At 40.8% G+C, this 136447-nt stretch overlaps 4 protein-coding genes across 7 annotated transcripts; 3 read left to right on the top strand and 1 right to left on the bottom strand.

Moving 5' to 3' along the window:
• Positions 1-606: 606 nt before the first annotated feature.
• On the top strand, positions 607-3850 carry LOC144048375 (uncharacterized). 2 transcript variants are annotated; one of them, XM_077560262.1, is made up of 8 exons: positions 607-739; positions 1204-1353; positions 1433-1553; positions 1791-2003; positions 2124-2207; positions 2802-2943; positions 3188-3350; positions 3435-3850. In XM_077560262.1, coding segments are annotated over exons 1-8 (1110 nt in total). In that variant the 5' UTR covers positions 607-737; the 3' UTR covers positions 3670-3850. The 2 variants fall into 2 exon arrangements, with proteins under 2 accessions (XP_077416388.1, XP_077416389.1); XM_077560263.1 differs by having other exon boundaries at positions 620-739; positions 1209-1353.
• Positions 3851-5155: 1305 nt separating this feature from the next.
• cspg4ba (chondroitin sulfate proteoglycan 4ba) lies at positions 5156-32649 on the top strand. Of its 2 annotated transcripts, XR_013293403.1 has the most exons (13): positions 5156-5395; positions 9543-9706; positions 11085-14660; positions 14762-15235; positions 15733-15909; positions 19278-19476; positions 19785-19916; positions 20936-21108; positions 21194-21377; positions 22352-25122; positions 26018-26131; positions 31404-31513; positions 31741-32649. XR_013293403.1 is itself a non-coding variant. In XM_077560937.1 (10 exons), exons 1-10 carry the CDS (start codon positions 5302-5304, stop codon positions 24403-24405), a joined length of 7227 nt encoding a protein of 2408 aa, XP_077417063.1. In that variant the 5' UTR covers positions 5156-5301; the 3' UTR covers positions 24406-25877. The 2 variants fall into 2 exon arrangements, 1 of the variants encoding a protein (XP_077417063.1); XM_077560937.1 differs by lacking the exons at positions 26018-26131; positions 31404-31513; positions 31741-32649 and having other exon boundaries at positions 22352-25877.
• A 1332-nt stretch (positions 32650-33981) lies between these two features.
• Positions 33982-44451, bottom strand: snx18a (sorting nexin 18a). Its single transcript, XM_077560939.1, has 2 exons — positions 42684-44451; positions 33982-34756 (listed from the first exon to the last, which is right to left on the bottom strand). The coding sequence occupies exons 1-2, from the start codon at positions 44104-44106 to the stop codon at positions 34503-34505; spliced, it is 1677 nt and encodes a 558-aa protein (XP_077417065.1). The 5' UTR covers positions 44107-44451; the 3' UTR covers positions 33982-34502.
• A 2994-nt stretch (positions 44452-47445) lies between these two features.
• Positions 47446-135468, top strand: arl15a (ADP-ribosylation factor-like 15a). Of its 2 annotated transcripts, none has more exons than XM_077560941.1 (5): positions 47446-47861; positions 82475-82619; positions 83789-83848; positions 94321-94529; positions 133376-135468. In XM_077560941.1, exons 1-5 carry the CDS (start codon positions 47850-47852, stop codon positions 133526-133528), a joined length of 579 nt encoding a protein of 192 aa, XP_077417067.1. In that variant the 5' UTR covers positions 47446-47849; the 3' UTR covers positions 133529-135468. The 2 variants fall into 2 exon arrangements, with proteins under 2 accessions (XP_077417067.1, XP_077417066.1); XM_077560940.1 differs by lacking the exon at positions 47446-47861 and adding an exon at positions 55857-56092.
• The last annotated feature ends 979 nt before the right edge of the window (positions 135469-136447 follow it).

Genomic DNA, 136447 nt, shown 5'->3' with positions numbered 1-136447 from the left:
CCCAGGCACATTGACTTTTGAATGACAACTTGCCAGGATGCTCTCAACACACATGAAACAAAGTGCGAACCCCATTCTGAAGTAAACATTCTTTATTTTCACACCTTGAACCCGTACTTATTTTCCTTTTGTTATGCTAAATGTGCAGTGTTAGGGAAAGACCATAGCTTGTAAAATTATGGCAGGCCAGGTAAACTGTCTTCTCTCTCCCTCTGCTGGACAAAGTGATCCCCTGCAGCCTTTTTTGTTTTAAATTTATTCCGGCCTGAAGAGTATTTTCTTTTGTCAATTGAGAGGAGCCACATGTAATTTGACAGAAAACAAAACCGCAGCGTTTAAAATATGACAAACACAATGCTACCTTAGAAAGTCCGGCACTTCCGGGTTATTACCGAATAGAATACATTGGGAACAAGATGGTAATCCTCTCACCTTGAAACGAGAGCAATTGTTAGTTTTTAAATTACAAATATGAGTTCATTGGCTTTTAAATAACGCAACTGTAATTAATGGATAGCTAAAACTACATGACACAAACGCTGTCGTCATGTTCTTAGAAATTTGGGACGCAATATTTATTGTTAAACCCGGAAGTGTCGTGCAATGTTTATCTTTGCTTATGTCAGTGTACTAGTACAGTACCTGGATGTCCTTTGGCGGACATACATATCAATACCAAATCCGCCATTTTCACGTTCATTCGGAGGTCGACTGGGAGTCCTCTTGTAACTGTATCAATGTACGTTATCGTTTTGTTTAGTTTCACTGTATTTTCGACCATTTGCCGGTGGAAAAAACTCGCAACGTTGCGCGTCGAAACAGGATTGTTAACCTACTTTAACATACACTTCCTCTTGACACATTTAATTACAATCCATTTATATTATGGGAAGTTGTGTCACTATTCACTAAGTGGTTAAATGCGGAAATACCGAGACAAGCAGACCCGTACTGTTATTGGATTATTATTATGTTTTTATTTCAGTCAGGTTAGATTTGACACCACTGGCCTGAAGCCAAAAAGGAAGAAAAATTGCCAAATTTGCTCAATTAGTGTGTGCCCTCCTTCAGCGTCCAATTAAATGTGATGCTGCTACGTATTTGGGGATTGACAGTTTAAAAAAAGAGTTTTATTGTTGTATCAAACAACTTTGTGTATCAAACATTATGATGACGTATCTTATATTATGTTTTCTTTTCAAGGTCAGGGTTCAATTACCACCTGTGGTTGCCAGTGGTTGTGGGCGTCATGTTTGTGGGTCTCCCATATTCCATCTCTCTGACTGCCCAGTTGATGCTTGGCTGGCCCACCAAACCAGGCTATAAAAAGTACCTAGAAGCTGTAAAACCGAGGTAACTTAAAAACAGGTATGTTTGCTCTGAAGAAAAACAAAGTTTGATTCCTTCTTACCTGACACTTTGTCTCCACCAGACGAATTTACCGTATTACAAGAGCTGTGTTGGAGTCACTGAAATGCTTGCAATATGGGAGACTTTACTTAGAGCTGAAGTCATGGTACGAGAATGACAAGAACAGGATGTATTATGAAAAGGTGTGTTTTCTATTCTTTGTGTTGTTTTTGAAAACATTCTTTAAAAAAAAAATTCTGTAGTACTAACGGTATGAGGCACACTTCCTCGAAAAACATCCATCTGCGGAGTCACTAAAAGACTAGCATATTGTGAGCATAAATCTTGTGCTGGAATATATTTTGTAAAATATTTGTAAATATTTTTCTTGACCTTTTTGGCTCATTAGGAAATTCTTCTTCATAAATCTCACTTTAAAGGGTATCACGTTTGGTCGCCGTGGGAACAAGCTTGACCTGTACCACCCTCCCCGGTTGTCTGAAGATAAGGCAGCGCCACTGCCCCTTGTGGTATTTGTCTACGGCGGTGCTTGGTGCTCCGGAGAACGATACACTTACTGTCTGCTGGCCCGACACCTGACCAAAGAACTCAATGCAACTGTCATCTGTCCTGACTATACTACTTATCCAAAGGTCAGAACCCTAAACCTTTCTCCACTCTCCAAAACTGAAATATGAAGAGCTATGAGTTAAAAGATGACTTTATGAAATTTTAATCAATGTTACTGACCACAGATTTCTTCTAATTGCCAGATGAACGTTTTAGGGATGGTGCAAGATATTGCAGACTGCCTGATTTGGGCTCAAGAGAGTGGCTCGCTGTTCAATTTTGACAAAGTAAGAAAATTTATGTTAATGATTTTAATCTTCATGATAAGCAGACTGACAGTTTTCAATCAACGAGTTTACTTCTGCAGCTACAGTATTAGTACTTCCTTCCTCTATGGATATGAATAGGCAGACCGCCATAATGTATCTGAAGGGACCGGTATACTGGATTTTCTCATACATCATTGGATGAAAGCATAATAAGCACTGTTGCGCCACCTAGTGCTGAAGTTGGTAAATTACTGTTTCATCAACCTTTTACAACCTTACACAAAATGTTGCAAAGGAAACGGCATCTTGTGTCCTGCAGACAAAATGCAAGACAAGACTACAATGCAGCAATACAAAATGTATTGCTCACTCGCATCAGCAGCCACCGTGGTTGTTAATTAATGTCTTAAGGGACTTCCCATTTTTGGTCTTATTATGGTACTTTTCAGAGTTGTTTTTAGCATAACTAATTTCTCCACACTTTGCTATTCAAAGCAGGAGCCTTATTAATTCTGTTGATTTTTTTTTTTTTTATCGTGTCTTGTATATAATCTACAGTACATTCACGCAGTAAAGAACTATAAGCCCCTTTTATCTGTTTGTCTTTTGCAGGACAACATTGTTTTAATCGGCCATTCGGCGGGTGCGCATCTTTGCGCACTGACCACGCTGTTTCTCATCGACGCAAAGGAAGAGCTTTTCATTGAAGCGAGCAAACAGCAGCGCCTTGCGTCGATGATTAAAGGAGTCATCGGTAAGGATCTAGTTCCTGTTTCTGTTACAGACAAAATCATACTGATAGAACCTGAGCTTGAACTTGAACTTTTGGTTCAACCCTAGTAATAACTGTGCAATGTAAATCACCTTTGCATTACATTCACATATTTTCTTGATAGGTAAGTTATACATATAATACTTGTTGACAATGTCACTGAAGTATTTACCATTATTTCCAATATATGTAATTTATGCAAATTATGGCTGACATTTTTCTCCAGGTCTCAGTGGCGTGTATAACATCATGGAACACTACCAGCACGAGCAGAAGCGAGGAGTGGAGTATGTCTCGCCCATGCATAAAGCCATGAATGGAGTGCAGAACTTCCCGTTCTACTCACCCACACACTTGCTGGAGACGTTCGACCAGGAAAAACTGAGCAGGTGATGCCAAGAAGCAGCTCATATGTCATATCTCATTGTGGTGACAGCACTTTTTTTTGTAAAACTCCTTTCTCCTTCTTCCAGAGTGCCACCATTCACTTTGATCCACGGGATCAGGGACATCATGACTCCGGCGGAAGCTTCCGTCAAGTTCTCTGAGCTACTCACCTCACTGTCCGTGAAGGCGTCGCTCTACTTGTTGCCTGCTGTCGACCACATGGAGATGATCACTGACCTCATGGAGGCCAAGCGACGCTTCTATCCTACTATCTACAGTTGTATTAAACACAAGTTCATGGAACTTGTGGAAGTCAGCTAACCTCTCCTCGGAGGATTGATTTTTTTTAATTAAAAAAAAAAAAATTCCTGGCTTTGAAAATATTTTTATATGACAGTTCAAAACGCGTGGCTTCATATTTCACCAATCAGGATTTCAATACATTTCAAATAATTTATTCATGTTATGAATGTTATTCATTAAAATACTGTCAATAAAAGTATATTATGTGTTCTATTTTAATCCTGAAATTTAATTAGATATACCAGTGTTACTCTTTACCTATACATACCGGTAGTTTTGTAGTTTTTGTAGTTTTATCTGTGCCTTACTATTACAGGTTGGTTCAAATATTGTTCCTTTGCGAACCTCGTGAGGATAAACGGTTCAGATGATGTATGGGTGTATTTTATTTTCAATATTTATTGAGCCAGAAGTCTGTAAAGCTCTGAAACATATTTATTTTAATATACTTCTAAGAAATTGTGGAAGAGGAGGGGAGCACAGAGGTTAGAAGAAAGAAGGAGGAGAAGAAAAAAAGCACCACAGCGGAACCATCGTTCTTTATTGGGCGAGAGGTCTATCCACTACACCATCCATCCATTCACTTAAATACATTAGCGCAAATGTTTTACTTGTAGTTTACACCAGTGTAAATGGATTTTAAGACAGCCAATTGTCATTTCATTGCACTTTGTCATTGCAAATGTGAAGAATATAATAATTGATTGCTTTGAATTCATTTGGACAGAACGTTTATTGATAAAAACTACTTTTGTCATTATCCCATGGAGGGAGGTCTCAGAGAAAGTGGGCGCGCGTTTAGTCCGCAGAGGCGGTGCGGGGGTGGGGCCGCACGCAATGACGTCAAACCGTGCCAACAGCTTGTTTTCTCAGGTTGGGAGGGGCTGGTGCTCGGAGAGCAGAATAACCTAGAATTTCTCATACAGGGGCGAATGGAGGAAAACACAACTTTGGTCATGTTTTTGGTGAGGAATTAGCATTTTAACATGGCTAAAAGCTCTAAAAAGTTGATTTTTCATGTTGCAGTCCCTTTAAATATACAGTATATATTTTATTTTTTATTACGTTAGTTGATGTTTTGCCTCAATGGGAAATTTCATTAGTGCGTGTATGACTTCTTGTTTGTTTTGTTAGTTTTTTTGCTTCAATCTTTACCGTTAAATAGCAAAATGGGCGTGGTTACACATACCATTTTTCTAATTGGCTAAGAGGCACATGTGATTGAGCCCAGTGAATTCCGCCTGGCAACAGGTGATCAGCCGGCAAACGTGCCTGAAAAAACAAACAAAGAATTCAAGTAATTCCGCTGTACTTTTATTACTGTTGTAAGTGTCGTGATATTGTATAAAAACCCACGGCTCATTATTTAAAATCGTAAAATAAAATACAAAAATAAATCACGCCATTCGTGTCTTCTGTGCTGTTATTTTGGAAAGCGCGTTCACGTTCGCACTCGCCGCGCGCTCACGAGGCGGAGTTTCTCTAGTCGTCTGTTTGGAGCCAGTGCTTGGTGGGCTCAGTGGTTCACTATTTGCTGCGGTTTCCTCACACACAACCCAACCAAACTGTTAAGCCGTGTCTGACTACGCGCCAAAGAAGACAGAGAACCACCGTGTGCGAGCATGTGAAATGTCGACTTAGCGAAGAAAGATGTTCTCCTTTGGGAAAAGAGCCCCGAAGAAGTTACTGCTGTGGCTCTGCGGGCTGCTTTGGTGGTCGCTCCTGGTCGAGCTAGCGTCGGGAGGTAACTGAGCTACTTTGAAACTACTAACAAACCAGGATAATTTCTTTTGTTGCATGATTACTGTACAATGCCCTCTTTTGGGTTGAACTTTTTTTTTTTTAAACCATTCATTCAGTATTTGAAAGCAGAGAGGTAAGGCTACCACTACCAACACATACCTAAAAAGGTCAAAAGTGGCGTTAGCTGTTGCTAGCTGTTATTTCAAGTGACATGTTGCTTACAATAATACTGTTAACGATTTCATTAAAGTACTGTAGTGTTAAGTCACCATTATTACAGCGCAATGCCGTGATTTCTCATATTGTCCACTCACCGACCATTTCATTAGGGACACCTGTACAATACTGTCTAATGGCATCCAATGCAAAAGCTGCATCAAAAATAATACTTTCTTTTCATATCATAGACAGTTAGACACTGTAGTGCAAATTGGGCACTGGGGTCTTTTTTTCCAAAAGCAATACACATGCATATTTCACATGTACTTAAAAAAAAAAAGTCCATAAGTGTGAATGGTTGTCTGAGTCGAACTAACCTAACTATTCATGTTTCTTTTCGTCTGACTGATGAGCTACAGTATATGAGCAGAAAATTATTTTTTTGTTGATTGTCTTTTTGGTCCTTGAATCTTGCTTTCTTAACATATACATTTGCATTCAATTAAAATCATTTTTTGGGGGGATGTCAAAATATTGTGCAGGTTTACCAAGTTTTTATGTTGCTTGTTTCTGTTAACAGCATAATGTGTCAGTGAAATGATTGGTATGAAACGTTTATGCACATTGCAGTGCAGCAAAGCACACTCATTGCACAGGAATAAGAGTCTGGTGACGACAATAACACACTCAAGTGACTTCAGCCTCCTTTCCCAAGGGTCAAGGCTGTGAATGTGTGTTATTTTTATGGCGATATACATTGTTACACTCGTGACTCATATGTGTATACATTAGCCTCGTCTGCTTGATTTCATCCTGGGCATGTGCCATACAAACTCAGTGGGCTTCACTCATCCCGGCTGTGCCAGTGGGGATAATCAGGAATCATTTCACTGTGACTCACTCACTCCATCATGCATTGAAAATAGCAACAGTAATGGACGCAACTCGTTATGTGACAAATTGACAATGGGCAACCAACATTTTTTTTCCAAACAACATTTGCTGAATCCTCTGTTTATTTGAAAGGCGCCCGAGTGTCCAGACTCCCTACTGTAATGGTACTTAATTCATAATTATGTAAATATATGAATGAAAAAAAATTGTAGGCTGTCAATATAAAACAAATCAAGTTTATTTATATAACTGAAATGTGATTTGCTGATGACATCATGTCCAAATTATCGGCACCATTTTTGATACGTCTCCAAATCTTGCGAGCTTTCTGTTCCTGACATCCCCTTTGCTTCCCTTTGTGCCCATACAGATTACTAGAGTATTCTGTAGGAAGCCAGTTCCCCATGTAGGGCTTTGACAAACAAAAAGAGACACTTGAGTCAAGTTGCATTGCCGATTTGTTGGATAAACTTTGGCACACAAGCAGTGACAAGCTCTGGTCTTGCCTCTAATTAGACAGGCTTTGTTGTGTGCTGAGCTGACAGAACATGCTTCTTTTTACTTGTAGCAATTTCCGTCTCTCTCGTTGCCTTTGTTCCCAAAATGTCCATGATTCAAGAGTTTATGTCTGGAAACGGCTGACACCAGTCTCCTCCAACAGAAACAACAATTATTGGTCTCTTTCCACTACTCTCTAAGAATGCAGCTCTGCACAGCCAAGTGCATTTTGAGGGAAGACCTGTGTTTTTAAGTGAGCGTGACAGTCAGTCAGACATATTAAACGTCATTGTTGTCACATCAAAATGAATCTGAGCGTGCATGTCCATCCTTGTCAGTACAGTAAAAGGGCAAAATGTCACAGATTTTTTCATTCTAGCCACTGAAAGGGATGAGCAGTAAATGCACTTTCCGGCTGTCTGTGCCAAATAATTCTGTTTATATTTGGCTTTATATATTTAATGATTCCCTAATGGACACAATGTCATTTGCATCTGACTGACAAGAGTTTAAATCTAGGACAGTCAGGTAATAACTGCTAATTAAACGTCACCACAAATAGAAACAATACCGAAGAAACTAGAATGCACTCAGTGGAGCAAACACGAGCTCCACCAAGGCTGAACAGTCTAACCTAGTTTGCATGAGCAACAAATTGTTGATTTTTGTATTGTCCTCATCTCCTGTATTCACCTATTTTCTCCATTGAAAATTAAGAAAAATGTTGAAAAATATTCCATTTTATAATGCTGTAAAAACAACAACAAAAACGTCAACTTTCACCACAACCCTCACCACAAAAATTCGTCAAAATCATTACTTATTGTCAACCAAAATGAACAGCATTTTAAGATACAAGTTTCTCATGGATGTGGAACTCACTCATGATGATTGATTATGTCTTGTTCTGATTCAGAACATGCTTTCCTGGAGACCACAGTATAAGAAAATATTACAATAAAATAAAAGAAGAAATTCACTTTTTCAAGAACGACATCGGGGAGATATATTTTTAAATTAACTCTACATTTAGATGACAAAGATTTGCCTTTAAATGCATGAATGAAGTGGTGGGGAGAAAATGTGTTCGATACAATGATGGCATTTGATTCTATGCAAGGTAAGGTGGGGGGAAAGCTACCCATATTGTTAAGCAGCCCACATTAACACTGTGAAGTTTTTCTTGCTTCTTCATGGATCTTACGCAGGAAATCCAGCCACTTAACCTGTCTGTCATGTCTGTCTTTATTTGAAAAAATATATATACAAAACTAGAAAAAAGACTAAATAACTTACATATACACTACGCAACTGTATTTTTAATGTTGTTCATTATGGTCGAACTTGGAGCACTCCAGTAATTAGTTTTTTTTTCTGTGTTTGATGTAAAAAGGTTGAGAACCACAGTGTTAAAGCCCCCATTGTAGGATCGTCCACTGCATACTGTGATGGCTGTAGTTTTAATTAACACGGTTTAGTGGTTTGTTGCGCTAATTTGCCTTGAAGGACAAAAAGAGAAGAAACCATTAATTAATTAGTAGTCATTAATTTCGACTCTATCTTTATCTTTTGCCTTTGCATCAGGTGGAAGAAGAAACGGGGGATATGCATTTGACTACAGAAGCAAATATGTTTGTGGATCTTTGAATTCTCTGTCTGTCACACAGTCTGTGGGAGTTGATTGAAAAGCATGCTGCTGGTGCCTGGGTATGAAGGCTCGGACGGGAAAGCTTCAGAGCACATTAGTCTAGATTACAGGCTGATGTGAAATGGCAGGGAAGTCAGCTAGAAGAAACAGATGGATCTGTCCTTGTTTGTATACCGTTGCAAGAACTTGTGACCTTAGAAAATGTGGGGATGCGGGAAGCTTTCATGTTCAGCTTGAAGGTCTCCATCAGGGAAGGATGGGTCTAAACTTGCCTGGCTCATCCAGAACCTTCATTTGAACATGTGAATGAAATACCTGCTAAATTCACAAGGCATGCTGAAATTTAAAAGCCACTTGCTTTCAAACCAAGTTTATTTTTTATTTTTTATGCAATAACTCATTTGAATTCATGACTGTGCTGCTATTGTACTTAAGTGTGAATTATTAATTATGGCACAAAAAATACAGCTGGTCCAACAGAGATGCATGGTAAAGCAAATTTATGATGTACACTGTCAGCATGCTTTCCTTTTGTGCATGAACAGCAACTGTGCATAATGCTAGATATTTTCAGGCAAAAAATTGCTTAAGGTCATGGAAAGTTTAGGTTAAGGTTACTTTAAGACCCTCTGGAAAGAAATGTAATGTGCTCTGAAGTGTTTGTGCGCACATGCGTGCACGCTACTCTTGTAAGGGCAACCAGAATGCTAATTAGCCTGGTGCTTTTCTATCTAAATGTCAGCTGTGTGCTATTTTAAGGCCACAATACTTTACCTACTCTTGGTTTTCTGTATTTACGCCCTTGTTTTCTTCTTCTCAATGATATACTATGACCATAATTGATTATTGTGAAATTTAGCAAAATAAATGAGTTATATATGAGAAATATTTTGTCTATTTTTTTTTCAAACAAATGTGCTTCACTCCCTTTTCTGCTATTTTTCCCCAGCGTCCTTTTATGGCGATGGCTTTGTACAGCTGAAGGCAACTGAGTCGTCCGACCATAACAAGCTCCGCATTCGCTTCCGAACTTCCAGTACCAATGGCCTGCTGTTTCTTGCCGCCGGTCAGAGCGACTATATTCTACTAGAGCTCAATGCCGGTCGCCTGCAGGTGGGTACATCCATTGCCCCCATGCATGAGCACATGTGCTCAAGCATACATTGCATGAGCACACACATGCATGCCTACAAAAAGTTGTGCTCACACCATCGCTGACCGACCCGAAGCGATGACTCCAGCTCTACTGACAGTGTCAGTCTTTCGACCCGGTAACACAAGCAGACAAGTCTGCGTGACGTGGGCTGAGTGCGAGCTCCATACCAGTCCCTTCATGTCACAGCTGCGCATTCTGAAGGCTGTCTGGTCTGTGTTCCTAATTCTATTTTGTATATTATAAGCATGATTAACATTGGAAATGAACTATTTTTGTTAGGATTTACAATCACTGTAGGAAATACATTTTAATAGAAGTAATCCATTCTACAATCAAACGCTTCATCATTACATGAATATAAACTTTACTTCAAGCATTGTTTGAAGTTGGTTTTGATAATCATAAAAGTGAAAACGGAAACACAGTTAACATTAAAACATAGTCTTAATTGTAATGGCAAAGTTGATAATTTTTTCCACCCTAGCTTGAATGGCACCCTGTGTGAGACCCCTCTATAGCACAAACAAATGTTGGGGCATCAGCGCAATGCCGCCCAGTGCAGCCACACAAAATACACAATTACACATGCTAGAAACCTGGTTGTTTTGCCCAGTAATGATGGACATATTACGATTTGTATGACTTTGCATTTGGAAGGAAGTAAATTCCATGCTAAGAAATTAATTGTAAAGTCTGACATAAAGTGATGGTTTATTTTTTAGAACCTGTGCGTACTGCTGGAAGGATTTAGGAGTAAAATACATTTGTAAATTTCTGATTCTTCCTGAGCTCACTCTAAGCAGCTCTGCCAGGTTAAATCTCCATACAGGGTGAACATACTGGGAAACATTTAATTTGCATATTCCAAGGTAAAAGTCCTGAGAAATTCATTTTCGTAAAGTCAAGCAACTATTGTGTTAAAAGTACAAAGTGAATCACACTGTGTTTCATGACTCTCGTTCCGTGAGCATGGGGGGGGGAGGGGCCTGCTCATCCCCTCTTCCTTCAACAGGCTCAGGCCACCAAATAATTGTTGGGTTCACTGGCACAAGTGAACAATTGTGAGTCATGCTTGAGCGTCTCTCCCTGGAAGCCCGCGCTCGATTAGCAGGGACTCAGCAGCAAGCCTTGGCAAGCATGTCATCAGAATTAGTTTGAGAAGGTGACATGATGCACTCGGGGTATGGCTCAAGGGAAGGGGATAATCATGCTCTTCCTGTTTGGGATCTCAGACAAATTCCACCCTTATAACAACAGGTGCCATCCTTTAACACGAGGCCTCAACCAAAGTGTGCCTGACTGTCTTGTAACAAAGTGTGTCTTTCTTTTCCCCAGCTGAAACTAGACTTGGGATCTGGAGAGCAACTACTGCGGTCCGAGAGAGGCACGCAGCTTAATGACCTTGCCTGGCATTCGGTGGAGGTCAACCATGTCAAACACAATGTCACTCTGACAGTAAACAAGAACTCTCACACAAGTGCAAAGATCCCTGGCGCCCATCATGTTCTCAACATCTTAGATGGTATTTATGTAGGCGGTTCAGTTGGCCTTGACAGACTTTACCTCCCCAGAGACCTAATTGGCTTTCGAGGCTGCATGGAGGATGTCGTCTTCAATGAACATGACTTGCTGTCATCGTTGAGGCCATACACTGGATTCAAGACTGTCCATGAGGTGTCGCTAGGTTGTAGTCCCCAGTTTTTTGCCACAGAAGAGGACCCTATTAGCTTCTTTAGCTCCAGGGCCTACGTTTCGCTTCCCTCCTGGAATGGCCAAAAAGAAGCTGTGTTCGAGTGTGTTGTGCACACTTCAGCCAGAGAGGGCATAGTCCTGTACAGTTCTGCCAAAGAGGGGGACTTTGTGGCATTGGAGATTCAAGAAGGGTTGCTAATGGCTATCATTGGGAAAGGTGGTAGCAAAACGGAGCTACGTTCACTTACAATGATCAATGACAGGAAATGGCATGCCATCAAGATGCGCTTAAATTCTAAAATGCTTGAATTAACTGTTGATGGGGAAATGGTGAAAAGCAGTATTAGCTCTCGCTCAAAGGGGCTGCAGTTTAAAGGCTACGTTTTTATTGGCGGCATAGATGACAGCACCAGATCGGAAGTCAGAACGGTAGAGTTGATGTCCGTGTCAGGAAAACGAATGCGTGGAGGCTCCTTCAAAGGATGTATGAAGAATATTCAAGTGAGCGCAGGGAAGATGGGGCTTGCCAATGCAGTCGTCACAAAGGATATCTCAGTTGGCTGTGAACCTGAGAAAGAACCAGTGCCATTAACCTCTAGCAGTCCAACAAGTGCGCCGGAATCGCTGTTTTTCTTGGTGACCCCAACACCATCACTGCACATGTCAACACTTGCAAGGGGTTTGGACAGAAGGTATGGCTCTAATTTTGTTCAAGTAAAACCCCTGATAGTTGAAGAAGGCGGCCGAGCATCTCTTGAGGCCAAACACATCAAGGTGCTCTTGGATTTCAAGACGCTCGGTATTCGTCAGTCTCAAATTGTATTCCAAATTCAAGATCAACCGATGCATGGTCAGATCAGGCTTGATGTTGATCAGGACCAACCTGAGAATACCTTCAGCATGTTGGACCTTTGGCATGAACGAGCAATGTATATCCATGGAGGCTCTGAAGATCCAGATGACTTCTTCGTGTTTTCAATAGCATCCAGCAGTCGGAAAGAAGTTCCGGATTATCTCAGGGCTAGCAAATTGTACCGCTTTAACATTACAGTAACACCCACCAATGATGCACCTGAATTGAGTCTCCCCGAAGGCAATCTTTTTGTCTTGGTGGAGAACTCAAAAAAACGACTCACTACAGATGTTCTGAAGGCCACAGACACTGACAGCAACTATAGCAATCTTGTTTTTACTGTGCTCGGGAACCTAAATGCAGACGCAGGCTATTTAGAAATTGAAAACAACCCAGGAACAGCGGTGACCTCATTCTCTCACTCAGACTTGCAAGAATTGAGAGTGTATTATGTTCACACAGGGGTTCGAAACTCAAGGATAGTGCTTAGAGTCAGTGATGGGGAGAAGGTTAGTAACACTGTAGTTTTAAGGGTGATGACTATAGCACTTGAGTATAAAATTGCTAACAACACAGGTCTGAATGTCAATCAAGGAGAAATAGCTGAAATTGGCTCACAACAATTGTCTGTAGAAACCAACGCTGTCAAACAAGCGATTGACATCCGCTATGATGTCATTGAACAGCCGCAGTATGGAGAACTCCAGAGACTTCACTCAAGTGGTGAATGGAGGCCCACTGACTCGTTTTCCCAAAGGCTTCTAGAAAAAGAAGGACGTTTGAGGTATGTTAGCACATACCGCGAGATCCAGACATACAATGCCACTGATTACTTTAAATGTAAGGTCATTGTGGCTGCAAGGGCAACCACAGAAATAGTTTTCCCAATCACCGTGAATTGGGTGAGGTACAATTTGGTGAGGAATGTAATTATGAATTTGGATAAGGTTCGGAAAGTGACACTTGACTCAGAGTATCTGTTTGCTGCAGCCAAGGGTGTGATTGTTCCTGAGGCGGATCTTTATTTTAGGGTTCTCACCACACCAAAGAAAGGAAAACTGCTACTGGATGCTACAGTCTTGACAAAGAACTCAACCTTTAGCCAACGAGATGTCAGTGATCTAAAAGTACGCTATGAACTAGTTGACCGGCCTCATGAGGACACACTTGACAGATTCAAGTTTCACCTGTTTTCCAAACATGCTCAGTCCCAGAACTATGATTTTCAGTTTTCAATTAAAGCTGATGTTAACAATGTTTTCATCAGGAATGCTGGACTGGATCTCCAGGAGGGGGAAAGTAAGCTGATCACAAAAAATGAGCTCTTTGCAGAAACATTGCTTACTCAGGATATGTACTACACTGTGATAAGTAGTCCCAAACATGGAAGCCTTGCCCGTATTACTCAGTCTAATTCAAACTCAAGCTATAACAACATCTTAACCTTCAGCAATCAAGATCTCGTAGAGGACCGGATCATGTATGTTCACGATGACGGTGAAACAAGTCAGGATGAGTTCACTTTCATTGCCTCTACCACCCAAGGTTTCAAAGCTTTTATCGCAGATGATGAAATTGGGTCCAAAGAAGGAACGTTCAACATATCTATTCAACTTGTCAATGATCAAAAACCAGTACGTGTCATTGATAAAGTTTTCCATGTAGTAAGAGAGGGACAGAGGCTGCTCACTGTTGAAGATTTGCGTTACCATGATCCAGACTCAGATTTTGATGACAGTCAGTTGATTTACATCCGTCGTGGAATTCCCATGGGAGACTTGGTGCTGGCGAATGACACGAATCATCGACTATTTGAGTTTCGGCAAAAGGATTTAGAAGAAAAGAAAGTGTTGTTCATTCACAAAGGCGTAAGCGTCGGCAGGTTTGTGCTCTTTGTCTCTGACGGCAAAAACTTTGTGTCGAGTCTTTTAGACATCAGTGCACAGGACCCTTTTTTGAAATATGCCAATAACACCGGTTTACTGGTGCAGAAGGGACAGTCCGTTCTATTGTCCACCAATAATTTTACCATCACATCAAATCTGGATATTCGAGATGACCAAGAAGTTGCATTCAAGTTGGATGACACGCCTAAGCATGGAAGACTTTACCGAGACGAAATAGTGGTGGAATCCTTCACACTGTCTGACCTCAAGAAAGGATTAATCTCTTATCAACATGATGACAGCAAACATCTGGCAGACCGTTTCAACTTGACAGTAACGGCTAAAGACATGCACCTTGCAGCGAGGATCAACGTGAAGGTTTACCTGGAAAGTCATCAGAGGCCACCCATTGTTCAGCATCACAACAATCTACTGGTGGAGGAAGGAAAACCAGTCAAGATTGACGAGACAAAACTTGAGGTTAGTGCGAGAGACGTTGCCAGGTTTGTCTTTTGTTGTTGTCTTTGTGTTTGTTGTTGTCGAAAATGTAACCACACGGAGTGTTTCCTACTGACACACAGGTCACACATGAGGACAATGTGCCATCCGAGATCGTGTTCACAGTCAAGACGGGTCCCTTTCATGGCTTTCTCCGGCATTTTGTGGAAGCTGACGAACGTTACGTCGGAAGCAAGGAGTCTCCCGTCAAGACGTTTACCCAAAAGGACATTAACAGCGGAAACATCCAGTACGTGCAGGTAGAGCCCAACAAAGTGAACGACACCTTCACCCTGGAGGCCACCAATGGCGTCACCGACGTAGGCGATATAAGCATGTCAGTCGATATCATACCCCGCCTCATCCCACTTCAAGTCTACAATTTCACCGTGGAAGAGGGTGGCTATAAAGCCCTGACAAAGGAAGTACTTGAAGTCAATAACCGACACTTTGCTGGAATGAACTTCCTGTTTAATGTGACCGAGCCCCCACGTCACGGCCACATCGAGCACTCCCGACACCCCGGTGTGCCCTTGACAACTTTCAGCAGGAGGCAGGTATGGTACTTCACAGACAATCAAGCAACTACTGCAAAGCTACTGCAAATTTTAATGTGGATATAAAGTAAGTTTCTGGAAAAATACAATTGAAAATCACATGGAAATTTTTAGAATTTTGCTCAGTCAACATCTAAAGGATTAACTAAACAAATTGTGTTTAATAGGGCTGCAGCTATGGAAAATTTCCAGATTCTAGCAGTTATCCCATTAATGAATCGGGTAATCACATGGCAAAGCCAGCATTAGATTGAAAAAATATAAATTAAATGTTCGTGATTTCCTATGGGAGAAAAAATATTTTAAATCTGAACAAATTGGAGGTCAGCTAAGATTCCAAAGTACATTGTACATTGTGAGAAACTAAATTTACTTTAATCTGTACTAAACATAATATTTTCAAGTTCCTTTGACTCTCCTAACATGACGAATTATTTTAATGTATTTCTTCTGTATCTACTTCACATTCATCCAAATGATTTGCAATTTTTTACCAGGTGGAACACGAATTCATTTACTACGTCCACGACAGCAGCGAAACGTTAGCAGACAACTTCACAGTGGTTGCCAACGACACAGGCCTGAGGAAGCAGAGTGAGGCTTGCGCGCTGTTCGTCCAAGTTACAGCTGTCAACGACGAGCCCCCCGTTATCACCGCCAACAGGGTCCTCAGGGTGAGTTTACACTGCTGCTCTATATTTCAAATGTTTACTAGTATATCTGGCAATGCACTTACGGACACTTTTCATGTGTGTATTGTTGCAAGAGAGATGTTGAGGATAATGTGTTCACACACATTTTTTAAAGTTTTTAAAAATGTTTTTTTTTTTTTTTAAGAGATTCTAAACATTTTGTATTGAGAAGTAATAATTTTATGTGACCAATATACAGCAGATGTCCTGGGTTCAAATCTTGGCTCAGGCCTTCCTGACTCTATGTAGCTTTTGTGCTCATCTTGCTTACATGATTTTCCTCCGTGTACTCTGGCTTCCTTCCTCTCTATCGTCCAAGGTCTGCTGGAATAGGCTCCAGCTCACCTGTGACCCTAATTAGGGAAAACACTATAGAAGTGATGGATCGTTGCATACTATACAGTTTCAACAGATGTGCGTAACAGTTTGCTGTCCACAAGGTGGCTGTCTTGTACTTTAATGCAAATTGCTCATAGTATTAGTTTGGACAATGAAGTAGTGTTGTGGAAACAAAATATTTTAACAATAGAGAGGTTTGGTTTAAAATGAAAATATAATATATATTTGCTCAAACTGAAAATAAACACTTGATTTCTAACCATGTCGTTCACAATAAACTAGCTACAATAAACAATAATACAAAAAACACAATAAACTAAACTAAAATAGCTGGTAACTATACACAGGGGTCTCTGAATAAATTTGATTTTGAAAAACGTACAAAATTCGATAAGTGAAATTATATAGATTCACTACAACGGTAAAATGGATTTTTAAATATTGAACTTTTCTTTTATGTTTTCTTTTGCATTCTATATTTTCTTCTAATTTATTGAGATGCACCTCTATACTTTGTGTGTTTTATTTTGTTGCATTTTTTCCCTCATTAAAAGTTAGCTGGCTGTAAACATCATTACATCTTTAAAACACTGTTGGGGGGGGGGGGTAATTGTAGGTTACAATAGAACAATAATAGATGTGTCTATTTGGCTGTTACTCAAGATGTGTACAGTACTGTTTCTAAACCTGAACACGTGTAATCTCGTCATGTATTCTATATAATAGGATGAAAAGTGTTAAGAAAGTCTAGACAGGGTTGCTGTCATCTCCACCGCTAAAGCTTGATGATCTTTTGGAACCCCATAGAGATCCTGAGATTTCACGTGAGGTCTTTAGGAAACTGTGCAAATTGATCTCATGTGTCTTTGAATTTGAATCAGCGCTGACGCCGCTCGTCAGACTGATCCCCGCTGCGGCTCGCTGCTAAGCGGGGGAGTGCTCGAGGTGCTTGCCATTCCCTCCGGAGGGATGCTGATTAGCATGCACATATGGAGGAGGCGTTCTGTGGTGCCGCTGATGGGAAGTGTGAGGGTCCCATGTGTGTGGCTTACAGGTGCTAATTGAAAAAGAACCCCGTGCTTCTGTTCCAGTAAAAGCAGTTTACTCACAGAGCATGTGACACATTGGCGCAAAGCCTATAATTTAATCTCCACTAAATCAAAGCCTGTAATTTGAACACCATTTCATCTACACTAAGTCATGAATCTTTGGAAAAGAGAGGAGTACCGATACAATAATAAAGAAAATATACTCATTTTAGTCACCTTAGACTTTTTTGCAAGAATGACAAGATGAGTATTTAGAACAAGGTGACATCCATTTTGTGCTTTGTACAATGCTCCTTGTAAGACTTTCCAAGCCATAACTGACACTGGCAACAACAAAAGAGAAGTACTGTCATAGTTTGGATCGTCACTGCACAACTGCCTGTGGGAATTACGACCTGTGTTCGTGGCGGCGTTACGCAATAGCTGCTCTGGCACAGCAAGTAGGAGCTCATTCTTTGTTGTCAACTCTTTACACAGCTCGCTAGTCTTGCCTTTGAATTAAAATTTGCACATCATCATGAGGCTTTTGGATTTTCACTGTCTTTGAATGTGTGCTTACAGTCTGAATTATTAACAGTATTCATTCAGAGTGAAATTCACTTTATTAGACGGTGTACCCCGACAACTTCCTAATAATACAATTGATTATCTATCCGTTTAAAAATTTTTTTTTTTATAGCGCTAGACTAGTCCTCATTAGGATCCCAGCTGACTTTGGGCTAAGGCGGGGTATACGCTGCTCTGGTCGCCAGCCAATCGCAGGACACATATATACAAACGACTATTCACGCTCAAGTCAACATCACCATAAGGGTAGCTTTGAGACTTCCACATTTCACCCCCAAAATTTTGACAATTTCTATCAAACTTTGAACATATTCTTTGTGACAAGTAGATGTTTGGTTAAGGTCACAGTTTTCTTTTGTTTTTGTTTTATTATTAATTTTAATATAAATTAACTGCAAACAGACAATGCACATGCAAACTGCCAAATATGTAAGCTTGTTGTAGTATTTGAACAGCGCAGGATGCTGGACCTTGAATATGATTCACTGAGCAAGCTGGCTATTTCAAATTTCTGATAGATTTTTTTTTAATCAATTGATGTTTCATTATTACAGAATGGACACATTAACCATGACACATAATATGACGACATTTGGTAAATATAACTGTATTTATTCTGCAACGTTACTATTTCATTTTCTCCAGAAGAAAGATTAAATCATGCTTGTAATGTCACTGAAAATGTCAGAATGTTTCTTAAAGGGGCAGTCACTCTGTATCGACAAGTTGAACAGCAAACGTGATAAAAATGACTTATTTTATCTGATAACTTTTTGTGGCCAGTAAAATCTTTTAAACTATCTTTAAAATTAAATTATTATTATAAAGACCATTTTACAGTAAACTCCTCCCTTTCTAAAATATGCATGTTAATATGTTTGGAAATGTTAGCACATTTCTACCGGTCATTCATGCTGTCCTTTCGTGCTTTATCTAGGAGACTTTTTTTTTTTTTTTTATCAGTTCTGCTTCATTGGATGATGTGCAATGGGAAAAGGCTAAAGGAGATAAAAGAACAGTGTGGGAAAATAGCCTTGGAGCTGAACAGCCGCAGTTTTCCGTGTCCATTGCGTGTCATAATGAAATAAAGGGCACAGATGAGATGCCTCCAATGGCCTTCAGCTGTGTTATTGCAGCTGTTTTGTGATATTGTGATACCCTCAATTGGTATTTACTATACATCCTATCTGTTATAGAATTTTATATCACAATCAAAATTAGCATATTACTACAAATTTGTCATTCTTAATATTCAAAGGTGCAATTATCCACAAGTTTGTGGTATTTTGTGGCGATTTTAAGCACTTCATTGAGAAAATAGTAAACATTTTAAGCCTGTCTTTTTAAAGCTGTTTTTTGTTGACACACATTTATGTCTGTCTACCTTGTTTTAAGGTTTGGGTGTCCTCAGTGACAGCGATCAGCCTGGAGGACTTGAGGGCGCAGGACCTCGACACGCCCCCGGAGGAGCTCCACTTCATGGTGACCCCTCCCAGCAACGGACATCTGGCTCTAAAGAGTGCCCCAATGACACCTGTGCTCAACTTCACCCAGGCCCACATAGACCAGGGGCAGCTGCTGTTTGTGCATGAAGGTAAAAGTCATTTCTTAGTCGGCTGGGAAGCAGCAAGAAGTATCTGTTGTTTCTTCTGCATCCCCTAGGGGGCGCTGCTGATGTAAACGCAGCCAATGTGATACATTTGCTGTTAAAACCAAACTATTTTCAGGTCAAATGTTTATATTCATGGAAATTAACACAACTTATAGTGCTTGATAATAATACTCTATTTCTGAAAATAAATGGTGTCATTGAAAAAAAATCGTAATTTGCATGAATTACTTGCATTTGTCATCAGCAATTCCTTCCTTCATGATTTAATGTTGGACTTTGGTTTCTTTCAGGTGCCATGTCTGGGGGGTTGAACTTCCAAGTCAATGACGGTGTAAATTTTACTCCCAGACAGATCTTTAGCATCACTGCAAGAGCCTTGGTCCTCAATTTGGTGCAAAATCGCCCCCTTAAGGTATTTCCAGGTAAATCAAACCATGAAGTTTAGCTGGTATTTCATCTTGATGCCTCTATATTTAATTCATCTGCACTTTAATAACCAAGAGCTGACTATTTTGAAGTACGACTACTGTATTCTACTCATTGTGCAAGCATCTGTTCTTACTGACTTCTCTTCTGCTAAATAATTTATCACCAAGTGATGTGAGGTCAAATCCCAGTTAATCAGAGCTGCTATTAATAATGTTTAATGGTAGCTATGCTATTTTCATACAGTTGAGCTAAAAATAGACTGCTGACTGTCTGCAAGCTTTTCTGGGATTTCCAGCCGTCTAGATTGCGAGTTTGGAGAAAAAGGATATTATGAGAGTAGCAAACAGCCAGTTGGCATGCTCTGCTGCTTCTTTCCAGAGTGGTTATTTGAAGAGCTTTACACTGTCTCGTCTGAGGAAGCAGAGTTTTTGCAAACAGGATCAGAGATTTAGCAGACAATTTAGGGGAGCTTGATGGTGTGAGGAGTACAATGAATTATTCTCATGATGCAGGGAGATGAATATATTTTCATCTTTCTCACACTCCCCAAATGTCTTTGGTTGGCCTTGGGTAAATCCCCTCTTCACTAAATGTTTGCATATGCCTCATTATGGTCATATAATGGCTTCGCAATGTTTCCATGAAGTGTCTGTACCATCACCAAGACAGATGAGGATGCTGCTGCTCACGAGAAGTGATCTATTCACTTGCCTCTTTGGTGTTGCATTCATCTATTATTAGCACGTCTTATTAGTATCCTCCCAAGCAGAAGGATCTCAATGAGTCAATTTTTTTTAATGAACTCTCACATTGCATTTGCACCATACTATTAAAAAGTCTGTGTTTGCTTCATTTTGTGTCTTACAAATACAAAAGGCTTTTAGTAGAATTCTCGTTCCAGCCGAACTGCATAGAATGTGATGGACGGCACAACAAATGCTTCATGATCATTAATTTGTGAGAAAAACAACGCAGTAACTGCAACCCCCCCCCCCCTTTTTTTTTTGTTTAGGGTCTTCAACGGCAATTTCAAAAGAGGAATTGCAAGTAGTAACCAACGATGTCAGCAGTGTTTCTAACCGCACAATTACATTCAGTGTAATCCGACATCCTAAACTGGGGCGCCTGGTGAAGAAGCAGTCTGAAAACGTCTCAGTTGACATTTCAACTTTCACGCAAGATATGGTGGGTAGAGAACAGGAGATCTTTTCTAGCTTCTGAGCAAGACAAATTCAGACTTTGTGATGCATTCCTTGTGATTGTACGTCAGGTGGATCGGAAAGAGGTCATGTACATTCAAACCCCTATTGAGTCAGTGGGCTGGGAAGCTATGGACGCATTTACCTTATCTGTGGCTTCACCACCTTCATCTCTGGAGAGTCTGACCTTCAAGATTGATATCTCCTATGAGAATACAGGACCTGAACATAACACAGTCCTTTTGGCTAACACAGGTAACAACATCAATAATCTGTGAAGTTAATTTAGAGTTGTTTCTGAATACATTATACATTATTAAAGGGTAAGTCAACCCCCACTAGTCTAAATACGGTATTTTGGTTAATATTGCGTTAGTGTAATATGAGTTAAACAGCAAAATCCAGCAGTTTTTATCAATGTCAGAAGGCGGCCATTTTGCCACTTCCTGTCGAGGGGAAATGACATCACAGTTTCCCAGGTCTCAGGTAACATCCAATTACAGCTCAGCTTCAGAAAACAGGTTAGCTGTGGTTTGTTGTTGTCATATTCAGTCGACGGCAAGTGGCAAAATGGCCGCCCCCTGAGATGGATAAAAATGGCTGCATAACTCATCTTCCACAAATGTAATATTAATCAGAATGTCATGTTTAGACTAGTGAGGTCACATATAACATATTATTGTCAAGAAATGTTTAAGGTTGACTTCCCCTTTTAAAGGCAATTGCTGAAATGCAAAGACTGAGTACTATGTAGTATAGCTTGAAACTCTTTTTCACCATTTCAGTTTTCCAGATTTTTTTATTTATTTAATTTTTGGGTGCAGCCAATGATGCATCTCGTCTCTGGCATGAGTCGCCTCTCCCCCACTGCATAAGAACTTGAGCGCCTTTGGTGCATCAGTGGTTATCTGGCACAATTGCAAGGTGCACTTACAGTAGCTAGCTAGCTATGACTGCATCCTGAAAGTGCATCTTTTCGCTGGAGTTGCCGCTTTAAAGCGCCTCATTGTCGGCCATGAGTGCTCGCACACTTTGCAGAGAAAAACAGGAGAGTGACGAACGGGTGGGAGGGGAAATCATTTTTATTGTTGCCTTGATTTGCGTGCATGTCAGGAAGAGAAGGCGGAAGAGAATGGTCTTTTCATATACCAATTTTTTTTTAAAATAATGGCCGCCCCCTGAAATTTAAGTTTCAAACCTTCGAATAATACCATGTTCCTTTATACCAGGTGCTCAAGTACTGGAAGGAGAGAGCGTCATTATTGACAAGTCCAAGCTTGACGCAACGAACCTGATGTCTAAGCTGCCATTGCCTCAGCGGAGCGCCAATGAAGTCTGGTTCCAGGTGACGTCATTGCCACGGCATGGCGTCATCGTCGTGGGCGAAAGAAACCTCACGAAGGAGAAACCCAATTTCTCTCAATTCATCATCAACAAATACGGCATCACCTACAAGCACGACAACTCTGAGACAACTCACGATTCATTCGCCTTCAGCGCATGGGTAAACCCAAAGGGCAAAACGGCTCACAGGCCCGTGGATGACATTGATGTTATCGAAGAGTCTTTCAACATTACGATCTCTGCTGTGAATGACCAGCCACCCGTGTTGAAGACTAAAGCACCCAGTCTGACTGTGGTACAAGGAGATACCGTAGCCATTAAGCCGGACAACCTCAGTGTGGAAGACTTAGACAATCCCCCTGATGATATTGTCTTCTCTGTGATTAGCAAGCCAAATAACGGATACCTAGCGCTTGACGGAAGATTGAATGAATCGATTGGAGCCTTCACTCAAGCCCAGATCAACAATGGAAGTGTTTATTTTATCCATGATGGTAGCCCGACCCCAGGCGTGTTTTATTTCAGTGTGACGGATGGCCACCATAAGCCAATTTACAAACTCTTCAACCTAGATGTGACAAAGATCATCATCTCCCTGGTCAACCACACAGGGTTGACACTCGAACAAGGCAGCACGGCGGTTTTTCTAACACACGACAACCTTGCGGCCAAGACAAATGGCAGGAACGCCACAATTCACTACCAGATTTCAAGACCACCAAAGTTTGGCAAACTTCTACTGGACACCCAAGAGGTATCACAGTTTGATCAGGGAGATGTACGGACAGGACGTCTTGCTTACCACATGACCAATCTTACGTCTGCGGAAGACAGCTTCGAGTTCACAGCCTTCACTTCCGAGGCCAATCTGAGCGCACAAGTGCTAAATGTCACAGTCACTCCTCTGATCCAGGTTGGCAAACGTGTTAGGGCACCCAGTGGGATTGCTGTCAAACTGAACTCCGCTTCCCTTGATGCTTCTAAACTAGCTGATATTTGTAGCTGTGACCCTGTGTTTGAAATTGTGTCACACCCCAATTACGGGAAAGTGGTTCGGCCAAAGACTAAAAAGTGGCGGAAATCTGAACCTCTTGAGTCTTTCACTTTCCAGGATGTTATGCAAGGAAAATTCGCCTTGGAGTTGAATGCCAACATGACGGGAGTTCAAGAGTTAAACGACTCACTGGTGTTTTTACTGAAAGCTGATAACATCCAACCTGCTAAAGGGGAGTTCCATTTTACCATTGTGCCATATGATCCCGCGGATGTTCCGACCACAAAAAGTCCTGTGGCCGCAACATCATCTCCCTCTCAGACAACAACCCAGACTCCGAGAAATGCAGCCACTTCACCAGAGCGCTCCACAGCTGTCATTTACACCCAGCAGCCAAGCAAAAACCAACAAAGGTTCAAAGAACGCAGCCGCTGGGGGAAGTCCAATCGAACGAGCATTTTCAGCACAACTCTTGGTAAACCGACCACAGGATCCGATCATTTCCCCTTCATCAACACGCCCGTTCGTGTAGAATCCTACCCGCAAAAAAGCTCCAACCCTCTTCTGGTTATCTTACCTCTGCTCGCTCTGCTGCTGCTTGTGATCATTTTCGTGGTGCTTGTTGTTTACCTTCGACACCACCGCCGACGGAAGCAGAGGACCGACACGCCAAGGGAGCCCGGTCTTCCAAGCAGCCAGTCGGACCAGGGCCAGACCCAGAGGAGCCCCGCCGTTCCGACTGTCACTGTCACCCCATTGAGCCTCACCAGCACAGGTAGCCCTGCTCTCAGTCACTTACTGGTACGGAACCAGCGACCGTACAATTATAACACTGTCGATTCCAACATTCTTGTAAGCTCTTGGAGCAGTGATTCTCCCACTGCATTTTCACAAACGGTCCACGCTGCCACTCCCTCTCTTCAAAGGAATCAGTATTGGGTTTGAGCTCAAATAGTTGGATGCATAGAATTGTCCAAAATGTCTTTGAGAGCAAACTAGTGGTTCCATACAAACCCTGTTTTAACTCATTCACTGCCAGCCCACTTATAATGGATTTTTGACATCTATAGCCATCAATGACACTGAACAAGTTAAGCAATATCGTCAAAGACTTTTTGTCCATTATGAATATGTCCAGGTAGTGACACTGATTTTGAATCCTGTCTAAAGCTGGTTAAACACTAAGATTATGTCCGCCTCAGACGAAAGATGTGAAATTTTGGGGAAAATTGTCTAGTGTCGCTAGTGCTTTTAAGGTGAGTGTACAAGAATGAGATAATGTTGGCTGCCTCTGGGCAACTTGGAGACAGCCATTTGGAAAAATCCAACCACCATTGTTTTATTAGTCCACCCTGCTGCTGTTTGTTTAATGGTCCCGCCGCTGCACCTGGTAAGACCACCAGAGGGTGCTGTTGCTACTACTAAACGTCACAAATAGTGACTATGTAAGTTTGGTGCATGAACACTGGGTATTTCTGACAATTGATGCAGGTGCTGTCCAAGCATTAATTTCACCACATGATTTTCTAAATTGAATGGTCTACTGGTTATATATTTTCTAAACTCAGGAACCCCCCCTCCCCCTTTATTTTATTTTTATGTGTTGCAAGTGGGATGCTCTGAACTGAAATGCTATGTATAGGCCTGATCACTGATGAAAAAGTAAGGACTGTTCATTTAACACATCTTTTACTGCATAATGTTATTACTACTAGCATGTATGAACAACAAATGCAATGTTTAAAGTTTAACACTACAGTTGCTCGCTTTCTTTTTCTGATTGAAATGCCGCATTCACATTTGTTGTCATCAGTGCTCATTCAGAGTCCAAGAAAATGGACTGAAATGTATTGTGGTACTTATGGTTTGGGATGTTTTAAAGAAAAGCTGCTGTCAATGGAAGGAACTGAATAATCACTGGAAACAATATATTATTTTATACTGAACTGATCAGAATCCTATACCCTGTGTACAGTATTCTAATCTCTAAATGATGTAACCTACATGATGTACAAATGCCATATTTTATTTATATCACATTTTTATTAAACCAGTTTAAATTATTTAATTGTCTCCTCTATAGGCTTTAATGTCTCTCATAATTCAGCTTTGGTAGCTTTTAGGATCACTCTCATTACAAGGACTTGATACCCTGCTGGGAATCACTACTCTTTGTACTAAAATGACATCTTACAACAAAAGGTCAGAAACCGATTCTTTGCTATTACTATTATTAGTCTGACTTTTACAAGTATTGTTACCAAAGACAATTTAATTATGCCCCTTTGCCACTGCATGGCATCTGCACAGCACACCCCAGTTCTACTCACCAATGCTAATATTAGCCTTCTGTGTCTTAGTGCTAGATACAGTTTTATACTCTTTTGTTTCCCCCCGTTTTGTCTCATTCTGGGTTCAATGCGTTTTTCTTTTGAATGTTTTCCACTGGGACTTGAAGCAATTAGTTGATGAGTAAAGTCAACATTAGAAATCCACATCAAGTAACACTTAAAGTTGACTAACAGCTAATCACTAACAGCTAATCACTTGTTTTTAGGCATCTTGTCTTCCAGCCTTCCAATTTTTCGAGGACTTTTGACTCGCCCGTATGATCCAAGGTGGAGCAGCGAAATGTCCGACCAACAAGACGACACAGATTTCATGTCTGCAGGTCAGAGAGCAGTCAAATAAACTGGTTGTGGATGAGAACAGTGGTTAGCCTCATTAGCCTTGAGTATTCCGATTGTTGATTGTCTTAAAATATTCATACTAGCCGGACCACGAGGCGGCAAGGAGCAAGGACAGTAGTGTGAAGTGAAGCCTTCATATATATTTCTTTTAGTACCTATTTTGAGAGGGCCACAATCCAGCATTCAAAACAGCTCTTAGTGTGGAGTAGTTCATACTGTTAGTGTCGAAAGACCTCTTGTACAATCCGTCGAAGTGACGACTGTAATTTAAGGTTTGGTAATTGCGGGCGGGCACCAACACAAGACAACACTGAGTGCTTTTGGCTTACTGGCTTTAATGAGGTTTCACACTGATGCTTTATTGAACTTCTCCAACCTCCACGCTTGCGGCATTTCACTTCCTAAGAGGCCCCTCTCTCTCGCTCTCGCTCTCTCTCTCTCTCACCGCCCTCTTAAATACACCATTAGGAGCTGTTTAGTTTCTTCCTAAGAGCCAATCAAGGCACGTAAAATACTGCAGAGGCATACAGAATGTAACACGGCAGTGCCGAGGGCAGCGTGCGTCTGGTGCGCTGTAAACGTAGACAAAAGGGCACTGATTCGGTGCTAAGTGGCTTCATTTAGATCTGCCGTATAGTTCATCACTGCTACAAATCAACGTTAGGTCCATGTAGCTTGTGTACTACTCCTAAGGACATAAGAGTTGCCTTCAATTTAAATTATTAAAAACAGATGACATGTGTGTGCAAGTTGGCATTGACTCACTCTATAGAACACTGGACCAGACTGCAGTTTATCATTCCAAAAGTGAATCTTTTTCTTTTTTGTATCAAGGGTGCCGGTGATAGAGAGGTGGTAGTAACCATGGAATTGGAAATATAATTTAACATAGGAATAGTTAGACTCAAGGCATTTCCCCCCCGGTTGATCCTGTTCGTTTATTTTAATTAGTGTGTTAAATGAAGCTCCGTGATCGAAACTAGCCTGGGAGAATGTACAGTGGTCCTCAAAGATGCAAAATAAAAGAAAGAAAGCAAACAACATGAAAAAGTTGTGTGTTGTGCATATTATGGAGATTAGCCAGAGAGGTGGAAGCTTATTTGGGTGGAGGGGTCAGTCAGCGTTTTGTCAGACTACATGAATGAGGCCCCTACCAGAGAGAGAGAGAGACAGAGCTTCCTGTGTGAGGGCTGTAAAAACAAAAGCAGCACTGCAGAGCGCACAGTGCTCCAACATTCCTGAAGCTTTTGCCAGGTACAGGACAGGACAACCTTCCCATGATGCATTGCCTATGATCCAAAACAAAAACAACCCAGAGGAATCCAAACATGAAACGCTACACAAAGACAGAATTGTATTCCTGAACAATAGGTTTGGCAACAATCTTATTTAGCATTTCTATTTATAATACATTACAGTGTTGCTTTGAGATACAAGTGACCCGAATTGCGTGTTTTTGGAGATGCAAGCTGTTGTTAGGCTGATTGTTTTTCGTGACTTGTGAGCGCGAAATTCGAATTAGTAAATATTCTTTCAAAAAAGTCTTCAAGTTGATTATTGAAGTTTACGGTCAAATTAAAGAAAAACTTAAGGCTAATGCTAACCTAGGCAATCTACCACGTAGCCTTTAGCCTCTATCTCAAAGCTAATGCTAACCTAGGCAATCTACCAAGTAGCCTTTAGCCTCTATCTTAAGGCTAATGCTAACCTAGGCAATCTACCACTTAGCCTTTAGCCTCTAGCTAGCTTAAGGCTAATGCTAACCTAGACAAACTACCACGTAACCTTTAGCCTCTATCTTAAGGCTAATGCTAACCTAGCCAATCTATCACGTAGGCTTGAGCCTCTAGCTAGCTTAAGGCTAATGCTAACCTAGGCAATCTATGTGGCTATGTCATAAGCCTTGAAACAACAGATATGTGAGCACAAACTGTCTTAACAAGTTACGACACAGACAATATAACAGTGCTCAGTCATACACTCTGTCAACGACCACATACTGTGTATGAATTATGATTTTTTTCTTTATTATATATTTATATGTAATTAAAAAAAAATTATTAGTAATTGAATCTAATTTATTTCAAAAGTGAGTATCAAACCGGTATTCTTTTGCATTAGTACCTAAGAAGTAGCCCTCAGTTTCTCAAAAGTTGGTAACCTCTGTGCTCGATAGACAAATTGGTAGAATTTCAGTAATTGATCACAGTTAGCTAGAGTGGTAGGTATGTAGTGTAGTTAAGGTAGCTGTTGTGCGCGTGTGCTTACGTGCGTCAGTTTCCAATCAATATGTGTGATGCACAAGTGCTTGCTCTTTTTCTGGGTTCATCACACCACAAGTCCTGTATTTATGCTTCAGTAGACATTCTGTGCTAAAATAAAAGTGTTTTCAGAGCAGGGTGTTGTTGTTGCATCATGCGGTAGTGCTGAGGTTGATGTATGATCTCATGGGAGTGCGCTGACCAGGCCCACGTGTTTGTCTAATCTCACTTCCTGCTTGTGTAAGGCCACGAATGGAGAGGATAAGGTTATTTACACTGGCAAAGGAGAAATACAATCATACAAGAAAGAAAGTGGTTGTTTTTAAAATTTTTAATCAGCTTTAAGAGAGGATGTGAAAAGATGCAGTGTCAAGTCCAGGAAAAACTAATTCACAACAGAAGTTATTTCAAGGCAGTAATAGTCCAATGTTGACAGGAACAATGACAATTCTGGTCTGCTCTGGTCACCTCTCCCTCTGGCCTCACCACCGCCGATAGCAAGCTGGTTGTCATCCGGCCATCAAATAACAGCGGATAAGCTCAATGGCCACTTACACTCTTGCATGAGTGTGACTAGATGCTTACACTTGCAGGAATTGACAACAACACCTGCATTGGGAAACTACCAATTCTAAAGACCATCTTTGGTTGTCTTACTCGTGGACGGGTTGGTTGCAGATACTTTGAAAAAGTAACTTTACTCATTACTTGACTTGCTTATATATATATATAGTTATTTTCAAGTCAACAGATGCCGACAACACAAGGTAATGCAGTTATTTGCTGTGTTTTTTAATCTAGGAATAGGGTCTTCTCCTGTATTTTGTTTATTAGTTTTGTTTGTTCCACATACAGGTAAAAGTGATTGAGAAATAGGTTAAACCTATTCAAGTGTTGTCAAATTTCACTCACTGCTGCATCCTACAGGCAGTTAACAGCACTACAGCCATATAATGAATGGATAAATCAGTGACTCATTTTTCTGTGAACTGCTTGTCATCATTGTCAGTAACAAATCGACATCTTGCAAAGTAACTTTAGTCAGATTACTTCACTGAGAGAAGTAGTGTGTATAGTCATTACTGTAAAAACTTATTTTTTATTTTATTTTTAAAGAGGGAAAGAGTATTGCTGTTACTTTCTAATGTGTTACTGGTATTGTTAGTTACCATGGAACTGCTGCTTCGCTCCATCATTACTGCATTCTTTTGGGACCATTGTTTATTTTCTTGCCAAATATTATGACATACTTTGGACACTTGGCCCACCCTTAAATGGCTGCATCAAAATTGGTCGGACGATTCCCGTGCGGGACAGCAGGTCACGTCACAACGTCGAGTCCTCCGCCATTGATTGAAAACAGATCTCGTCAGAATGCCTCATCCAAATTTAGTGCACTGGTGAGCCCATTTAAAGCCTGTCAAAACTGCAGCACTGATGTGTACATTTTTATTTATTTATTTATTTAAATATGTCTCTGGGGACATGTACTGTATGATAAGGTAACTTAGCTGCAGTTCTCATATTACATTATTTCATGAAATGTTATGCATGTGGGCCTGGTCACAAAATGGAGAAAAACATTTCCCTAAGCTTGCTAAACACATTTTGGTGCTTCCCCACAATCGCACCTCCACTTGAAATGTGGCACGGCCATCCCAAAGCAAACCATTTCCTAACGCAAGAGAAAGTGTTGTCACTTCCGGTCGCAGCTGGATAGCAGAATGACACGGAGGAATAAACGGGATGAAATATTGCGCGGTGGACCTCAGGGAATTTCCTGGTGTCCCGGAGTACCGACAGGAGGGCAGTCAATAATGACATAGCATAGCCATGACGACATCCTGCTAGTGTGTGACAGGATAAGTGAGCTGTGATTGAGTGAGGCGCAGAGAAGAAATTACGAGGGATTTTGTTGGCCTTTTTTTTTTGTGTTTTTCTTGAGGAAGCAGCACAGCTGCAACAGGAAGTGACGTTGTGGTACTGATTAGCTTCTATTCTGCTTTTGAGTGCCAGCCATTGAAACAACATCCATCCATTTCCTATATTGTCTTATATGGTTGAGGTATGGAGACTTTACCAGCTGACTTTTGGACAAGAAACGGGCTACACCCTGGACTGGTTGCCAGTTGCCACAGGGCATTTATGAGCCACCGAGAACTCCATTTTAGTCGTTTTTGCAAGAGGGTGATTTAAAGATTTATGGCTGCCATAAAAAGTGGGTCATATATAATAGCCTTCAAATCTACCAACACTTTATGAAAGATAATAAATATTAATTTCTTTCTGTCAATTCAGTCATTTGCTGAACCTCATTTTGGGATGTTTTTGCGGGAAGTGAAGCCAGTTTTCATGGTTGGCCAACTTTGTTGCACTGATAATCAGGAAACGTGAGTATAATTGACTCCACCTACTGTTTGAAAACTGGAAGTAAACCTTGATTTATACCATTACTGCATTTACTTGTGAAGAGATACATTTTCTTTACTCATTTTCTCCACTGAACTGAACCTAGCATGTTTTTGAATGTGAAGTCTGGTTTAATGGGTGCGGCCATCTTGGAAAAGTAATGTAGGCTACTGCTTTCTCCCAAATTGGAATGAAACCTTTAGCCTTTTCTCTTCATTTCTGCACTTGACTTAAAAATGGCAAAAAAAATTGAGTTAGTCAACTCGTTCTCAGAGGATCTTTAGTGACAACCATCTGACCTCAAGTGCTGAGCTCTACTTGTAAAATAAAATTGTCTGACAGCAACAACATGGAAAAGTCAGCAGTGAGAGATGAGTCAAATTGAAAAGGTCATTGTACTTCTGTAGCATTTATGCTTGTGTTGTGACGCGTGTTACATCTATTTGTGGTGCGGCGTCTTCAAACGTCTGTTTCACTTGGAAGACGTTTCCTGCTTCTGCTGAATTGTGCGGTTATAGATGACGCTGTATGGAGTTGAAAGGGCCAACATTTTATATCATGACTTTGCATCCATCCTTGTTAGGGTCATGGAGGTCCGAGGAGCTGGAGTCTATCCCAACTGACTTTAGGCGGGACCCTGGACTGATTGCCGGCCAATTGCACATATAGACAACCATTTACACTCATTCACAGGTAAGAATAATAATAATAATTTAAAAAAAAAAAACGAGGTAGAGGATTTAGTCCTAAAAAGTAGATTTAAATTATTGTAAGCCAAAATAACTCGTATAGTTTGAAAATGAACACTTCATTTCAATAAAATACAGCAAATTATTATTATTATTTTTACTTGTATAATGATTCACTGAGTATATATTACACAAAATAATCCAAACAACTGTGACCTGTGCACAAAACAGCAAATGTCCCAGCATGCACTGCGTTCCTCAAGCAAATGTCTCCAAGCCCTGCGGGAGCCGTAGAAGCCGCAAAACAAGAACACCCATTTCCTAAGGTGTTGGCAGCACACACAGGAGACGCAAGAGGCCTCGGGCCAGCATGTGCGCATCTTGTTCACTTTATATGCACAATGAAAAGACTTGCGGAGGAAAAATAAAGAGGCCAGGAAAGGGAAGTCAGGGGTTGCCAGTTCCAGCCTCCACCTGACCGGTAATTAAAAAGCATTAATTATTATTAAAAAAAACAACAACACTTTGATGTAATGGGTCAGCACAAAGTTGGGAAAAAAATGCCACATGAGCTAGGGCATGATGGCAAACGACTACTAATAATAATCAACATAATCATTTTTCTGTAAGATTCAGTGATACTTTGAGAGTGACAAGTGACTCGACTTGTTTTTCAAGACCAAATCGAGATAACAAGCCCGAAGGCATCAATTTCAGTCCACAGCTGAGGGTGATATAATGTCAAAATGCTAGTGCTTTGACTGATTAAAATAAATGGATTCATCTGCTTAATTCTTATTCCACGAAGGCAATATGAATCAGAATACCATTTAGATTAGTGTGGGCACATCGAATACTGTATATGGTGTGAAGAAAATCTTCATCTAATGCTCATGCTAACGACCACATAGTCTGAGATTTCTATGTCAATGCTAACGCTAAATAGCATCTTTGCTGCGGTGCTATAACCCTTGAAGTGGCAACATATATAGATAAACAATATAACAGTACTCAGTCATTTCAATTCAAAAACTTGTTTACTGTAATTTTTTTAAATTATGTTGTTACTGTATGTTGAAGTAAAAGTACCATTTCTCATTTAGAAAAAAATTGTTGGCTTTTTTTTTTGGGGGGGGGGGGAGCAGATTAACGGCATTTCCATTTATTTCAATGATTGATAAATTAATTCCAGTGAAAATAACTGTAGACAATATGGACAATAATAATAAGCTTCATCAATAATCAGTTTCACTTCATAACTGGAGTGCTTGTTTACGGCCATAAAAACGACAGCTGATGATTAAAAAAAAAAAAAAAGAGAGAAAAAAAATCTCCCTCCAGCTGTTATTGACGTCTTCCTGTCCACCACATGCCCCCCCACTCCCACTTTAACACGACCCACATGTCCCACCCGGCCGGCGTCAGCACATCTGAGGGTCGAGTAGGAAAACACTGACGCTGCACAGAGGCGAGCGTCCCACCCCTGCAACGCTGTTGCTGTCGATGCTGCGATTTCACAACACTGTAAGCCAGGGGTGGGCAAACTTTGGTGCTCAAGAGGCACGTTTGATTTTTAACACAATAATTGTGGTTAAATTGCACATGTGGAATAGTTATTTTAATGGTAAAATAAGTCATAGTCGTTTTTAATACATATATATATTTTATATTTATTTATTTTTAGAGTTGTGCCTTGAGATTCTCACTTACTTTACAACAGTTTGGCAAATAGTGAACAAAAAAAAAAAGGCTTCAAACTTGTGCCCAAGTCTACTTGTGGATCGTTTTTGGCAACTTGACCCACTTCTGCTTCTAACCTTGCATCAACATGCATGTCATAAATTGCCCAGTGTGAGTGTGAATGATTGTTGTCCAAAGTAAAGGTGCCCTATAATTTGGCTGACCACCAGTCCAGGGTGTACGATCCCAGCTGGGATTGGCTCCAGCTCCCCAACGATCAAAATGACAAGCACTATAGAAAATGGAAGGATAAATTGTCATTTAAATATAATAGATAAAAATTGAGTACTTTTTTTGTTTTGTTCATGGATTTATTTCTTGAAATGTTCCTTCGACTGCTCTGAGATTTTTCAGACAAAAAAATGCCAAATTTGATGCATCTTAATGAATTAGAATATAGTAGAAATGTTCATTTATTTCAGTAGTTGAATTTAAAAAAAGTGAAACATCAATTTCTATGTTCTGTAATAGTTCTCATTGTTATTGTTCTAAAATGTTATATATTTTTTTTCTAGATGTGAATTTGTTTTTGTTTTTTTTAGCTAAGCTATACTCATCAAAATGATGAAACTTAAAATCACGAAATATTTCACTCTGTGTAGTGAATTGATATGAACTTCACTTTTTGAATGAAATCATTATGATTTTTTAAAATATTGCGAAATATTCAAACACGGCTGTAGGCTCTTTTCAGCGAAATACTTCAGTAAAAACAAATACACTTTCAACATGTACAGTATATAAAGCTTTAGTGACAAAAGGAGAAGGCACAGCGAGAGGACATGTAAACACTTTTGTCTGGGTTAGCTGCAGTAGTCTATTAAAAAATAAGGCTGGAGGGAAAAAAAAAGTCCAATTTCATCCTGATGACTTTTGTGGCCAAACTGATGCGGATTTTTTCAACAGTAGTCTTAAAAAGTTGCATTAAATTAGGGGTGTCCAAAAGATTAATTTCAAAATCATTCATCCTTAGTAAATAGTTGTCAGGGGCGTTGTTGCACCCTCATTTTTTTCGAGCCCCAACAACATCCCCATTTTTTGTTGTTGTTGTTGTTAATGTCAATTATTAGTTTTCGTTGCTGCCAAAAAAATGGACAGGCCGCAAATGTCCCGTGGGCCGTACTTTGGACACCCCTGCATGAACTCAAAACAAATTGGTCCTCCCAGCCTTGGATTTGCCCTCCTTGGAAGTCCCACCGAGCGGCAGCGCCACCGTCTCAGTCAAAAGTGTGTCGCGGCGGCGCGCATGGGGGCTACGCGTCGTCGTACTTGCGTAGCGCCTCCTCCAGCGTGGCGGTGATCTTGTGGAAGAAGGCCATCTGCTGCGTCAGGAAGTGCTGCATCTGCGCCCGGAAGTCGCGCACGCGGATCTGGTGGAAGTGCTGGATCTCGGCCAGCGTGGCGCACGAGATGATGTTGCAGCGCTCCGTGATGCCCTCCGCCTGCGCCGCCTCCATCTTGCCCTCCTCCACGTGACGCTGGCTCTCCTTCACCTTTGTCAGGGCGCCTGCTCGCACAAAACATAAAGAAAAATGGCTATCAAGACCAAGTTGGTCACACTCCCGTAGTTTGACTTATAGTACACGTGGCATTTATTTTCTCAACTGCAGATGGGGAAGGCATCCTTTGGGGTAAGTCATTATTTATACAAAACTGCATTTATTTATTCAATTGCAAATGAGGGAGGTATTTATTTTTACAAATTGTTTTTTTTATTTACTCAACAGACAGGACATGGTCATTTATTTGCACCAAAAATGATTTTATTTTTTTATTTAACTGCAGATGGGAGGTCTTGTTAATGTAAAAACTGCATTCATTGAACTGTAAATGAGGGAGGTATTTATTTTTACAATTGTTTTTATTTTTACAATTTTTTTTTATTTTATTTACTTAGCAGATAGGACATTGTCTTTGTATTTACGCCAAACACACAATCAATTGAAAATGTAAAAAAAATACAAAATGGCATTTATTTAACTGCAGATGGGAGGTCTTTAATAGTGCAAAAACTGCATTTATTCAACTGTAAATAAGGGAGGTTTTTATTTTTACAAATTGTTTTTTTATTTACTTAGCAGATAGGACATTGTCTTTTTATTTGCACCAAACAGACAATCAATTGAAAATGTTTTTTTTTTTTTTTAATACAAAATGGCATTTATTTATTTAACTGCAGATGGGAAGTCTTTATTGGTGTAAAAACTGCATTCATTTAACTGTAAATGAGGGAGGTTTGAATTTTTACAAAATTATATTTATTTAATTAACTATAAATGTTAGAATGTCTTTATTTGTACAAAACAGTATTAATTTAATTGTAAACGAGGGAGGCTTTTAATTTGTACTAAAACAGCACATATTTAATCAACTAAAAATGAGGGAGGTCTTTATTTCTAGAAAATCCCATTTTTTTGTCAACTACAAATGAGGAGGCATCTACCAGGAGATGTGTTTGTACGATGACGGCATTTATTTACTTGACTACAAATTGCAAATAGTATTTATATACTGCAGTAGGGGGAGGTCCTCATTTGTTAAATAAAAAAATGATTTTATTTACTCAACTATAGCTTTAGGAGTTATTCATTTATTTACTCAATTGCAGATGGGCGCTACAGAAAACGGATGAATGCGTGTGGCTTTTACTTAGTCTGAGACTTTGGTGGGTTCTGCTGTTATGGTTAGCAACATGATTTAAATAAGATGGCATTTATTTGGTGGAGGCATTTATTTGTCTTGAATGGATAACTAATTGATGCATGGCGTTTATTAGAGTGATGGCAAAATGTGGTATTTATTGTTGCGGTCTGAGAGAGGAAGTCATGAGGGGAAAACAGCTCGCAGGTTCTTAATTTTTAACCAGTGTTTCTCACTTTAACCTAAAAACAACCTTACGTGCACTTTCTCTTTTTTTTTTTGCTGCTACAGTCTGCAAGTTAACGTCCAACATTGCGCGCAAACACACGAGTAAAGGATTGCGAAAGCGCCATATAAGGAAATCTCCGCCTGCTTAAGGTCAGTGGCTATTTCAAGGGGAAAACATTAGCACCGCCCCAGCAACATGCTTCATTTTGAATAAAGATGTCATCATACAGGCCACGCGCTCAATCATTACTAAAGAAATCTTTTTCCGCACTTGTGGGAACATTTGTACATGCGTGACGAGCAGATTAAGACATGATGATGCTTCGCAACCTCGTATTTTCACACTAAACCAAAGTGGAGCCACTTCCTTTAAAACACACACACACATTGCTGTATGTAAGCCATCCTGTTGGCCCAACTTAGCAGTCAACACCGGAAGATATCCCGAGAAAAAAAAAAAAAATTCTGTTTAAAAGTCACAGAAAGCAAATCTAAGAAGTTCCTTCTTCATTTTTAGAATGTGCGAATGTAAAGAGATAAATTTTTCCCCCCAGCAGCTTTTCATACTGTAGCAACCATACAGTAAAAGTTTGAAGGCAAAGATTTATTAAGATAGCAGGTTAATAAAAATAAATAAAAAAACACTCAAAAAAATGATGTCATCAATTCATCTGTCAACATTTTAGCGTTGACGACAAACAATCTGAAGTGATCATTTTTAGTTGGGCTTCTTGCTTAATTTAGTTTGGTGATAAGACCCCCCCGGCCATTACAAGTTCTCCCAGGGGACCCTCGCTGTTGAAACATTCTCCTGAAATAGCATGAGAAAATATATCCAAGCTGGCCAATAAGCCACGCACTTAAACAAAACATTACTAATTTACTGAGCCATTTTCACACTGGACAGACAAAAAGTGCTGTTGATTTACCATCCCCCCCCCCTCGGTTGTGAAGAGGAATAAAAAATATTTGTCCTCTTTGCGTGTTCCAAAACTTGAAGACAGATTTAATGTAAGAAAAAACACCTTTGCAAAAATGATTTTAATCTGACAGAGATCTCTGGACATCGTAACAGACTCCAATTCATCACTTAACAGGTGGAATTCAGAGCGCTGAATGTGCCTCTTCCGCGTGTAAAATGGCTTCTTATAGTTAAAACCGACCGCTTTCATTTGTAGACAAAACATTCTCTCTGGGTACTTTTCCATGAGCGATGGCGAAAACAGAGTCAGGGGTGCGTGTTCAAAACAGATTCTGTCCTCAAGGACCAAATGTGTTTTCCCACAGAGAAGGAACTTCTAGACCAAATAATATGTCCCATCTTAAGGTCAAATTATACTGATTTCAACACTACTTGCTTTACACGTCTATAAAACCTTTCAACATGGTTAATATAAAGAATTAAGATGTTAATAATGTATAACAATGGTTAATATATGAAAATAAAGAATTTAAATGTTAATAATATCTAACAGTTGCAGCAACACAGGCAACAATAAAGAGTGTGAACGCAGCTGTCCACAGCCTGAAATACTTCAAACCTCAAAGGTGCGCACTTTACCTCCCGTCCGCTAACGCTCTAAACAGGAAGAAGTGTTTGCAAGAAATACAACCTTCACAACAAATCAAACAATCACAACTTGAAGTGGACATATTATGGAAAAGCGACTTTTTAATTTGTAAAAAATAAGATTCCCCCCCCATTATGTTCAACAGATCTGCACCAAAATTTAAGATATCTTCCATGGATTGAGTTGGCCTTTTTTTTGGGGGGGGGGGGGGGATTTTTGCATGATCCTGTTGAGATGAGATGAGTGAACAAAATCTCCTCACAAGTTTTCTTTCTAACGGTTTCCTTCAAGCAAAAAACTAGCCTCAAATGTGGTCGTTCTTTGATGTCTTCCATAAGGAGCTTTTAAGTATTGCGTCATCATATTATGGCTGCTATGTCGCCATAACAAGCTTCCATAATACTAAAAAATGTGAATATCATCCGCTCTCAACGGATCCACGGGTTCAAAGCTCTTCGGCCACTGATAGTTTTCCACAGGCAGATGTTCGACTGTATGGCCCACCACCAAATGCCTCTGAGGAGATCCCTCCCCAGGGAGGTCGACGCAAGAGGCACAGAGCCCCGCCGAGCCGATCTTACGTAATCCCTGTTTACATAATACTCAGCTAGTCGAGCGTGCGACGCGAGCAACGATCCCTATCTCGTCGCCACGCTCGTCCATTGACGGCTGCCGACCGGATTGTTTCTCACGTGTGATTCTGCTCATCAGTTAAATAATCAAATGTAGGGGAGGACATTCTATTTTAATGTTGTTTCAGATGGCCTACTGTAATCCCGAGCTTCAATCTCGTTATCACTTTTCAGGTTTATAAATAGTGAAAGCGTTTATTTTTAGCTTAATGATGCACTTTGTAACGATTTGCCCAAAAAGATCTTTTCAATAGCCTTTTTATTTGACCATTTATGACTGAAACATTTTTTAGTTAGTAGATTAACACCTTAGCTGTTCATAATGGATGTGCACATTGTTTACATGAAGAAGAGCAAATGCAGTTTTATTTTCGGCCACAGGTGGCAGTAGCGATTCGAAATTCAATCAGCATTCAGTAGCTTTAACTATCTCTAACGTAGATTCATAGCAGGACCCAATTCCAATTTTATTCCTAAACAAATGCTAGGGTGCTGAAAATAAATGACACAACACTCAACAGGCTTCCAAAAGCTGAATAAGGACTCCTATCATGAGCAAGCCAACCCTGCTCAAGCTAATGGCTAATGGAGTCCCTGCAGATGTCGAGATCAATAGTGATGTCCAATTTATTTATTTTTGCTACTAAAGTTGCCACACATTAATGTCTGGTGTGGCTTTCATTTCCGTTTATGGACTACGTGTGTGGTAAAAATTTCAATGTTATTCTATGAAAAAAAAGTCCTGCCAGGAAGCTCACATGTGCTCCTAGAATAAATAGCACTTAAGATGAATAAACATGCTGGAAACATCATTTTGGTTATAGGTTAGAAAAAGGCCTCTGGCTGTCACTTTTATTTCCTGCTGTTAGTCATGATGATCTCGAGGATATTGGACATGTTGTCACAGCAGTCAACACGGAGGACTGAGTCACCTGGTAAAGGTCAGCTGACTCGTGAGAGATGGCACTTAAGAGCTTTTTTATCATGGAGTCAATGGGTCCAGTGTGTAATCGGACAGTCAACAACGTTACTTTGGAATGTTGGCAGTTTGTGCATTGCATGGCCATTTTTGGCCCCAAAGCCTATTTGGAATTGAATTGTTTGACAAGAGATTTGAACTTAAATACATGACGTGAAAAAGTGTTGACCTTCTTAACTCTTTGACTGCCAGACGTTTTCAGAAACGGGATGTCGCCAGTGCCAGCCGATTTAAGCATTTTGACTGATCTTTCAAGGTCCACAGAAAATGTTGTGTTTAGGGTTAGGGTTAGCACACATACTACCAAATGAAAGATTGAACTCTCATCTTTCATCAGAAAAAAAAAGTTTTGTTTCTACCTTATTCCGTTTTTTGGAGAACGTCTTTTAACTCTTTGACTGCCAGACGTTTTCAGAAACGGGTTGTCCCCAGTGCCAGCCGATTTTAAGCATTTTGACTGATCTTTCAAGGTCCATAGAAAATGATGTGTTTGGACTATGGAAACACACATACTACCAAATGAAAGATTGGACTCTCATCTTTCATCAGAAAAAAAAGTTTGTTTCTACCTTATTCCGTTTTTCAGTAATCAACAATAGAAAATGGTTAGTTTCACCTCTGTTTTGAAACAAACGTCTTTTAACGTCTTTGGCACTCCTCCATAGGATTTTACTAAACGTTATTTAACGTTTTTGGCAGTCAAAGAGTTAACGTCCTTGGCGTCATTTAACGTTTTTGGCAGTAAAAGAGTTAAATTCTTAACTTTTTTTTTGTGCATAATTTCTCCACTTTAATATTTAAGATCATCATCTCAACCGCTTAACAAAAGTAAATATCAGACATGGATAAGCCAAAAACATGTACCGGTAGTTTTTAAATGGTGGTTTTATTTTATTTTGAAACCTATATTGTTAAACCTTGGTGAAGGTTTGCTCTCTTACAAATTGGTGCGTTCCTAACCACGACGAAGATGGCATTCCGAGACCAGAATTGTAGCAGCTGTTGAAAGCTCAAGGTATTGAACGTGGACAGGCACCATCGGAGCTTCGGGCATGAATTATTAATGTCTCATCCAGTGGTGGTATTTATATTCAGCGAGACATGGATGGAACATGGCATCACAAGGATTAATTCGCATTATCCTCTTATCTCGTCTCGGTTTCCACGTTCGACACGATGCTTTCTCCGTGGTGCTCAGCGACGGCTACAAGGAGTAAATATGCTGCCTGCAGCATATTAACCACGCCATGTACTTAATTGCGGCGGGTGTTTGTAAGTAAAGTCTTCCTATCCTCTCAGAAGGAAGCAATTGTGGCTTTATTGCAAGAAGCGCCGCTTACATCCTCCTCGACAAATGCCTCAACTGTGTGTCATTGTGTCACCACCGAACAATGTTGCCTCTCAGGAGGCGACCACATCGTGAGAACAATCGGGTGTTCGCTTCTTGTGGGATGTTGACCTCGACAGACTTTCTGTGGCAATGATTGGAAGGCGTTAAGTATACAATAACATATGTCGCTGGGAACTTATAAACTTTGGCAAATAGTGAACAATTCTTCAAAATTCAATTCAATTCAATTCTCTTTTTAATGCCACTCGCCATATGAAGTTTAGTCAAACTAAATAATTACAACTTTAAAAAAACACACACACATAACTTAGCCTTTCAGTCTGCTAACTTAATGCTAATGCTAAATAGTATCCATGTTGAAGTCCGATCACATGTTAAGCAACTGTCGGAACTCAATGTAACAAAAAATGTAGAAAAACAATACAACATTACTCAGTCGTATAATATTTATCCTATGCGAAGAATGATTAATATTAGTGCTGTACTGAAGATATAAGAGGAGTAGAGACACCTTAATTATTTCATAATAGTAGCGGTATGTTTTCATCCATCCATTTTCTGAACCGCTTATAAAATACAATATTCACACACAATAGCTATAATGACTGATACATTTACATTTATAATAGCAATAGTAGATATTCTTCACTATGAGACAAACGAGTAAATATTAATAAAATTCAATCTGGACTTTCTTCTACTTCTTTTATTATAATGTACCACTGCACTACACTGCCCCCAAGAGGCCAAAACGTGCACAGCAAGGGGAGCCAGTATTTATTTATTTTTTATTGCTAATATCTCAATACTGTATATCATTATTTAGTAGTTAAATAAACGTTACGTTTTGAACTCAACCAATAATCATGTTTATTAATTGTGATAATTTTGTTTCCATAATCACCTAGACCTTTTGCTTAGCATATTTTTAGCTACACCGTTGGAATGGTTAAATAATTAAATAACGTCAAAGTGTCAGCATGACAAATTAGCAGTTAACACATCTACCTCACAGTTCTGAGGTTGAGGGTTTGTGAACGTGACTATTTTGTCATCCCTACTGGGACACGCTCTAGCTTGACTATAAAGCTACTTAACGCAAAAAAATTAATTTCAAATCGATACTGCCACATGTGGCCAAAAAACGAAACTGCATTTTCCCTTCTTCAAATACACAATGCAGGGTGTTTCCTGGCTCACATTGAGGCAGAGGTGGTAGCACCCTGACTACCAATACCAGTTATCGGTATCGGTGCCAATACCAGTCTTATTTTAAGGTATCGGTACTCATGGCGGTGACCGATACCATTACGGGCCGCCCTCCTGCAGCCAATTTACGACCAGGGACTAGAAATGAGAAATTATATGAATACAAAGTTGCCATTATTTTTTGTCATTTTTTAACTACAATCATTAAAAAGTAATCCACTAGTACATATTAAATTGTAAATATAGTTAAGCGTTGTTGTAAAACACTATTATGTTTATTGTATACACTGTTTTTAGGACTTTGGCGATGGCGTGTGCAACGGTTGCTCCATGATCTGTTTCTTCTTCGGTACATCAAAGTTCAAAAAAGAAAGCTGTTTCTTCTTCGGTTGTTGAACTGCTGGTTGATATAGCGCCTCCATAATGGCACAACACTGCAACTGCAGTTAAAATGTGTTCCTACCGAGCTCAACCAACACAGCTGGAGCGCTGTGTTGAGCGATATCAGTGGCTCAGGCTGGAGGTGGCCGCCTCTGAATTTTGTACACAGGAAAAACCCCACAATGCACATAATGTCACATTGGCAGACACAGGGCGGGAAATTCGAACCCGAAAATTATTGCCCAGAGGCTTGCAGGAGTTCCCGTTATGAAAAGTTAAGGTGTTAATCTACTAATTTAAAAATGCTTCAGTCAAATAAAAAGGTTATTGTAAAGATATTTTTGGGCAAATTGTTACAAAGTGCAGCTTTTAAGAGGATGAGTAGAATAGGAAATGGACAGGTTTGGACACCCCTGTTGATGATCTAATGTGACGTGCGTTACCTTTCTGGACGTGGATGATGTCCGGGTAATTGGCCAGGTGTCCCTGATAAAGAGCTAACAGGTCCATGATAGGGTCCAGATCCTTGTTGGGCTGTTCAGCGAAGTAATCCCCGATGGATTCAAAAGCGTCGCCCGTCAAGGAGATGGCCTGGTTGAGTCCGGCCGAGTAGACCTGCTGGTCCATCTCGAAGGCCTGGCTGAGAACCTTGAAGGACACTCCCATCTTGTGATACTCCTTCCGGAAGCCGCTCATCTGCTTGCGCGCAAATTCGCCGGCGGTGGCGTTCAGCTGCAGGGCGCTGTCGTCCATCCTCTTGGTGAAAGCCTTGAAGCCGTCGATCTTGCTCTCCACCTCCTGGAAGTCGAGCGGCGCCGCTGGCGTGCTGATGGTGAGGAAGAAGTTGGCGCCCACCATCTCGTCCTTCTCCGCCTTCCTCTTGCCCATCTTCCAGGCTTTCTCGTCCGTGCTGCAGGTGAGGAAGTGCTGGAAGACGTCGCAGCGCGCCAGCACAGGGTGGCTGGTCATGTGGTTCATCCACCAGATGAGGCCCTTCCGCCTCTTGGAGATGAAGTCCTCCTCGAAGCGCCCCGTGGCCTGCTTCTCGGGGATGTGGGGCACCGAGATGACGGGGAACTTCTCCACCAGGCGGGCGTACAACCAGTCAAAGTGCTTGTAGCGCCGGTTCACCTGCTCCTGGGTGTGCGTGGGCGTCAGTTTATACGACATGTAGCTCTTCATCCCTTTGAACTTGGTCTGCTTGGTGGGGTCGTCGATGGTGCAGGTGAACGGGTACGGGTTCTCCTGCCACTCGGGACCGTGCTGGTCCATCACCACGCAGATCTTGTCCCCGTCCTTCACAAAACCCGCCGCCTCGCCCAGTACGAAGGCCTCACCTCCGGATTTGACGAAAGTGGAGAACCGGTTCAGGTTTCGGCTGACTGTCGCCGAGCTTTTGGGGTGCTGCCCTCTCGCCATGGAGGATGTGGACACACTGTAGGTGGATGCCCCGTTGCCCTCAAAGTCCCGGTACCGGCCTCCCGTGGTGCCCGGCTCGTCCGCCACAGTGGAGCTGTCATCCCAGTCGTCATCCCAATCGTCGTCGCTACCCTGGCTGGGCTGCTGGTAAATCTGTTGCTGCGATGGGGGCGGGAAGGCATTATCCACACTCCCCGTGGATGGCACGTTGGCATAGCGGGACTCGGGGTGCGTGTCCCCGGACGTCTTGTCGTTGTCCCCCCGCAGGATCTCCACGTACGACGCGGGGAAGAGCCCCCTCTCGCCTTTACTATTCGTTCCCTCCAGCCATCCCTCGATGTCCTTCTCGCTGTGCAAACTTACTATCTCGTTCTCGCGCACCGACACCTCGCCGGGGTTCTCTGAGTTGAAGTCGTAAATGGCCCTGGCCCGGAGAAGCGCCGCCATGCTCGGAATGAAGCGGGGGGACGAGCAAAAGGGGGCGGCGGGCTCAGTTCCGACCCGCTGACCGGGGCCGGGGAGGGGAGGGTTAGAGAGCAGCGCGGCGGGCAGTCCCAGCTAGCTGCCCCTCTCAGCCCGACACTTACTACGTACAAGTCCGTCTTCTTAAATCAGCATGTATTCCCTTCAGCCCCAAAGACTGTAAAATGGACGTTTTGGTCTCCTGCTCCTTACCTCCCGACTGCCTTCGATCCCCTTCGGACGCTGCTTGCTGCCTGGTGCTGCTCAGCAACAGCAAGTCGGCCAGGCTGGTTAATCGAAGGCGGAGCGTGTGATTCCCCTACCCGCCCCTAGACAGCGACAATCTATCCCACTTCGCCTCATCAAAGATTGCTTTGAAAGAATGTTCTTTATCAAGAATTTTGGAGACTCTTTTTTTTAAATGCTTTGATCTATTGGTGCCTTGAAAGCGTTTCTTTATTCATTTATTTGAACTTTTGAGTATTTTGGGCCAAACATAAACAATTTTCATAGAGCAAATAAGTTTAAAATGTCTAATTAATTATCCACAGATAATATTTATTAAACAAAAAGACTATTAATTTTATTTGCATTTGCATCTTTTTATTTTAAATTTTTAGATGTAATTAATTGGAAAAGTCATTTGTCATGCTTATTTTGACACATATACACACTTAAGTTCAGTGTCCAGACTGTCTTCGGCATGTTGCTACATGTGAAAATGAGTCAAGTAATTTTACTTCAGAACTCGACCATATGCCCCTATAAATGTTCTACCTGCGCCCCTAAAATTTCAGATAAGGGGGTAGGGCCACTGTTGTCCTAGTAAAATAAGAAACCCTGATATATTATAAAAGACCTAGGACCAAAAAACAAACAAACAGAAAAACAAACTTTCACGATTCATGAAGGCATTGCAAGGGCCTAGGTTTAGCTCTGTTAGACACTGCCATCTTGTGGTTATCTGCAATTTGCGTTTTGTAGTATAATGATCCCCAGATCATCCATATAAATAGAAAATTAATGGTTACTATTTTTTTGTTTCATGTTTTATTTGCATGGCTTAAAAAAAAACCTATTATTTTAAGTTAGTAACACAATTTCCCAATTACACATTAAAGGTAAATATATTTTCTCTAAAATGATGATGTAAAAATCAATGAATAACTGTAAAATAAAAATGTATCCATTTTTTTTGCTAATTTTTTTGGTGGCGTGGCTTCACATTGTTTTATTGCATACTGTTTATATAGCAGTAATGTCTAGTAAATTCCATGTCATTCATACCAGAAAAACAGTACTGCGGACACCGTGTTCACTTTCTACATGAGCTATTCATGGAGATTTTCCTCATTCCTTAGCACATAAAATATTGACAAAGACTTTGTCCTCCGGGGAAAATGCAGTACAGTATTCCGTCGCTATAACGCGGTTCACTTTTCGCGGTCTCACTGTGCAATTTTGCATACTTTTTTTTTTTTAACAGTAATTTTATAAAATTTAATTAATGAATTAAAAAATGAATTTTGAATATTTGAGAATGTTTAACATTAAACAAAAGAGAAATGCAAAAATATGTAAATGCCTCGATGAGAAAAGTGTATAAACTGTACGGTGGGGGATTTTAGAGCATTAAAACATTTACAATAAATGTAAAACATAAAGATCACTACTTAGCGGATTTTATTTATTGCGGGTATTTTTTGGAACCTAACCCCAGCGGAAAACGAGGGAACACTGTACTGCATTCAACAGGGAGTTTCCATCACACCAATACAATTCTCATATGTATTTTCTCATATATATTGCTGTGTAATTGTCCCGTTTGTTTCCACTGGTTGATTGGTGCTCCTTCTGTCAAGGTAATTTGGCCCATGTTTTTTGTGTCCAGCAGTACTTTTTTCCTAGCTTGAATACAAGACCTTTTAACCCCCCCAACATTACAGAATGTAGTTGTAAATGCCAAAATATAGGTTAGTGCAAACAATGTTAGTACAACCTGTATTTTTGTGTGAATTTGACATCTAACACATCATTTGTTTTGCCCATCTCCATTCTGTGTACTGTCCTGCAAAGGCCTACATATTAACAAGGAACCAGACATGGACTTTGTACTGTCTCTCAAAGTACATTCAGTGTCATCTTCCTCCCCGTATGTGTTGTGCAATGTATTACATCAAAGTTCACAGCAGATCATTTGTGGTTCAATTCTATTCTTGTTGTATTGTTGAGCTCATACTCACAGTCCACTGAAATGTGTTTGTATGTTACCTTATGTTACCTGTTATATTACCTTATGTTTAACAATAATGTAAACAATGACCGTTTACGGTAATTGTTTCATTACATTTAGCGGTCAGAATTATAGCTCCAGCTCAGTAGGCCACAATATTAAACCTTTATGAAATATAAATTTTAATCCATTTTGATTAAATAAGAGTTGAAGCAGAGTTCCTCCATCCATGGAAAATCTATGAAATATCTTCAGTTACAAGTGAACTTTTGGGCACATTATCAGAGGGTCGTATATTATTATTATTATAATTATTATTATTTAGCATCAACATTATTATCATCATCATCATCATCATCATCCATAATAATAGTAATATTACGCAATACATTTGATATTCTTCATATTTAAATTATTTTGCACCTTTTATTATATGCAATACATAATTATATTCATAAAATAAATATAATGATAGTGAATTGTTTGTAGCATTATTGAGGCTATATTATCCTCCTCAATCCCCATTTTCCGTATTTCAAAATACTATACTTTTTTTTCTTTCTATTGCTACTTATCATTGGCAACGGGCCGAAACCTCATAAGTCCCAGTTTGGTAAATTTCATATAATTTTTTTTTTAATCTACATTGGCCAGTCTACACGCGTGGGTGTTATTATTTATTTACAAATTATTGCCCAATCTTAAGTGTTGAAAATGTGTTGCTCTCTTTAAGTAATGGTTGAACAAACATGCCGTTTGGGGTGGTCTCCTGAAAAGTGATGATTTTGGAGCGCCAGCGTTTTATTATATTTTTTATTTTAGTACATGCTTTTGAACAGGTCAGGCTACAATTTGATATGTTTTGTACATCATTATGTAGTCACAGAAAATCGGTCGCTAAAATCCATTAAAAATGCAAATAAACGGGAAACTAAAAACGATTAAAGTAACCCTGGATAATTTTTTTAAATTTATTTATGAATTTATTTTTCTTGATTTGTTTCCCCTCTCGGCGCTTTTCTGAATAACAGTTCAGTCGCCATGTGTTTGGTCACGTGAGCACGCTACGCGCATACGTTGACGTTCATGACGTCACCACGGAGGCTTCGTCGGTTTCCTCAACAAGCCAACCAACCACAGCAACAAACTGTTACGGTGTGTGAGCGTGTGGGACAAAAACTGCGACTTCTTGCTCCAGACAAGGAAGAAACCCTCGAACCGACCACCTTCCCTCCGCTCGCGTCGACCCGGGACGTCGCTGCCTGGTTCCGGTGTGCTTTCAGGCGGAGAGACTGTGAAGAAGAAAAGCCCCGAGTGGCTAGCCCCACTGAAGGCTGTTTTTACTTACACCCCACCGTGGCTTGTCGGAAGGCGGGGAATACGAAGCGACGTGTTGCCTGGACGCCCCCTTTTCGAACATTTTGGACTCGCTTAAGCTGAAAGGGCGTTTTCGTCCAAGTCTGGTCGTGTTGTTGGGACTGCACAGCGGTTGTACATGGATTATCTGGTGAGTAAATGTGTCAAAATGGAGTGGCGTTGGCTGCTTTCTGCCCTCCAGGATGACGCCTTTTGACGTTGCTGTTTTTGAAATGAGGGGTCGCCCAGGTATGCTGCAACTGTGGGGGGGATCCTGATGCTAATGAGCTAAGTCAACCAGACGCTCTTGTTTTATGTTGTTTAGATGTGCTCCAGGTGTAATTAATTTTCTGACCACTTTTTTTACATTTACACGCTACATTTGAGGGGATCTGTGGAGAGGATCCCGATATTAATTCACCCCAGAAGCAGCCATTGTTTACATCACATCATTTACGTACACCATTGTTTACAGTAAGCCATGTGTTTTATGTAATGGTGCATTGACATATGCGATCATTTCGTTCCTTGACTACGCGAGTAACTCACAACACTCGTAGAAATATACGGAAGTGTGAATAATCTGATTACGAAATTGGGTTTCTAAATCAGGAAAAAAATAGCACTCTGTAATCGTGTACTTTATAAAAGTATAACATAATTTCTTGATTACCCCTGAAAAGGCGACATCGGTCTTGATGAGTGTTTATTTTCTGGTTAATTAAAGGTTTTGGTCGATTGACTTAGAATATGAAGAATTAAATAGTTTGTGCATCAATATTTAATGCTATAATTCATTGCATTTTCATACAGTCATGCAGACACAAATGAAGAATAGTCAGAAGTTAGTCCATAAACTGTTATAAGTACTCATTTTTACAGAGGATAAATATTAGGGGTGTGAATTGCCTAATACCTGGCGATTCGATTCGCATCACAATTCATAGGTCACGATTCGATTCGATATCGATTAATCCCGATACGAATCTATAAATGGATTATTGCGATTATTTTTTTTTTGTACTCAAATTTAGAAAATACTAATCAGTAAACTTGTACATGTACACTGTAAGATTTGTATGAAAATGTATTTATTTATCTGAAAATTCAGGCTTATAATTGAGCCACTGCATTTAACAAACAGGTTGCAGTCTGTTTCATGTTTGAACAGCATTGAAATAAAATAATAAGGCATAATGTTCCATTAATATAACATTCTTCCATGCTTAATGTGTGAATCCTAACCATAAGTAAGATGTTTTGTTGAATATTCCCATAAAAAATTGATGTTTAAAAATCGATTCGGCCGCATATCGAATTGATTAGAGAATTGCGTGCTGTAATATCGCGATATATTGCCGAATCAATTTTTTCTAACACCCCTAATAAATATGTGCTTGTGAGTTGAGATGCAGCGATTAATCGACAACTAATTGATTAGAAATTAAATTGATAAAATCAATTAATTGTTCATTAAATAACCTTGTTTAATTTAAAATGATCAAAACCATTATAATTTTACACTTTCAAAAATAAATGTTAAATTTCTGTAGACCTCCATGAAATCAGACTGATTATCTGATGTTGAATTAAAATAAGACATTTGCAAATACATGCTTTCAATTTGGAAAAGAATGATCAACATTTTTGCCCATTTTCTGACATGTTTATGGACCAAACCAGTAACCGAATCTTTGTTTGGGCCTTTTCTGCACTGTCAATTTCAAATAATGTTTGTTAGCATGGAAGTAAGTAGAAAATTCATTTTGACTTCTGACTCTTAAGTACATTTTAGAGTCTGTACTCTGTACTTTCTTTTTCAATCTACTGAGGTTGAATCAGTACTTCTATTTTATCAGTCTTTTTTTTTAAACAATATATTCCTCTATTTCAGAACTTAGTGTAAGTACTTTTTACACCTCTGCATGTTATCAACTAAAGGTGGACTCTTAAAATTGGCATCATAGGCTAGTTAGGCTGCTTTCATCCATTTACCTGTACATCACTCACATGGCTGTTTGTTATGAATAGCCTGTGACCAAAACAAATTGTATTTACAGTGCAGTCAGTAGTATCGTTAGCTTGAGTCATAGGTGGCTTGGATGTGGTGGTGGCGGGGTATGGGTGGGGGGTGGGGGTTGAGCCTTTTGCCTCTGATGGGGAAGGATGCTGCTGAGCTTAAACAGCGCAACAATAGACAGGAAGCAGAGGAAAATAATAACACAGACATTGTTGTTGTCGTCATCCTTTAGAGAGGCCAAATGCAGAGGAATAGCTTATAACAAGATGTACATGCAACCAATATGGAACTAAATGGATTGTGATGCCCATCCATCCAGTTTCTATTGGGCTTGTCCTTCATTTTGGTAGCGGGTGAGCTGGCGCTTAGCCCAGCTGACTTTGGGCGAGAGGTGTGGTACATCCTGGACTGGTCGCCAGTCAGTCGCAGGACAAATATAGACAAATGACCGTTCACACTCACACACAGACTGAGATCCACCCAGCCGCCCATTTTCTATTACGTGTATCCTCATTTAGGGTTGTTGGTAGACAAACAAGCATCCACACTCTCATTCGCAAGTAGATTGCGCAGATTCTGATGATCTGATTAAAGCAGGACAATTGTTCTGTTGGTTTAACATTTGACAGTGGTTAGACAATGTGGCGCAACGGAGGAATTTGAGTAAAAATGCTCTTTATAAAATGGTCTTAAATCTGATTATAATTGCGTTTGTGGAATATGAATTAAGGAGCAAAATCCACCATTCTTCTCAGTGGGCGGCCATTTTGCTACTTGCTGTCAACTGAAAATGACATCACGCTGCTCAGGTAACAATCAATCACGGCTCACCTGGATTCTGGGTTTGGTCATGTGAGTTCGCAAGATGAGATTATAGCTACGTATAGAAATGTAAAAGTGTTGAAATACATCCCAAGTCAAGATTGACACTTTTCTACAGAAATAGCCACTCTCGTTTCTGGGGTCAGCATTCCAGAGTACTGGAGGCCAAGTGGCGAATGCTCAGGAACGTGTTGACTCTTTAAATAACCACAAGGAAGAAAAAAAAACATTTGGCATTTATCTTTAATAGCAAATATTGTGTACTGTGTAGTTGTATGGAGACATTTGGTAGTTACACGGTGAGCAAAGTGTTAAAAGGGACCACACAACTCGGCATTGATCAGAGAAGAATTTGCTGCTAGCTGTTGCCATGATACAGCCCTCCTAAATTACAAGTCCACCAAGCGGCCGGACACGACCTGGCAGCGCACTGGACGCTCGTCTAGTGTGAGACGGAGCCAGCCTATGACAGTGTGAAGTTTGACTGTCCACTAATCTGGAATGTTTGCAATACTTGATTGATTCATACCACAGCCGTTTCGTTGCATTGTGTGCTTCCGGGTTGGTGGACTTTTCACAGCTCTGAGGCTATGCTTTAAAAAAAAAAAAGCACATTATTTATCTGCTCCACATTGTCCTGTCTTCCATTTTTTTAAGTGCAATTTTCTGTGTTGTACAGAAGCCACTTAGGCCTTGTTCAGACTGGCAGCCCAAATCCTATTTTTAGCCCGTCCAGATTGAACGTGGATGGCTCTTGTGTAGTCTGAACAGTAGTGATGGGAAAATGAAGCTTCATGAAGCACTTGTGATATTTTGTGACTCCTCTAGATGGCACTCTTGGGTGAAAGATGCAGTGGAAATGTAATCAATTTCCTTTGCACTAGCCTTTATATTTAAATCAAGAGCACCATCTAGGGGAGTCCAAAAATATCACAAGTGCTTCATGAAGCTTCATTTTCCCGCCACTACTGAACAGTCACAAAGCACATGAAATCCAGGACAGATTGAAACCACATGCGGGGAGGTACAGTAAGTTTCATATCCAATTTGGACAGGAAGCATCTCAGTCTGATCAGCTCGAAACACTCGAAACGGATTTGACTGACCTGACGTCACTATGCGTGCAAAACCAACGCGTCCGCACTGTCCATATCCAATCGGTTTCGCCGCCCGGCTGTTTCCTCGCATGCTCGGCAGTCGCTCGCCTTGACGGCTCACACTGCCCCGTCGGTTCCTGTCTTGCTCAACCGGAAACACGGTGACAGTTGACGTTACTTGCGCTGAAGTCGGTCTCGCTACACCGTCAGAGCTTCACATGCGCAACCGGAAGTAGCGAAATAGTGCCCCGGTCGGAGCCATAGGCATGTGGTTGTTAAAAAAATAAATCTATTAAAAAAAATGCTTAACGCTCTTGCGAGGAACGGAAAGTACGGAGCGGTAAACAGCGTCACATGACGTCGTTGCTACAGCAACAACCGGTCAGATGGGTCAATAATGTGGCTTAGTCTGAACAGGGCCAGATCGGATTTAGAAACTTGCTAAAACAAAAGTGTGGACAGTCAGCCCTAAAAACTGGATTTGAGGAGGAATCCGATTTGCCTGCAGTCTGAACGCAGCCGTAAGTGTTTATGAAAGCACACAATGACAAAAGTTAAGAGTGCTTAAAAGCTAGTGATTGGGAGGAGTTAGAAGGCGTACAGTGAAAAAATTTGTGACAAAAACATAATTTATGAATATCTGATTTTCATTGACTTGTGTTTCATATAGCGATTTCCATATTTTTTGTACTTGTCCCAGGATAGTTGAACCACAAAAACTCAGTAATCCATCCATCCTGCAGTTGAGGCACACAGTAGTAAATGGATAACGCCTCTTGTTTAACTATGAACATTGACAAAGGAAAACTGTCACGATAGTTAAACGCTCTCCAGAGGTTATTTATTTTAGCCACATGACTGCTCCTTGGATCCCCAAGTCAAAATGTCATGCTCTGCACATAACCTGCAGGAATGCTTTGCTCCACAAAATTCTGCGAAACTTCTATGGTCAAACACAGTCTGTGCACTTTTTTTATTGGCTTTATTGAGCAAACGCAAGGAAACAAACACATAATAACACATCTATTCACAAGCCGTGGATGGCCATGAGTAACAACGCGTAGATTGGCTAAAGGGTTGGCCAGTTAACAGCCAGCCGACTCTAATTCGCTCATTTGCTGACGCCCACATCACTCACCAGATCAGGCCCCACCTTTTAAGTCACAGCAGAGTACGAGGATCGTGACCCCAAGTGCACCCCATATAGCTTGTAGCCCTAGCGGCGAGGACAAAGACTTGTCTACCACTTTGTGGTTGTAAATAACAAGAAAAACGGAGGTTCCCTAACTTAGGAGTGACCTGGTTTGTGAGTTTTTCCATATATGAGCCCTTGCTCAGCTGATTTTTTTGCTTTGACTTGTGAGCAAAAATATGAGAGCGTAGCGCTGAAGTGGTGTTAGCGTACTTCCCAACAAGCACGTTTGGAAGATGGTGAACAATTCTTCACAAAAGGGACCAAGTGCTTGCTTTGAGCTGTTTATTAGCTCTCCGTGTAATTCCAAAGTAGCTGAAAACTAGCCTGCTACTGCTACAGTCTTAACAATGAACCTAATTGTATGAAATTTCTTCCTGGCCACTTTGAGTGTGATTCATTGCCTGCGTTTCAGTTCAGTTCCCACTCAGTGACGTGAGGTTCAATGCTTGTCTGTTTCTAATTTATGTGTTTGTTTGTTTTTTCTCTCTCTGGAGAGCTCAGTATTGTTCATTCGGTAATTTTACCGATTTGACATGTCATCATCATTTTTTTTTGTATGTGGGTGAGAATGTGTATGTGCGTGCGTGCGAGTGTGTGTGTATTCATTAGTTCACCTAAAACCTATTAAAAAATCCCATACCGTTCACCTAAACCGAACACTTCCAGCCAGAGCCGTGAGGCCGTCAGGAGACCCGAGGAAGGACCAAAGAAAGGAAAGGAAATGTATGTGTTTTGTGATTGACCAGTCCAGGGTGTAGCCTGCATTTTGCCCAAACTCAGTGGGCATATATGCTCCAGTTCACTGCAGCCCTCAACAGAAAATGGATGGATGGATGTTTCGCCTTCTCAAAAGCATGCATTCATTTAAAGATCCTCAAGGCATGTCGCGCTGAGCTCCACAAGTGTTAAGTAATAAATGGACCTTCTAAGATGAGTAGACAAGACATACTTTGAAATATGATGCTGCCTCTACAGCTCCGGTCCTGGAGGGCTGCGCAGTCCTGCAGGTTTTTGGAGGTTTCCCTCTTTCAACACAAGCTGATTCCAATCAGCGCAATCGTTATCAGGCTTATGCAGAGCTTGCTGATGTCATATATCAGCTGTGTTGGAGAACGGAAACATCCAAAACCTGCAGGACTGCCGCCCTCCAGGACCGGAGTTTGACACCTATGCATTACACCATCACGTCATTTTCGCGATATTTCAATTTTTTATCACCCAGAAAAATAAACCGGTAATATCGTAGAAGGTATGATATGGAACACGCTTACTTCAGGGAACTAATTATTTAAATTTCAGAGATGCTGCTGGCCCTGCACGTTCTGTTTTTATTTGAAATTAAGATAAGTAAAAAAAAAATTATACAGTACTTCAGATATTTTTACATTTTGGAAAGCTTTATTTACTGTAGAAGACGATAGAGAGCTGTTTACTTAAGTTTTTATTTACTTTTAAAAATGTTATTGCCCCTTAGATTTTTAAAACAAAGATGTCAATTGACAAAGTTGTCATATTATAAACATATTCTTAAAAATTCAAAACATTTAAAAGCTGTAGTTTGTATTTTTTCAAATTTTTATGCCAATATGTTCCCTTTAAAAAAATTAATATCTGCTCCAAATATCGGTTATCGGCGTCCTTGACTACTAATAATCAGTATCAGCCCTGAAAAAAACATATTGGTTTATCATTATTGTTTATTTTCAATTACTTAACCAGATTGGACACACTAAAGTGGCTTTACCTGTTCTCTCATTGGTCCACACCCTCTGGCTGTAATGTCAAATACCAGTACAACATTCCTGGAGCCAATTCTGGAGTTTTGGCTGCATGTTTGTGTGCTGCTGCCGTGTCAGCCTCAAGTCTTGACCTGGCAACAAAGAGAGGATTTATGGGCTTTGATAATGCTATCATCATAATTGAAAGCGGGCACTTTTATATTGTTCTTTAAAATATTGATAGGCCATCACACCAAATTTTTGTTTATCTTTTTTTGTGTGTAATTGCAGCCATTTGTTGGAGTTGTGACTACTGCAGCGCACATTTATTTATTGTGAATGAATGTTTTCTCAGCGGTTCATTTTTCTGCTCAATAATTTTCATTAGCGAGTCAGCTGAATCACTGAAGTAATGCATCTTATCTATACTTTATTTTAAAAGACAAAAGAGAAAACCATTGAACTTGCTGAACTATCTTGTCAGATGAAAACTTGCTAACGCTAGCATTATCTGCTGTACTATCTGTGCCATAGCCGAGATCTTGAGATACCGATTTTTATCTGTTGAAACAGAATGAATGATTCACATTAGATAAGCTTCATATGTTTTCACAAATTACAACACAAATGATAGAACTGTGGGCCATGCCTATACACTGCTCCTGAAACCATAGTGGAACTCTGAGATTGAACCCCAAAAAAAAAAGTGGCTTTACCATCTGTATAATTATTACATCACTATTTACTACAGTAAGGACCAGAAAAGCTGTCTGGACACTGCACAGATTCAAATAAGTGCTGGATTAATTACAGCCAATCTATTATTAGGTTTGGGTCCATACAGAAAGAATTCTTGATGGCGCTTCTGAATTTTTGTGCAATTTTTTTGTTCAGTATTTCTATAGGGGTGATAGTGGGCATTTAGCAGCCAATAGCGGCGACTGTCACTTGACATCTGAGCTGAATCAGCACCATGTTGACTCACTTGACTCCCCATATACGACCACTGCAAACGCCAGGGTTTACTTTTATCCTCCTCACACACACATACACACACACACACACACACACACACACACAGACACACACACACACACACAAGAGCAGTGTTTTCAAACTACTATGGACAGTATGGAGTGTGTGGGTGTGTAATAGTGACTAATCCAATTTGTGGTCTTATTCTGGATCTCAAGTTGTCACTGAGCCCTCAATCTTTGTGGCAAGATTTCTTGCTCTGTTTTTCATTCACCCTTGTGACAATTTCATGCATTTTCTATTCCTCATGAATGAATATGTTCGAGTAAACACAAGGCAAGCTTCATTCCGGCCCCTCCGCCAAAGCGCAACGCCAGATTTGCGCTGTTGCCCCGATGCCGTTTAGCTCAGCTACTCCCGATCCGCCTCCATCCATTCACTCACTCACTCAGGGAGGCTTGGCTTGCGTGTTGCCGTGGGATACGCCTGTTGCTCAGCACAATGTCGGAGCACATGCAGCTCTCCCTTGCCTTGTGCAGAATTGGGCTTTACAGGGTAAGAAACATTCCCCAAAAATACTGCAGTCGTTGCACCAGAGAGCTTTTCTTGCGTTGGGCATGCTTGGATGTGCGTTTTGTGAGTTTCATCATGGTGGATTTCATCTCGTGTTTTCAAACTGTGGCTGTTGCCTGGTCACTGAATGGAGTGTTTGCTGTGTTTCATGTATGCCGGTCACACTTAGCAGGAACCAGAGGACGTCAATGTCAGTGCTGTAGAGTTTCATGTTGAGTCTATGAATGTGCATGGCGCTACCAGTAAGCGGATATTTTTTGAATTAGGCTTGTTTTGATGCCATTTTCGCCATATGAGAGAAATACTAATGATATTTGAAATATTTTATGGTAACGTCTGTCAGTTTTAATCTACCCGCAGGCCGCAGCTGGTCGCTACTGTTCCCTGTTATTCCCAAAAGCAGGGGTGTGTTAGGGAGTGCTATATGCTCTCATGGGTCATATATAGCCCACAGGCTTTAGGTTCCCCACCACTGCCTTAAAACAATCTAAAGAGTTAAAAAAAAAAAAAAATCGATATTATTCTAACAATTTAAATGCAACATGAGCTGATGAGCAGCGAGCCTGGTTGCGCCTATTAATACCACGTCTCACACATGACTCATCCCCTCAGTCGCACTTGAATCGAATGTGTGGGAACACCACAGATGAACGTTGGGTTGGGTTTATTGTACGTCGGTTTTGCTGAGCCCTCTTTGTATTCTCATGCAGGCAGATGCACTTGACAAAAGTTGACAACCTTGAAGGCCGGTTAGTCAGAGGGGACCTCATCCGATAGTAGAGCTTTTTTTTGTGGCCTTGATTGGGCGCAAGATTTTAATAAGCGGCTTGCTTGTTAGATTTAATGATGATGTTGACTGAATTTGGGCTGCCTGCAGCTATTGATTATTTTTAAAACAGAGTATTCTGCTTATTATTCTTGATGGGCGAGTACCAATACCATGTATCTGGATCCTAAACTTTATAAATTATTAGTGTTTTTCAGACTGCTTCCTCTGCCATTGTGCTACTTCATTTCTACACAGAGTGCTGCGTCTGTCTGTAGCAACCTTAGTTTAATAGTTTGTGTTGAAAAATGATCGCTGCAAAGCTTCAAGACAGTTTTTTTTAACCCACTTTACACATACATTCTATGATCAACAAATGAAGATTAAGGGAACTGTATCAATGATGGGGTATGGCGTAAATAAGCATTTACGGCGGCGCTGCTTGAGCCAGGAGCATGGATGTAACCATCATACGTTACACTCAGATTTTTTTAAATGGTATTCTTCCCTCGATAGTTATTTTTTTTTATCTTAAAACAATTTTTTTTCTCATTTTAAATAGGTAAGGGGGGAGGAATCAGAATCATCACCTAAGAGACACGCGTCCCACGACTTGACTGCTCAGACAGTACATTCAAAATATTTATGTTCCACTTAAGTCCTGTGACATGCATTTGGACACTCAAAAAAAGAAAAAAGATCAAGCAGAAAATGTTTCTTTAGTGGTTAAAAAATATATAGTTTTTATTGGTTTTATGACACTAAGTTAAAAATGACTCAAGCATGCGATTAGGCTAGCGATTTGCTGATTATGCTTCAGTGATGGCGATGTGTAGAGGTTCCGTTGGAGTGAGAAGACCACTTATTTACCAGAAGGGATCAACAATTATTTAGTTCGGCAGGTGATTGATGAGCAGCAAAGCAGCTTTTGTGATTGTGACTTTTTATATTTCAAACCCAAGGCTCAACATGCTGACAGCAGTCAGATTTTGTCTAAATCTTTGCGGGTTAATGGTCCTATCAGGCACGTTGTGGTCAATTCATTATGTCATTAATGGGCTGGAAAATGACCTTTCCGACCCACCCCAACCCCCCCACCCAAATCCTTCACTTCAAAACTCTCAAGGCTTGTTCGTGCTTTGCTGAAAAACAAACCCAGCAGAGTGTGCATACCGGAATGGCCCAATTAAAGCGAAAACGCACCCTGGAAGTTGCACGTCACAGCACCTTACAGCAGATAAGCGGCTTCAGCTTCTCAAAGCTAAAAGAGATCATTTTGTACTGGGTGTGTCTCTTAGTCCTGTAATTGCAACAAAATGAACAAGATGATTTTTATGTCTTAGTTTGACCATTGACAGCAGTAAGCAGTGATCTGTAGAAGAATGTGCACTTGGTGCATAAATATTGCATATAGTGTTACTAGTTTATGCAACTTTAACATTATTCCTATAGAACGGAACTGAAATAAATTAATTGGTGTGCAACCGTGCCTGTGTATGTTAAAAAAAGAGGCCCTGATACTGCATTGAAACAGTTGCATCGGCAAGTACTAACAAGTAACATGCCGATACCATTATTTCCGACGCTAATATAGGACTTTGGATGCAGAATCTTGTGTCTTGCTTGTGCACGATATTCACTTATGTGTGACATTTTCACTGTATGTCGAGCCAAGATATCCCATTGGCCCTTGAATGCTCTGAACCAATGGCAGGGCAGCTTTTTCATGTCGAAAAGGAAAAAAAAAGACTAGGTATCGTTACGGTATCGGCATCGGCCAATATTGCAAAACTGGGTGTCGGAATCGGTATCGGGGGCCCAAAAAAAACCGGTATCGGGGGCCCAAAAAAAACCGGTATCGGAACAACACTACTTTTTACTCATTTGAAACACAAAAAATAGAAAAATGGATAATTGTAAAATTGCTATAACAGCCCTTTTCCACAACACAGCACGCCACAATCGAACATTTACGCTGGCCAGTGAACTGGATAGTTGCCCCCCAAAAAATAATAATAAAAAATACACTTAGCGATTCTTTATCATGCTTTGCTGGGTTCAACGTCAAAGGCACAGTTGGATATATGCTTTATTTACGGCTTTGATTCAGTCATTTTGTGGGATCTCTGTATCAGAGGCTAGTGTGCTACTGCTAAGTGTATATTGTAGAAGCAGACATTGGACAGGAGCTTTTTGCAGCTTCCAATCCAAACAAGCGTAGCCTATAGTCTTTATAGAGTTCTTGTTTTTCTGTTACATCTTGTAAAAAAATTACTCGCATCTAAGAAGCAAAACAGTCTTGTGTTTACTGTGAGGCAACTCGGGAAGTGCTATTTTTAGCTGTCTTATCTTGCTATACTCAGGTATTTGGTGTAATCCTCTCATCTTATTAAGACTTTATCTCATGGTAGAATAATATGAACTTTAAAGTACGACATGTTAAAAGGGCACACTGTATAGATCAAATGTCGTAAATGTGGAAGGTGCATTGTTTAGGTTAGGTTTGTTATGTCACAGGAAGTTATATTTTTGCGCTGTAAACTCAGCTGTGCTCACATAGTGTGGGACCAACTTATATTTCCACTTGCTTCCGTCCTTTTCTAAAGCAGGATGGGAGCAGCCATTGGGCCACCCCGGGCCATAAATCTCCCACACTTGAAACTGCATGGTGGGATGTTGATTGAAAGGTCACTCACCCACTATCTTGTACTGGTTTCCTTAAACCTGAATGCCAAGCTTTACTGGTTTGTTTTGTTGCGTCAAGGTCGTTTTTTCGGAAGGAATTCTGGTCTGCTTGTTTGGGAAAAAAACAATGGAAAACTTCCTGTTTGATGGCTAACCAAAGGGAGCGATACCACATCGGCCTTTTGTGAACTTTGTATACTAGGAACTGGGGCGTTATAAAGCATGTCATAATGTCTATCTGTTAAAGCCGAATAGAACAACTATTGTACAAAAAATGTGACTGATTTCTTCTCTCTCATTTCTTCACTTTGTTACAGTCTCTGTATCCTTGTAATGTGGCCAAACGATCAATACACTCATCAAACCATGTCAATTTGCCAGTCTGCCAAAGTAACACATTAGACCACAATACTCTCTCATTCCATTTATTTGACATGTACTAGTAGTAGTGTCTGATTCAATGTAGGTTAAAATCTGATCTCAATGTAACAAATGTCAACAAATTTATCCAAAACAAACACAGAACTAAAATTATTTAAAAAAAAATTAATAAGAAAAACTGGATGGATAATATAGGATTTAATATAAACATTTAATAGTGACGTAATAAAATAGAATGTAAAGAATTGACATATTGGCTCATTTTGCCTATAGCACAAACATACAGATATGCATTGAGAAGTCTCAGCTGCTCAGTAAGATGCAGCAATATAGTTGTTCTTTGCAGAGGATAAAGAATATATGCCCGCGAGTATTGTTATATAATCTGCCAACACGTGTTATTGCACAGTGTTTAAGTATTGGTTGCTTGAAGTTAGCCTGTCAATGGTGTTTCCCATTATGTTTTAGCATTAAGCTAGTGCACATTAAGGCACAGTTGCTTGGTTGTTGTTTTTTTCCCCCTCTTTGTTTAATCTTTAGTTTGATAGTAAACTAACAATGGGAAATAATGTCATAATTTGCGTGGCAGTTTTTGCCTTTGTAATAGAATAAGAAGCTCTTCCTCGTAGGCTTTCGTTGTAACGTACGACGAGGCGTCTTTCTGCGTTAGTGACAGACAGTGAGTCAAAAAGAAACATTTTCACACAGAGCTCAGGGCCTCAAGCGTCTTGTCATTTGCTTAACCAGAGATTGTGATAAGCGAGCGGGTCCAAGAGCCCGATACTTATCCAAGTCTTAGGGCCTCTTTTTATTTTTGCTTCTTTTGGCTGCCAGTCATTGCCATCATGTGAACTTTGTGTGGACGTGCATCAAATTGGATTTTATAAAAAATTGTGATTATTCACATTTCTTTGGGGTGGGAAAAAAGGCAGTTGTCTTTCATTAACAAAAAGATGTTTCTTTTCAGTGTTCTACCTTAATAGTGGCCCGGTGCCACTACGAGACTGTGTCGGGCCACTTGAAGTTCCCTGACGCTGTCAGGCCAATAGAAATGTCATAATATGATGAAATCAACACTTTCTAGCATTTAAAAAAATAAAATATTTAATATTTTGAGTTTTATCCATTTACATTGATCAGTTATCATTGATCTTTTTTACCACACTGGTTCAGATTACAAGTTAAGGAAACCTATAAGGCAGCATCACTATACAGAGTCCATTCTGGATAATTCATGTATGTGTATTGCTTGATTAAATTTAGTAAATATAATTAAGATGTTTTTTTTTCCCCGCACAGTGAATCTTATTGCTTTCTTCTTTTGGAGTACTTGTGCACACTCTCACCTTCTTGTGGTCAAATCATAGAGAGATTTCTGCTATATGAGAGGGTGGGGTAGGGGATTTACGGATTAATGTTCATTTGGTGCTGCTGACACACACACACACACACACACACAAAAATGAGATTACATTTTGATGTTGGTTAGAGTTTCTAATCCAACACACATTAATCCGATCCACACATGGAAATAGTATTTCCAAAAACTGACTTCAATAAAATATAAAATACGGAATTCCAGTTTTTGCACATACATACAAGGACTCCAACGTAACAATCATGCTCCAATTACTATTCGTGATTCAATTCTCAATAGAGATAAACTACTGTACAGCAGCTGATTTTGTCATTGTCATAGAAAGAGCAATGGCGCCCTCTATTGGTACTAAACCTAAAACGCTTTAGTCATTGCATAGTTTGTCAATGGTGCTGACAAAAAAACTTTGCCTAAATATATATTTTTGTTTCAAAATATAGCAAAAGTATCTATGGTTATTGTGAATATATATATTTTTATTTTCTCTATTTATATAGAAAAAATTCATATGATATTGTAATTTATTGAGATGCACCTGTAGTTGTAAAAGAGTACTGTTTGTGGTATTCTCACCAACACATTTTCTGTAGATTTTCATGTTATTTACAAAATAATATTCATTCTTAAAATATATTTTTTGCTTTCTAAGAAGGGAACATTAACACCACTTGCAGTTTAATGAGTTTATTTAGTAAACCAATTTGGTCATCTCATCATCATTACTTCCGGATTTTCATTACTTCATGAGCACAGTCAGGACAACACAGGCTTGGTAATAGCCTTGCCTGCCTGACCCGCGCCAAGATAAATGATTTGAGAACTTTACAAACATCTAAAAAAGAAAAAGGAAAGATGGACATCAAGTATTGTAGTTTTCATTTAAGTACACCAGAAGCGCTAAATTGTGGTTGTTCTTGAAAGCGGCTCTGGATGTTTGCTCAGCCTACCTTATGTCATATTCATATTTTTCTGATTTTTTTTTATTTCACACTTGGGTTGTCACGGAGCCCAAAGACCCAACTATTGCAATTAAAAAGTCAATTTTCTGTAAATATGTCAGCTTGAAAGTACATGGTGAAATTCCTTCTTTCGTCCTCTGGGTGGAGCCAAAGAGTTGCTGATGGGGTCTCAAATCAGACAAGTGAACATCCAAGAAAAGACAGTGATGACTATTTGTTACCCGCTACCTCAGCACTACATCCATCCAACACAAACCGAAAGCCTTAGCAGCCATCATCTTATATAGCGTTGCATTATTTTATTGCTTTATATCTTGCCTGAGCAGATACTTACGACTGAGGTTTTGTTTTTATGAGCATTAAAAACAACCATGATCCTAAATGGCGTTATGAAAAACGTGTGGCCAGTTAACGGCATATTATAAGTGCAGTGTTTTTGTGGTATTTTGAGACATATGTGTGGCAACCAGCAGATCAAAGAGGCACACATTTTCAGTGAAATTACAATCTGCTTTTATTGTGCAAAGCCCTTTGTACCTCTTTAAAAAAAAAAGTTTCTGTGAACAGCGGCCAGAACATGTTGAAACATTTCAAGCATTTATTATAAGCACTTGTTTGCCTGGACTCCATTTACTTGTTCTCACTTTAGAGGCCACTTAAAATGTTTTTTGTTTTTTGTTTTTTTTTTTTACCCAACAATGGCTCCATTTGTATGCCCAAATATTTTGATATCCTCCACTTTGAGTTAGATCCAAACAATTAGTGCTGCCTGTGAGTCTTTTCAGTGATATCAGATAAATGCCCTTTTACATTTCACACTGCTCGCCCAGCGTCTGGGCGACATTTGAGTCTGAGTAGGAAAGTGCTTATGTTCCAAATGTGCTCTTCAAGAGGCTATGTAGTAAGATGTGGCAATTTGGCAAAAAAATCCAAAAATCAAATCCAATTAGATTTGTAAAAGTGACCCCAAGGCGGGGCAGCACGGTGGCTGACTGGTTAGCACGTCCGCCTCCCAGTGCAGAGGACGTGAGATCGAGTCCGGGCTTCGGCCTTCCTGGGTGGAGTTTGCATGTTCTCCCCGTGCTTGCGTGGGTTTTCACCGGGTACTCCGGTTTCCTCCCACATTCCAAAAACATGCATGGCAGGTTAATTGAACACTCCAAATTGTCCCTAGGTGTGAATGTGAGTGTGGTTGTTCGTCTCTGTGTGCCCTGCGATTGGCTGGCAACCAGTTCAGGGTGTACCCCGCCTACTGCCCGAAGCCAGCTGGGATAGGCTCCAGCACCCCCGCGACCCTAGTGAGGAAAAGCGGCCAAGAAAATGGATGGATGGATGGATGGACCCCAAGGCGAGGTGATGTGAGGTAACCTCAGCATCATATTTTCATTTTGGAAGGACATAGCTCAGGTCAAAAGTGTCGATAAAATCCCTGCTTTTACAATTTACCAGGCCAGGGCCCCCCTTTTAAAGCCACATATGTTCAAAGTCAAAGATACTACAGTGTAGAACGAGAGCATGGTTGACTCCAAGTGGACAAAAAATAATATCGGCACCTCACATGCACATTTTTTTATTGATATTGGTATTGTTGTTAGTACTGCAAACTATTTTCAAAAGGTTGCTAAATCGATAAGATAATTGGTAAAGTACTCGTCTTGAAATATTTGATAGCTCAGCCCTAGGTTGGAGCATTATCATGTGCTTTCAGTTGCTCGGTATGTCATTGTCCATTACTTTTCATCGCACAATTGATCTCTTATAAGGTCAGCATCTGGACATTGATGTCTTTTTTTTTTCCTGAGAAGGGTTCAGGTACATGTCAATTGTAGCCTTTAAAAAAAATAAAAATATCCTTCAATGGGTCATCTGGATGCTGTGTCTGCGAAGGCGGCACCAGGAAAGTTGAACTGTGCGCATCACTGTTTGGCCTGTGATGGATCGTGACACAGTTGGCCTCTGTTCCTTCCTGTCTTTTGGACTCAATAAATGTTTCCCTCTGTGCTCATTCGCATTAAGAATTATCCGTGGTTTCACTACTTCCAGACACACGTGTTCGTCAGCCTTTACACTCTGTGTTCACATGTGCCCTTTTTTTCTGGTGTCCAACCACAGTTCCGCTTAAGTGTTTTTTTGTTATTTCTCTGAAGTCTTTGCGTCATGTCTCATGTTTTTTCTTCGTCGACACAAGCCTTTATCGGTTTCAAATAGAGTGCAAATGAGACATGAAAGTAGTAAAATACGTTAAGATCCTGTGACGTTAATGGTAAATGTTTTCGCTGTTTATTTTTAAATACAAATGTTATGTTCGTAATTGTTCATAACTAAGACTGGGCAATTAAACGATAGACAAATTTGAGACAGGCCAATAAAAAAAATTCTACTTAAATTGATTAATCGATACATTTTCATACATTGTCATAATATCAAAGGATTATGCTTAGGAACTTCCAATTCTGTTTTATCATAGTACACTAACAGTAATGTTTCATTTATATCAACCATGATGTGAACTACTTCATGGTAATGATTTTGGGACATCCAGTAGGTGGCATCGTAATACAAAGAAAGCATCAGTTCAAGCAATGCAGCACTCTACTGGTAACCACAAACACTAAATTGTTATTGTGTAAAAATTCAAGGTCATGCTGTGTGACTGTTTTGGTTTACTTTCTCTTCTTTGCTTATATCTGTATACATAAAAGAAAGTCAAGGGAACTTGGGTTACCCTCTTTGAGCAAGCACATCCAAGTAGGACCATTAAGTCAAACACTGAGGGATTATGGTTTTTGTTGTTTTTATTTTTGCAGTCAAACGTTTTCCTTGGCTGGCACTGCTTAAAGATGGCTTCTCTCACACCTTCGCTACACGTACAAACTACGACGTTGATGCTTGTTTTTAATGCACACAAATTTTGATCACTGGAAATGATTACTTTAATGAAATGTGTGTCTTGTGCGTGCTAAAACAGAAATCAGCGTAGGCGTATGTAACAATAGTGGTCATCGTTAATAAAATATGCTTGATGTTCCTATTGATGATGAGCCAGACATGTTCTGCAGCTGTCTACATTCTGGGCTTGTTTGTTTTCCTTTCTCTGCAGATTATACAAATTGCCTGTGAGAATGTAGACTGCGAGTGATGACAGTGATGACATTATTAACAGCATTATTATGTTAATGTGTCTCAATATTTGCTGAATTCGGCCAACTTTTCCTAAAATGCCAAAAGGGGATTGACTTGCGCATGTGCAATTGTGGCATTACCCTGTGGTATTATGGGAAAATACCGTGTGGCATTATGGGAGAAAATGTGATGTTTTTAGCATTCACAAGCATTCACTCATAATCATAGTATTCTAATAAAATGACTTTTATTTGATTTAGTTTTTAGCTGTGGGTGTGTCAAAAGTCTAGACTGGAGAATCTGCATCGATAAAAAACAAAACAAAAACAAAATGCAGACAAGTTCAGGAATCTGTCTTTGAGTGCCACCATAACCACTAGAGCAGTGGTCCCCAACCTTTTTTTTCACCACGGACCGGTTCATACATGTCCACAACTTTGGCAGACCGGCAACCCAGTGGGTTGGGTGGGGGTGTGTGGATGCTTGGCTGTTCGTCAGCTGATTAATAAAAGGCTATGACAACAAACGCCACAAAGTCCACTACCATAACAAGGGTAACAAAACGCGACGGAGATAATTAGCATCTTGACATGTGTCAAGAGTCCGTCGTAAGCAGAGAGAATCTGGTCACTTTTCCAAATAAAATATTTTTAAGCCTCGGCTAATCAATTAACCGGAAGTACAAGTAAGTTTTTTTTATTCTTTCAACTGTGCGGCCCGGTCCAAATGTGCCCACGGTGCCCGGTACAGGTCCGCGGCCCGGTGGTTGGGGACCACTGCACTAGAGGATGTCATTCCTACAAAAATCACAATGCTACTGCTCGTACCAGCCAAGTACACTGAATTTAGTTTTTGAGTAGTTGTCTCATTTGTTTTTTTGCAGAAAATTACATATGGTATGGAATTCGTCCGTGTCAAAACACATCAACGGCACAGAATGACCTTGCTACAAGGTCACACGGTCAGCGTATCATGAAAATATCACAGCGTGCTCACAGTCGAGCTCTGCACCCATCGTCTGTTTCTTACGTGCACATCTGGAACGTGTCTGCCTGGTTCTCATTTTCTGTTACGCAAGTACATTTAGTGTGTTGTTTGTTAGAACTGAGCACTTTATTTGCGAGTTTGGGGAAAAAATAAAGTCAACAACAGGCCAGGGCGACTTTAAATGTGGTGTGTAAAACATACAACGCTTCTTCGCCATTAGTCAGAAGTGAACTGGTTTAATCAGATGGAGGGCTGAGCGGGAGCTGCCTAAATGAGCCCCTATAACTTGTTGTCTACACAATAAATGGAGAGAACCCCTCTTAATAGTTGACTAACAATGTACCTGATCTCCACTCCAGCCCGTGTAGGCAATCCAGCAGAGATACAGTCACAAGGGCCATTCAGGTGACATTGGCTTCATGGTTTAGAGTAGACCCAACTGAGGGGCCCAAGGCGTGCCATTATTAATTACTGATGGCTGCCCGGCCGCAGAGAGTCATGGGGCCATTGACATCACATGTGTGGAGAGGCAGAAGAGCAAAAGGCCTGTCATTACCATCACCCCAAAACAATGGCCGAATTTGCCTGTCATGCATGTTATTTGCCTAATTGACTGTTTTGATGCACTTTTTCGACCTCATTTTTTGTTGTGGAGGAGGCGCCCATGCCCTCCCACACGGCAGGTCTTGATGAGGAGAACTTGGTGGGCTTTCAGCCTCACCCAGCAAGAATCTTCCGGAGGTTCTTTGATGGCAAGAAAAGCCACTGGAGATCTCAGGGGCCTCGTTGGCCTCCATTGATGTATGGGCACCGTAACACAGTTTGGATTCTTCTTGACAAGTCGTGAGTGAGGAGCAAAAATAACGTATGAAAGGCGGGACGGCGCATATGTGGGATATGGTGGGTGTGCATCTCCAGGGTGGTACATTTTGTCTATGTGAGGAGGCAATGAAAGGGTGAGGCCATGGACTCATACTGGGTCTCCTAATTTGCATAATTAACTGTTGACACTAACTGTGCTTAATGAAGGCCCATTGAAGTCATTGACCCTTCTACACAGCCAGCCCCTGGGAATGAGACACAGGCTCCTCCGGCAAAGGTTAAAACAATGTGTCTGCTTAGTTTCTGACAAAGAATCATGCTCCATGCGAAACGACCTCCCATTTCCCACATACTGTCACGTCCATTATGATTGTTATCATTCACATTCGACAGACTTCTGTTACTCGTTAGGCAGTTTTCAGCTTTTGCATCTGAACATAGTCAGAGTAGATGTATACTCTGTCAGAATCACTCTAAAGTGTCTCACCAGAATCGCTATTATCAAGAAAATGACAGCAGAATAATGAAACTGAGGTCTTATTGTAAGTGGCCTAACATTTTCACACATACCAGTACAATGAAAAATTTGAATGATTTCATTATTGACTACAAGTTACTGACTATGAGTCAGGTTGATCATTTATTCTCTGTTTTCATAATCATATTAAACATTTTGCATGTGTTCCTGAAATTGCTGTCCACACTGTCATTATGGGGTATCTGCCCCCAATGAGAAGCTCGCTAATGTTTTCAGTGTCATAACAACCAGCATGTCGTCACGCTCCAATAGAGGTTAAAAGCGTGGATAGTTGCAGAATAAATATTTACACTCATGTTCTTTAACCTTCCAACATATTTTTTTCTGTAGTTGGCTGTTGTCAAGCTGGACATGTCCACTCAGTCATAGTAAAATGTGAATTTATATATATATTTTTTAAAACTTAACACATTTAAACAGTACACATCCAGTTTGTTTCTAAGTGAAAGTCTACCATGTGCTCATTAAATGCTAACATTAGCCAATTGTTAGCATTGTCATGCTCCAATAGAGGTTAAAAGCGTGGATAGTTGCAGAATAAATATTTACACTCATCTTCTTTAATCTTCCAACATATTTTTTTCTGTAGTCGGCTGTTGTCAAGCTTGACATGTCCACTGTGAATTTATATATTAAAAAAACTTAACACACTTAAACAGTACACATCCAGTTTGTTCCTAAGTGAAAGTCTACCATGTGCTCATTAAATGCTAACATTAGCCAAAAAATGTCCACCCTGTCAGAAAGTTTGTATATACCTGCAGTGAATTTTTTGAAAAATACTGTGAGATTGACCAATCTACATTTCTAACTGCGTAACATATTCTAATAAAATGAATATGAAGTTCAATGGAAAATTTCAATTTATGTGTGTGTGAAGTAGGGACGTATCAAAGGCCTTAATGGTGGTACTAACTCTACCCACACTTTCTATACTTGCTTTTCGGGATTGATATTGGACAACATTTTTATTGACTGTGTAAAATAAAGGATGTATTCATCATTAGTTATATTCAATGGGATGGATAAATCACAGTTCTGAATTTCTCTTACAATGCAAATAATAGTGCAGAATAATGAGTATTGCATAATTGAGGTTTTCGTTGATGTTGCTCAACTTCTCATAGTTGACATCATGTTTTTCTTTAGACGGCAAACTAGTTGAGACTTAAAGCCAGACATCATTTATACAACATGCTAAGCCCCGCCCCCCACCCTATGGCAGATGCACATGTATGGAGTGCATATAGGCCAGCTACTTCGCATGAATAAAGTATGTCACATGAAAAACAAAGCCCGTGGGATTACTGTTGGATTTTTACCTCGTACTGTAGTTTGTTGCTGTTGGGGAATGGGCATCGAATATAAGACAAGCGTGGGAGCAGCAATTTTTTTGGGTTAATAAAACACCAGAAATGAACTCACACCATTGTACAATGGATGTGTGTTGTGAGAGAGGAAACTACTTTTGCGCTGGGGGATCTTTTAAGACATGTCTATAAATAGGTTCAAAACAGGGTCTTATGAAAAGTTATGTTTGTATCTGTCCTAATTGCTCACAGTATCAGTATCTGCTTTTGCTTTGGGCCAAAAAGCTTTTAACAGAGATGTTATTCAAACACTTGAATAATTTGATAGTGTTTTTGTGTAGTTTTGCCTATAGTACAAATCACATGCAAGATGTCTTTCCAGAAAGACAAGCCAATGACATTCTGGTCCACTTTCATAAACGTCAACATGCTTAGCAATAGGAAACAGTAATGGTGAAATCGGTTAATTGCAAAAGATGCCCCACTTAGTTACTGCTTTTCATTTGATTGTTTTATGTGTGTGTCTTAAAAAAAAAACAAAAAAAACTTAGAGAATACTGTATATTACTTTATTACTGCGTTAGCATAAGTCAGCAATGCCCTACGCCATGTCCTGGTTCCTGACTTTTGAACACAAATTTGGGTTACGTCATCAGAATGGGACTCTGTCCTAAACAGAAGACTCAGATCTGACACGTTAGCCTGATAGGCTAATTGGAAAACAAGGGGGGGGGATGAAAAACAGTCCAGTTATTTGGATTCAACCTTTGCGGATTAACATGAACCTGAATAGCAGAGACTCTAAACCAACATAAAGAAAAACACAATATTTTAACAAACACGTTAATTCTTTTCATTTGCATTGTGATTGTAAACTAATAGACAGTTAGGCTGTTAACGATATCTTATTGTTTTTTTCTTGTTTCCAGAATTTGTTCAAATATGACGAGACAACTGCTACTAGGCAAAGATATAACAAATACATTTGAAAACATACATTCTATATTAGTAGTAGTTTAACTGTAGCCTTCTTGTAGGTTTATACTAATGTGCCATCGTTTTGTAGTGATAATTGTGTTATATTACATCCTGTTCACTTGTCCAGTTACGCAAAGTCAATTAGAGACTGGTCGGTGTGGACGAACCATGTTTCTCCGATACAATATGATATATGGAATACTGTCCTCTATTTGAAAAATCAAACATGTGTCGTATCAAACAAGGATTTTTTTTTTATGCCCCGGTAATTGAAAAGGCTTTCCCAGATTGCGGGTCCTACTCATTCAGTGCTATTCTCTATGTGTAAAAACAGATTTATTGTTCACTTGGTCCCCATCAGGTCTTTTTTGTCTCAGAGGGGCCTAGAAATAGTTGATGGGGCTGGCTCTTTCATATTTAATGACAATGTCCTCTAGCAGGAAACTTTCCCACACTTGTTTCAGTGAGAATGGGGGCCCAAAGATGAGTTTTTATCAAAATTTGGTTTGTCATCTCAAGATGCCATATGAAAATGTGCTATAACTGATGTAAATGGGACAAGTAACCACCCCATCCACCCTTTTAATGTCTATGAGTTGGGGCTCCCTGCGCCCCCCCTCGGTTCTTGCACACTGGTTTCTGGGCGTTCAAAAGGGGGCCCCTCAAGCTTTGATCCTCTATATGGGTATGGAAAAACATCTTTTTGCCCTACAGTTTGCCCACGAAACCAAAGTTTTTGCCGCCATATGCTAATGCAGCCTAGCTAATCACCCTTTCCAATTACAAGATTTATATACCATAATGGTGCCCTGTGGCTCCCCTCCATTCTGTGCCCCCACCCTTACCTCCCCTCCGGATGTCCCACAGAGCAAAGGTGTCTTCTGTCTTTGAATGCAGCTGCCATGCCACCACCTCAGCCTCCTGCTTTCTTGTACAAAAAAAGGGGGGCAGCATGAAAACAGTCCTTGGGTGGGCCCCTTAATGCGCGCCCCCCCCTCCTGTCCTAATGTACTTTTGCAGAAACACACAGTGGCTGCCAGGTAGGCTCCAGACAGATAAATGTGTTGGGCGGGGTGGGTGTTAGAAGCAGGCTACAGCTCCTCTATTAATTTATACCATTTAAAGAGCCTGTAGAGTGAATTATGAGATTAGTTTTTAAATACATTATAGATACATATTTGAAGATAATTGCTGAAAAATGTGAAAAGACTGGTAACTATGCAACACTGAGTTGTGTAGCTAAAGCCTTAAACAGTTCTGAGTTTTCATTATTTATTTATTTATTTTTTAAAAAAAATGGCACTATAGTCTCCTACTCTTGAGCACCTTCCTTTCCATTCCTTACTATCTGTGGTAGTTTGCCACAATTGTAAAATACTTAGTTATTATTATGAGGCTCATTAATACCAAATAGCATGCAGTTAGCTATTCCTACAACCCAAAAGTGCAGCTTCCGTGAATACTCCAATTAACAAAACAGCACAGTGTTGTTATTTAAATTGCCAAGCGAGGTGGTGACACCGTGGACCAGACTGTCCACCAGCCAAGAGGCTGCTCGGAAGCATGTTAGCTGGTGAGTAGCGCCTCTTGTTGCGGCGTGGGAACCCTATGATGACCCGTTGGGAATTATTCCAGACACCAGTCATTACGTGGTCTGATTTTTGTGGCTCTAGCATGTAGGGGTGTGTTTAGCATTGGGTGGATGTGGCTCAGTTGGTAGAGCGGGTTGTCAAGTGACCTAAACATCGCCAGTTCAAATTCTGGCTTGGATTGACTGCTGTTGAGGTGTCCTTGGGCAAGAGGCTGAATCCCAATTAGCAGCCGCCCATTGTGAAAATGGAAGAAAGTGAGGTTTTTGTAAAGCGCCTTAGACAGCATATTGTGTAAATAAAGCGCAATATAAGTGCAGACCTGTCAGGAACATAAATATTGTAAAGAATTCTTGTGCAATTTCCATTAAATGGCGCATTAGCGCCCTCTACACATTTTAATGAAGCATTCCCGATTGTATGATTCACCTACATTTGTGCTGAAAAAATATCATTGATGTGACTTGACTTTCATCATAATATAGTCGACCGTAACAAATCTTCAGTCGCTCAACCCTCATTTGCCACCATTTTGTGGCATCTATAGGTATAATTGAACTTTCTTTTTTTTTTTTTTTTAAATAGCTAGCTGCTAACCTGAGCGCACAGCAGCCAACTTGACACTCTGATCCACTGACTCCCACGTCACTCACCAGGCTAGGCTCCGCCTTTTAAAGACGACAATTGCCAGTTAATGGAAGTGCCCAGCTCTGCTTTTAATGTTAACAACAATTACTACACTTTACTATTTACTATAATTAATATAATTAAATATTGTGTGTATATATAGCCTTTACAATAATATCTGTCTGAAATTCATGTATTTAGATGGCAGAATGTCCATTTAACATTTATATTTCTTCGAGAGAATTAGATTAAAGATTAGAGATTAAATTGAAAAAGCAGTCAAGTTCAACTATGTTAAAAAAAGAAAAGAAAATGTGGGGTTTGAGAAGAGGCCAAATACTTTTTAATTGCGCTATATCAAATTTTTTTTAAAGTTCCTTCATTATGTCCAATTCATACATTTTACAGTAGTAGTAGTGACTTGAATGCAAGGGCATAATTGTTCAGAAAAAAATGTTTTGCAGGTTTTGTGTACATGTATGCATACAGGTAGTTAACCTGTTGTCATGTCGTTTGCCTGGATTGATACTTTGATTAGACTGTCACCAAATTACACAAAATTCACAGTATTGTTAAGGTAAAATACACGTCAAAGCCTTTGCAGCCCCTATTGGTATGGTGCGCGTTTTACACTTGTGTTTGTGTGTGTGTTGCTGTGTGTATGTGAACCATAACAGCAGACACTTACTGCCACATCCAGATGGTGTTGGAAACAAACAGGGCTACGCTGTAGGACCCCTCAATAGGAGCGTCTAGACTGGTCCTTTAGCAGACAGATACAGCCTCCCATCAAATTAGTGTTTGTCAGATTTATGGTAATGGCCTGCAACAGTCTTCCTGTCAGTGACATCAAGATTTACAGCACCCTCCACCCCCTAACACACACACACACACACACACACTATACTCATCCTCAGCACTTTTGCCTGCGCCTCGATATGCGTCGCTTCCATTTCACTTTCTTTTCATGCACCAATGTCTTTGCTTCAGGACAACTTTCATAGCGTTCTGTAGTTGGATAGTTGCGGTTGTGAGTGTGTACGTGTGTGCTTCAGGGAGGTTAGTGAGAGGGCTGAGAGTACTCACAATCTTAAGTGGAGGCAAAAAAAAAAAAAGAAGACCCACACAGGGTGGCAAAAGCACACAAGCCCCCTTCTGCCTCCGTAACAATGGCTTGTGTCAAGGTTTCCGGTTAATCCTCTGTGATGAAGCTTGAGTGTTTTTTGGGGTTAGGGGTTGGGCTGGTGGGGAGGGTGTTGTGCAGCTTGGGGGTTTAAGGGGGTGCTAGGTTGGCGGTGTCTCGGAAGAACAAGGTTCTACAGCAGACGCTTTATTGATGGTGGACAGAGCGTTGGCTGTATGTATGTATGTCGCTGGCTATCCGACATTCGGGCCTGGTGGGAAAGGCCTCCTGACAGAAGTGTCGTCCATTCTCAGCCCAAAATGTTTTTCCAAGGCGACCCCTCTGCCTTTGATCTGCTCCCTCACCCTTAAACCATGCTCGGGTCACAAGCCACCACGTCAGAGCAGAAGGACGGCGCTTCCTGAAAAGGGCAGCGGAAAGACATGGAAGTCTCCAAAGACAGTACAGTAATGTCGAGCATTCTGTCATATGCAGCACCTGTCAATGTCGAGTGGTATTCTTGACACTCCGCCTTTTTTTTTTAACCAATATATTGAGGGATGTCCAGTTCACATTTTTTTAGTCAGTTGATTTTGGATGTCTGCCAAAATTGTGTCCCGACAAACGACAAGCCGTTTTATGGAAACTCGGCACCCGTTTGACATCAATACAGGATTGAGCCGGAAATATTACCTTGTGTAATATAGAATTCACCTTATTGCTGTTTCATTTGGCAATGCAGTGGGCCTTGAGATACAAGTGACCTCATTTCCGAGGTTTTTTTCAAGATATGAGCCATCATCCTGCCGATGTTTTCATGAGATACGAGCACTGTTCAAATAGTTATATTCTATTTCATTATGCTGTTATGTTTTTATAAAGTACAGTCGTTTTTTTCCTTAACTAATTTGCTCCAAAAAACGTATAAAAACGTTATTTTAAACTTTTTAAGTGTCCTAAAGTCGTATTTACACGTTTTTTTAAAAATGTTTTTGTTCTTTAATGCTAGAACATACAGAAGGCTTTGATGTAGCCTCTTTAGTTGCAAAGAACGGTTGAAGAAATGGTAGTTATTACACAAACTGTCAGCAGGTGGCAGCAGAGCATAGGAATTAAACACAGCCATGTTGAACAAACCCTTAGTTACTCAGAATTCTAAATAGATTTGTGAAAAATGACGAAAGTTAGCTATATTTTAATGCTAATTGCTGCAAAACGGAAACGGATAGAAATATACTTTTTTTTTCCTGATGAAAGAAGAGACTTTAATCTTGTATCTTTCATGGTTTTATAGCAATACAACACAATATTCTGTGGGCCTTGCAAAATCAGTCAAAATCCAGTAAAACAGCGAGTGAAGGGGTTGATTCTGTGAAAATGGCTGAGACTGAAAAAGTTAAGTGGGAAGGGGGGGATTTGAACGGATTAATGGCATTTCCATTTATTTCAATGTAGAAACATAATTTGAGATATAAGTATTTTGAGTTTCGAGCGTGATGATGGTCTTAACTTAAGGCACCACTGTATCTTTGCATGTCAGGGTTATTTTGTCGCTTAATGATCTTTACAAATGAAAAAAAAAAAGAATAAATCAGATTTTTTTTTCCACTCACAATTTCGCTAAGCTAACATGATTGACCTGAATTTCTGATCACGTGAATCGAACTTCCATCAATCCATCCATTTTCTTTTTACCGCTTGTCCTCACAAGGGTCGCGGGGTTTGCTGGAGCCTATCCCAGCTGGTTTCGGGCAGTAGGCGGGGTACACCCTGAACTGGTTGCCAGTCAATTGCAGGGCAGTGATTGGAACTTGACAACTTTAACTATAATAACGCATACATGGATTTGCATTATCCAAAGTAGAAGAACTGCCAGGTGTCTATTCACAATGAAAATGCTGTCGAAAATACTGAGTCTGTGTGGAATGGTCACTTCAAACTGAGCACAACACATTAATAAAAATGGATTTTGGGTTCTGGAGAAATTTGGTACCGACTAGTTGCGGCTCACCTGTTTTCTGGGTTTGGTCATGTGACGTTTACAAATTGAGTCCTTTTTGTGATGTCGCAAAATGGTCACCCCCTGAATTGTATAGAAATGGCTGCATTTTGCTGCTTGATTGATAGAACATATTGTAAAGAAAGTTTTTGACTTGACTTCCCCTTACACAGTGCAAATGGAACATTATTTATGAGAAGACCATGTGAAGAACAATGGGTCATGTTCATGTTGGGTCGTGTCTGATTTAGAAAATTCCACAAAGATGACAGCCATTGGTCACATTGCTAATAATATCCACAATTCACTTCATCTTAAGTTCAAACCTAACATTTCCTTTTTTCAAACCAATTGTGTGAGTTTCAGCACTGCATGTTGTCCTAAGTGTGTAATGTGCTCTATACGAAAGCCAGGGGGCGCTCTAACTTCACTGTAGCTCTTTGTGTGTGGTGTGTGTATGCGAGCGGTGTGGTGTGGTGTGTGTTCCAGCTTGTCTCCTTGTCCAGACACCTTAGCGTCAGGGCAGTAGTGTCAAAGCTCTGAAATGAAGGCCAGACAGACAGAAGTGGGGTGAATGAATTGGGCAGCAGGGGTGATAGGAGAGAGAGTGCAAGAGAGAGAAGGGGAGAGCGAGGATATGGCTTCAGTATAAGGGGATGATGTGCCTGCAAAACGGTGACAAGAAAATCAGCTTTAAAACAGGGTGGTGGTGGTGCTGGGGGAGTGGACACCGTACACACACAGACACGCAGGCATAATAGTTTGCCGGTTGTTTTGTCCACCCAGGTAAGACACGGTCTACTTCCCCAGACGGGATATTGAGCTGGTGCAGACGGGGTCGTCTTATTATTGCTCTATGTCTGTCATTTCAATCCACTCTGAGATATCACCTTTTCCGCCATCCAAGTAAACAGTGGGCATATTCTACGTTCATTGCATCGTTCCACACCACTGCAAGCCCATTGTTCAGGCGCGGAGTGTCTCGTATCCCCCAAAGGTTCTCATCTACGTGTGTGTGTGTCTTTGTGTGCGTGTGCGTCTGTCTGTTTGTACAGGGATCTATTTCTGATGCGGGGTGTAATGACTGGCACCTGTTTTAGTGTCCTTAGTTGGCCATCATTTTTAAAGCGTAGTAAATCTTAAATTTCATCACCAGTGCCTACATACAAGCGTGTTACCAAATGCACGACGTATTGTCTGTTTTATCTTGAACTTATCTTTTGGCACACAGGTGCCTCGCCCTGTGGCATCGAGCGTTCTCGTAGCATCAGTTTGCTGCCACTCCATGGTCAAAGTAGATGTAAGGTGATTGTGCTCACTTTTTTTTTTTTACGCTTTTTTTTTGGGGTAGTGTGGTTCGTTTAATGCGTTAGTGTGAAAGCTATCACCTGAACGCAGCAAACAGAAGAGGTGATGTCCAGATTCAATTGTTTAAAAAAAAAATAAAGGTGTGGCCAGGTCAGTTACACTGAATTATACAGTTGTGCGCATAAATTTGCATACCCCTAGTCTATGTAAACTTTTGAGCACAACTGTACATGTACAAAAGCTAAACGTCACTTATTGACACAAAAATGCTTTAAATCATCACTAGACTTCACATGCACATCTTGACTCATGTCCACTTAAACCACTGAAACTTTGAAAACATTTGCCACACTATTTTGGATTTTATGGGTAATAATCCTTTGTCTCACCATACAGTTGTTTTTTTTATAAGTTTACATACATGTAATGTAAACTTATGAGCACAACTTTCAATGCTATACTGACCAAAGTATAAGAATAACTATTTAAAAAGTAAATAGGGCATCCTGAAAAAACATTAGGTTAATTAAGGACTGGATGTGTGAATGGGATTGGCTTCAACTCACCCACAACGCTAATGAGGACAGGCTGTATAGAACATGGTTGGATGGATGCAACAGTTAAGCCTGGACAGTTGTCAGAATCTCTGTCTCATTAATATATTTATATCTGGTAAAATGAAAAAAAAAAAAGAGCACACATTTAGTGTCTGTAACTTAGCAAGACAACATTTTGTTTTGTCTGTGTCTGTCTGAAAGTTGCAACTTTTTACCAGACTATTTTTTGGTGTGAACACTTTTAATTGCTCAATTGCTTTGAGGGACATCACAAGTGCCTTTTACACAGCAGTTCCTTCGGTTTATATTTTTTGTCATTCCAGGGTCGAATAGAATTGGGTGATTTGAGCGTTGTGTAGCAGGGGGACCTAAGCTTTGACGCAGCATCAACGAAGCATGGGAAGAGTCCAGTATGCCGCTTTCTGTGTCTCGCATGTCTCTCTCCCCCCTTAATGAGAATGGCATGCAACGCGCCCCAAGCACCCTCTTCCTTCCCTCACTGTACTGAATCCCACCGTGCAGCCCCCCACCCAGCTTCAAAGCGGCAAATAACAACAACAACTGAAGGGGGAAGAAGATGAATGAGGATGAATGAATGCCCCCCACCCTCCTCCCCATACACCCCCCCCCACCTTCCCTGCCTCCAATCCCCACTACTCTCCCTTACATCCCCGGCTGACGGTTCTCCTGCACGCTTCCACTTTCTCTTGCTGGCGTTGCGGGCCCGTGTTATGACTGCGTACACGCTAATCTGTTAGCGCCACTCCTCTGTCAGGATGGACGCCCATATAAAGGACTGTCATTTCCAAAGGTCACAAGTGAGCCCTGCACACAAGTGTTGTCCCGACACGTCGTCTGTAAATATAAAAAATGGCTCGGTAGGCAGTTCGTGTCTTATGTCCGCCTGTTTGTGGAGATGATTCGCAGAGGCTGCTATCTCGCATGTCTTTCTCCTGTCTTCCATCCACTGCTTTGCCGGCTCCTCTAGATTAGCGTTTTCAAACCTTTGTTGAGCTATGGCAAAGGTTTTACATCAGAAAAATATCATTGTACAACCCCATACAAAAATGTAAGACAAAGTCAGTACACAGTAAATTTAGTATAGAAGAGTTTTTTTTATTTTTTTAATCCCTTTGATTGTTTTCATTGCAGATCTGGGGGGGGGGGAATCAACAATCCTCACATCCCAGAATAATTGGTCAGCTGCACAATAATCAGACCTTTGCTAATTTATCGTTATGTGTGAAATGGGGTTTTACACTCATTAGCCATCGCTGGGCCAAGCGCAAACATTTCGATCGCATATCAGTTGTTGCGTAATCTAGTGTGCTTGAGCAAGGATCTGTTTGCACAACATTTTTTTTTTTTTTTACGACCATAGGGATTGCCTGATTTAAAAATGTATAAAAGGATTGGCAAACAAGATAATGAGTCAAGCCTTAATCTAATATACTTGTAACAATTCAAATGTGGGTATGTTTCTTTGCCTTGATTGGTATTTACCAGTCAGTGACTACAGGGAATTAGCATAGTAGCCTTAGGTGGGCTTTTTAAGTTTTGACCTGGCAATCCGTTTTGTGCAAGTTGTTAATTTGCAGTGAATTTAGCATCTCAAAAATAATGCGTTGAGATTCTGAATAGGTGTGTTTGATTAATTGATTTCTGATCACTGTTATGGTTTTGAGAAGTGCAATTTGAAGGTTTATTTAAGTAGCAAAAATGTTCATATGAAAGCGAACGTTCATGTCGAATAGAAACACATACACAGTACATGTGCCCTTGTGACAACCCTGACACTCTGCAGTGATTTCACAAGGGAGAAGGAAACTACGCCATAGAAAATGAACGCTTGGTTGGGTGCCTCAATTTGGACTATGCTCTCATTCATGTCTCAGCCCAAGCTTTATGTCTTTTGGTGTCCCAACGGTAGCCATGGAGTACGGGAGTGAAACATGAACCAGTCTGCCGCAACGGTAGCGGCTTCCCTCTAACCTACATTTATTACCTCTAAAAATACAAAGGGGTTTTCTAAAAAGAGCCCGGCTCCTGTCGTCCGACCGCAGCAGGTGTATTTTCAACACGGTGGGTTATGACTCATTTGCAGGATGGATTTCACATTTTATTTTTCAACTCCAATTGATAATGGCTCAATCCAGCGCCCTGAGCATTTTCCATCGCTCTACAGCCCAAACATCCATGGATCTGACCCGTTCTAAAAGTACAAATCAACAGACGGTCATCCGAGGTCAGCTTCTACGTAGGTTTTTTTGGTTGATTGCTTTTTAGCGCAGTTTACTGACGTTCACTGAACTGTGTTCAAAGGCAGGAATGCAAAATGTATCAAATGGCCCCAGATAATGTTTCATTCACTATTTCAAGTACGTGTAATGGTTTTAGGTTTGATATAGAGCTGTTCTGACCTTGACACAACCAAGCTCCATCAGCAGTTGTATCTTAAGTCTCTTCTACTTCTGTTTAAGTGTCGGTCCACTGCCAGGGGCTCAGTTATGTCACCCATTAAAATCTTGACTTTTTAATTATTATTATTTTTTACTTGGCAGCACAGGCTGTTTTCTCCATTTTTGTTTTCAGTCCTATTCCTTTTCAGGAGAGCGTTCATCATTTACATAAAGCCTGGTTAATCAGTTTTTACAGTAACAATGAGGTAATGTCTCGTCTGGCCTTCCAAGGAATCACAATTCAGATATGCCTGATCTTACAAGAGAGACGATCAATAAAATGTATTTAATGGAGAGTGTTTGGCAGGGGCTTACAGCACTTTTATTATAGACCATTTTTTTAGTGCATGCGTCCTCAGAATTGTTTCGTAACATCCCCAATGAACCAGAGCGTCTGCTTGATGAGCATCTACAGCAACGTTAAGCCTCATTTACTTATAAAGGTGTAGAATTGTTTTTACTCTGCGCTCAAGTTCAGTGTAATCTCAAAATCACTGTCAGATTCAAGATCATTTGCGCATCGGCCAGTTTTCTTCTTGACAACATCAGCTTGGGGCGTGCGGCATTTATTTCATGCATCAAAATGAGCTGTTTGAATTGTGAGAGGTGACCCGAAAAGGACCCAGAATTTAAGCAAGGGAAATGAAATGCACTGTTTGCGAATTTGGCTCATTGTGAGGGTATGATGATTTTTTTTATTGTTAACTTGCCTTAAGTTAAACATTTACTGTCGATGAACAGGCTGATAGAGAAATGAGGATGAGCGTGTCCAAGTCATGACGAAGAGATGGTGAAATTGCCACATTGAACTGCACTTCTGAATCAATGTAGGTATTTTTAATTGCTTAAATGTGTTTGGCAATGTGTTGAGCCGGTAGTCACTGCGAGACAGTCACGCTTGGCGTTTGTGTCTCTTACGCAGGGAGCCTCTCTGACAAGCGAGGGTCATCTCTTGATTCTCTTTAAGTCAGTAAAGGCCTTCGGATGTATTTATTTTTCTCCTGTGAGTCTTTTGACCAAGCTCCCCCTCGTCAATCTTGGCGCTGTCAAAGGGGGCCAGAGGTGGGAGCTACCATTTCTCTTGTTCGCGGTGACCCCGGTGTGCATCGGGACCCCGGGGTCAGGCACGGGGTGCTTCTTTAGTAGCGCTTGTGAAATCTGCACTGTACATGAAAGAAAGAAGTTTGCCTCCACTAATCCCAGTTGAACACTTTTATTACGTCATCAAATGGTCGAACAAATATTTATCACCCAAATCAACTTCGATGCTACACGTTTAGCATTTCTGTGCAGAAGATTGACAGCTGAGGGCAGATTTCACCCTCTACATACATCTTTACATGTAGCCTTGGGGGGAAGTAGATAAGAGGTGGTGGCAGGGACCAAAAGCATCTGAGCAGCGCAGAGAGAATAGAGCGATTTCATCAAACCGACCTTCTACATGTGTTGCTCCTTCTGACGTGTGTGTGTTTCTGATCTCCCCATTTCTCTGGAAGAGGAGAATGTTTCCTGTTTGAGCAGACCGGTGGGTTCATGAAGGAGTCGGGGGGGTCGGGTTGCTCAGTCAACGTCTGGTTCTGTTGAAGCAGATTCCCCACATCTCCATCAAACAGCAGCTCTGTTTTGGCACAGCACTGAAAACTGACCCTATTGGTCACCAATGTCTGGACTCTGGAGTCCACGCAAGACTTGAGGCATCTCCATCGCGAGATGATCTTTGAAAGAAACAAAGAGCTGGATCTCATCATATCAGAGCATGTCCGAGGATGACGCAGGGTCAAAGTGCACCGTCCATCTCGTGATGAGAAGTCAGTGTTATAAGTGGTTCGATAGGAATTCTTCCCGTCTTATTAAGCCTTTTCTTTCTTCTTTTTTTTTTAATAGTTGGTAAGGTTTTTTTAATTACATGCCTGAGCGCACCTGGAGAATGTGCCTGCAGTTTGTGCACGCTTGCATGTTTTCCTTTCTGTCATCCTTTGCTCGAACAGGATAGAGGTGTCTTGAGCAGGGTCGTCAACTGACAAGAGCCGTAAGCTACCTTGTTTTGATCTTCTTCCCCCCTGAAATGTGATAGTAGATGCTAAGAGTCACGGTGTGTCTCTACTCTACCTTGGCCAGACTGGTTCATGCCTTGCTAGTAGAAAAAAAAACAACAACTTTAGTTTTGGATATGGACCCTTCCACATACGTTAAAAAGATCTCATTCACGGTTCACACTGAATTTGCCCCTTAATGTCTCACAGCAGGCCTTCAGTCCCAGGCCGTGATTCATTGAGTGTCAGGTCTGCCTCTGGCTGACATAAGGGCCCAATCAGACAGGGTATCCACACACACACACACACACACACACACGCACACACTGAAGACACAAATTATTTGCACCAGCGTTTTGTTGCACCCATCCAACACCCCTCTTAACTCCTACAATATGACTTAATGACATTAAAATTAAACAAATCAAAGTTGTGGTTTTGTTCTTTGGCATTTGTCATTCCCCTTTCAAGATATTGGTGGCACTCTGGTGGAAGGAGGTTAAACTGTTTGACTGTGTTTACATCAGCTGCCACTCTGAAAGTATTTCATAGCGCAAACAGGTTTTAAAAAAATAAATTAAAAAAATGGTTTTCCTGCTCCTTTTGTATGAAGACAGCTTGGTGGCCCAGGAGAGTCTTCCCGCTGAGCTCCAAATGCAGAAACTTAATCACTATCCCAGTCTCGCTGAAGAATTCGATGCCTCATCCAGTCGATTCATGATCATGTTTGTTTTCGTTTCAGTGTTTCCGGGCACTGTGCTGTAAAGGACCGCCGCCGCCAAGACCGGAGTATGATGTGGTGTGCATTGGCCTGACAGGTGCTGGAAAGACCAGCCTGCTGTCGCGTCTCTGTAGCGAAGGAAGCGATGGAATCGTTCCCACCACAGGTATGCGGACGATAGTTTTGGACCACTGTCCTTAGAAGATTAAATATGTCACCTTTGCCTTCCAATAATTGTTTTTCAAGCCTTGAACTGCTCTAACCCTTCTATAATACTGAATGTTGTCCTTCAAATTTGAACCAACCCACTTATTATAGCTTTCAAGCAACGGGGGTGGGGAGTGTGTGGGGGGGGCATGTCTTCATACATCTGTCCAATAGTCATGCCAGAAATGCTGTTGCAACCCACCAGCCAATACGCAGATTCCCCCTTCCAGTCTAGTGGGAGGTGGGTGTTAAGTATGTCCAGAAGAGGAGGCTTTGTGGTGAGCGCACGAGTCTCCTGGTAGTCAGTGCTCCACTTTCCGTACACGTAATGCAACCCCTCAAGGTCGCTGACATTCCTCTTCCCTCCTCTGGCTTTGTCGGCAATCAGCGTTGAGCTGTTGCAGAAATCCCATCATAGATTTAGTCATTGTGTACCTTAACTGGGAGAAATGTGCTGCCCATGGCCACCAAGTACGTCCCTTTTGGAATGAGGTTGTTTAAAGGAAGGGAAATCTGTCTGCACCTGTCATAGATATAAAAAAAAAAAAAGAAAAAGTGGGTTTGTTTATTCAGCAGAAAATTATTTTAGTAAGGTTCTCTGAAATTACATTTAGCTGTCAGCACCATGTCCATCTGGCAAAATCTGCTGGGAAGAATCGTAAGTGATGCGCCTGCCATTTCCCACCCACATCTGCCTTCATAGTTTTTCAATGTCGTAATGCTCTTAAAACCACGTTGCAATCCAATAAAATGTGTTTGTGTCTACAGATAGAAGTCAATATAATTTGGACATTATCCAGATACAATCTCGACCCCCCATTGTGTGTTCCGTGCTGCTTTTTCTCCTACAACTGCACGCAAAACTGCACAATGGATGTTTAGATCATATTGTCGTCGTCCCCCCACACACACACACACACACCAATCTCCCAACTTGGACCACACAAAATGTTGGTGTTATGCCATGCAAATATGTTTTCAATCCGTCTATTCACCCACCAGCAGAAATTCTTACTGAATGAGAGAACAAAATGGCATAGTGAATTCCCTGGAATTATTTGGGGAATTTCAAGGAATGATCCCACCATCTTTGATTGTCATTACAATGACGTTTGTATTTCTCTTTAGGTTTTAGCATCAAAGCAGTGCCATTTCCTAATGCCATCTTGAATGTAAAAGAACTTGGAGGTAAGACATATTACAGTTTGATTTCTCTATGATGCTGAATCTTACAAGGGTGACTTATACAAATGTCGAAACTAAGCTTTAATAGTACCTTTTTAGAATGTTTTAATTGGTGTATCAACATGCTTCAATGTTAATAATTATATAGGTTAAATAGTTCCAGGTTTGATCATTTAGTGTTCATCGCTCTGACAGACTCTTTGCCCCAATTAGTCTCCAAGTGACTCATACACTTAAGACAAAAGCCACCTCCTATTTCCCATCATGTGCAAAAAATTGAAAAACTATAATTCTCTCACTTCATTGAATCTGTTTTTCCCACTCAGACATGAAAACCGCGAGACACATAAAACTGGTCATTTAAAGTGTAGCGACTTGCCGTAAGTTGTAAACAATTTCCCCATGCAGTGTTAAAGATGATTTTTCTTATGTTATGTGTCTTTAACAATGATTTATGTTCCAGTAGACTCTGACATGTTATTGTGCCTCGTTGTTGTTTGCATTCTTCCATTTATCTTATTCCATTTGCATTCTGGATTTTGCTGTCATTTCTCAATATTTACTCATATAGTCTTTTGTTGTTGTTTTAAACTCCACATTCACTTAACATACACTATTTATTAGTTTCATCTTCTTTCAAAAATGTAAGGCCTTCCCCTAAGGATGCCTGTGGAAGGTAAATTTAAATGTATTTGGTGTAAATACTCGTAAATACAGGGATGTGATTTTTCCGCTAATTCGCGGAATTTTTTTTTAGTAGTTCATTGTGTATGCACATGACTCCGACATAACATCTTCTGCTATAACAAAGACATTTGTGGTATGGTCTAATATGAGTTACTTTTCATTTGGTCATGATACAATTATTTGTTCATGAAATTTGAACTCTTCAACATTATTTATGTGTTAACTTAGTAATCACATTAGTTAGATATGATGATATTCTCAGTGATAGTTTTTAAAAGCAAAGGCAGTCCAATGTTTTTGAATGTGACTGATTTTGAGTTGACTAAAACTGCCATTTTATATGGGATAGTTCAATATACATTGAAAATTTATGCTGTTGTTTTGTCTATTTCTTTGTCATGTGAGTGCATTGAAAGTACTTAAAAACACGGAAAACCCATGACCCTGGACCTAGCTGGGTGCCAGCGGCCCCCAGACCCCCGGCTAAATTTTCAGATAATTTCACTTTGGTCAAATCACATCCCTGTAAATAGTAATAATAGTAAAGAGTAACAATTATGCCATTTTACTCTATAATATTGGTATTTCTCACACTAATCATAATTTGCAACATGGAAGATTGAAAGTTTTTTTTATTTTAATTACTATTTTGTCATCCCTTTGTGTCTTAGGTTTTAATCATTAATTAAACATTATTGTTAACCTCATAGTTGTAAGCGAGCAAAGGAGGAGAAAGCGTAGCCCTCAGCCACCCCCCCCCCCCCCCCCGTGTTAGTGTCCCACACAGTTTCGCACACATGCTGCCATTTGTGTACAGACGTCAGACTTGTTGATGTTTTTCTTTCGTGTAGCTTTGTACATCTAAACGGTGTGATTCCTGGAAGTGCACAGCACTCGAGGAAGCCGTTTAACAAGCACAGGATCTTGAGGCGGAGAAACGTAAACACACAGAATGGCAATGGGAGTACCTCCCCTTACCTTAAAGGGAGCCTGAGTTGAGGGGCGCATAGGTGCTTTAAGTTCTCCTACCAACAGGCCTGCAACACAAGATGTATTGTTTTGTTGGATGTTATGGTTAATGTTGTCTTTGCACACTCTGCATGTGACATGTGCAGTGTGTACTTTGAATACTCACCCAACATGGCTTCCTTAGAAGATAAAACACACATACAGTACATACAAAGAGGCACTGGGGGACCACCAACGCGAGTGCTACCAAATTTGGACAGAGCACATTAGAGGGGGTCTGAAAGAGGTTTTTCTGGTTTGGGTCAAAGCCAGTCTGCTGGGACATTATTGTGGTTGAAAATAACAGTTGTCTCACGGATGACACTTTTGATTTAAAGGACTTAAGTGTATACGCTGGAATCGGATTACTTGTTTTTCTGTGCTCCCACCTCCTAGCAACCTTTGTTTTTCTATACTTGTAAATACAGTGGAACTTCCCGTAGGACACAATCTGTTCTGTGACGTTGGTTGGCACTGAAGTTGTATTGTTCCCTTCTTATATCCTAAAAAAAGAAGAAAAACATTAATATTGTATAATACAACGAAAATATTCTAAAATTGCTCAATGACGCATAATGAAGAAGGATGAATTTCTGAACGCACTCTGTGTTGACGGCATTGAGCGAGTTTCATTTGCATTCAAAACTTCTGCTTCTAACTATGGAAAAGTTGTTCTTTTTAGTTTAAAATGGCTTAACTTAAATAAAATCCTGTGTTGCATTTTGGCCAAAGGTAAAATCCTGGTCGGTTATTGCGCCCTTTGCTGCTCTAGTAAACCTTTGTCGCGGCCGCAAGCGCTAGCGGCAGCAGCTAACTGATGTCAAACATTTCTTCCATTTCATCTACTTCCATTTCTTCTTCTACTGTGTTGGCAGTTGGCATATACTTTGGGTGCATTACCACTGGTGGAAAGAAGGTGGCAATAATGCACAGAAAGTCAGCACTATTAGGGAATTGGGATTTTGGGTGCCAGTCCCAGCTCTAACTTTAATGTAGTGTAAGTTACTGAGTAAATAAGTCACAGCACCAGCCAAGCTATGAAACAAAGTGCAACTTACAGTCCGAAAAATACAGTAACCAATTTTAGGCGGGGGAACAAAAATGAAACAAGTCAAATGAATGCATCAAATATCAAAGGACGTTTGAATGCTTGGTGGGCTGGATTATAGAACGAAAAGGACCGTTGGCCATACTTTAACCACTCCTTGGCTCGACCCTTTTCCTTATTTCCATTTCAAGTTTAATTTCATGTTCCGCGATTATCATTGCGCCAATTTTCTTCCCTTGATTCCCTTGAGAGTTTGTGGTTCCGTCCATTGAAGCGGCGCTACACTGGGTGGAAAAAAAAAAGATGTTTTGACGCCTCCACTGGCAGCTTTCTATTAGAGGAATGCAGTTGAGATGTTGACATACTTCCTGTATGTTTGGTCGAGTGAAGACTTACTCCGCCTGTTGCGAATGTACGTGACGTCAGCCTGGCGTCTGGGGAACTGAAAAACCTTGCGTGTTGTTCCATGTGTTCATAATGAGTCTTTCCGATGGTTTCCTGATTAACGACCCCTTGTAGCTTGCTCAACACTAGTTTGCCTTTCTGTATTTTCAGCTCTCTCCCAGTGGTTTTTAAACAAGCAAACATGCCTGCGTTAGCTTTGTGATATTTTGCATTACTTTGCGATGATGCGGAAAAACGATACAAGATGTGAAGCGTGTTAGTATTTCTAAGCCTAAAAACACACTTTACACGCTACATTTGTGGCTTGTCCTGCTCACTCAGCCTTGACTAAGGTACGGCCAGAGGGGTCTGTTAAAACGCAAGAAGCACTTTCTATGTATTTCCTTCCTTTTCGCAACGGAAAGCTCCCTTGGATGCTTATGACGTAGAAAGAACTATGCATCAAGTCTTGCATATACAGTTGTCTTTTAAGTGCAAGAGGTTCAAAAGTCCATCCGAGACATAGCAGATGAATTAATTATTTGCCTGTGGATGAATGTGGGAAAGAAATATTGTGTTTTACACATGAGAAGCCAAAGACGCTCATCTTTATGGGAGGTTTGAATTTAACAGTAAACTGCTTTCATTTGTTCTAAACCAGTGGTTCGCCAAGTTTTTTTCCACCAAATACTACTTAAAAAATGCTTAGTTCTCCGCGGACCACCATAATGACCAACATTAAAATATAGCAATGATGTCATAAGTGTTCATCAAAAATGAGGCAGGTTTTATTTCTAAAAGGTAAATGTTACATGGACTGCTTTTTATATAGCGCTTTTAATCTACACCATTTGGTGCCCAAAACACTTTAAGTATATTTAATGTTACATCTGACAAGCTTTAAGGTCTTCAACTTTGATCATGTTCCACTGTTCTTGGTCAAGAAGTCAGACCTTCACCTGTGACTTATGTATTGTTGTAAACGAAAGCCCTCTTTGCATTTGAGTTCGCTGGCCTGGATTTGTCTTAAGCTCAAGCTGTCCAGAGGCTCAAAGCAGCTTATGTGCAGGGAACCCTGATGTATGATACCGTTAATACTTGTGGGTGCTCTTTACATGCCCGTTGCAAACATACATTTCTCACTCAGGTGATGCTTTGTTGCCAGTGGCTGCTTTACTTTCGGCCAACCTCTTGCTAAGTCTTGCTTGTTAATTTGAACATATTGTCTGGCCTTAATGAAGTGCACACAGACATTACTAGACTCTACTTGTCTGTCTTTTCATTTAAAGTGTTTCCAAATTTACCAGTGTAAGAAACATTGCCCTGAGATGGGCAAAAATCCATCCAAGCTTGAACCTTACTGTGTATCAAATCTACTCCCAATTCTGATCAAATACATGTTGAAATGTCTGCCGTTCAGAATTTTGTCATAAACTGCGTCACTTTTATTGTGAAATTTACAGGAGAGAGAAAAAAAAGCTTTAAGAGTTTGTAGGGTTAGTAAAGTCACACTTGGTGTTCATAGTAAATTAAATAAAGCCATTGTACTATGTATGAATTTATAATGCATTTTTGATTGCTCTCTTACAATAATGTAGTCTAATGTGATGTAGTGATACCATTCAATGGAAACCATCCAAATACATTTTGCTTATGTGATTTTGGAAAACTTTCCATCTTCTACATTTTAGAAGGTAGTGATGTCTTGCACAGTTACTGAAATTTAGTTACCCATACTTTTCATACCCTTTATATACCCAAACGAAAATGAACATTACAGAGGGAGACTTGCGTCTCATTTTGTTTTGCGGTTTCTCTGATAACTGCAACAAAACTGACTAACTGAATCAAGTGGGATCACATCTTATTCAGTTGATCAATTAGGATATGGTGTCCGTTACAAATGTGACAAATTTTTGTCACTCAGTCACTGTCGTACATGGCTGCAAGGATGCAATCTGTGTATTCAAGTGCGTATTTGCGCGCGTGTGCGTGTGTGTGTGTGTTGTGTGTCTGCGCGCAAGATGGGCTATGTCGTGACGTCAAGTCTAGACAGACCATTTCACAGTCTGCTTTGATGCCACACTATGGCAGCTGATGAAGAGGTGGTCCAAATAATCCACACTCATCGCTGTTGTTCTTCAGAGTCGTGCCTATCATAACTGGAAGTCAGTAGCAGATTTACCATATGCACCTGCTGGCCACATAGTTTTATATATTTATGTACACGCAGACTGCACAGCATTAGTCATTAGGCTGCAATTGATTGGAAATCCCACAGATTGCATATTGTTGTTGCTTTCTCTCTCGCTCTTTAAAATGCGCACAATTGCACTTTGCAGTCATTTGCTGTGCTTGACCAGATTAATTTCTGCCATGTTTCATGACAAACGAGCCGCATAGAGAGCTTTGTTTCTTTCTGGGATCTTAGAGATTGTGTCCGGTCATGTGACTGCATGGCTCCGTTTGTTTGGTAAAGTGGAGTCAAACGTCACTTGTAGTTAGTTATGTTGGATTGATGATAAAGTCTCTGACAAATCCAAATAGAACCTTGAAAACGATTAAAAAAAAATTGGTATAAATACAAGTAACTATAGCTCAATGTAATGAAGTAAAAGTTGTGTTACTCCTAAACCACAACAAAAAATAATCAAGTGACGGTAAAAAGTACTGTATTGCAAGAAAACGACTCTCATAATAATAAAAATTTTTCCGAAAAGCTACTTAAATAAATGTAAGAGCGTTTAAGGTAGCTCATTATTACCTCCCACCTCAGTCAACTGCTGGTGATATTAATGACAGTGTTGAATGACATACCCCCCCCCCCCCCCCCACTGTAAAAACAACATCTTTAATTTCAATAACAAGTAGTGCAAGGTATGGTTTTATTGCTTTAAATGAGTCTGCTTAACTACTTCTTCTGGTCTATTGACCATTTGCACCGACGTCACGTGATCACGTGACTGCCCTATGACGGAATGACGGACGGCGGAAGGAAATGATTGTTGAATGGAAATGGACGTGACCCGGAGCGACTTAGTGAGTAGCGACTGTTATTTTACAAATTAAAAGTTATTATTGCCCATAGAGCTATGGAATCTATTACTTCAACCAAAGGTCGCCTGTCAATCGAAGTTGCACATTTAGTCGGGACTCATAGAGCGCGATATTTACTTAAGTTGGAGATCGCTAATTTGAAAACAGCCCTTTAGTAAAACATGAGGTAATCTTTTGGTTCCTTGTTGAAATGAGGTCTCATGAGATGCACTGACGTCTCTCGCCACATATTCATGATGGAGGTTGCCAAAGGTCCAAGTTGAGACAAGATTGAAAAGACCAGCTGTACTGACATCTTCAGGTTGATGATTGTAACCGGCGGTTCAAATTCTTAGTTTTGTTTGACTTTTTGGGGGAATATAAGGCTGTCCTGGTCCCCGAGAAACCCAGAGTAGTCGGTCAATTAATTTTTCATAAATTCTGAATAGTGTACAGATATGGAATAGACTATTATTCTTTCCTTTGAGTATCCAGAGTGGTAATTTACGTTTTTGGGGGCACCATATGTCATTTGACTTTTTGAGTCACCTAGCCTATTACTTTTGGATTTTTAGAGACTAGGTTGTTCCGCAGTTAGTTTTTTTATTGTGCCATGTAAAAACCAGGAGGGGGGCAAAAACTCCCCGTTCCTGATTTCTGTTTTTTGTGTTCGTGACACAAATTTTCATGTCACAAAGATAACTGAAGTTAGCATAAATTGAAAATGCAGTTTCTAAATGTGGAAAAAATAATAATAAGCAATATTTTTTAACCATTGCTCAGTCAACACATGAAGCGTTTTGCAGAAATACGAGAACTATTGTTATGAATTGTGATTTTTTTTTTAATCCAACATTTTAGCTTTACTCGCCTTTCGTTGCCACCATTTTTTTTAATTAGTTAGAAAAATCTTTTTTGTGTGCACACTAGAAACTCAACGCCTCCTATCAACTGTTGAGATGCACTAATTTATGTTGCACACTCTATGTCAAATATTTAGAGTTGCCATATCTAATTTGTGGAGTCTAGTGTAGTCTCCCACATACATCTGCCGGGGGTCCTAACACATGTCAGTCCCGGACTTCCTGTTTACTATTTACTTCCAAACAGCTGTGTTTCAAACGTCACAGCTCTGGATACACCCTCGGCTCGTTCGTCAGCGAAGTAAGTAAACTTCCAGAGCTGGTCCTCGACACCCCCAATGCCCCTCGAACCATTTTGTTTAGAGAACATATTTCATTCAGTGAATCACCCTTTACATGTGAAGCTGATTAGACATGCACCAAGTAAAAAAATAATTGACTCTTCAAATCCATAGTTTCAATATAAACGGTGAGTGTAAATGTAATATATATATTTTTTTAACTACTAAATGTATCTAAATGAATGTTTGAGAACAAAGGTTGTACTGAAAGTTAAACAAATGTACTGTACTGGTTGAAAAAAAAGCTCAAGCCACTGTGACATTATTCTTTCATTCATTCATTTATTCTCTGCGTAGCGGTAGAAGGATACCACATACAATGAGGTACGCACAGCACACTTTGAGAATCACTGATTTACAGCGACTTAATGTGAATGGCAGGTGCACAGTCCAAGGCTGTGTGAGAAAATGTTTCAAGTTGGCTTGGAAATGTTAAATTCCTAAAACAAACAAATGAAAACTTCTCAATAGCCCAAGATAAACAAAATGTGCCGATCTGGACTTCATTAATAATGTCGGGATAAGTAATTTGTTTATGAGGGGATTCTCAGTAGCTGTCGGCAAAATATTTTTGTTTTTTTAAATCTAGTTCAAATCTAAGTAGTCAATTATGTGTCCTATGGTTGTTGAAACATCAACGCCTGAACAAGATGTCCTCATTGTGAGCAATGTTGTTGTTTGCGCCTCGTTTGCAAAAAAAAAAAAAAAAACATCATTCGTTTTTTTTTTATTATTTTGCAAGGTAAACCATTGCGTGTTGACTCACATAATATACCTTCACTTTCAATGATCTCTCGCTGACCTCAGAGCGCACCCAACTAAATGAGAATGTGTCACGTTGATGAAGTTATTCAAGTCCTTGTTTCAGCTTGTCTTCATCTGCAAGCGAGGGCTGACAAAGTATTTCTTGGCCGAGCTGGAGCTGGAGGGACCGGTGGGTGGGCTGCTTTGACGTGTTTTCCTCAGATCAGATGTTAAGCCATTTGATTCCACAGAGACCTCGCTTTGACCCCTCTTTGTTAACTCTTTCCCCCTTTTCAACACTTTCAAAAGTGTTATAATTGTATACCGCAGATGAATATGTTACGGTCCAAATTTAAAACACTTGTCATGGAATTCGTGGTCTTGGGGCCGTGCAACTTCCTTCAGAGAACATCTCTCTCACAGAGTTGGATCCAAGACAGCTGCACTGGTGTGTAATGTAACAATAGTCCCAAGCAACGCACACACCAGATTAATCTTGACTAAGCAAGAAAATCACTTCTTTTGTCACGTGTGGCCCTCAAAGACAGCCGCGTCAAAAACGCTTCCTTTTTTCTACATTTGATTTTATTTCACAATTGTCAATCAATGCTTAGTTTAATCAATCCCTGCTTTAATAGAAACCCATACAGTAAATGAGACACAACTTCCCACATGCTGTTTAAAACGGACCTCTAACGCGTAAATTTAGAGCAAAAGAACATGTCTAAGAAAGACCCAAGATCGTAACGTTTAAGTCTTCCTTGATGCCCTCAACATTATTTAGAATCTGTGACTCATGATCTTGTGTTTAGGAGTCCTGCCGTCACACCAATAGGTGGCAGAAGTTGCCAACGAGAGCCAATGAGACGTGACGGACACGGCAAAGATGAGAGGGTCACTCTCAAGTGGCACTTGGTCGAACAGCTTTCCTTTTCAGCTGGAGGTCTCAGCAGAGAGGGGGGAGGAAGGGACGGAAGCAGTCTGAGCACAGGGGGAAGGGGGGGAAAAGGGAAAGGAAGATGTCTCCTTTGGATTTTTGTGTAGAAGTGGCTATTTGTCAGTTGTTGATTTTGCATGGTGTTAGTTTATTTCAGCTCTAGCTATTAACTATGTAAGAACTTGCCATTATCTCCAGTATCTCCTCTTCTTCTAACCTCATTACTTCATTTGGACCCAACCGTATATCTGCTTCACAACATTTGGTATTGCGATTGAACTACTGGTTTTAGCATTTTTTTTTATGCAGAGAAATGTTCACAAGTTGTAAAATGTAAATGGGCGTAAAAATTGTGTTTCGTTGATTGATCTCACGTGTGGTCTACGTAAAGCCAACATTTAATTTTTTTTTTTAATTTTAGGGTTAGGGAAAAACAACAGATGAAGCCTATGTGGATGATTCCCCGGAGTATCTTGGCTCTCACCCATCTGCTGGAAATGACCTCACACCATATAGAAATCATTTTCAAACTAGAATTAAACTGATTGTAACAATGCGAGAGAGAGAAAAATTTGATCAAGCACTGTGTGAAGGCGGTGAACTCAACTCGCTTCACAACAATCAGAAGTTTGGCAAACAGAACAATTTTTCATAAAAGAGGCTTCAAGCTGTTTAATGCCACTCCCAGTTAGAGTTTACTGGCCCACTAAACATGGAACAAAGACAATTACACGTGTATTTAATACAACTACATGACCTTAAAGTCTGATATCTTAAGGCTAACCCATGATGGGGAAACACCATAGATGGGTCACTTAAAGTAGATGTGAAACTCTTCTTCGTTTGTGTCTGTTGGACTATATTGTTCTTCCACACTTCAGAAGGAGCAGAAATGATCTTTGAATCTTTAAATTATGTTGAATTGTTTATCATTCTGCTTATACAAAGTACAATAGGCCCTGTTTTGTCCCTTTCTATTAATTTTAATATGGAAAGAGGATTTACATTACTTAAATTACGAGCACGGTCATGAAATAAATTAAACTTGTATCTCAAGGCACCACTGTAAAAACAACTGTGACATATTCAGGTGAAGGAAAAACTAACGCTATGTATTTTTTTAAATTATAGTTCTTTTGTAATGGTACATAGTGGATTACGTTTTTTTTTTCTTTTTTTCCCATTTATAGATTCTTTGCACTGAACACATTTTTTTAGCCTCTAGCTCAGAGATCCCCAACCACCCAGATTGCACAAAGAATAACACATTTTAAGAATATTTTATTTCATTCACATCTTTATCTAGGAAAAAAATCCTACTTCGCCATGACGCCCATTTTATTTTCTTACATGCCAACAGTAACATCAGTTTTGACAATGACTCCCTCCAAAAGTTGACCATCTAATGGCGTCACGTCCTTCCACAGGAGCTGACAACATCAAGAAATATTGGTGCCGCTACTACCAGGGGTCGCAGGGTGTCGTCTTCGTATTGGACAGTGCTTCATCAGACGAGGACCTTGAGGCGGCGCGTAATGAGCTGCACTCGGCCCTACAGCACCCTCAGCTCTGCACGCTGCCTTTCCTCATCCTCGCCAATCACCAGGACAAGCCAGCTGCAAGGACGCCAAACCAGGTAACCCGGGCCCTCTCAGGTCACCTCAGCACGGCTCTTCCACTTACTTTGTTGAACACATTTGAACCACTACGGAACACATTAAGGGTTGGAATTGGAGGGTTAGATCACCAAATGATTCCCGCTGCTCACCGCTCCCTCGGGATGGGTCAAATACGGAGAAAGAATTTCGCCCCACTTAGGTGGGTGTGACAATCAGTAAGTAGTACTTTGATTTAATTTAATTTAATGAAAGGAAATCAAAACCATTTTTATTGGATTAGCATCAGAGATGTAAGATGGTATTCAACTGACTTGACACAAGCACAACCTCTCGAAGTGTGGAGGATGCAGACTAATGATGTATAGTCTTGGAATATCACCACCCGTATGTTGACCACACATATCGTACGAGAGTCCAGGCTTCATTGACGGCCAGTAATAGATTGATGCAGGAACGTGCTGATCACTGCTCTACTCTGTTCACAATACTGATTGGATATTAAGGTGGTGGTGCTGCACTGATATCTGGGGCTTCACCTTGAAAAGTCAACTCACATGTTGGATAAGATGGATGTTCCATCAGCTGGGTAAGCTTTTGTACCTTACTCAAACACTTGCCCACCAATGTTTTCAACATTAAGAAGAAGTTGGGGGTTTATATTTCATGTTCCCCAGGTCATATTACACGAAACTTTGTCATACAATCAAGCATATTTGTAGTAAGAGCATGTTGAAATATTTACATAATAATGGAGTGGTGGATTTGCCTTACAGCAAATATTAAACACTGATGCTGGTTTATATTTCTTCTACATTTGTTGTACCCCAGAAGCGCGATAATTAATAGAAACACAATGACAATGGTAGGAATGCGACGAGAATAATCTTTAATTTTGATTTCTCCCCACATTAGCTCCCTTTTGTAGTAGAGAGTTGCCTTGACTTGGGTTTGACCCGATTTCCTGAGCAGTTGTGAGCATCTGCTTCATGTATGACGATTTGAGATGCAAGTCTTTTGAGTTACGAGCGTGGTCACAGAACATATTAAACTTATAAGTCAAAGCACCGCTGTACATCTGTGTGTTTGCGATCAAGAACAAACAGTGCAGTGTTGCTGTTGTTTTGTTTTTTGTTTTTTTCCACCGCTCACTCTTTATCCTTGCTAGCAAATTGTCCATGAAACAGTTTTTGGGCTCAGGCATACAAATTCCCCTAATTCCTTTTTTTCTCTCCCTACATGTATTTAACCTTCCTTCAAGCACATAAAGTTGTTTTGCTATGTGACAGATTATTGTTTGCGATATAACTTGCAATGTACGATAACTACATTTATTTTTGTGTGCATCCTTGAAGTTTATTCAACACAATTCTAACTCCTGTATAGTCACTGAGTAGGAAATCATCATACTCACGGCCAACTCAGAACCTCATATCAAACATTTGTCTTTGTTTTGCTCAATAATTAACGGCATAAATGTCATGGAATAGTCATGTAGTTATGGGTCATGTTATCACCTCCTTGTAGATCACAATTAATCACTCTTTGTGGAGGCAGAGACAAAAAAACAAGGATTGTCTGTTACACCTTTCTTTTCTCTCTTTCTCTATTCTCTCGTGTCCTCCTTGCTTCACCCACTCCGCCTCCCTCACAGAAGGCGTCTCTCGGTGTAGGATGTTACGGCTAGCGTTCCCAGTACGACTCTTGCTCGGGTTTTGAAAAACCTGGAGCCTCACTTTGCTACAAATGCATTCACTCGCACATACATCATCTACCGCAGACTATTGTAATGTCTCTGAAGGATTCACTTAGATGGATGCCTGCAGTGAGGGCCATCTGTATTTCCTTGCTCGGACCACCGGTGTTACGGCTCTAAAGGGATGGGAAATCCGCTCTGGGAAACGATAGTGAGAAAAGTCCTCTACCAGATTGTGTTATTATGACCCAAAGTGGAACCTTTTGACTGCCCTTCAATCAGTTTAACTCGGGTTAAGTCATTAGTATGGATTGATTGCATTTGTGCACAAGTCACAACGGTCACGGAAACCCACTAATCTCATTGATGGTTTAAAATTGCAAGCGCTCGCAGCGGACGCGACAACACTGCAGTCTTTGTTGGTGCCCATAACGTAGCCAGTTAATACAGCCTGTGAGCTGCGCACACTGGCTCACTGGTCTTAGCGTGATGTGTCCTTTGCCATATTTGACCCGCCGTTGTATCAATTTCTGCAAGTATTGACTTTTTGCAACTGTTTGCAAACACCAATGACACGTGTGATTGACTGATGTGGAAGGATGAATGGGGATGGATGTCGCCCAAAGGCCTCATTTGCACTTTGTTGGGAAGGCCATGTCAGTTCAACTGAATGACTTACATAAAGTAGATCTGCTTCTATTACTGATGAGATGTCTGCCTCGCTCAGCTATGTAAAATCCATCATTGGGACATAAAAGCTCTGATGACTGTGAGGCTATTTTGCATTTATCTACGCTATTTATGACCTGCAAGCCCTTTCTCAGGTTTCCCCCGCTCATTGCAGTCAAACTACTTTTAATATCATCAAATTTGACTCACATGAGCACATGAGGTGTGTCAGAAAGGTTCCGGGGATTGGTGTCACAAATGCCAACTCCAAGACTTCCCCTTTTGAAGTGATCCCACTGGAGTCTAATGCACTTTTCCAGCCTTCTGTGCCACGCTTTCATGCATTCCTGGAAGGATTTATCCAAGATCTTGTGCAGCTCTGTCCTCTTGGCCGTCTTGATATCTTCAAAACGAGTCTCCTTGATGACCTCCTTGAGTTTGGGAAAACAGGGCAACAAAATCACATGGACACCAAACTTAACAACGTGAACCCGTTTGTGGTTACAAAGTTGTAGCATGATGTAGTCTTTCATTTAGTCATCGATGCCGTTTGTATTATGTTTAAGATAGCATTCTGACAGTGTGCATGCATTATCACTGACTCACCACTGTGTCACTTGGTATTCAGTGACTCACAAAAGAAGCGTTGCTGAGATGAAACCGCAAGCAGTGACTGCCCACACCACGTGCTTCCTTGCCTCCGTACCGCTTCCCGTCAATGAAGTCATGGCCGTCTTGCCTTCAGATTATGTTGTCCCCCCTCCACACTCTTGAAAAGACACGAGGAAATAGTAAACTTGCGCGACCACTGGAGTGTGCCAGAAGAAAGCAGCGGGCCTCCATATGTTAACCAAACATTTGCTCAACATCTGCAGGGGTCTCCTCCTCGGCTTTATTTTCACTTCTCCCCAGGTTCCCATTCTATCACTTTCTGTTCACTTGAAAGGTTTAATGTGTATGCCGTACAGCATGCGTAACAGGGTAAAGGGCTTACCTGAGTAAGTCAACAAATGACATGTGTGCATACTTTTCTTTACTATTGCTGTTTAAGGGTGTATTGAATCACTCAATTAAAGTTAAAATGGTATTTCAGTATTTTTTCAATTAGGCTTGGGTGAGTATTAGATTTTGACGGTTTGATTCCCTTGAGCAAACATATGTAGAATATTTGTGACATTAGTTACAAACATTAGTTACACCATCATAGCAACAACAATATTGTTCTGCTTTGAATGTCATGTCAGCTATGGGCACTAGATCTAAGCAGGCATCTGCTCTGGCTCCCATGAATCTCCCATTGTCATTTAAAATGAGATGTAAAATACCCAAAGTGGATCAAGAACAGTTAATTCCCCTGGCATTTGAATTGTTCATTGCAAGAACCTGATTACTGCAATCATCACATTCCATATTAATAAAATGTGTATTTGCTTCTGAATTATAAATTCCCTTTCTATGGTAAATTATTCAAAAAATAAGAGGTTCTTCTCAATTGTTTGTCTTGTTATAACTTATTGATGAAGGTCAAGATGCTGCACTAAGGTGCTTAATATTAAATGACAGTTACACTTAGAGTACACAGGTACATGTCTGAAACATGTCTCACTAGTGGCCCAGTATAAGTGCAGTTGTGTCTCTCTTGCAAAGGGTAGAAGTTCAGTTCGAGAAACTTGCTTGTCCAACAGTATCCATCCTGTCTCGGGGTTGTTATTGTTAGCCTGTGAAGTTGGCCCATTTTAGTATGGCTCATAAAGTATATGGGTGTGTTTTTCCTGTGGATGACGCTCTATTTGTTGTAAAATTGTTTTAGAATCAAAGTTGGTGCTGATTGCCAACGCTACACTATTACTACCGCACTATTATTTCTTTTATAACATCTTTTGGCCAAACTGCTTTTTCAACTTCTCCATCAACGTGAACTTGAAAAAGAAGCAACTGGGAAATCATATCAAAGAAACCCACATGCAGCGTTGCCTCTACTCCCCAAAATACTGGAATGATGTCACATGCGCCCTATAGGAGAAACCATATATGCCCTGTATGCTATGCATCTTTTCATTATTCATTAGAATTTCCATTAGCTTTTTACATGTAAGTCGTGTTCAGGGCCAGTGCACATTGCTTTTCAGACGTTTTGAGCAACTGGAACTACTTCAGGCAAACTATTCCATGCTGGAGCTTTTTTTTTACATTCTTTATATGGTCATGACACATGAAGGAAGCTAACATCATCAAGGCCAATTTTGATGAAAGTAGTTCTTTTACCAAGGGTTGTCAGGGTTTCCCCCAGAAAACTTCCTTAGCCTGGTGGTCCAGACAGACTGGGAACAAAATTCTGCCCGGGAAAATATTTGTCAATGGGTGGGGGTGGTAGCAGACGACGAACGAGAAGTGGCAAAAAAACATTAGTGAAAGGGACTCGGGGGCCGGGGTCGAATTTCAGATGACGACCATTAAAAATAAATAAATAAATAACACACTCACACACGCACATCCCAAAAAGTTTTTTTTCTCCCTACATCCCTCGCAGTTGACTTAGGATCAGTGCTGGTCGGTGGACCACGATTGACTGGTTGGACACTCTTGGTCTATGGCATTTAGAAAAATGCTGGTTTAAATGTCATTGCATGGTCTGTTTAATGACCAGCCTGTAAAGAAAACCATATTGAGTCGATTATTAACCTTGTGAATTAGATTTTTTACTTCTTATTTGATTTTGCCACGATATGAGTGAAATTATGTATCAGTACAGAGACATACTGGAACAAGAATCCGTCCGCAACTGATTTCCATGTGAAGTCCACTCAACTCCAGCGACACCAGGAATTGTTAGGAATTTTTGACAAAACTGAAATCTTCCCAAATTCAGTTGGTCTAAATTCTCCCCTGGCGATGACACTGTATACAAACGACGTCTTCGTTTTGACCTCCTTCGCACAGGAACTGCTGTATTGACAGAAAAGGTGACTCATTTCCTCAATATACAAACAAACTAGCATTTGCTAGTGCTGTTTTCTAATAGCATTCCTTGTTTCCAGTATTACATTAGTGATTTTTGGGTGTTTCTAGCACGGCCAGAGTGAGGGGTGAAGGAAGGTGCTGGTGCTTAATACGGCTCTGCAGACCTGCTAAGGCCTCACTGGGGCTCTCTGTGCTGGTGCAAATGTTTGTCAGGAGCTGGGTGGGTCTGGACGAGTTGGACGGAAACATGGGACAAAATTCCTTGTTGACATCAATCTCCTGCCATTGGGGGGCCCAAGGAAGCTGGGTAGGAGTGGAGGGAGGTCACCCTGTTGATATAACACCTCAACAAAGCAGGTCTGTTTGGATGGTTGGGCCTAATGGACTGCGTCCACGAAAAGCTCTTGTCTTAGAAAATGCTGTCTGTGTTTGTAGCTAGAAGTGGAGCTGTTGGTGGCTGTTCACACTTTTGCTATGGTAGAGGAATATGAGAAACTGAAACTGGTGATACTCTGTAATCCCTAAATCAAATCAGAGTCTGAGCTGATTTTTGTGGGAAATAGATGGAATGACACAAATGATGAAGATGAATAGACGAAGGGTTGTTGGCTTGTATATCCAACCTTATTACCCATGACGGCAGCTCCACTCTAAAATCAAGAACTTGAAGAATCAAACTTTGATGTCAAATCCCCAGATGACAGAACAGATCAGCCCTTCCAAAAGACTCGGTCACTCTTTCAAACCCAACGTAATCTGGTCCTGAATCATCCCTTTAAACTTTAGTCCAGTTTGAGGAAAACAGTGCCTGGTATGAGTTGGACAACATCTGTTTTCACTGGACAAAATCAAGATTTGCTTTTGCATTGTGGCAGACTTACAGCACATAGACAAGCTACAACTCAAATGTGTAATCGGTTTACAGGACCAGAAAGGTGAATTGCTAAGAATGACGTCGCCGCTTTTTACAACATTGTTTTGTGTATTAACTTTAACTTCCCCACAGTGTGGACAACAAGACGCAGAGTGGAGACAGTCAACACTTGACCAGCAAATGTATCATTAATCATCAATTTGCCACAGAAACAGTCAGACAGACACACATTTGCTCAGTGACGCAGACGTTTCGTACGTCTCATGTATGCGCTTTCATCTCACCCGAGGAGTCACAGTCTGTGAAAAGGAAGCTTTTGTCTTGGCTCCTCCTGACCGCTGTTGACAGAATCGCATGCACAATCAAGAACGCCTCTTACTTTGTCCTCAAGACGCGCACAATCAAATAAACATTTCAACAGCAGTTCAAGGTTAACGGCCTCTTTCTTGGCTTTGCACTTGCTGCAAATATGACTCACTCTGACTTTCCGTATTTAATTACAGGTCATAATGCCTTGGTGGTTACGATTCATTTGTGCCTCCATTAGTTGTAGTAAGTTCTGACCGTTCGTAGAGGCAGGTGACTAACTAGAGCAAAATGCTTTTAGATTCATGTGGTGTGGCATGGAATTTCAGTTTTCCTGGGAGCTTGTGAAACTAGGTGCTCTTTATTTTCTTCTTTTATTAAGCTTTTTGATCGCCCCTTTAGGAACAAATGAATAATATAGCGCAAACTTGTCATTACAGAAGGGGTTCCTTTTAAGCATGGGTTTTATTTAGTGCTGTCAAAGTTAAAGCGTTAACTGATTGATTAATCACTCCAAAAAAATTAGCGCATTAATCATGTATGTAGGCAGATTAATCACACTATTAATTTTGACCGCAGATGATCGCTTAGCTTGACAGCAGATGGTTAAAGGTAACATAGGTTGTGTTTGAGCGATAAACATAACTACATGTATTAAAGTAAAGCATTTAAGAAATGTTTGCGTATGACATTTAGAATATTTGTCTTTTTTGTCATCTTAAATTAAGCTGGTAATTAATTGATTAGAAAAAGGAGGATGAGAGCGTGTGTAGTGGATCAAAAAATGTTGAAGACGTCCTCATAACATAAAATTAAGAATTTACACACATGTGCTCTTCACATGTGCCAGACAAAATGTTTTGATAAAATGCCTTTCTAATTAAGTGATTAATCATGTGTAATCAAAGTCCCAAGATATCATTAATCTGATTTTAAATAAATTAATCGTTTGACAGCTGTAGTTTTAATAAACAATAAAAATACAACCATTTAACAGGATTTGTAGGACTGCAGCTACCCAATATTTTAGTATTGAAACATCCTGCTGAAAATTCAATTGAATAATCGAGTGTTCAGATCAAATGCGTTTTGCCTTGCTATGGATGTATTTAAACTAATTTCTGAAATGAATGGTTGCCGTTTGAGAAGATGTAAATGTGTTAAATCCAGAGAATATCCTTTAATTGCAAAGACTACTAAACCATAAACTGAATGTCATTCATAAAAATGCCTCATAAATTCCAACGGAATTTAAGAAAGGGCTAATGAATGGACTTGAAAGAAGATGTTAAGATATTTGGATGCTTTGCGCCTTCACTAGAGACGTCGCTCTGATTAGACCGAGTACTTTTTGTATCTCACTTTTAAGTGATGGAGACATCCTGATCGGTGATTGGTGCAGTGACAGCCATAGGTGACACTGCCGTTGCAGATTAAGAGGTTGTCTTGGTCATGGTTTAGAGAAGTAATTGTTAGCCAGCTTTTTTGTCTCTATTTCAGTAAGCCTGATAATAAAGTGGGTGGAGTGGGGCCATGGGGGCTGGGCCCGGCTCCCTGTTTGATCATTGATCTCCATGACCCCATTTGAAGGGTCTTAATCTCTCAGTTGACCTCCTCCAGGATATTTTTGAGGGAGGGTGACAGGGGTGGATGTTTACTGGGAACCATCAAGAGTGAGGATACTGTGGTGAAAGTGATTGGGGGGGGGGGGGGGTGGCTTTTTCCACTTGAGTGGAGTGGTGTAATGAGCCTGGGAGGTCTGCGGATGCACGTTTGTATGTGGGACGTTTCGTGAAGTCATATGGCACTTTTTACTGTTCTACCTGTAAAATACAAACTGCTGTTGTTGTTTTTTGATATGTGGCTAAAAGTTGCTTCTGTACTTTTGCCCAAAAAAAAGAAGAAATAAGTGCCTTATCCAACTGTCTAAACTCAAATCCTTCTTAAGATGTTTGTCTGTCATGCAGATGTATACCTCTATCCACAAAGAAGATTTAAGGCTAACTTTCCTTCAGCTTTTGTTCCACGAGACTGCAAGGGTACTCTTCATCTCAATAAGAGGATAACACAGTGTCTGTCTTCAGGGCTCAAACTAAATGTTGTGACAGGACATCCAAGCTCCACCCGTTTATTTAAGTTTGCACTGTACTTTGTCGACTACTGTACATATGGCGGAGCATTGGCATTTTGCAACCCCAAATCAAGAGACTCCCCCAGACATGTCAACCACGTTCACTTACAATAAGCAATCATGCATGCATTCGGCCATCTCTTGATCACCGAACAGTTTTCAGACAATTTACCATGTTGTTAGTTGAGGTCACCCATTTCAGAAGTTTTATACCAGTTTTATATCAAACTTTACCAATCACAGCATTGCGGTGAGGTTTATTTGAGACACTTTACTCTTGATGATCCTGAGACATTCAGGTACTTACTTATTTTATTTTGAGTCTTCCGTGTGCATTGTAAAAGTCGAGACATTTTATGTAGAGAGGAGTAAATAGTACGAGAGAGGGAAAAAGATGAGATGAGAGCATTTTCATTTGAGCATCTTTGGAGTTCAGGCAAGATAAAAAATGCTGCTCTTCATGGAGACTGCCAGACGATATAAGTATTTTTAGACAAGGTGTAGCTCCTGCACACCCATCCATGATGGACACTGTAGATGTCTGTACACGTGTGATCAAACTGCTGTCTTTTGATTTGATCAAAAACATAATTCTTGAATCAAAATGTAAATAACTTCAGAGGTCCTCTTTGCTGCTTGTTACATGAGAGGGGGGGGGGGGGGGGGGGGCTCTCCAATCCGCGTCATAGCATACCAATGGGCTGTCAAATTCGAAAATAGAACAAATCATGCAGATTTTCAAATGATTTGGCAAAGACTTGTTCAGTCATGCACTGTGGTTTAGGTCCAAGTCAAGCTGAGGTCTTTAACTTTAGGTTTAGCCAAGTAAGTTCCAAGTCCCAAATTGGTGACCTCAATCTGAATGGAGTCAAGTCTCACCAGTGGGAGTTGAGTCCCACATCTCTGCTTATGAGTACTACAAAACACCATCTGCATTCATAGACACTTTTCCCCATGATCTTTTCTGTCCTCAGCTGGAAAGACTTAATTAGTACAGTATGTTGCACAAGTTCTCCTGTACAGAATCCATAATGACTGGAGTTGGTGCTAGGATTAAGCCCACAGTGCTGGGCGAATTGTGTTAATGACAGACGGAACACTTCCTGGCTTCTTGTTTTGAGGGAAGATAGGCATCTTGAATGGCGTTGCTATGGGAAACGAAAATCTCCAAATAAGTGTGGAACTGTAGCAGAACTCATTGCTCCAGACTAACTTCCACTTATCTTTCTACCAATCGTCTGAGTTAGTTTTATCAGCAAAGCAATACAATCCAGGTCAGTAGCTCTCGTTGTTTGTTGTGTTCAAACACAATAAATTGAGGTTTTGCACAGCGATGAGGATTGATGGAAATCTTATATTATAAATTTGATTTGCAACTCAGCATTGTGACTGGAACGGACTTCACCGTTAGCCGCTGTCGGCATCCAACATCAACATTGACTGGTCAGATGTTGTTGTATGTTTTCTAAATGAGTAGGTGCTATAAACGAGGCCCACACGCTCGTATACATTCTGTATATTGACGCTATGACGGTCCACACTCGTTCCAAAGCCTTTTACTTGAAGCATCTGCATTCCTTCATGGCACAACCGCATCCAGATGTTCACCTCTTATACTGCACCCCCCACACCACACACGTATAACTGTGTGGCAATATTTTCTTTCTTTTTGGCAGCTTTGACATGTGAAGCCCTTCATAGAAAATTTTATAACAGCAGCAAGCGATCTACAGCTTATAAACAAAAATGTTCCCTAAAAGACTTTAGTTATATGCTTTGGACCCCCCAAAAATAGATGCATCGCCCCAGCAACAGTTCATAATGTCGATCTTTTAGCAATACATTGAGTAACATTTCACAAGCATATGCCAGTCTCACGTGTCTCCTTGTATTTTTGTTTCATTGAAGCAATTTTTTTTTCTCATTTTGCGCTCAATTCTTGAACCAACTTTTACCCCCTGCAATGGCAGACATGACTGATCTGTGGGCTTGTCAGGTACCATCAGTGCAAAGCTGGTGCCATGTGACGCCCCCGGCGGCTTGCCAAAAGCTAATTGTGCTAATTGGTGAGCGCCAATCCTGTAACAAGGCTTTGAGGGGCGACCCACCGACACAGATGAAAGCTCACAGATTTGTCTTGTCAAGGACTTGCGGGTAATCGGCGCGTCCAATGACCTGCAGGCCAGGAGGGCAGGACCGGGACAGTGTTGTGGCCTGTCTGTGAAGGCTGAAGAAGCAAAGGGATGTGAATTAAAGGTTCCACCCACACACCGTGGCTTCAAATTGGATTTAAATTGCATTGCAGAAAGTTTAAGGATCTCTTCTGAAATCCAGCCATAAAATTATGCGAAACTTGTTGGGCCTTGGTTTACTGTATGTGCACGATCAAGTTTAATCTGGAAATGCCATAAACTAATTCCTATTTTCCTCATTCACAGAGGTGTGAGCATCCAAAGTCAGTCCTTCCATTTTGTTTGTGAAGTATGAACAATGCTGTCTCTGGGTTGATGGATGAGCCCGGAAAGCAGACATACCTCTCTCAAGAGCTTTACCAGTCAGCAGCTCATTTGACTTTTTTAGCTTTTTTAGCTTTGTCTGATAAGTCTTAGCTTGGAGTATGAGAAGGTGAAGGTGGATGGTGTTTCTTGGGTCTTATGGCTGTTTTCAATGGTCCAACGGTTAATATATTACCCATTTATCGACCCATGTTCATTAGTTGACTTAAGCTACCACTAACGACTGCAACATCCTGTTTCCAAGAAATTCGTCTTTCAATTTTCACACTGCTTTGAAATCTGAAACGGTTTTAGGAGTCTTTGTTTTATCGCCTGCCTCCTTGATATACGTATCTGCACAAACAGAGCCATAATCATGTCAAGGTATTCTTGCCATGGCACATAATCCATTCTGATCCATATCCTGTAGTTATAGAATAATAGATTTAACAACTTGTAACGACTTTGACTGAATGTGACATCTGCTTTTAAAAACGTTTTGCATTGTGGGTTTTTTTTTTTTTTACTTTTGGGATTTGCTTTCTTTCTCCTGAAACCTTGTTTTGTTTTTAAATCAAGCATTACTTGCATCAACTTCAACATAAATTTTATCTACACATATTTGTGTCTTTATAGATTGAAAATACATGCCTCCACTTGTCAAAACTTTTATGAACCTTTTCGATTTAACAACCTTTCAATTTAAAAATGATCCTCAAATTACACGGCTCAGCTGGTGCATACGTGTGTTGCCAGCTCACTCGTGTTGTGAGTTGTACCGATGAGTCAAGGCGACCTTGGAAGCATACCGCGGGTCCAAAGTTTCCAACATGTTGCTTAATCCCTGCTTTTGCGGCATGTGAATGATACCATCACCATAATCTTTGAATATGTTCATGATTGAATCTGCGATGGCCTTCTGCTGGGCTCCCTTCTTGTCATGTGGAATTCAATGTGAAATTTGTTCCGTTGACTCTTTTTGAAGCGGACTTTAAATTTGCAAGGTAAATAATCGCAGTACTCAATTTTCTTCAAACAAAATTAATAAAGAAATATTCTGATAATTAAGTGTGAATTGATTAATTTTAAAAAATATTAATCACCTAGCCCTATGGGCAAGTAAGTCTTGCTTTGGAGAATGTAAACAATGTTGGGCAGTTAATTTTCTCAAGGGGCCAATGTATATATAACCCCCCACCCCCCTCCAAAAAAAAAGCAAAATTCTATATTTTGTTATAGTTCATATTATACACTATTTAATTATATTGCAGATTCCGTCTGTAAACAACCACATGCATGCACATTGTCATTTATTCATCTCATCAGTTCTCTGCAAGTCTACGGGTAACTGTGGCAGGATTTTCCCGATTGACATGCCCACAAACCAGACGGGGTTCTGAATAAACGAAGGGGGTTGCTTACGTTGGATCGTTTTGAACTGAAACAGAAAATATTTGTATTGATGTGCCATCATTAGCATTTTTCAAACTTTTGATAGCAGTTCCGATTTTTTTGAAAACACAAATACTAAAAGGTTTCCAATTTTACTAGGCAATCCCTAAATTGGGCATAGCATGACAGACTTTTTCAAACAAGTCAAATTGAATTACCGGGAGTGATCATTACTTCTTAGCCTTGGATTTGGAAAGGTAATTAAATTCACTTTTCTCTGTAATCAAGTGTGAAATAGATAATTACCCAATTATGTGCGATTTCTTTCTACATACCTGCGTTGGATAATGTCTGGGCTTTTGACAGATTCCTGCTCCCCATGTCCATTCAACCACACAATACTGTCATTACCCTGCTGCTAAGGTAGCGATAATCGTATATTAAAATGTAACAAAGCAGAAGACTCAACAGTCGGCCGGTAACAAAGCCATGCGGCTGCGCTACCCCAGACTCAATGAAAGATCAAACACACCTCCCGCTTTGACTTTATCACACCTATGACAGCTCATGTCGGAGGGGTTAATCTGCGAGTGCCAGAAATCAAATGAATGCGCAGAATACTTGGCATGTCACTCTTCCCCAGTGAGATGTAGCCACATGAACATGTAAACTGTCTGAGTTTTGCAGACATGGCTGCAGGGCAGAGGGAATTACACTGTCACACAGAGGATAGGGAGCTGCCGTGACATCCTCTTGGCACATAGTTGAAGGCCATCCAGGTGGAAATTGCTGCGCTCTGCCAAGAGCGAGGTGGAGAAGGGAGGCGGTTATGTTCTGTTGCATCTGCATCAGCAAGGATCGTCTTTCATGTGTATTATTTGCTGTTACCTGTTGTAGCTGTCATGCGCAAGGGAAGTGTTTAGTGTTAATCAGTGGAAATGCTTGCAGATGTGGAAGCTTTTTTTTCTTTTCTTCTCTCTCTGCTTTGCACAGTTTTATGAATCAAACTACCAAGACCACATGGGTGCCGTTAATGCCGGGCAATATTAACAAAAGTTTATATCCTGAAAAGAACATCATTAAAATCATGTGATATGCGATATTGATATTATTGCGATATTTAACATGTATCTAAAGAAATTACATTTTTATTATCTAATGAGACAAATCAAACTCAATATATTCTTAGTTAGTTCATTAATTTTAATTGTGTCTTTGCGATATGCATATTGCATGGGCCAATATCGTGATATCGATATTTTTTCGATATATTGTGCAGCCCTAATGCAAATAAAATAAAACACAAATATTCAGTGGCCACTTAAATAACATTGATAATGTCAGAGGAATGCAGTGCAAAGTGCAAATAATTTAAATTAATATAACAATAACGTCATAAAAATAAGATAAGTACACCTACCCTTTAACCAGTAAAAGTGCTAATAAATGACATGTTTCTTATGTTGAATTTTGAAATTGAATATTAAAAAGAGTGTGCAGATAACAGATGTCAAGAGATGCCATAAGTAGATGCCTTGTTAGCTCTGTAAAGTGAATGAAAAAAAGGTACAAGACATATTCTTGAGAATATTACACCGACCAAACCCGCCCGACGGGAGCAGGTGGCCCACCCAAGCCAGCGATAACCAACCAGACCAAAACAAATCGCAACAACTCTTAGCGGTGGCTCACTCGATGAAGAATGCGGCTAGCTCTGGAAACGAATGGGAATTGCAGCATGCATTGATGGTCCACACTTTGAATGCACCTTGCGGATGCGGCTCTGCTCCCGCGGCTGGAGCTGCCACTCGTTTTGCTGGGTGCAGCAGCCAATCGGCCAAGGAAATCTAAAAAGAGGGATGTTAATCGCTGTCTATCTCTATACTGCAATACGTGCAACAGTTACATTTTATAAAAGCGTTTTTTTATATTCCTTTTTAATTGCATTTTATTTTGTTTTCATAAAATATTTTTATTGAAAAATCCAGGGTACCATTGTAGTTATTCTACAGCTTTAATTTCAGTACTTTTCCAGGTGTTGATAAAGCAACAACAAAATTATCTTCACAGCCATCTTTCTATGCAGTGTGTGAAAGACATTTTTTTTTAACATTTTAAGGGTGCTGTGGAAAAATACTCCCACTGCTTACATTTGACTGTATACCTTGAGAGTTTATGGGCCTTTGGAAGAGAAGCTCTGCAGTGTAACATGATGTAACCTGAATTTCATGGCGTGCCTTTGGAAATGTCTGCGGAAATAAATTGTGATGACAGGATTGGCAGACAATCAAAGCAAAGTCTATTCTTCATAAAACCTTCACAGATACTTTCCTTGTCGAGTTCCAGTGACTGTGGTCTTTGCTTTTTCCACACGTTCACAGGAACAGTTCAATCATTCGATCGAATCAATCAATCAAATAAATTGAGGTTGATAGAGCAGCTCATTTCTTCAGATTGCATTTTTTTGAAGTATTGCAAAACCTTGCCAATTACATGGCAGGCCACAAATACTTAATTATATAATTAATCACTTACTAATTGTGTGGCTGTTCAAAATGTACTTTAATTAGTTCACAATAACTGAAATAAATGTGAATTACCTCCTAATTGAATTAGTTTAAGAAAATAAGTTGAGCATATTTCATTTCTTTGGATTTCAGACCAAGTTTTCCCATTGCAAATACAAAAAGTTCACCTTGTGTGCTTTCTGAACTCGTAAGGATTTCGCTGAGGTCTCGTGTGACATCATGGACGGTAGCTGTTCCAACTCGAATTCTCATTTGTTGTTGAGGAAGGTTTGCAAACCTGACAATGGAATAACTGGAAATGTTTTGGAAGGCTTTTGGTGTGGTCTACTTGCACATATTTGTATTTTCCTCTGGCCGCAAAAACACCCTCGGGAGTAAAATGATGTCTCTGTTGAAAAGCTATTTGTATAATCATTAATCCAACCTGACGTGTATTGATGCGAGATTGGTTCAACACACAAGACAACATTCAGAAAGGACTTGATGGGAAATCAATTCAACAACACACAGATGGGGCGGGGGGGGGGGGGGGAGTCCTTGTGAAAAGTTCCTATTACACTTCCAGAAAGTTCCAAGAGCCTTTTTGGAAACAAGCATGAACATGTAGGTCAGCCATATTTCCATCGTCTTCACTCATGAAACACATAAACGAAAGCGGCCTAACCGTTTTGCTTAGTTTATCACAAATCTTCAAATGTGTCAAATAGTTGTCAACATCGCTACTTAGACGGCAGCTCTTTTCTTAAACAGCAGCAGAGGGAGGAGGACGGTGGTGGAAAACACGATATTTGGTGTTGTCTCTCTTTTGTCTGTTTAATATTGAGTTTTCACTTTCATGCAGGCTGAAAGGAAGAAATTAAGTAGATATGAGAGGTTGTTTTGAACACTAGACTCCTGCGTAGCATGCTTTGGGTCAATGATTTGACAAATTCTAGTTGTTTCCGAACCTTTACCTATAGTATATTCTATGGGGCCGCTTTGGTAAGTTCAAAGGATGATGACAGTTAGGAGAATGGCCAGTCTAAAGAGAGAGAAAAAAAAGTACTATCTATAAAGTATAGCTTTCAGACGGTAACATATTAGTCAAACTTGTCATGCAGTCGGGCACCAGCGGCCACTAGTTTCTCACTAGACCTAGCTGCTATAAATTCATTGGTTAATATCATTAAAGGCCCTGTTAAGTAAATTTAGAGAATGAAATAATTGCTTAGAGTGCCTCGTTGTTGTGACATGGAAAGCCCACAGCCAGTAATTTTCTTGACTTTGAAATTTGTAAACTGACCATGGCCATCTTTAGGTTCATGTGAATCAATCTTTTATTGAAAGTGGAAAAACTATAAATTAAGCAAGTATGTTAGGAAGCTTATGAAAAAAAAAAGCGGAGTGCAGAATGTTCTGTATTTGTGACCTCCACCGATGAGACTTCAATTCCTTCCAGTTGTTCCTTTTGGAAACCTTTTGACACGGTTTTCTTTTTCTTTTTTCTTCCTTTTTTTTGAGTCAAGCTCCAGTGTCCTCATCCATCCCTGTCTGTCTGGGAAGCCCACCCCTCCACCTTAGTCCCGCAGTGTCCTTTTCGAGGGCCAGCTTGTCTGAACCTTAAACAACGGTTCCATTTGTTCTGCCAGGGTTGGGAATGTACTCAGCCACCTTAAGCGATGTTTCTGCCAATCCCCCTTGATGCCAAACCTGCGGGCCTTACTCATATGCCAGCTCTTTTTTTTATGCTCTCTTTTCACCCTGTCTGCTTCGCTCTGTGACAGTGTCACAGTCGCTGGCGAAGGGTCCCAGGAAGGAGGAGCCATCTGTGTGGTTACATGATAGTGAACTAGTCCACAATTAAAGTAAAGTAACAGTTTTCACTGCAACTTTTGGATGATGAATCTATTAGCTTGGGAAAACTAACAAGATTCAGGCAAGTCATAAATTCTGATCGTTCTTTTATTTGACTCATACCTTAAAACCAAATACATGATTATTAGTTTAACAAATGTGTCTCGACTCAGTCCAACTCTAAGTAATAAATATACGCGTTTATGTATCTGTCTATCTAAGCAGCCACTGTTCACTGGAACCAAATACGCGATGGACTTCATGCCTCATTGCCCGACACTCTTCCATCACCATTGTGTGTGAGATGGATGAGTGAGCGTGTGTAAACACAACATAGGGTCGCAGAACTGTCCACAGCACACAACCAATGTGGAACTCTTCAGAATGCTCTTGAAGTACTTAAGAAAACACAAGCTACCGATTGCTATCTGTGTGTCGGCTCTTATCTCCACTCAAAACGAGGCTTGTTTCTGCATTGAATATGCAGGGGAATACAGGACAATATCCGGAACAACACATTATTTGCGTAATATCTAACATGGATCGTGGTGTGAAGTTGAACTACATGGAGGGGGGGGGAAAAACCAACAATTGAAGTTTTTCGTCAATCTGGTATTGATCTTATCTATTAAACTTTTGACCCAACGGCTTTAAATGTTCCGTGTCAGGAACATCAATGCCATCAGCTAACAAGCAGCACAAGAGAGAAAGTGGGCGACAAGGCACTGACAGGGAGGGCTTCCTTGGCTGAGCGCAGAGAATGAAGAAAGAGGAGTCATCTGTTCTGTCTGCTACATTACCCATGAATGAGGCCTGGGCACGTTGGCCCGATTCACAGAGGGTGCACTCTGGCCTCAGGAAACAAAGAAAGGACACATCCAGTCACTTTGTAGCACTTAAAGCCTCTTCTTCTTCTTCTACATACACAATGAGAAAAGTATTTGGTCACCTGTCCATTACGCTTACATGCAGTGCAATGATCCTGTCATTTGCAGCTATGGCACTATGCACCTTTCTAGGAAAATCAACAAGATTTAGGAGTGTTTCTTATAGGAAATGAAAATATAGATAAACACTTCAACTCCGGGCATCCTCTGCCGATGCTTCCTGGTTACCTGGCAAGGTATTCTGGGCATGAGCAAGTACTTGCTAGATGGCCTCAGTTTGCTTTGCGTTTTTCAGGCCTTCAATCCAGTTAGATGATCAGCATTCTACCAATGAAGATGGAAGAGGTGGCCAGAAATAAGAAATTCTGGGCTTCCCTGCTCAGACTGCTGCACCCGTGACATGGACTCCACAATGAGTCCACTGGGACATGGTCTTGCAGGGGAAGAAAATGACCTCCCCACAAACTTGGCCAGATGAATTAACATTTAAACGGAAGCAAAGGTTTGAGCTAGCGTGATGATTTATTAGTTCATGTAGAGAAGTGTCTCGACTCCAAAGTCTTGCCAAGACTCTCTCAGGAATACTTTCACATCAGATATTAGACACCATGTGTTTTCCAATAGCAGGAGCAAAATGGTGCATCACCTGTTTCCTTGTCCCGCAAGTTCCTATCTGTGTCATTGGGCAAACACCTTGTAAACAACCGGATATGTGATCCATGCGCACCATCTCTCTCTACTTTTAGAACCAGGCGGGCCCTGAATGGGGATGTCCGGGCTGGCATCGACATGTCCGGACTTGTTCTCCAGCCTTTGCCCCCACCAATAACTGGAGGCCCTCCCTGTGAATCACAGGCATGTCTTGTAAGGGATATGTTAACCTTTCAAGCACATTGGGCAGCAATACCCTCCATGCCTTATTCTTGACATTGGTTACTATGTAGAGGATCTGATTATAGCAGTATAGTGACATATTCTGTGGTTATGCTGTCGCGAGCACAAGACATGTCCATGACCTCAGTGCAACATGATTATGCACTAGGCTTAACCCGGGGCACCAGAGGGGAGTCAAGGGTCTGCATTCCTCTTTGTGTGTATTATGATCTCATGGACTCCAGTGACACTGATTCACGTTTCCTTGATCTGTCTCTCGAGTGTGCTGAATACTTTGCTGCACATCAGACAAGTGAAGAGGTTTAAAAAAATAAAAATCTGTGTGAAATGCAATTTGCACAAATGACAGAAATGTTGTCTCATGCGTGGTCTCAAGTGGGGATCCTACACATAAACATAACACACAAAGATATGCTCCAAAGCAATACTGCTGTTGTATTTGCAGAACAAGCCACATTAAGGGGATGAGGTGAACATTTTTGGTATTCAGATGAGCAGCTTGAGGCTAGAGTTGATGTGCCCAGACATTTAAAGATGGTTTGTTCTGCAGAGCAAGACTGCGAGCACAGCTATTCAGTGCAGACGGTATTGTGTGGGACTTGGCAGACACCCCCTGAAGCGTCTTTTGAAAGAGGTTACCTTGTTTGCCCCTTGAGCTATTTTCGCTCTGCCTGTGTCTGGACTCGCAAGCCTGTGAAAATACTCCTCGCAAACCTTATCTCCACCTTCCTCTCCTCCATCCGTGCCTGCCATGACGTCACCGACGTCAGGTATCCAAAGCACACAGCGGTAAACGGACGTTTATTGAATACGAATTATTTACACACCTGCTTTGCAGCACATTCCTGATTACATGCTCTAATGGGATGGGCACTCCAAACGGGATTAGTCCAGCCTGGGGGCATACACCTGAACCGCTGTGCAACCACTACACAAACATCCTCCTGCTAAGACAAAAGCTTGTGGAAAAGTTTACTGTAACCTAGTGTTGTCGGTATTTCTTTGTCATATTTGGCATGTATATATGCCAAAGGCTGCAATGCCAAATTGAAAGAAACATTGCGAAAGCTTGATTTGACCATGCAGGAAAAAATATTGAATTTTAATGCAAATGGAAATCTGTCCTGATTCCCACGCAAATTCCAATGTGGGTGGGGGTAATTGTTGTCAGTTTATCACCTAAATGTTTCCGTATCCCCGGCATGTACCAAATTTCCAAAACCATCTTTTCATTCCTTTTTATCCTTGTGGATGAGCAAGCACCAATTTAGAGCATTTCCCCCGGTGTGCCATGTTGCATTATACCATGAAGGGCTGGTGGGCTGCTTGCTAGTCAGGCTTGTTTTTGGTAGCCATTTTTCAAATTAGTGTTAACTTTATTTTATTTGAATAGAATGTAGATTATTTCACCCTCTAAATTAGAAAATCACATCACTTCAGATATACGAATTTGCATCAAAACCACGCGTTCTTGGCTGTGCGGCTGCGTCAAAGCCCTCTGGCAACAAATGCGCAATGTTGAGGCCACGAACAAAATGTGTAGGGAAATGACTCACCCCGTCAAGACCTGATTGGAGCTAATTGAGAAATGTTTAAGGTCTCTAACGTGACATGATCAGGATGATCCTCATGGTTTACTCAAGCAAGTTGACTCACTTTTTATTATTTATTTTTTTCCACTTTCCTTTCTTTTCTTTGGTCCTTCCTCGGGTCTCCTGACGGCCTCACGACTCTGGCTGCAAGTGTTCGGTTTAGGTGAACGGTATGGGATTTTTTTTTTAATAGGTTTTAGGTGAACTAATGAATACACACACACCCGCATGCACGCACACACACATAATCACCCACATACAAAAAACAGGGATGTGATTTTTCCGCTAATTCGCGGAATTCCGCTTTTTTTTATCTCCCCCCCCCCCCCCCCCAAAAAATCCAATTTTTTTTTTTTTTTTTTTTTTGTAGTTCATTGTGTAAGCACATGACTCCGACAGATAACATCTTCTGCTATAACAAAGACATTTGTGGTATGCTCTAATATGAGTTACTTTTCATTTGGTCATGATACAATTATTTGTTCATGAAATTTGAACTCTTCAACATTATTTATGTGTTAACTTAGTAATCACATTAGTTAGATATGATGATATTCTCAGTGATAGTTTTTAAAAGCAAAGGCAGTCCAATGTTTTTGAATGTGACTGATTTTGAGTTGACTAAAACTGCCATTTTATATGGGATAGTTCAATATACATTGAAAATTTATGCTGTTGTTTTGTCTATTTCTTTGTCATGTGAGTGCATTGAAAGTACTTAAAAACACGGAAAACCCATGAGCTCCGGGGGGCTTCGCCCCCGTTGTCCCCCCAACAGGGCACTGCCCTGGACCTATCTGGGTGCCAGCGGCCCCCAGACCCCCGGCTAAATTTTCAGATAATTTCACTTTGGTCAAATCACATCCCTGAAAAAAAAAAAAAAAAAGGAGAGCAATGGTGATGACATGTCAAATCGGTAAAATTACCGAATGAACAATACTGAGCTCTCCAAAAAAAAAAGAAGAAAAAAGCAAGTTGACTCACTGACATTCTCTGGATACTTTGGGCCACGTTCTGTGTACGTTCTTTACGTGCCTGACTTGCACGCTTTCAGTGTACGCCGACGCTCCTGTAATGAGGACACACCTGCCCATGCGTAACTGGTTCAAGTGCAAGCAAGGACTAAGGAGGCGTGACTCATTGAAGTCTGAGGGTGGCCGTAATTTACGGAGAGTGGACTTTTCCTGAGACATTTGATTGCCATAGAAATCCATTTGGAAATTACGTCACACTTTAAATGTGAAATTAACTTCCATAGCAGATATGGAAGTTAATCATCACCGCGCTGCTGATGACGTGCCCGCTGCCATTCGCAAGTAATGCTGGGCTTATGACAGAATGCTCCGGTGACAGCAGTGACGTGCCTACTGCTCCAACACAGTTCGTTGAAGACCATAAGACTTAAAAATAAATAAATAATTCGGATTAACTAAATCTAATAAAAGCAATTTAATCAGAATACTTTGCTTATGACATCAATATATAAAAGCGGGTGTATCTGCTGTTCTATAGATCTGCCGTCATGCATGTTTCAGTAAAAGTGTTGAAATATGCATTGAAATCTTTCTCGTCTCGACAGTACTGTATTGTTCAATTACTGAGCCATTCTTGGCTCTTTTTCGATTTCTTCTGCCTTATTGATAAACGTTGAGAAACATATGTCAAGACTGGCATTTGAAATAGGGATACATTTTTATTCCAAAGGTAAATTTGAAATTTCGGTTTACCTGACATGATTAGATTTGAATTAGATCGTTGGAACATTATTGTTTTGTTGTACAACAAAATGTGTCAAAATTTTAACATGGATTAATTAATTTAAAAAAAAAGTATTACCAACTTTTGATTTACTTTACATACTACTATCGGTTTAAGGTTTCCATTTTCTCTACCCACAGGGTACGATGGGAATGTTCCACCCACGTAATAAATATTTACAGTTTTTTATTTTTATTGTCCTTGTTAAATTACATGAGAGTTTCACTTGAAGACCTCATTGAATATCCCTGTTTACGGTCTGTGTCCGGCGTGACAGGAAGTGTCTCCACAATATTGATCAGAATCATCTTCTAGAGTGTGCGGATATACCACTTTTCTAGGATTTCCTCACATAAGCAGAAAGTTGGAATTGACTATTGTATCAGATGAACCCTCAGTGAAACATGTTACATCCTGACTCCAAACACCTCCGTCTTGTTGGCCTTCTACATTGTGTCTGGATTCCTCTGATTGATTGATTTCATTGCATACTTGTTTGGAGATAATGACTCACCCCCGCATGATGGGTGGGGTGGACTGACTTATAAATATAAAAAAACCTTGATTAATAGCTTGATTATACGTGCTGTCAATCTGAAATAAATATGAAGCAAGGACGCTCAAATTCAAATTGATTGACTATTCCCCCAACATGGGGTGAACATGAGTTGAATATTTTATTTGCTAGATGACTATTCAGTAGTTCATGTTAACTTGGGTGCACGGAGCATGTCGCTAAGTATGCTGCCAAGTAAACGGCATACTGCTGCATGTCGTACCATGCACAACTTTTAAAAACAGATTCATGCAGAATCTTGCCTGCCCTGCTCAGTGTCTTCCAATCACAGCAAACATTAGCATGATTTAGAATACCAGGATGTTCCTGAAAAAACTGATCATTTTGTTAAGTTTGAGGGTAATTCGTCTTAATGGCAGGCTACTTAGCATTAGCATGGAATTGGTGTTTTTTTTTTTTTTTTTTTCTTCTGGGGAGAGCTCAGTATTGATCATTTGACATGTCATCATCATTGTTCTCCCTTTTTTATTATTATTATTATTATTATTTATATTTTTTTTGGGGGGGGGTATGTGTGTGTGTGTGTGCGTGCGTGCGTGCGTGCGTGCGTGCGTGTGTGTAAAAAAAAAATAAGAATTCCCATACCGTTCACCTAAACCGAACACTTCAAAATCCAGCCAGAGTCGTGGGGCCGCCAGGAGACCCGAAGAGGGACCAAAGAAAAGAAAGAAAAGCGAAGCCCAGCACCGACCAGACACCACCCACCGGGCCAAAAGAAAAAAAAAGCATGGAATTGGTGTAATGTCTAAACCTTGTCGATTCCCGTTGGTGGGTTCACCCTTTTCTGAGATTTGGACTGGAATGGGAGTTGTAATCGTCAGTCCGTCTTTTTGTTTTCGCCATGCTTCCATTATCACTCCGACACCACTATTTTAGGACCAACAGACAGAGGTGGGCATTCCATCAGTAGTACGGTCCGTCAGTCTGTCAATCGTCAGCAAAATGGTCTGTCAGTAGTGATAAATGCCCACCTCTGGAAAATCTAGCTTGGTCCTGTGGCTGATGCAGATTATTTTTGTTTCCATTCATTTTAATGTGAAGGGGTGGGGGGGGGGAATCAGCATTTCATGAATATTACAGTTTGTGAACAGTTCACGAAAGGTGTCTCAGAGAATGAGAGACAATGTCAAACTGCTTCATTGCAGTAACCGAAAAGGCTACAAAGACCACCAATTTCACCCACTCCCATCGGATTAGACTCCCCGTGTAATGTATGCACGAATCTCCATGGAAAGTGCAGAAAGTGTAATGAGGCAGTCCGACTCGGGCAAACTGCGCTAGACACGGTCCAAGACGGAAGCAGCTTGTCAACCATTGTCATATTTGTGCACATGGTGAACTTGCAGGTCCTGGCACACGTTGGGTGGTGGCTGTGCCGCGTGACTCATGTGGCGCCCGGTGTCTGAAAGTTTCGTCAAACGTCTGGCACATGGCGTGTGTGTCATCGGGGCCGGTGACGTCCGTGGCTCTAAATTCTCCGCCGGGCGCTGATTGGATGCGCAGCGGATGAGGCACAGGTGAGGGCCAATCAATGGACCTTTTGAAAGAAACAACACAGCGTGAGCAACTCTGTCACCAAATGTCTCGAAGTCACTTGTTAAGATCATTCTTATTATACCTTGCACTTGCGTCACTACTGATGGGAAATGTTGATTTGAATATTGCCAGCTCATTCACAGTTTGGAACAAAGTGAAAGTTGCAGATTAGTCACTGGCAAATACGTGGATGCTTTTTCGTTTTTGAATTATTGAAGAGGAATTAGTACTTGATGTTAATTGCGTCTATCTTTGCTGCTAATTGGTTCATTTTCCTTAACCTTTTCATATCCTCAATCAAACAAATATCAAGATTATTTTGCAAGCTTGTGACCTAATGTTAGTGTGAATTTGCAGAAAATGTAAGGAATTGATTCAGGGAATACAGTCAGTAAATTATTATTGGATGGTTATTCTGTGGCATTTTCTGCTTAAAAATCACACGTTTTTGATAATGATCATTCCTCATCAATATTCTCATTACTTTTTATTATCATGTACTACTTATTCTCATTCGGGTCACAGATGAGCTGGAGCCTATCCCATCTGACTTCAGGCAAGACTAAGGGTAGACTCTGGACTGGTTATCGGGCCGATCAGAGCGCACATTCACCCCTATGGACAATTTAGAGTCTTCAATGAACCTAATGTTAAAGTTTTGGGAATGTGGGAGAAAACCAGGGTAATCCGAGAAAACCCACGCAAGCACGGCGAGAACATGCGTCGATAATGATTCGAAAGCCAACAGAAAACAAAACGTCCTGTTCTTTTACATGGTTCTCATCTAAACGTCCCATTAGCAATCCCGATGGGGCTTGTGTGCTCACCACATTTGCTGTAACCCCATAAACACTTTGGATCAAAGTGATGCTTGGCGTCGCACTTTATGTAACTGTTGTCGTCGAACTTTGCTCCGTCTCGTGCTTCATCACAGGTCAGCGCTTAATCGTCATTTGAGATAGTGTCTTCGTCCCCCACGTAAAGGATTGCTGCATTCCTGTCAACTGATTCAGCAGATGTCTCCTTCATTCACTGCTTTTCTTCTGCCTTGAGAGACTTGAGCAACGTTGCACTTTTTTTTTTTTTTTTTACCTTTCTTTCTGCAGAATATTGATTAAGAAAAGTTCCAAAAAAGGGCGCCCTGCCAGTCCCGTAAAAAATTAGATCATTGTGCAGTGTCACCAGTTCTTTATCTACCAGACAGCCAACGTTTGGGAGTAATGAAAATGAGTGCAGTCAGGGATGTTTTATTCAATTTTGTTACATTACCGTCGTAGCTTGTCTACATTGAGATGAAATGTGCTCTCAACTTGCTCAGCTGCAGAATTTTTACTGGAGAATCCCCCTCGTGGACTGTCTCAGTATGCTTACTAATGAAGACCAAACTACTGCATTAAATTGATTGAAACCAGAATGTACCGTGTTTGAGTTTGGACTATTCTATTGGAAACTAAACTCCTCTGGCATGTTGCGTACACTTCTATCGATCGAGTATTGGATCCACCTTTCTGTGTATTGTCCTATCTTTGTGACTTCACAACTTAAATTCACAAGTAAAGAACAGGGAGCCAAGTAGGAGTTGTGTTGAAAGACAGGCCACATTCTTGCTCTATCATCTTTTATGAAGTCAATAGTGGAAGAAAAATATCTGTTAAAAAGTGGTCACACCAAAATGGCTTTCCCCGTTCACATTTGAATTATATACACAAATAATAGAGCAATGCTTTGCTAATCAATTATTTCATAATTGTCGATTCCCATTATCCAATTTTGACATATTAAACGCACCCTCAGAAAATGTATTTAGATATATATGTATATTAATAGTACTGTATTGTGAGCGAAAGTAGTTCCATCTGTTTAATCACACTTTATTTAATCACGACAGAATGTGCATACACATAATTTGATTAAATAATGGCCTGATCAATTGATGATGTTTAAAAATATATATATATATACAAAATCAAAGCTAGTCATTAATCAAATAATTTGTCTTTTTTTTTATTCTCTGCCTTTTGAGTGCCACCAAGAGCCACAGCAAAATAATTTTGTTACAATTTTTTTATTTTTTTTTTAAATCAGACATTTCCGCTCATACGAGATTTACAGAGCTGTTAAGTTATCCCTTTTGCATCTATGCTTGTAAGCAGCAAGAAGGCTTCAATTTCTTATCGAACCCAACTACATCATCACCACCACCTAGCGTAGTGGAGGCAGGCATCGTTTGGCCAAAGATTCAATTTCACTCTGTTGGTTAGGCATGGCCTGTTAATCACATTCTGCTGGTATCATAATCTTGAGCAAAAATATTGTGGTTTTTCGGTTCAGGTCTGAAATGAATTATTTCGATTTTTCTCTCTCGATTGAACACAATCTATTTCATTTTTGCTATGTTAGTAAACATAAAAGGAAAATAAATACAATACCTTTAAAACTGGTAACCGGCCCATGCTTATGCTCACTGCATGTGGGGCTTCACAGAAATGTAGAACGGGGTGAGAACGAACTACCAAAATCTGGATATCCCGAAAATGTTGTGAGTAGTAGTCAGATTAAATGAATCTGCTGAATATCTGCATCTAATTGTAGTTGGCCGCTGTGCTGTGCTGTACCGAGTGATAGAACTAGTGATGGGCTCGAATGATAAGATAGCGGACAGGCAAAGAGGATTTGGGGGGGGTAAGGTGGTGTGATTTTTAACACCGCAGCTCGCTTGACCTTGACAATGGAGCCACAGAGCATCAGCAGGACAGCGTTGCATCTCCCTCTTTTGTCTCCATTCGCTTTCCTCTTAACGGCGAGCGCGCTTGTCGGCGGGCGCGTCGTTTGCCGCCGCCGCTTGCTGCGGCAGCTCAAACGCACCGCCGCATCTCTGCTGTAGCACATCCCCCGCGCTCGCCCCACCCTCCCCTCCTACCTCACCTCACGTCTGCTCTGTTTCCAGACAAGCGGGTTTAAAAAGTCAACTGCGTATTGAGCCGTCTAGACTGAAGTTGGTCAGCAAGCAGACCCCCCCCCCCCCCCCCCGACTTGTGATTTGCTGGCTACAGTGGAAAAAACGGATGAGGAGCAGGTGACCTTGCTGCGCTCTGTCCTTCACTTTTGGCTCTATGGCCACATTATATAAACGTATTGACAACGATGCAGCGAGGCTCCGTGCACGCCGCAACATCAGCTTGGACCTCAACGTGCGATAATTCACTCAGATGACATATGAATATCTAATACCCCACCCCGCTCCAACACATTGCCTGCCATTACCCACCACCCTTTTTTTTTTGTTTACGTTGACCTGAATTGGGGCTGCCATGGCCACCTGGAACATACTTCCATAGGTAGCCATAGGAACAGAACTACACATCACTCACCTTGTTGCGTGTGACAAAATCGAGGTAAACGTTGCAGGCTTAGAGCGATATTCATTTCATGTGTGTTAAACGGCTCATTTAACCCTGAAGAACCCAAGAACCCTTTTCTCCTTTGGAAAATTAAATGACTGCTATAAGTTCACTGAACACCAAATTATGTTTTTTCAATTTTAACCCTTGTTTTTTGAACTAGCTCAGAGTTGCTAATTTATCAAAATATATATATAAAACATACTCCTAGGCATTCTGCAACATGATATGAAATAGATTAACAAAAAAAAACACAATTTTACCATCTGATGGTTTGCTGAGAAGATGGTTTTGTTTGGATTGATTTCCAGCTCAACAAAACAGCATGTTGCCAGCCATCTTGTCACCACCACTCTGGCTCATGTAAGTGCAATATTCATCCACTAGATGGCCCCATGCAGGGGTCAGAAGTGGCACTCTGGACTTTTGAAGTAAAATTTGTAAACAAAAAAAAAAAAAAAGGTCTTTGTAATTTGAGTAGCAGAATTTATTGGGGCCAATTTTGACCCCGTGGGTTCTCCAGGGTTAGAGGATTGACACAACTTCCGAAGCTAAACACCAATTTCTCAACGTCGCCTACAGACGGTTGCTCTACAGTGGCAAGTTTTTGCCTTTCACACAGAGGTCCAGCAGAATTGCCAAAAGGTGCGATATTGCTGCGGAATTGCAGATGATTGAGGTGTGGAAATTCGTTTCTTGAATTGTCGCACTTTTGTTATGGGTCCGATACCTCATGTCATTGAGTTTATGCAAGACCATGCAGTTTATGCAGAACGGTGACATGGGGGAAAGATAGAAAATGTGTTTTACAAGCAGTAAATGGTGGTTGGGTTCCGTCTAAAAAAAAAACGGTCGAACATGTTCCAGGTCCACGTGGGTAAGATGTACTGTACAGACTGTACAAAACTCCTCCCATGCACTTGTTAAAATCAGCAACTGTAACTATACTTTATTTATTTAAACTAAACACATGTACTGTATAATCAATCTGCTTTCATGAAGTACAGAAAACAGAATATTTCCTTTTGAGAGGCTGAAACCTGAGGATTTGGACAGTCAAAATAGTTGTCGATTAACCGATTAACTTTTGACACCCCTAAAGCACACATTAAATAAAGAGTGCAAGCGATGAACCACAATATTGCAAGGTAACACATTGAAAGTTTTTTTTTGCGTTTTTGACAGGAATTTAGTCCACTAGCCTTCACGACAACTGACACAAAAAAGAAAAAAATGGATTTGAGGAAAAATTGTGTGCGATTTAGACAATTTTCTGTTCATGTTGTTTTTCCCAAATATGTTCATTGAGATTTTTTTTTTTTTAAAGGTTTGCCATGTCTCGCTTGTTCCGGCTAATCACGTCCATTCAAACCTCAATCACCTCTGATGCTGATTGATCCCGATTCTTTACCTCTCCTGCATCTTTGTCTTTCTGCAGCCCTCCCACTCATCTTCATCTCCGCTTTCTTTCCGCTTCCCACCCATGCAGCCTTTCTCATTCTTTCATCCCCGGGCTGGTGGTCCGCCCCTCTGGGAGGTTAAGGGGCATTTTGGGTGAGAAGGCTGTCGGCAGGTTGTGCGGGCACGTAGCTTGCCTTTTCCCACAGCTCACGTCAAATGTTGCTGAACCCTGACCTCAGCGGGTCCTCTCAAAATCAGGGAGGAACGGAATTCAGCCCAGCCAGACCCTATTCAAAACTGGACTGTCCATTGGAGGGAGAGAAAAAAAAGAATCCCATCCAATTGTGGCCCGTGCCCTCCCTTTTGTGCGCTGTTCAAGCAGGGTCGGACGACTGGCCGCCGCTAGCCGGGACAAGACTTCCGAAAAGCCTATTCAGCATTTGATTTGACCCCTGGTTCCATTGCTGACTCACAGGGATCAAACACTGGGAACCTTTTGGCGATCTATTGAAACAAATCTTTTTTAGCAAACTGTCCAATAGTCTGTTGTGCCAACGTTCAGTCAATGTTCAACTTAAGTGGCGCCTCTTTTGTGTCCATTTTGATTGCCGCTTGTTAAAGTCTTTACTTTTGATACGTGTGTGTGCGTTCATGATTTGCAGTCGTATGAAAATAGTCGTTCGTGTCAAGTCTCAATTGGCTCTACGTGGATTCTTTGGAAGTCTTTTAAAATAGCCAGGATCAGTTTCCGCAACGGGTAACGGCGCTTTAAAATTAACACAATTCCAAGAGAACATCAGCTGTCACTTTTGCTGCTCGCAAACACCAAGTAAGGAAAGCTACTAAACAAGGCCAAGGCTGTTGCAACAACTGCACCGTTTGTCGATTGTGCACATTTAAACTAGGGCTGCAACTAACAATTATTTCAATAATCTATTTATCTGTCAATTAAAAAGGACATTATTTCAAATTGGCGGTCCAGAAACATCAATTATGGTTCAGTTACTGGTTTGGTGTGTAATAAAAGTTGTCAGAAAAAGGGCAAAAATGTTCAAACCTTAATCAGTCTGCTTTCAGGACTACAGAAATAATATTTACTGTTGAGAAGCTGAAATGGAGCTGAATGAAAAATCGTGTGGACAATTAAATTAATTAATCGATTATAAAAAAATAATTGATTACTTTGATTACGTGTCAATTCATCTTTACACCTCTAGTTTAAACTGAAAAACTGAAAAGAGTACATTCATGATTGTGAAATGTGACTATGCAACGCATTTGAGGTAGAAAAACGGCACGAGTTTTCAAGACCACGACATGTGCGTGCGTTTGTGTTTTTGCCTTCGCGAAAGCTTGTACGGACGCCAGCGTGATGCATGTTTTAAATCTTTTGCAGAAGGCTTTGATTGTAATGCCGCGTGCTGTGTGCTGAAGTGGGGGGCCTGCTACATCTTTCAAGCTGGTCAACTGTCAGGACTAGTGCATGAAAGGGGGCCTCAGAGTGAAAGGGGGGGGGGGGGGGCTGAGGGTCTTACTAGGGGGTCCTGCAGAAGGGGAGGGTGAGGGTAGCTTGTGATGGACCGCCCGGGTTCGGAGGACCCTCTGTGTGGGCTGCGACAGCGCGGCAGGCCTCCTGGCAAGAAACTGAGAGGAAAGTGGGGAGGGGCTGCTTGTTGCTTGTTGGCACGTCGGCCCCCTGCAGCGTGGCACACGGGTAAGATGCCAGCCTCACCCGCCCGAGACCCAAAGACCAGATGTTCTTTGTCAAGGCGCCTTTGGGCCTTTACCAAATGGAGTTACTGTAAAGCTGTAATAAGCCAAACGGGGACCACGCGACCACACACTTCCCAGGTACTTAATCCTCACTGGCTTTTCTTCACGTGGACCGGGTCAACCCCCGGTAAAAGGGCCACAGCTCTGCCACTCAACCTGACAATTATTTTCTAGCCCACACGAGAGGATTGTCGCCCAACTATTAATACCGATTGCTCACGTCCAGTCCACTTTCATCGCACATCTTGCAATGGCTGCATGGAAAGGACATTATGGCCACGCTTACGAGCAGTAGCATTGTTGCGTGGAGCGCACCGAACGGGTCAGCGAGAACGTCTCCTGTGCAGTCCATCTCAGATTTACCGCACCTCTGAGGGATGGCTCTGATCTGGCACCGGCCACTTGGCTTTGAAGAGAAGCGTACCATCAGCGGATCACTTTGAACACGTACCCGGCCGAGCCTGGGGGAGACCCCTGCTCTCCCACCGCAGTGGAATAGGACAGTAAATCTTAATGCAGGCGTTGGGGACCCGCGTCTTAATGCGATACTACCCGACACAATTCAACAACTGTAGCTCGGTTCCAGGGTGGCCTCGGCATTTTCACTTGCCGGTTGGGCCTGGATCCAGTAAAAACTGTAAGCTGAAGTTTTTCCGTCCTTCTGTTACTTTCCCATTTGCAAGTGCATACTTCAGGTATAGTATAGTGCAGTTAACATTTTTGTATCTAGGAATTTTTTTTATACAGTATTCAGAATTTTTATAGCGGCAACCCACATTAATTAATAACACAGTCACCACCCAAAGACTTGTCATTTGATCACCCGTCATCGACTATTAAAATGCCTTTGTAATATAAACAAACCTGACATTTTATTTGAAAATGTGTACAAATGTCAAGAGCCTTTTAGAGTACCTCAAAACGTTTTTGCTCTTGGAGGGAATGGATTTTTCAGCGTTATTGATTTAAGGAAAATGCTGATTTGGCTATGGAAAGAGGTTTTGCAAATAAACGATGACAGGAACGGATACCACGTTGCGCATTTTGACCAGAGGGTGGGCACTTGCGTCTTTCGTCCCTTTCCGTCATTGACGGATGCCCACTTTTGGCGAGTGCATCCGCATTTTCGGCGAGTGGAAAAAAAACACAGACTGAAAGGTACCATCTGTATTGACCGAGATCGACAAACGTAAACCTGCTTCCGTCGATGCTCTGTCCGTGTTTTTTCGAAGCACTCGCCGAAAATGCAAGCGGGGAAGTCGGGAAGAGACGTGAGATAGAAGTGCCGACCTCTGGTTTATTACATTGTAGTCACACAAAAAATGCCGGCAGATGAAGCAATTGAAATGTTTCTGGAATTAATAATAGAAGGGAATATTTATTCTACTCTCGATGGATTAGACGCAGTGGTTTCTTTATCTCCGACAGTATTCGTAACATAAGCGGTCTTTTTTTGCCGTCTCCTTTTCACGATAGCTCGGAATGCAGTGAACGCTTTCGCAATCGTGACCAGAGTTCTTCCAAACCAGAAAGCCCGATCAGCAATCCGTCCACGATCACTTTTTGTTGACAGACAGCCAAGTGACGCTCTCGCATGACGTCATCTCATGGTATCTTATTGACTTTTGCTTTACGTCGGGTCAGGCTGAGGTCCAGTAATCTCCTCAAAACGCAGCGGGCCTTGCATCAATGACTTTTATTTACTGGCCAGTGGGGCTGTTTCATTTGACACCTCCCGCAGATTGCGGCACAATGTTTGTTTTTTCCACTGACCTCCCAAGCACTCGCCTTGTGGGGACCTGCAGGCTTTTTCTCGTGTCTTGTAGACTCTTGAGGTAAGCCGGAAAAGCAAACAAAGGCCATACCTATTATATGGTAAGTAGATATCGTGTTACGCCGCCGTTTCAACGCAGTCGCCAGTACTGGCCACTTTCCAGGTGACTGATATCTTGGCGGGGGCCGACATGTCAAGGGACGGGGTAATTGATTGTCTTGATATTTGAGTATGCCGCTTTCCCTAGTTCATAGAAGTCCTAAGTCTTCCTCTGAGAGACAGGGACCCCACATCTTCATATTTAAAGACGCCTGCTCCATTTACAGAGTTTGGACGAAATCAAAAGAATTCGGCGTTTAAAGATGCGCTCTGGCAGCGTTTTTTCCGTCCTCCCTATAGGTCTCTTCTGCACACATGATCCTAAGTAGCGTTTGAACAAAGGATGTTATTTTTGTTGAACGGAGCCCCCGCTGAAGGTTACCCAAATGAAAACCTCAAGGCTGAAATCAAGTCGGCTCTCCAATGAGTTTATTGAGTAAAGCTCCCCTTGCTCTACAGAGCAGTTTGGATGTTGCCTGCAGGAACGTTAGCGTCTGAAGGATAGCATATCGCTTTGAGTCAGCCTTTTTTATCAGCTTCTTTCGTCTTTTTGGCTTTTTTTTTCTTCACCAAAGGCTAAAAGGCAAAATGTTCTCAAGTGAACATTTCCTGTTCTTCCTTTTTTTTTATGATCCTATTACTTAAACAGGAAGAGTAATATTAGTATTATTCAATATTATTGAATTTAATTTAGATTTGTTTCTCAGACTTCAGGGACCTCGGGCAAATAAATGCAATAGCCAGACTCAACAAAGAATGACTGTCCTACATAAGAAATCCAGAGTTTACGGCGCGGGCCATGAAAGATTATTCTTCGATACGGATCTGCTTGCAGGAGTGCGTCTTGCGGACCTACATGTGCTCCATCTGGCATTGCTCTTATCCTCTGCAAGAACGCTTGACTTGAATTCCCAAATAGGCGAGCGTATCATAAGATAGCTCAAACAAAGTAGGTTGCTTTATCGGATAAAATCCCATTCATGTTCATTTAGTCTACTTTCGCCTTTTGGTACTGCAATTACACCCATGAGAAAGACACTAATTAGAGGAAATACTGCCATTGATAAGAACAACAATCATTTGACATCCAAAAGGCACTGGTTTCTCTTTCCTGGTCAGTCTGGCTCGTGCGGTCTGCTTCCATCGCGTGCCTACGTGGCCAGCAGGCACCGACTGGCACAAGGCGGCAGCCAAGCCAATTTATCCTGACAGGATATCCTCTTCACTTGACATGAGTCTACTAGCGAGCATCACATGTAGCGCTCCTGGCACCAGGTGCCATGCGTGTGGCCATCAGCGCTCTAAGCTGCCGCAACTCCATTTGCCAGGGTTGCAGCTTATGCACAGCTGACGAACCGCACGGTGACTTCCTGCGCACACTGGGTCAGTGTTGCCTCGTATTTCGCGTTTGTAGTGAGTAGAGGGCAAGTGTGTATTTAAACGTGAAGTTAATGTAACTTGAATTTGTGTATAATGGGAACGCGCCGTAGTCACGGAGTTGTATAAATGTACCGGCAATGGCGCTTACTCACCCGTAGCGAGACGTGAAGCCACCGGCGGCCATTTTTAGTCACCACTTAATAAGCTTGCCCAACTTGAATGCATTGATTTTCTCCATGGTGTTTTCTACGGCAAAAATGCTACAATGTGTAGCATGCGGTTACGCCATGAAGTCTGAGAGAAGTGCAATATATACATTTCATCACTAAGAATATTTTCTCTTCAAAGGTATACCTCAGAGTGATACTCAAAGATCCGTCGGCATCATGTTCTCAGTACCATCTACAATGTAATGAAAGCAAAAACCCGTTGGGGAAAAATGTCAATCTGACCTCTGTGAGTCACAATTCACAATGTTGAGATAATCTACTCTGAATGATCAAAATAAAACCCGAACAGAAATTGTCAATAACAATGGCATCGCAAGATGGCTGGCTTCAGCCACGATGGAGTAATTGGTAGCCCATTCATATAAGTCTCACTAGCCTAGTAAATAGAGCTTGAAACGGACTAATTGACACTTTGATTTAGCATTCCGCAGTGACGATTATAGCTTGAAGTTGATTCGTTGCCAATCACATTTAACAGCACAGATGCGTCGCCGAAATCAACAGGTGGTCAGCGGTGCCTCAACTGTCTGGAAATATTTAGACGTGTATTATGGTCGCTAGCAAAATATGCAAGTCCGTCCTCAAATATAAGAAATGTACACCCGTCTGAGAAGGGGGGGTCCACTAACGCTTAGTTGAGTGGACAGCCTTAAAGACAATCAACTGTAGCGTCTGTTTGGACGATAAAAGCAAGACAAGCAGCAGTTGATCAATCGTTTTTTTTTTATTCTGAGAATGAACATAGAAACATCCATTTGGCAATTTTCTCAAGTTAGCATATGCTCGCGGTTCTCTTCCTCCGAGGATGGGGGAGAGTGTGACAATAAAAAATTAAAATAAAAAATTAAAATAAAAAAAATATATATATATATATAATAAGAAGTCATTCAACACCTAGCTGTAAATTTGTAATTGCAGTAAATAATTGTTAGAAAAACACTTTTGGGGAATGTGGCATGTGACAGTTTCATATCATCCTACCGTTTTATAGTGAAGCGTGGGGGGGGGATAAGGTCCCTTGACGTACGTTCAATGTATAAGTGCAATTGTTAGTTTTGTTTCGGTTGGTGTTTGTCTCGGAACAAATATGGTGTAAGAGCACCCGTGCATCAAGCGCAAGTCAAAGCTCGCTTTCTGTCGCGCTCTTCCGAGCCCGGCTGGATTCCACCCAACCCAAAATGCAACCGATGCAGGTGATTCTATATTTTGTTTTTGACACCCTTCCTCGCGCACATACGCGTAAGCCGCTTTCTCTTATGTATAGGTGGGGTGCGCATGACCTAGAAGACACTAGACTGGATGACCCAATGGTCATTCTCGGAGCCATCTGGCAACGGCGTACTTGTGGCTTACCCTTCCCGCTGCCTCACGCAATTCCTTAAGCAAGCATAAGTGCGCTTAGGAGGACTTAATCTTAAAGAAACGGGTTCGGGCCGCGCTGTTGGCGAGCCGGCGTGGATGCGACCAGCCATTAGGTCACAGGGTTCCTTCAGCCTCATAACACTAAAGCGGTTTGGAGGCCAAAGCGCCACCTGTTGTTGCCGGGACTAAAACCTCTGGATTGATTGATTGAGCTGATCACCAGAACTGTCTCAGACAAAGGCCTGTCCGGCGCCATTCAAGGACGCTGGAGAAGAATTTTTTGACTTCTCTCAGTCAAACCCAAAACGTTTTTTTTTTTTGTTTTGTTTTTTATATGTTCAACTTCTATGCAGCCCCACTAGTCTAAATATGGTATTCTGGTTTATATTATGTTAGTGGAATATGAGTTATGAAACAAAATCCAGACGTTTTTATCCATCTCATGGTGCGGCCATTTTGCCACTTGCTGTCGACTGAAGATGACATTAACTCTTTGACTGCCAGACGTTTTCAGAAAAGGGATGTCGCCAGTGCCAGCCGATTTAAGCATTTTGACTGATCTTTCAAGGTCCACAGAAAATTATGTGTTTGGACTATGGAAACACACATACTGCCAAATGAAAGATTGAACTCTCATCTTTCATCAGAAAAAAAAGTTTGTTTCTACCTTATTCCGTTTCTGAGTAATCAACAATAGAAAATGGTTAGTTTCACCTCTGTTTTGAAACAAACGTCTTTTAACGTCTTTGGCACTCCTCCATAGGATTTTACTAAACGTTATTTAACGTTTTTGGCAGTCAAAGAGTTAATGTTGCTCAGTTCTCAGGTAACAACCAATCACAGCTCGGCTTCAGAAAACAGGTGAGCTGTGATGTCATCTTCAGTCGACAGCAAGCGGCAAAATGGCCGCCCCCTGAGATGGATACAAAATGGCTGGATTTTGCTTCATAACGCATATTCCACAATGTTTAAAGACTAATGAGGTCACATATAACATATTATTGTCAAGAAATGTTTAAGGTTGACTTCCCCTTTAAAATGTTATAATAGAAGAAAAATGATTCATGTGCAGAAAGGCGCAGTGCGTTCCCAACGTACCCTGCATAGCATGTAGCATTTGTAGCCGACATCCCAGGTGGCGTTTACTGAAAACTAAACACAACAAAAAGAGTTACACACATTGTATATTTAAATAAATACAAAGCGTTGTTTGTTTTTAAAACATCTCTAGCGCTAATGCTAAAGTCAATGTAATGTCCCATTCAAATGCTAACAGGAAATTAGCATCAACTTCAGGAGTGATATTCCTTCAAATAATGAATATTCAAGTAGATGGATTCCACCCAAAAATGACGTATTAATGAATTATTTGGTGAACAAATGGTGCTTGAGAACGGTTTTTAGTTTTTTTTGTCCAGAAAAGCAACCAGCGCACGGTAATAGGTAATAATAAGAGCAGTATCTATAAAAGACCTTTACTGCCTAATCTTTGCTCTCATGTTCTTACGGTACCGGCAGAACATAATTCAACTCGTGTGCTTGACCAGCGATGTCGTCTGCCAATGCTAAAGAAGGCAACTGCCCTTTTGTGAATTGTGGAGGAAGAGCGAGCGAGGCTTGAGCCTGTCTCCGCTCACACACACACACACACACACACACACACACACACACACACACACACTGCGGGCCTTTTGACCGTCAGCCAGTGCAGGGCTCACAATCTTCCAGAAGAGGGCCTTGGTACAGGCAGCAAGACAGGCAGCCAGACAGGCAGCCAGCCGCATCGTCTGCAGTCTCGGTCTGGGGCTACTGCCTGCACCGAGGCGGCTCATGTTACCCAGACGGATTTGTTAACACTGTTTGGGTCCGCTCGGCTTTCTATCCGGGCCCCCGAGCCAAACGCGGCTGAGGTGACTTAATCTGTCATTAAACTCACATTACACCCGGACAGAGACTCTCGGCTCAGGGGGGCAGAGACGGCGCTCCCTCTCCCGCTCGCTGGCATGGCTGGTTGCATTTGAGCAGGCACAAGACCCCCCGCCCCGCCCCCGTCCCCCCCCCCCCCATCCTGGGCATGCCACACACCATGGCACAGCTTGACAGCACAACACGCTGCAGGAATAAACAATTTCACTTCACGGGGGGGTTCACTAGCCCGTCCGCGGATCATTTTGGCTTGGAGGGAGTTAGAAGGACCTGCTAGTGATCACAAGCATGAAAAATGTATAATAAAAAAACACACACAACCATAAATTCAGTCTTTGCATGTTGTGGGAAACAATTTGAAATATGTGCATTTATTTCCAGTCTTTGCTTTTAATAATAGTGCAAATTGCCAATAATTGTGTGCGTTATTCATATGCAGACTAAAACTGGCAAGATATGAAACAGATAAAAAAAACTTAACATTAGGATTGATGATGTGTCAACTGCACCTGTTTGCCTGCTTTTTTTTTTTTTGAAGAGAACAAGATAATCAGTTTGCTGTTTCTCATTTTATATCGCCGTCCTTGCCAGCTGACCTCATGACGCTCGTCTCAAAAACAACACCGGCAGCCAAAGAATTGCATTGATTGCTTCCTTTGTCATCCGCCGTCGCTCCTCAAATCACCCGCGTTGGCGTGCTTGCGCAGGAACATGTGCGGACAACTTCCAATTTGTTCCCATTTCAAAAACGACGGTCCCGTGGGATCGGCTGGAAATCATCAGTTGCGGGGTCAAACTGTGGCTATCATAAAAACTTGAATTTACAGCCGATGTTTTTGAAGTGGCATTTGAGCATCCTTGCAATGGAACAGAATAACGGCATTTCCATTCATTTCAACGGGGAAAGATGATCTGAGATTTGAGTTTGGAGCATGGTCATTCACTCCCGGCCATTTTCACTGAAGCAACCCCCTTCGCTCCTGGCTGTTTTACTGGATGTCAACTGATTTTGCACAGCCCACAGAATATTTTGTTCTGTTGCTATAAAAACACGGAACCTACCAAAAGAAAAGATCAGAATCTCTTCTTTCATCAGGAAAACAAATATATTTGTGTGTGTTTCCGTTTTGCAGCAATTAGCATTAGAATATAGCCAAGTTGCATCATTATTCACAAACCTGTTGGAAACGCTGGGGAAAAGAGCTTGTTGCAACATGGCCCTGTTTGATCTCTTATACTTTCAGCGACCTCCTCAGGTCAAAGGATGCATCAAGGCCTTCTGTATGAGCTAGCATTTAAAAAAACGTATAAATACGTTTTTGGGAGCAAATGAGTTCAACTCGTATCTCAAAGCCCCATGTTGTAATATATTGTGCGTTTTATGTGTGCAGGTGAAGAAGTACTTTGAGCTGGAGCCGCTGGCTCGGGGCAAGCGCTGGATCCTGGAGGGCAGCAGCACGGACCAAATGGACGCCGTGAAGGAAAGCTTCTCCCAGTTCATCATCCTGCTGGAGGACAAAGACGCGCAGGGCGCCAGGATATGACGGCGCTGGTTAGCGCCGAGAGACACGAACGCCGGACGATGACGCGGACACGCCCCGCTGGCGCGCGCGCCGATGGATCCCCGCCCCCTTACTTCAGGACAACCTTCCAGGGGCCTTCAGAACCACGTAGAACCTCGTTGTTATGATGCTCCTCCTGCACCGTGTGTTGAGGTGGGCTTTGTAATCTCTAGCTTGCACCCTTGCTCACACACACACGCACACACGCGCGCACACACAAAGTGGAGGCCAGGTTGTCTGTAGATAAGTTGAACTCTAGCCGCTAATTACTTTTCAGGATGTCCGAGTGGGAAGCGTCGATGTTGTTTCCACTGTACGTGTGTCAAATGTGTCATGTACACAAGTTCCATATTAGCGTGTGACGTCATATCTAACCTGAGCCTTGTAAGCGGCGAATCTCATAAGAGTCGACTGTACATTGACCAACGCCAACGGCACGCCGAACGCAGTCGTGCTGCGAATCACGCAGGCACAATATGTCTTCAATGCTTTTAGCAATGCACAACATGTCACGCTTTATCGGGTGTCATTTTTTTTTATTTAAAAAAAAAATATATACATTTCACATCACTTAAAGCCAATGACCAATACGAGTATTTGGGGCGGGTCACAATAGTTAAGAGAAATCATTAATATTTGAGATTCTTGTTGTATCAGGTTGCAATATTATGAAAATATACACACTAGTACTACACAACTACAACAAAAATTTTATTTATAATTTCCTTATTTTGTAAAGATATTTTTCTTAAAATAATTAAGAAATGTTGCGACTTTACAAGAATAAATTTGAAATATTATGAGGATAAAAAAATAATTTTGAGGGGGGAAAAGTTTCGTTGAAACAGAACAAGGGAACGTTAGCTTGTCATATTTGAAAGTCATCGTTTTTTTTTTTTGATAATGAAGATGTTTTAAGACAGGTAATAAAAAATGCAATTTTACTCAAGCATTAAGTTGTAAGTTAGCATTTTACAAGAATAACGTTAAATTGAGATGGTGGGAAATATTGTCATTTTTACCAGCACAAGTTGGCAATGTTGCAAGATTAAAGTCAATATTACGAGAATAATATTAAGAGGAAAAGGTTCTGCAAAAATGATGTTGGACCTAACAGGCAAAGTGAAGTCATCATTTTATGACATTAAAGTTTCGTTTAATGGGAAAAACAAAATATGCCAAGCAGAAATGTGTAAAGTATAAGATTGGGAACAAGCTATTTGTGGAATATTCCAACTAAATACCTTACAGTAAGATTTTTTTTTTTTTTTGTCATATATTGCTAGAACTTCTTTTAATTGCGAGACTCGGGTCATTACATTTGGATAAAAAAAAAATGAATTCTGACACTGACTTGATTCACATAATATTGCAACTGTTTTCCCCCTCCAAAAATCTGACATCAATCATTTTTAAAACCTTGCTTCTCCTTTTTAGTGTGCCTGTCCTTTTTCGTCGAATAATTGCGCAAGCTGGATGTATTGACAAACGCACTCGATGTTTTTTTACTTGAGTGTTTTCGTCTCCCGGGTCACTTGTTGTTGTTTTTGTTGTGGTATTTGTCCTAATCCGCGCCGGGCCGCACGCACGCAGGCTGCCGCCATGGCGGCCCAATACAAAGTCAATCAATCAGCCGCAGCAACAGCTGCATGTGACAAGTCCCTGTCTGACACCCTAATGCCTTCCAACTGTCTGTGAAGACCCCCCTCTGGCCCAGACCGACCTCGACCCCCCCCCCCCCCCCCCCCCCAACGCCCAAGTATATTTGTGTTCTGTTTTGCTCGGATCTTCACTTCGTTCATGTACCTGCCATCTTGTCGGCAACATCGACGAACAACACAACGACTTTCACTCTTTTTCATCTTTACTTCTTTAGTCTTTTTCTTGTTTGTCTACGTCTATTAAATTTGTAAAAATCTCAACTGTTGTATGCTGTATCTTTGCACTTTATGGAACAACAACCGCAGCATTTAAATGGGTGGCGTTAACCTTTAAGCAATTGACATCTGAAAACAAATTTAAATACTAGGGGTGTCAAAATTAGTGTGTTAATTTTGAGTTAATTTAAAGCTGCTTTAAGCCGCAATTTTTTTTTAAACGCGCGATTAATGACCGCCCCTCACTTGGGAAGCCTGCACTGGGGGAATTCCAGTCACAAAGCAGCACACACGTCTACGTCAAAATTTAGCAGTAATACATTTAATAATAATGCATATATTTGTGGAGACTGGGGTCAAGTTGTATTTTACTATTTTAAAAATGTGCAGAAATTCACAAGTTACTTCATGTTAAAGATTAGATAGCTCTTAATATGAAAAACAAGTTGTCACCGTCTTACAAATGCAATTATGCCACCTAGTGGCAGAAAAATGACCAACACAAATCAATATCACAATTGTTTTTTTGTTTTTTTTACAGTACATTTTTTCAATTTTAACTCCATTTTAACTCATCTCTCTCCCAAAACAGCTTACCTAAGTGTCAAAATCAAATTTCTATGTCATACAAGTAGTCAGTGCCCCCAAAATGCATCGTCCCTTTGGCATTCTGTGAGCACTGCAGGTCAAAATCATAAGATGTTTTGTCACAACAGCAGGCCAACATAATACAATTATATATAAAACTCAGGGGGGGGGGGGGGGGTGGTTGCAAGATCAGTTTTCAAAGTTTGCGGTTTGACACTTTTTATTGACACAAATTTACTTACACATTAGAGTGCAACAAAAGAAAGTGTAAGCTGAAATCTGTGTATTCATAAAAAACTAATAACTAAAATGATACCTTGCGCACAGCGTAAATGAAGAACTGCTGTAACATTTTCACTACACAGTAAATTCTGTCGGGTAAATTTGACTCTATTTAGAGTGGGACTAAATAGACTCAGTTTTAGAGTAATATTTA

This window comes from Vanacampus margaritifer, chromosome 3 (genome assembly GCF_051991255.1).
Source record: "Vanacampus margaritifer isolate UIUO_Vmar chromosome 3, RoL_Vmar_1.0, whole genome shotgun sequence".
Lineage (NCBI taxonomy): Eukaryota > Metazoa > Chordata > Actinopteri > Syngnathiformes > Syngnathidae > Vanacampus > Vanacampus margaritifer.
The sequence above is the reverse complement of the archived record's forward strand: the minus strand, read 5'-3'. Positions and strand labels throughout refer to the sequence as shown.

What these genes read in the sequence shown, in the direction of transcription:
- LOC144048375 (XM_077560262.1), top strand. An exon ending in ACTATACTACTTATCCAAAG is followed by an intron (nt 2,004 to 2,123) that starts GTCAGAACCCTA and finishes TCTAATTGCCAG; the next exon opens with ATGAACGTTTTAGGGATGGT. An exon ending in CGCTGTTCAATTTTGACAAA is followed by an intron (nt 2,208 to 2,801) that starts GTAAGAAAATTT and finishes TGTCTTTTGCAG; the next exon opens with GACAACATTGTTTTAATCGG.
- cspg4ba (XM_077560937.1), top strand. Translation starts at nt 5,302, where the DNA reads ATGTTCTCCTTTGGGAAAAGAGCCCCGAAGAAGTTACTGCTGTGGCTC. An exon ending in GCTGCTGTTTGTGCATGAAG is followed by an intron (nt 19,477 to 19,784) that starts GTAAAAGTCATT and finishes GGTTTCTTTCAG; the next exon opens with GTGCCATGTCTGGGGGGTTG. An exon ending in CCCCCTTAAGGTATTTCCAG is followed by an intron (nt 19,917 to 20,935) that starts GTAAATCAAACC and finishes TTTTTTGTTTAG; the next exon opens with GGTCTTCAACGGCAATTTCA.
- snx18a (XM_077560939.1), bottom strand. Translation starts at nt 44,106, where the DNA reads ATGGCGGCGCTTCTCCGGGCCAGGGCCATTTACGACTTCAACTCAGAG. An exon ending in CATCATCCACGTCCAGAAAG is followed by an intron (nt 34,757 to 42,683) that starts GTAACGCACGTC and finishes TTGTGCGAGCAG; the next exon opens with GCGCCCTGACAAAGGTGAAG.
- arl15a (XM_077560940.1), top strand. Translation starts at nt 56,039, where the DNA reads ATGTCGGAGCACATGCAGCTCTCCCTTGCCTTGTGCAGAATTGGGCTT. An exon ending in GCAGAATTGGGCTTTACAGG is followed by an intron (nt 56,093 to 82,474) that starts GTAAGAAACATT and finishes TTTTCGTTTCAG; the next exon opens with TGTTTCCGGGCACTGTGCTG. An exon ending in GAATGTAAAAGAACTTGGAG is followed by an intron (nt 83,849 to 94,320) that starts GTAAGACATATT and finishes GTCCTTCCACAG; the next exon opens with GAGCTGACAACATCAAGAAA.